This window comes from Talpa europaea (genome assembly GCF_964194135.1).
Source record: "Talpa europaea genome assembly, chromosome: 16".
NCBI classification, from domain to species: Eukaryota; Metazoa; Chordata; class Mammalia; order Eulipotyphla; family Talpidae; genus Talpa; species Talpa europaea.
In genome coordinates, this window is record NC_140084.1 from 2,097,516 (window position 1) to 2,238,366 (window position 140,851).

At 54.0% G+C, this 140,851-nt stretch overlaps 2 protein-coding genes across 2 annotated transcripts; one reads left to right on the forward strand and one right to left on the reverse strand.

Annotated features, from left to right (window-relative positions):
* Window positions 1–26,544: 26,544 nt before the first annotated feature.
* NKD1 (NKD inhibitor of WNT signaling pathway 1) lies at window positions 26,545–96,306 on the forward strand (the record flags this gene model as incomplete). The annotated part of the gene is made up of 10 exons (XM_084257187.1): window positions 26,545–26,569; window positions 26,672–26,704; window positions 27,389–27,522; window positions 73,575–73,641; window positions 86,624–86,730; window positions 89,581–89,676; window positions 92,696–92,843; window positions 93,315–93,399; window positions 94,663–94,790; window positions 95,530–96,306. 10 exons carry the CDS (start codon window positions 26,545–26,547, stop codon window positions 96,114–96,116), a joined length of 1,410 nt encoding a protein of 469 aa, XP_084113313.1. The 3' UTR covers window positions 96,117–96,306.
* Window positions 96,307–118,196: 21,890 nt separating this feature from the next.
* Window positions 118,197–121,785, reverse strand: SNX20 (sorting nexin 20; the record flags this gene model as incomplete). The annotated part of the gene is made up of 3 exons (XM_084256638.1): window positions 118,197–118,865; window positions 120,113–120,255; window positions 121,656–121,785. 3 exons carry the CDS (start codon window positions 121,783–121,785, stop codon window positions 118,197–118,199), a joined length of 942 nt encoding a protein of 313 aa, XP_084112764.1.
* Window positions 121,786–140,851: the final 19,066 nt, after the last annotated feature.

Genomic DNA, 140,851 nt, shown 5'->3' on the forward strand with positions numbered 1-140,851 from the left:
GCTCTTCTCTCCATGTCCGCCTCCCTCTAGCTCGTCTCTCCATGTCCGCCTCCCTCTGGCTTTCCTGGAACTTGGCGAGAGGGAGGTGCCACCAGGAGACCGGAGGGGCTGAAGAGGGGCAGGCTCTGTTCCGGGCTCTCTCCGGGCCAGGCCACAGCGCCCACCCGGTGGCCTCTCCAGCTGCTGCCCTTGTCCTTGGTTTTTGTACCGGCTGTGTGAGGGTGGGCTCCCCACTCTCGTGGCCCACTCTCCCGCAGATAGGATGGGACTGTGAATAGCCGACAAACGCCCCTCATTTACCCCGGGGAAGATGCCATCTGTTTCCTGCAAGGCTGGGCCGACACAAACAGGAAGGATGGGAAGTTGACCCCCGGGACCTGGTCGTCCCCCCGAGGCCGCGGCTCCCAGGTGCCAGTGTCTCGCGTTCCCAGCGTTTCCGAGCTCCCCTCCCCGTGCCAGGCCCGCGCCGGGCTCCCGCCAGCCTTATTTATTTATTGAACAACACGCAAGCACAGTTTCCTTTTGTGTTTAATGTGTCAGCGTTTCAGTGGATTCGGACTTCAAGGCTCGGATTTTGTTGACAATAATGAGATCACCCAGACAATTATCGTTTGATTTTTCAGTTTGCCGGAGAGGGGAAGATTAAAGTTTAGAAGCTTTGGCTGTTTCCTGATATCCATTTGCTGGGAGCGCTGGGGGCGGGAGGGGGGCTGGGAAGCGGGGAAACTCTAACTGCTGAAAGGTACCCCTGCAGCGGGCCTCTCCGACTGCGCGTCTCCGGCAGACTTTGCTCTGACCTGACCGCTGGGCCCCGTGGGATGACCCCAGGGGCGCCCAGAGGCGCCTCTCCCCAGTGCCTTCTCCTCTCAGGCTGTGGGGTCTGGAAACCTCTCAGCGCCAGTGTCCGCTCCTCTAGCTTAGAGGGCTGGGAGGCTGGAGCTGCACAAATGTTTTATTGTTGTTAATAGAAATGCTGTTGTTTCAGCTCACTCTCTTGTTGACAGGGATGACTCTGCCTCAGTTTCCTCCCTGTGCAGCGAGTGAGACGACCCTAAGCCCCCTCAGCCCTGACTCTCACCACCCATTTCTTCCCCTTCACTTCCATGGCTGGGATTTTCTGATGGGGAGATGCTGGGGAGAGGCGGCAAAGGTGCTGGAGGGAGGGAGGGAGCTGGAGAGGCAGGGGGTTGCCGGGGTGCTGGAGACAGCATGCTGCCACTGTGCTCTCACGAGGCGTCCCCACTTCTGTGAGGAAAGGCTGTGCCCTCAGCTGAGGCTTTCAGGGCCAGTCCCATAAGATCCAGGGAAAGCTGCATGCAGGGGAGGGCGGGTCAAGCAGGCGGGCTCTGCTCACTACCCCCATCCCCCCTTCTGGGGCTCCGATTGGGACCCCTCCTGTGAGCTAACCCCACTAGCCAACAGATACGGTTTCTGGGCCCAGAGATGCCACATGGAAACTGACTCCACCTATGGAAATGTCCTCATGACCCTTTCTAGACAATACAGAAATTCTCAGCCCCAGCAGGCCCTGCCTTTGCTCTGCTACTTACCTCGTCTGGGGCTCTCGCTGCTGCCTCCCTTTCTAACTCTCTCTCTTCTCCAGCCTCTTTCTCCATCCTGCTCCCAGCCGCCGTTCTCCCCGGCTCCTGGCTCTCACCCTCCCCGTCTCTCCGGGCATGGCCACTTTCAGCTTGCGAGGTATGGGGTGGGAAGGTGACCACTGGGACCAGCTGCCACTGAGAAAGAAGAAAGTGGCTACAGGGAGTGACGGGAATTCAAAATCTTTAAGCGAGAAGAATTCTAGACAAGTAGGGAAACTGAGGCCCAGAGACACTAGAGCCCCTACTCTCCTGGCTCTTCAATCCTTCCTCAGCAGCAAGCAAGGGCAGCACACCAGGTTTTTTGTAAAGCTGCTTCTTCTCAGAGTCTGTCCTTTTAGTTCTGGTGTTTAAATGCCTGTTCTCTGATGAAATCCTGGAGCTAACGAAGAGACGCCCATTTCTTTTTTCAGTGTCCTTGTTGGGCTTAAGATGTGCGTTGAAAAATTGGCAGTAGCATATTGATGGGGCAAGTTTGGGGGAGATCTGATGTTGGAGATAGCCAGTGTCTGGGACTGTCTGCCTGAGAGAGAAGGCGCCGACCAGCGTTTGCTAACCCCTTCTCCTGACAGGGGGTCACCCCTGGAATATGGTACCAGGGGCACAGATTTGGGGAAGCCCAAGCTCACAGCCCCCACTGGCCCAGGCTGGAGTCTGACTGTGAACCCAGAGCCCCAAACACTTTGGTTCCCAAGGACAGAAAAAGAAGGACAAGACTTTTCCTGCCCAATCAGTGATTATGGGTGATTTTCCCCTTTCTTTGTTGTGTTTTATATTGTCTGAATTTTACAACAAGAAAAATAACTTTTATAGCCACCTTCAATAAATGATGTCTGTATTGAAAAACTATAAGCCTATGAATCTTTGATGTCCTATTTTATTTTATTTTAATTTTTAAAAATTTATACAAGAGCTGGGGTACAGGCCAGAGGTGCGGAAGGGTGAGAGGATTCACCAGAGACAGAGTGGGGAGCAGAACAGGCAGGTCTACTGAAATCCACTGCTGAGGGGAGCAGCGGGCGAGACAGGAGAGGTCTGCTGTGCCCTGTGGGTTGCTCCCTGGCCGGCCAGGAATTGAACCCGCACTGCAGAGGCTGTGGACAGCTTCACAATGCTGTGCTCAACCCGCTGCGCCACCAGGGAGGCCCTGATGTCCTATTTTAAAAGTAATAATGGCTCAAGACTCTGGGATGGAAGGGCCAGCCAGGGAAGGACAGAGAGACCGTCTCCTCCCGAGAAAGTAAGGCCAGCATTTTGGGTCTTTCCTCTCCATCCTGCAGCCACTTAGGTACCAAGGACGTGGTAGACTGCTGCGTGATGGCTGTCCCTAGTGCAGCTGTCAAACACCTCCGTTTGGAGAGGACCCGGGGCACAGAGACTGGACTGTTCTTGGGTCCCTGGGCAGGCATGGCCACTCAGCCCCACCAATCCCGGACCCTGTGCACGCTCCTGATAAACATCTGTGCTGAAGAGAAGGCGGCAGAGAAGAGGCAGCCCTGGGAGGTGCCGCCATTCCCAGGCCCCCTGGAGAGCTCTGATGGACTTTGAGAGCCAGTTTGTTTCCTCACGTTGTTTAGCTCTAAACAGAGCTAAGACTCCTAATCATCTCAAATGACCTGAAATGGTTTCCCAAGCAACCTGGACAGACCCTGGTGGGGGGCAGGGGTGTCCAGAGGGCGTTCAGGGGGCCTGGGCCTCTGAGGCTGGAGGTCTGCCCGCCCCTGCTCTGCCTGACACAGATTCCAGAAGGACAGCAGATGCCTGGTGCTGGATGGGGGGGGCTAGGGGTTGGGGAGTATGCCCAGTGGGGGAGGGCCAGGCAGGAGGAAGGAGTCCGACTTGGCCCTGGGGCATTGTCTGCAGGGGCACGGAGGAGGAAGTGGCCTGGGGTAGCTGGGGACAGCGATGAGCAAGAAGAATGGAGTTATTCTTCCAGAAAGCTGAGTGCTCAGAGCCGCGGCAACTCCCAGGGCCAGGGGTCCTGGCCACTGTTGGCCCAGGGCAGAGCAGTCTGGGGTCGAGTGCCAAAGCATGGCTGGGGGTGTCCTGGAGGAGAGGCCAGTCCCAGAGAGTGGGAGCTGGCTCTGGCACGCACACAGCCTTCGTTGTCAGCAACGTGGTGGTTCAGAGAGGACCGAGGACTCCCTAAGTTTCCTTAATGAGGTAGCAGCAGGTGACTCTGGAGCTGTGGGTTTGAACCCCAGGACACCTGCTTTTTAGGGTGTGTGTGTGTGTGTGTGTGTGTGTGTGTGTATGTGTAATGTTATTTATCCCCATTTTATGGCTGAGGAATCAGAGGTCCTATGTACCGGTCACTGTCCTGTGGATGTCCCACCTCTAACTGGCCTGAGTTCTGCAGGCCAGGAGTGAAGGTCCTGCCCTGTTTCTCACTTTGACTGGGCATCTCAGGGCCTGGGATCCCCGCTGGTGTGGTGACTGAGCAGACATTTGGCTGCCACCAGTCCTGGGGGCCCTGGGCTGAAGGGGACCAGGTGACTGGGTGTGGCCTTCTTGCACTCGCAGACCAGGCCATGGCTGAGGAGTTTTACTGCTGTTTTCACAGCAGCTCTGCCCTCAAAATGGGCAGCCCTCAGTTTCCTTACAGAGTCTGGTCCTTGAAATCACCCTTCCAGGGTTTCTTACCTCCCTGCCAGGTCTGTGAGGTCAGAGGAAACATAAACCGTTCCTGCCCCACCCTCAAGAAGGTGAGGCCCAGAGAGCTGTGGGGCCCTCCTCACCTGTGAGCTCCCAAAGGACCCTGGCTCCACACTCACCTACGCCCCTGAATGACAGGTTCCAACTGAGCTAGACAAATAGGGGCTCGAGAATCAGGAGCCTGGAGTGCTGGCAAGTTCTCAGGCCAAACCAGGCCCATAAAGGGCTGAGAAGTTCTGCTTGACTGGGCAGCCACAGCAGCACCCCCGTCTCCTGGACTGCTCTGTGAGAGGCCTTGGAGATTCTGACGACTGTAAGGGACAGAGGCCCAATGAGCAGGGATGGTGAACACTAGGCCACTTATTATGTCACATAAGAGAGGCCCAGTGGCAGGGCAGCTCCACACTAGTTCTATGGTGTCCTGGGCACCAGTTGTATCCATCCCCTCCGCCTCCTTTATCAGCCTGACCCGGGGGCCTGGCCAGCTCATGGCCTCAGGGTGGCTTTGCGTGCTCATGTCAACACTCAGGGACAGGGAACAGCGGACTCCTCTCACGTGTCTCCCTTTGAGGGTAATAGACCCTCTCCTAAAATCACCCCCAGAGCCCTTACCTCTCGCTACCAGCACTGACATAAGGCTGGTTCTATGCCAATTATTGGCAGGAGGAGGAGAATTGCCACAATGGGTTTTGCTGGTCAGGATCCCCCCGGGGATGAAGTCCAGGCTCCCTCCAAAAGCCCTCACCTGCGACCTGCATGAGACATTAATGAGGGAGAAGCCGAGCGCAGGTTGTGCAGCACCGGCCTGTCCAACACCAAAAACACTCGCCTGCTTGGTAAGGTACCTACTTAAAAAATATTTTAAAAATTCTGATGCTGGGCCCCCTGCAAGATTCTATTTAATGGGTCAGGTCCATCTGGGCGTCGTTGGGACTATTGGCCACTGCCCAGGAGATTGCTTGGGGCGAGGCAGAAGGTGACGGGAAAGTCACCTTGCTGGTTCGTGTTCCCATCACCTTGCGGCCCGTGCTATTTTCGTTTTTTCCAATGTGATGGATGAAAAATAGTACCTGCCTCCTAGTTTATTAGCATTTTCCTGGCTACCCCTGAGGATGGGCATTTTTTCAGGACTGAGTGTCCCTACCCCGTCATTTTCTCCATATGCTCTTGCCCACAGCACCCCTCCTTAAGCCAGGGTCCCTGCATAATCCCGTTGCCCTGGGGCTCCCAGGTGCATGGGGATCGTGTGGCAAGGGGCGGGTATCCATTTCCCATTTTATGGAAATGGACATCCAGATCCACAAGAGCCACGGTCACACAGGAGAGAAGAGGCAGGGACCCCAGGGCTTCCTCTTCGGCCTGTGAGTTTCTGGACACCGATGGTTTCCAAAAAAGTATAGGTTAGGAAGTCTTTTTCAGCATCTTACCTGTAACCCCAAGCGGAAAACAGAAAAGCCTCGTCACTGCGGGGTGCCTGGGTTCTTGCCCCTTTGCAGCTTGCTCCGTGAGGGCAGCACCGGGTCTCTCCTTTTCATTCTCCATGACGCCAGGCCCAGGCCAGGCCACCAGCTGGATGCAACTCTTAGTGCTGCTTTGTTTGGCCCACAGAGTGATTTTATTTTATTTTTTATGTTTCATCAATTATAATTTTTATAAGGTAGAATTTTATGTATAATACACAAAGAGTCACCCTTTTTAGTGTAATTTCTGTAATTTTTGATAAACTACCACCATAAGCGACAAATAGACAATTTTTATCACTTCCCAAAATGCCCACCATGTCCCTTTCAGTCTACCTCTGCCCCACCCACAGTATCTGGAAACCATTTATTGTTTTCTGTATCTATAGTTTGATTTCTAGAATGCCATAGAAGTAGAACCCTACATTACAGAGTCTCCTGAGTAGCAATTTCTAATTTAACAGAATGCACACAGGGTCAGCAACTTTGTTGCTTATGTAGGTAGTTCGTTCCTTTCATTGTGGAATAATATTCCATTAAGCGGCTATAACACAGCTTATTTATTCATTCCCCAGTTATGGGACATTTGGGTTATTTCCAGGTTTTGGTGATTTCCAAGTGAAGTTGTTATAAATATGCACTTGTAGGGCCTCCCTAGTGGTGCAAGGGGTTAAGATGCAACCTATGAAGTAATCTGCAGCCTCTCCCGCACAATTTTGATCCCCAACTGGCCAGGGAGCAACCCACATAGCACCGCAGACCTCTCCTGACTTGCCCACTGCTCCTGACTCTCCCACTGCTCCCCTCAGCAGTGTGCTTCGGTCAATCTGCCTGTTCTATTCCCCACTCTGTCTCTGGTGAATCCTCTCACCCCCCACACCTCTGGCCTGTACTCCAGCTCTTGTACGCATAAATAAATAAATCTTTAAAAAAAATAAATATGCACTTGCATTCTCATGGCAATTCATGTGGATTTTTGTGTGAACTATAAATTTTTATTTCTCTTATGTATTTCATAGCAATGGAATTGCTGGATTTTTTAGTAAGTTGACAACTTTATAAAGCTGCCAAATTGTTTCCAGGGTGGTAGTAACATTTTGCATTCCTACCAGCAATGTAAAAGAGAGTTCTAGTTGCTCCATGCATTTGTCAGCACTTGATATTGTCAGTTTTTTAAAACTTAACCATTCTAAGAGGTATATGGTATTGTCTTATTGTGATTTTGATTTTACTTTCCCTAATGATGTTAAGCATCTTTTCATGTGCTTATTTGCTACCTGTAAATCTTCTTTGGGGAAGCATCTGAATCTTTCATTCACTGTGTTTTTCATTCGGTTTTGAGAGTGATGCATATATTCTGGATATAATATAAAGTGTTATAAAATCAGAATCTGTTTATAATATTTTCAAAGATTCTAAGAGATTTCATGTAAAATTTGGATTTCTGCTTTTAAAAAAAAATGGCACATTTGGCAAGGTTGAACTCAGGATCACATGTGGCAAGTTGTGGCTGAGTCCGGGTATTGCCTCTGTCGTTACATGGGCTGCCTCTCCCACATCCTGCCTCTTTACGTGCCAGCCTTGCTCTTGTAGGCTTTGGAGTTGGTGATTCTGAATAATTCATCCTTCTCTGTTTGACCTGTGATGTGTGTTGGTCACATAGAGAGCACCCCCTGGGGCTAAGTTCAGGTATTGCAGTTTTCCCGCCAGGGACTGAATCCTCCAAACCTACTTATTCCAATGACTTCAAACCCCTCATTAAACCCTTTGGTTCTTTGATGTTTCCCACCAAGACACCATGTTGTGCATTCCCATGGCAATTCATGTGGATGGTGTCCGCCAGAGTTGTGTAATGTACAAACCACACTGCCATTCAGGCTGGTCGGGTCCTCTGGACTTTCTTGGCCCAAGGCTCAGGTATATACTACCTGCTAACCAGGTGGGAGGGTGCTTTGTGGCAGAGATCAGAACCTGAAGTTGTCTTCAGACATTCTTGCCTTTCCAGTGTAAACTTAGAAACCACTGTATTATATTGAACTTGTTCTCAAACTTTCGGATGCACTAGAGTCACTTGAAAGGCGTGTAGAAACACAAGCGCCCCCTCAGAGTCTCTGATTCAGTCGTCAGAGGGTCCCGAGAATTTGCATTCCTCACAAATCCCCAGGTGCTGCAGGTCCACACTTTGAGAGGTACTATTCCAGATCATGGGGGTGGGGAATAAAAAAGGGAAGAGGGTGACTCTGAGCGTAGGAGGTTGATTTAGGGAGTGTTGGTGTGAGAGGAAGGTTATGTTCCCTGAGAGGGGAAAAGGGTGTGTGGAGTTCCGAGATCCCAGAAGTAATAGGAAAGAACCTGGGGAGAGGCCTGTAGTAGCATCTCTGAGGGAAATGGCTACCCCTAGGGTGGCTGGACAGAGACTTTAGCAAAGATCCCACACCCAGGTGTGGTGGGGGGCATCAAAGCAGCAGCCTCTGAAGGACCCTGTGGGCTGTCCAGTTCTGCCTGGATGGGGACTGGTCAACAGTGATCAGGAAGGTATTTCCAGCCAGCCTGCTGGGAAGGTGCTAGAAGTCAGGCTTAACCTGATTTTAGAAAATAAAATAATGATTATTTTTTTTTTTACATAGCTAAGTCCATGGAGTGAAATTCATACCTGCCACACACGATTTTCCTTGTAAACCACCCTGTCTTCACAATGGTGGGGGTTTCAACAACAAAATAATTTTTTCTTGAGCAGGCAGGAACTGGTCATGGAAAGAAGTCGGTGGACGATAAAATGAGCTTGTGGGTAATCTGCTAAGTGGAACAGTCAAGCGCTGGTTGGAATGACTGCCTGTCCTCCCTCTCACAAAAGCCTTTTTAATGGTAATAATAGCAACAAAATGATAAAAGCACCCGCCAGGGCTGAGGATCCAGCGGGTCGGTACTATGTGTGAGGCTCTCCGACTGTATTATTTACTTTGAATCTCGCCGAAGCCTTATGAGTCAGGACTCACTACTGCCACTTCATAAACTGGAGAAAGGGACATTAGTCGCTTGTGTGGAGCACACAGCCACGCGCTGAGGCTGGAGGAGAACGCACATCGTCTTTCTGTGTGAGTGGGGGGTTACACAGCTGCGAGACCAGCTCATCTCTCAAATCCCTTTAGACACAATGCGCCCCATGGGAAGGACACGGGGCGATGTCAAAGGGCAGGGGCTGGAGGTAAGCTGGGCCTCAGCAAGGCCTGGTGCTGTGCAGAGGCTGCTTCCCTGTCTATGGGCCAGCTGACCTTGGTCTTTGATTCTCTCTGCACGTCAGCTCCGTCCTTTCCTTTCAGAGACCTTGTCATCCTGCTTGTCTGTGGCCCAGGTGTGGTTGCCCCAGTACAACCACGTGGCTGGACCCCAGCTCCCTCTCCCTGGGAGGAAGGGTCTGATTTGCCCTGCTTGGGTCAGGTGTCCAGCTCTGGTCCACCTGGTTGTTCCGGGGCAGTCAGCAAGGCCGAGATGCCTGGGGTGAGGGGTGATGCATCCCTGCGTGGAAGGGGTGCTCCCCCAGTTTGGGTAGGAAAACCCAAGGTTCTGGGAAGTAATCACCCAGCTCACGACACACCCAGAAAAGAAGCTCCCCCTCTGGGTTTTGAGCCTGGCAGACCTGGGTCTGACCTTCGACCTCACAGTATAACCTCGGACAAGTCTTGTGCTTCCAAAGCCTCAGTTTTCTCAATTGCAAAGTGTGAAAACTCTAAGCCACCTGACAGGGCTGTTGAGAAGCATAGACACTGTTTGCTTGGGTCCTTGCACGAAACACACCCCTAGTGCTGACATTAAGCCTCCTACTGCGAGCAGGACGGAAAAGCACATTTGCTGTGCTCGTCCCTTCCAGCATCCCTGTATCGACTGCAGTATCAGAATCAGAGAGGATGAGAACATGTGAGTTCCCTTTGTCTCAGAATTCTTACTTCTTCAGTCTAGCTTTAGTATCCGTGTGACCTTAGGCAGCTCACGGGAAGGTCATGTGGCATCAGTTTTCTCACCTATAAAACTGGCACAGTCATTTCCCACCACTCTCTCCAGTGGCAGGCAGGCCTGAGGGCCCAGGGAGGGTGTAAATGCAGGAGCTTCAGGGAAACAATAATGACAACCACAGTTAGAAAAGGGTACCTGTAGGTTTCAAAACCCAAATGCCCCGCACATTAGATAAACTTGCAGAAAGCCCATTAATGCTTTCCCTCTGGAGCAAACCAGTATTGCCAGACATTTTGACTTTTTACAAGAAATTAGAAAGGAAGATTTCTGTTTATTTAGGAAATATGTAAGTATCTGATATATTTTCAAAATCTTTTAATATTTGAATTGGTATTTAAATGAAAAATCACGGGCATCATGTAAGGCTGACCCGGTAACCGTCAATTTGAGAGCCCCCTCCTTAGAAGCAGGCAGGGAGTTTTGGGGGTCTCACTCTGAAAGCTGTCCCCCAATGAGGCTCTGGCCTAGCTCAGGCTGGTCTCCGGAACCCCTCCCCCGGCCTCGTCCCTGCCTGCTGCCAGGGATGACTTCAGCTGGAAGACAAAGGGGCCTTCATGTTCAAAGGCCAAACACGGTTCATCCTCCGTCCTCCACAAACAAACAGGGCAGCTTTGATCGGGCAGGGGTGGAGGCGGCCGCTCCAATTAGGAGATCAGCCCATGACTGGGCTAAAGAATGTTTGTCATAAAGTAAAAGATCTACGTGGCAGTAATGAAGGGTAATAGAAAATGGCGTCACGCGGGATTCTCCCTAAGCTGTCCCATTGGCAATGGAGTCATAGACTGGTTCAGGAGAGGGGACATGGGGGCCGGACCTTCTCCCAGCCTCCAGCTTGAGGGCCGGTGGGCACCCCAGACGTACATGGAAGGGCAGCCGCCAGAAGCAGCCTGACTCCATCCTAGGAGCATGACCTTCCTTGACTGTGTAGACACTGCCACTTCCAACCTTCTGACCTGAGTTGAGACCTCACTCAGGTACTCCATTGTGGGAAGATGACCTGCTGTTCCCGCCTTTGTCCCCTCACCCTGCTGGTGGTTGCTGTGCTCCCTGGAGCCTGAGGCGTGGGTTAGGCCGTGTATGCCAGCAGGGCTGTTTCCTGCCAGAGATCTCTGAGGGCAGGAACCTTTGCAGAAGGGAAGGCAGGTCTTCCTCAGCCTTCCTATCCAGGCGCTCTGTGTGGAGCAGGTGCACAGGAGACTTGAAGCCAACAGTCTGATACTCTGGCTTACACAGAAGGAGGCACAGGGATGTTCTCTCCAATGTGCCAACCGCTCTGTGTTCCTCGCCCGGGCAGTTGCATATGGTTGCTCAGACTGTGCACTGCACAACTGCAGTGGATGCCTTTTACAACCAACAGACTATTTCCATGACCCCATTCTACTTCAGGAGATGCTGTAAGGTGGCCATTTTGGTTCTCAAATGAAGAAACAGGCTCAGAGGGGCTGAATGAGATCCCCTAATGAGTTGACAGAGCCCTTAATGAGTTGATCCCCTAATGAGTTGGCCCACTTGCTGAAACCCTTTCATTGCTACATCGTGAGACAGCGCAGGTGACAGAGATGTAGTGAGTGAACCTGATTCTGTGGCTGTGTTGAATCCTTCTGCATCTCTATGAGATGAGGAGGCACAGTGATTACTGAGGAGGCACAGTGATTACTGTCCCTATGACAAGGGAAGAAGCTAAGACAGAGGGTAGGTCAAAGTGACTGTCCCAGGGACATTCAGTAGCAAAGCTGTGGGTGTTTGAACGCAAGGAGCTAGTGCCACGAAGCTCGTGTTATCCACTATGGTACTTCACTCCTGACTACGTGGTCTGATGAGGTTCCCCTGCCTCCTTTAATTTGGTGACTCCATTTTCCTGAGAATGCTGGGGGACAGAGTATCTATTCTGTCCCAGACCATGCTTGTCCCTTCATCGTGGGCAGGAGCCTGGAGAGGGAACTTCCCAGCAATGGGCTCTGCCTCCTCGTTCGTGCCCACGCAGCCAGCGTGTTCCATCCGGAGGCAGCAGGAACTGTCACCCCCACTCTCCCTCCTCTCCACAAGGAATCCAGCTTCTGGGGACCATTTGCATTTCTTCACAATATATAAGATAGTGAGTGGGGTTACCAGTCCTTCCTCGGCATGGGACTCCTTCAGCTTCCAGAGTATTTCTCTGCTTCTAATTACTACCTTCAGTTGCTTAGGTCCACCTTGACACCCACTGCTGCGATGAACAGATGTGATGGGAAGGCCGGAAGTGTTCCTGCCTCTCAGTGACATGACAGGAGACTTTTTAAGATGATAGGAAGACTCCCATGGAGGCGACAGTCTCCTTATTGGGAGAGGGATCCAGGAGGGAGTTCTGGTGGTTCTAACTTAGCCCCTGAAGCTAAGAAGACCCTGAGTCTGGGAGATGGAGGCCGAACAACCTCTGAGCAGGACAACCAAATCCAGGAGGTCACTCTGGAGGCAGCTTTAGAAACAGACGCGGTTTTCTTATCACTGTCACAGACTTTTAAAACTCATCAAACGTTTAAGTTCATAAAGTGGTCCCTTAGCCCACACACCCTCCAACCACATTGCCAAGTATAATCCAAGTACGGACCAGAGCACAGGGAACATGGCCCTGCCCTGTGTAGTATTCGGGGTGCTTATGGCCCCTTTGTTGGCAATTTTCAGCTAGCATTCCCACCCCACTGGGGAGATCCATCTGCTTTCCTCAGTCTACCCATTCAAATGTTAATCTCACCCAGAAACACCCTCACAGACACGCCCAGGATAATATTTGACCAAATGTTTGGGGTCCCACGACCCACCCAGGCTGATCATGGCGCCTCACTCAGGCCAGCTCCCTGAAGAAGGTGGATTTTGCTGTGCTGGGCCTGCAGGCCTGGCTGCTAAGGGGAGCTTTGTGCACATAGAAAGGATCCACTACTTTGTGGACCGCCGAAGAGATCTTCCAGGGTAACCTGACTGGACTCAGGTTTTACCATCCTTGCCAAGGACCTCTGAGCACCCCCGACTTGTCCCTAAGCTGTGATCCCCTCGCCCACCTTCAAGCCCACCCACTGCCTCACCCGCCATCCAAACCTAGGGCTTAGGACCTGGGAGGTCCCTCCGCCCACACCTCCCGGTTGACACCTTCTAATCTCCTGCACCTCATTCTGCCCCAGCTGCTGGGGAGGCCTTCGAATGTGCTTCTCTCATCACCAACATGCAGGATCCAGAACCAGCAGGGTCGCTAGCAATGGAGCAGCGTCTCCAGCCCTCTCTGCAGCTGGAGTGCTGAGGCAGTGAGAAGAGGGTGCTGGACCTGAGGGAGGAGGTCATGCGATTGGGGTGGAGGTGGGGGAGTATGTGGGTTGTGGGGTGACACGGTATATGTGCTGTGCACATGAGTAGGTACAGGAGTAGCTGTGGCAATGGAAGCTGGATTTGGGGGTGAGAGGGCAGGAGGCAGCTGGGCAGGGGCGAGCAGCATCGGCTAGCTAATGAATAAAGCCCATTCTTCGGGCCTTCCATGAGGCGAGTGAGAGCTCCCTTCCCTCAGATGCAGCCCACTTTCCTGTACCTCACCGACTTCCGGTGGGGTTGCTCTGCTGCCATCCTTCCCCTGGGACTGGCAGGTATTAGAGATCATCCTGTCTTCCTGCCCGTTGGTGCCAAACCCAGGGCCCAGTTCTGGTCGTCCTGCTGGAGCTCAGCCCTCGGGGTGTAATTTCTCTCATTTGTGCAAGAAAGGGTGTGTCAGGCTGGAGGCGGTTTCCAAACGCCCCTCTTCCATGCCAGCATCTGCCCCTGGCCTTGGCCAAACCAGGAATGAGGACAATGTAGCGAGTTGTTCGTGACTCTAAATGCATTCAGTTTAACGGACTATCCTTTCTTCTGCGATGACGTCCTTCTTCTTTTTGATATTCAAATGCCATTTTAGAACTCAAATGGCGGCAGCTCTGTATGTGTGGGTGAGTGGCACGCGCGTGCACGCTTCGGTGCTTTTGGGAAGGGCAGAAGAGTAGAAGACAGTGCTGAGCAGAGTGTGGTCAGACGACGCCCGGGAGCCCCGATGGCCCCTTTTGCGGGGTCTACGAGGTCTGGAGTGACGTGACAGGAGTGAGGTGCCCCATGCCCTTTCACCAGCAGACGTTCGCCCTGATGGTGCAGGAGTGGGAGGGCAGCGGCGGCCAGGCTGATGCTGGGTAAACCCAAAAGCAGAGGAGAAGCCATCACTTCAGCATGTGCTCGAAGCTGCTGAGTCTATTAAGTTGTTAACTTCCTCACCCTTGAGTCAAGCTGGTGCCTATGCTGTTTGACCAAGGCCTTGAGTAAAAACGTCTGTGCGGTTGCTCGAGGGGTGAACTGATCTAGCCGAAGACCATTTTTAACTTGGGAAAAAAAAAAGAGTAAAAGAAATGGTGTTGAACCTCTTCAGTATTGGCAGACATTTTCTTGAAAATGAACGAAAAGTGCCTGTTACGTCAAGGAACACAACGGACAGTATTTGTGGCCAGTGGAAAAAGTCAAGCTTCCAGGATGACGGCGATCAACGGCTGCAGCAGGGGGTGTCGGACGAAAGCTTCCCAGTCCCATCCCTCCTCATCCTCCGCTGTCTTCGTGATAGCTCCTCGCCCTGACTGGCAAAGTCTCTGAGAATTTAGTGTGAGCTGGGGAGGAGCTGCCAGTTGGGGCAGAGGCTGAGTGGAGGGCAGTCGGGCTCCACTGCATCCACGGGCTGTAGGTTCAGGGCAAGACTTCCCTCTTGTCCTCTGCCCATGCCCATGGCTCCATTTGGATCTCTGCACCCAGGTTGTGTTCCAGCTGCAGAAGGAAGGAGCAGGCCAAGGACAAGCCCCGTCTCCTCTGCGCATCTCCTGCTCACACATGGCCACACTTGGCTGCAAGGCAGGTGGGGAAATGGACATCTAGCTGTGTGGTCAATCTGCCTCTAGAAGAGAGACGGGGAGAGTGGATACTGGGGCACAGATAACTATTTCTGCTGCAACGGAAGTGGTTTCAGATCAGGCAAGAAAAACTGTCAGAATAGCAGGAAGGTGGTGCCCAGAGTCTGTCACCTTCAAAGAGTCTCAGGTGAACTCCAGAGAGGCCTGCACACACTCAGCATGCAGACATTCTCACCTCTCTTCACCTCGCCAATCTGTACTCGTGATCTAGGCTGTGACCAGTGTTAACCCCAAATACCTGTTAGATCTAGAAGGGAAGTTCTCTTCATTCTATAAGAGATGCCCCCTCATTCCATTAAAGGGGGGCTGAATCTACCCACTAACACATAATCAGGGTCAGGGCGGCACTGGAGCCAGCCCTCCACCCCTGCCATGGCCTTCCTGCTGCTCCCACAGCTCTCCTGTGGGAGAGCTGTGCAGGCCACGCTGCATCGAGCCTGCTGGATGTATCAGGTGACCCCCTACCTGAGCTGACCTGAGTTACCTAGAAAAGCACTGACATGTTTTAAATAGGAAAGGAACAAAGCAAACTGGTAGCACAACATCAAAAGGGAGCACAAGCAGAGAGATGCAGTGTAAGGAAGGTCGTGCAGGGAAAGCATTTTTCCATCCCCTTTCGTTCATGTATCGCTCAAGACCCTTTTGGCAGCAGGTGTGAAAATCCCACTCAAACCCACTTACACAATGGAGGGAGATTTATTGGCTCACATATTCTACATATTTTATGTTCACCAGTTCACTGTCCTGAGCGCCCAGCTTGTCCTGCGCTGGGTGAAGGGCACACTGATGACAGCCCCCTAGCATCCAGTATGACTTCACCTTGGGCTTCGCATAGCGTGGAGGTCAGTGCAGATGGCCTGTCACCACATGGACTCCACAGGACTTGTTGGGGGCAGTCCTCAGGGCAGGGGTTGACCAGGGACTGATCTGCCTTAAAGTGGGGAGGCTACCCCTTCCTGCTCATCTTGCAAAGCACAGCCTCAGCCCCTCCTTTCCTGTTATTATTTTAATAGTTGGCTCCAGAATATCTTCTGCTGCTAGGACAGGAGCAGGCGAGGAATTGTCTATTTCTGCTAAGTCACTTGAGTTGAAGATGAGACCTCTCCCGGCCTCCAGCCAGGGCTTAAACGGGGAAGAACCGCGGGCTCGTGGAGGAAATGGTGGTGCTTCTGCTGGGACTGAAGGATGAACAGGAGCCCCTAGTGGGGACTGCAGAGAGTGGGACGGTGGAAAGAGGGGACTTGGAAGGCTCCTTAGGCATCCCAGGAACCGGCCAGATGATGGAGTCAAGGAGACCAGGGGTCCTAGCTGAGGGTGGGGGTGACGTGCAATGCTGCTTTAAATCTGTGAACGCATTGGTTTTTAAGAACAGAAATACTGGTGTTTTTTATTAGCATTTGAACAATTTTGAAATCCGAGTTCTTTTTCATCTGGAGCCAGAGGTATCTAGAATATTACTTGTACATTAAAACTTTGGCTTGAATGAGGGGGCCTGCAATCAAGTGGGACTATACTCACCTCTGTTTAAACCGCTTTAAGATAACTTACTGCTGTTTATTTACCATTCCCTGGGTTTTCAGAGAGGAGCTTTTCAAAGGCTTGCCCGTCCTCTGTATGTCCTCCGGAATCATTTGCCATGCCCCTAATCCCTCACCCCTGTTTAGGGGACAGATGGGGAGTAGACAGGGTGGGGAACCTGAGCCTAATTCTCAGCTCTTCACTCCCCCACCCCTTGTCAACCTCAGGTGATGTGCCATGATCACAACCCTTAATTGCAGATGAGAAAACTGAGGTCAAAGATTGGAGCCAGGAGGCATTAACGTTCTGTATTGTCTTTGCTTCTCTCAGGTACCCATGGAAATCGGAAGGCCTAAGCATAAAAGAAATTTGTTTCTTCAATAGAAGCAAGACTTATGCTGGGAAGAAGGATTTCAGCCTCAACATTAACACTTAATTGATTGTAATTTGTCTGTATAATCATAGGGTCACCATGTACAGTTACCCAGGTTTCACACTGCACAACCTTAAGAGTTATGGCTGGCCCGTCCTGCAGTCCATGACACTGAAAATATATTGGGGCCACATACAAGGGTTCAGCTGGCAGGCAATAGGGGTTTGTATCCAGTCTCTCTATTTTCCTTGAGCCCTTTTCTTTATACATAAAGTGGCAATGGTAATCACAGTCCCTTCTTCCTAGAGGGTTGCAAGAATTACCTGAGATAATGGAACTCAGACAGCTCTTCTCACAGAGCTTGGTAGTAGTGGGGCTCAGCATACTTTAGCTTCTCACACGTCTGCCCCCTTACCTGGACTTGAAAGCAATCGGGACTGGAAGCTTTGAATGCAGGGATGATTCTTGTACCCCCTGTGCCCAGTCCAGTCCCAGCACATTGGAAGGACTTGGTTCCCATCTGCCAAGGGGCTAAATGAGTAGGGCTGAGGGCATGAAAGTATCTGGTGGGTCCTGGGGCAGCAGGCACCTGCCTGACATCACCACCCCCTTTTTTCCCCCCTTGGGGGAGGGGACATCCAGGGGCTGGGCTGAATGATTGCCTCCCATAGCTCCTTGCTTCCAAGGACCACTTTCTCTGAGATGCTTTACCCAAGCAGAGGGCAAAGCTGGTGACCCAGGCTGGTTTCCGGTGGAAATTATGCTTCATTTGATCTTTACCATGAATTAAAGATTTTTAATTCGTTGCCTATACGTATTTTAATTTAAAATTTATTTTATTTTATTTTTAGAATCAAAATGCAGAACAAATGGAAAAAGTATGGTGTTTAACCGTCACAAATTTGAGCCTCCACAAATAGGGCAACAAGCTTTCTGTTTCAGTGTCCCCTCTACGCATCCTCTCCTCTAGCTTGGTTCCCAGTTGCATCTCCATTCCCAGTTACGCTAATTCCACTGCTATTCCAAAATAAAATGCCTTCCTAGTTATTGTCAGACGCTTCTATTTAGCTTGCCCCCTGCATTGCTACCCAGAGACTGGAGTAGAACACGAGCAGTACAGACTAGTTGCCAATAATTTAAAGTTTGGAGATTTTACCTAGAAACCTGGATTTGCAGCTACTTTTGAAATATTCCCTCCCCCCAAAAAAAAACAAACCCCAAAACTAGCCAGTCTTGCACCTTGGCTGGTGGCTGGTGTTGAGCTACCCTGTCCCTGGGCACCGGCTACTAAGTCTACCTGGACAAGGCCCTGGCTTGTGTTTCTGGCCCTCGCCCTGGTGAGCTGTGACCCCCTACCCACCCTGGGAGCCCCCAGTGGTCCTGGTGACCTCCCAGGGCTCAGTGTGGCCAATCCCAGCCAGCAGGGACTGCGCCTGTCTGTGCGGCGAATGCCCCTCAGAAGAAGCCTCTCAAACGTGCCGCAACGTGCGGATGGGCACGCCAGGCCTCCGTGGTGGCCCTCCTGCCGGCTCGCTTCCTCCCGGCTCCATCGAGCTGCTGCATTGTTTGGGGACGCAAACATACACACATTATTAGAACCCCAGATCAAAGGCGGCGTCCCACGGCCTGCCTCTCAATGGTCTCTTTGTGTAGACGGAAGCGTGCGAGAGAGTTAGAACCCGGCGAGAGGGAGGGGCCCGGGAAGGGGGACTCAGTACAAAGATACTTGTCACCCACAGACGTTCACAGACGATGATGTTAAAGAGACGCCAGGTGGAGGACACATCCCAGCTCGCCGCCGGGAGATGCCAGTGGCTCCCTCTCAGCTGGGGGAGAAAGCTCAGGCCCTGGGGGCTTCTGAGGGAAGGGCCAGCCGTGGCGGGGAGCACAGGCAGTGACCCCTGCCTTTTTGCCCTAACCAGGGATGGCTGTATTTGAGCAAATCCCACTTGGAAAGCTAGGGTGGCGGTGACCTTCTGCTGGGCCCAGAGTCGGAAGAAACCACAGTGATGTGGGAAGGGCTTGGGAAGCCTGCGGGATGTGTCACCTCTGGTGAGATGGGCTGGCTGCTCAGCCTTTTCTCCACAGCAAGCATTTCTACAGCCCCTGCTGGGTGCCAGGCTGGGTGTGGCCCGAGGTGGGCCCAGGCAGGATTAGCTCAGAGCAGGCCTACAGTGGGCGGCGGGGCCTCTGCTGCGACCCTCTCGTCAGGGTGAGAGGACATCCACCGGCCCGGGTCCCTCGGTGCGCCAGGCCCTGAGCGGGTCACGCACACTGTCTCCTTTATCTCCCGGGCCGGTTTGAATGAAGAGGTGCTTTGAGAGTTCAGATGTGGAGCCAGGAATCCCACTTGCTGCGGGGGAGTGGTAAGCAGGTATGAGAAGGATTGGCAAAGAAGGGGGTTTTCAAAGAGGGGAACCCGCGAGGGTTGAATGGAGGTCAAGAGGTCTTTATGGTGCTGAGTTTCTGAGGAGGTGGGCAAACGCCTGTGGACTAATAAAGTTCACAGGGACCCAGGCCTCCACCCTCGGTCCGCTCCCCAGGGGAACACTCCAAGTGTGCTTGTGACCCCCAAGTGTAGCTCTTGGCGCGCAGCTTGCTTCGGAACTCTAGGCTCGTAGGTCTGACTGTCTATTTGATGTCAACACTCAGATTTTCAACAGGCCCCTCAGAACAGCAGGTTCCAAACGGAGACCTGGCCCTTGCCTACCCAGGGGACCGTCTGCGTTCCTCATCTCAGTGAACACAGCTTGGTTTCCCCAGGGCTCAGGTAAAAAATGTTGGCATCTTCCTGAGCTCCCCTGTCTATATGTCCACTACATTAGCTAATCTCGCCACCTCTAACTTCCAAGCACATCTGGCATGCGATAGACGACTCACCTCCTCCTCTGCTGTCTGCCTGGCCCAAGCCATGGCCATGGGCCTCCTTGCTTCGGCCTGGCCTCCCGCCCCCGCCCTCTAATCTGCACTGTGCTGTCAATGCAGCGGCCGAGTGGTCTGGACACAGCTCCCCTCTAATGGCTCCCGTGTCCCCTGGGTAAAGCCAAAGCCCACAATGTTCTCATGAGCTGGACTTGTCACCTTCCAACCTCATCTTCTCCTCCCCCCGGCACCCTCCCCCACCTCCTTGCTTCAGTCACCAGCCTCCATGCTGTTTCCAGAACATTCACACATGTCCTCACTGCTGGACCTTTGCACATGCTGTTCCCTCTGCGTGGACCTGCTTTCCCCTGTACCATTATGGCTCAAGTCTTTGCTCAGAGGTTACCCTCACGGATCCCCTTGATCTAAAATTGCAAGTCCTGTCCTGGTATTTCTGCTCTCTCTTTCCCACTTGATTTCCCCCCCATAGATACAACACATATTTCACTGACTTATTTTTGTCTGCATTGTTAACATAAGAGCCTGGTATAAATTAGGCCCTCAACAAATCTTTGCTGAATGACTTAATATATAAATTAAAAAAAAAAAATTCTCTGGTCCTTTCTCCCTGATTTCTTTCCCAGCCTTTCCTCCACAGCATTGCTACTCTGTCAGCGAAGAGGCAAGTTCTAGAACCCTGGTAGCTGCCAGTTATACAAATTCAATATTCTCAGGGTATGATCTACAGACCAGCGGCCTCAGTCTACCTGAGGACTTGTTGGCAATGCAGGTTCTCAGGCCCCACCCAGACTGCCCCTTCCCGGGTGGGCCCGGGCCGTTGTCCTCAGCATCCTGATTATTGCCATAGATGACAGGCATTCATCAAAGGACGACTCCCCTTGTCACTGGGCGAGCGGGCCTGACAGTCACCTGTTATGGGCTGACGTCCCGGGGTAATTTCACAGGCGCCCTGGGAATGTGGGCTTAATGCCCCTGCTTTGCAGTAATGAAATGGATTCCTGGAGACAGCGATGAGCCTAAACATGGTCCCAAGGGTTCATGTGTTTATTAAATTCCAAGGAGCCTCTTCTATGTTATTTGGCCCAGGGGTCTCTCAGCCCCCAGGAAAGAACTCACAGGCAGAACTGACGAGACCGGGGTCTAGGAGCAGGCAGGGTCAGGGACAAGACCGTCTGGATGTCGCTCTCTGCCTGGTTCTCACCTCTGCTTCTCTCTGGTCCTGCTCCTGCTTCTTTCTGCTTGTTTATCACCCCCATGGGCCCCAAAAATGAAGGAGCTCTTAATCCTCAGTTTCCACTAGCATGTGGACCCCAGGTCCTCGGCCTCTCTATTCAAATTCCACAAAAGATGCCTGGGTCAGGCATCCCATCTTCTGTGGCATAGAACCAGGGGGTCATGTGGTACCAACACAGCAGCAAGAGCACCGGTGTTCGCTGTGGGTGGGAGGAGGAAGAGCGAGAGGAGGGGGGAGGAGGCTGAGCAAGAAGGGCAGGAGCTGAGGCGGGGAAGTGGAGCATGAGCTTTGCTACCTCGGCTTTTCCTTCTCACCTCAGCTGAGACCGCAAGAAGCTCCGGGTACCCTCAAGAAGCTCCGGGTACCCACAAGAAGCCCCAGGACTAGTAGGCGCCCTCTTGCTCCCAGGACAGGGTAAATGTACCCCTCACATGTGGATGGACTCCCCCGGGAGGCTTCTCACACTGGCTCTGTCCTCTCCGAGCTTCCTTCCTCCGCCCTCTTGGGCTAGTGCCCTGGAACTAGGACTCAGAATCTCAGACTGGAAGAAATCTTGGTCCAGTATTTTCCAAAGTGTGTCCTGTGAACACCTGTTTTCATGTGAGCCTCCTGAAAGGGGTTCTCCTGGTCTTGTGAGTCTGAAAAGCGCTGCTTAGGATGCCCTCCCATCGGAGAACCCTAAAGCCCCGCTCTCCCCGAAGGTCCTGCCAAGGAACGTGTTCCCCTCAGAGCCCTTTCCTCCCTCCTTAATCCCGACCCCATGCCTCTTTCACATAATATTAGCGCCTCACAGCTCTGGTGTTCAGGTGGAATCTATTTCGGGAAATGTGGGTCCCCTGGACCCTTGCTTCTGTTTCATGGACAGGGAGACGAGAGTAGTGATGGGGTAGGGCTGACTGCATGCGACCAGAAAACAAAGGCTTAAGAAGAGGGACTGTCACGCAGGCTTCTGTGGAAGTCTAGAAGTAGGAGCACCGGTGCTGGGCTGGAAGGCTTCTCATTCCAGCTGGGGCAGGGCGGGAGAGGCAGGGCTGGGGTTGGCAGGAGCCATATGAAGGCGGGACGGCTCGGCCCTCCTGTTGCCTGACCTGGGGCACCCTGGAGGAGAGGGTGCATGGAGATTCAGTTCAGTTCAGCGAACACGCGCGCTCCAGTAGCTGTCCTTGGGGCCTCTCCCCTCTAAAGCCTGAGGACCTCACCTGTCGCTCTGGGAGAAGTCTAGGCCCTGCTCAATTCCAAGGACAGGTGCTGGAGACTGGCGCTCCCCCAGCTGCCTCCCGTGCCGTCTTGCTCTCTTGATGAACACCTCACTCTGCTCACGGCTGTGGCCTGCGGCCCTACTCATGGGCTGTGATGACCCTTCTGATTCCTTCGTTCTGTCCCAAGCCACTAATCCGGGTGTGTGGTGAGCATGTGGCTGAGGTTTGGTCTCACGGGGGCGGGGGGCGGAGGGGTGATTCTGCACAGAGCTGAGCAGGGGCCAGCTGCCAGCTGCATACTACATGCACAGTAGATGCCACTGTCCTGAGCTTTGCCAGCTGCCCCCCCTCCTTTGTGCACCCCTTCTTAAGCCTTACATCTCACTCTTCTCATATCCTGTTTCCCCGAGATCGTTCCCTTCCCTTTCCAGGTTGCCATCTCCAAAGTTTCTGTGATCTCTCAGGCACAACCATTTAACCCTCCCCTCCTCACTGAAACCAGGTCCCTGAGCCACTTAGCAACATCCAGCCTTGCTAGTTTGCAGCGATGCCCCCCTAGGGACCTGGGAGTTTCATCCCCGACCATATTCTTGGCAACCCTCCCATCCTCTTATTGATGGATGACCCTGGGCACCCCAGGGTGGAGGTGGGACAGGGTAGGTTCCTCTCTATGCGGAGCACCTCCTATGGGCAGTGCTGGGCACTGCACCTAGAGTTGCAATTCAGGCTAGACCTCCTCCTCCTGTCCCCCCAAGAAACCCAGACTTGGGGAGGGAAATTTAGCCCCAACATTAAATGTAAGGAGTAGCCAAGTGGAGCGGAAGGAGATTTTGGTTATTAAGAGAGTGGTCCGAGCTCAGGTTGAAAGGTCAAGGAGAGTTTCCTCTAGGAAGTGGCATTTGAAGGGGACCAGATCAGGTGGCTTAACTTGGGGACAAGCACGGGAATGGCCGACCAGGGTGATGTGTTTTTTCTTTCAAACCTCCCAGCTCCACGTCTTACAGATTTCACCTAACCAGCCTTGCTAAATCTCAAGCCCCATGAAACCCGTTTCTGTTATAATCTCTCCCTCTTATCTCTTCCTTGCCTTCCTTTCCCATTCTCCTCCCCAAAGGATGGGAAATCTTCAAAGAAAAAGATGTGTCACTGTAAGTATACAGCCCAAGAAATGGGCCAGATAAATTATTAAAACACATAAAAAGACAGAGAGTCGTGGGCGGGAAGCCTGCAGAGGCCGAAGAGCCACCCCAGGTGGACGCGGCCTGGTGGCCCAGGGGAGCCCTCCTCAGATCCCTGGACAGGCTGAGGATTCACTCCAAAGCCCACCTCTCTGGTCTTTCACCCCAGGGCCGGGTGGCGTGTGTGTGTGTGTGTGTGTGTGTGTGTGTGTGTGTGTGTGTGTGTGTGTGTTCCAACAGCAGCAAAGTCCCAGGCGCCTGCTGGGCTGGGCCGGGCAGGCTGAAGGTGGAGGGGCCTTTGTGTCTGGACACTTGGGATTTACTTCCCCCAAGACTCAGAGTGGTAACTGCAGAGTTTTAGCTCTTGCTTTTATCTCTTTTTGAACTGTAAAAAGAAATTCCCAAGGGGAAGAGGGGATACTTTTTTCTCATGAAAGAAGAAAGCCATGGCCAGTTTAAGGAAGTAACCAACTTGGGAGCACTGTGAGAAAGAAGGCTCAGAGTTTTGTTTTGATTCAGAGGCACCCTGGCACGGTGGGGTGAGGGTGACGGGGACAAACAGCACCCAACCATGTTTCATTGCCCCTGGAGGGATCTGCAGGGAGGCTCCCACTCTGATTCAGATGCTTGACACCCCACCTCCCTCCCGACACCCTCACCTTCCGCGATTCTGCTTTACTTTTTTTGTTTTTAACATTTTTAAAACATTTTTCTACAGCTGGAGGAGGGGCGGGCGGGGATGGCTTTCTTTGGTGTTACTGAACTTTGGGGCCAGATAATTCTTTGTTTTAGAGGCTGCGTACCTTGTACCTTGTAGGATTTTAGCTGTTTAGTAGCGACCTTAGCCTCTACTTGCTAGATGCCTCCAGAAATTGCCAAATGTTCCCTGCGGGGGTGAAGGGGGGGGCCGCAAAACTGCTTCTGTTGGGAACCATTGTGACAGTCGCCACGCCTTCTAACCCATGAAGCTGCTTCCATGATGTGCACAATCTGTGCGTGTGCTTCTGGCCTGGCTTCTCCCAGCAGAGTCTGAGCACTCCGTGAGAGTGAGGCTTGTAGGTATTTTATGTATTTTGTCCACTGATGTCTCTCAAGTGCCTGAAATGGGAGTTCACTCCATAGCTGGCGCTTGATTAACATTTGCTTCCACATGAGGGGCCCTCTGTCTGATGGTGGAAGTCAGGTCTGAACTGTGATGGGACAGTCTGAAGCAGTGGACGCAAACATGGGCAAGGAACCAACTTGGCTTGGGTGGGATTCCTGATCAAGTCTCCGAATAGCTGTGTGACTGTGACCAAGTGAATTCACCTCTCTGGGCCCAGAGCACAAGGGCAAACCCACATCAGAGGGTGGTGAGGGCTACGCATGACTTAGAACAATGGTACTAGATATAGAACTGCAATATAAAAAGGACAATGCTATCAGCATTGATGTACCTGCTTATAGGATTACCCTGCATTCCCGTGAAAAAGAGTGTAAGAAAGGGAGTGTTAGCACATGACCGAGGAGGTACCCAGGGATGCCCAAACTTTCATGCTCCAAAGGGGTCCAGCCATCTGTGCTCACAAAGGCAAAGCAGACTCTTAGTGTGAAAGAAACTTAGTGGAGTTATTGTGCATAGAGAAGGAAGAGAAGAAAGGATATTTTCTCCCATAAATCACAAATTACCAGTCCCTTTCTGGACAAACATCCAGCCAAACAGGGTTGTCCAAACAGGGCCACTGAGGACGGAAAGCTTGTCGCAAGTCTAAGGCCCCTTCTGACAGGGAACCATAGGAAAGGGGTTCAGAAACAGGTCCCAGAAAGTTGAGACAAAAGGAGATGCCACATCAAGATAATGCTGCATTGTCAGCCTCCCCACCCGTCTGTCACCCACCGGTCTTTCATGCCTCCCCACCCAGTCTCCTTCCCAGCAGTCCCAGGGTGCAGGAGGACTCCCCTTCATAACACGGCAGCTCGCGTCCCCACACTCAACCCCTGCCCCCAGTAGCTAGTCCAAGGTGGCTGCACAGAAGTGGGGGTGGGAGACGTGGCACCTCCCCAGCTAGGAGTCTGCAGCATGGAAGTAAGACTCTGTTGGGTGAAGAGATTTATGACTTGGGAGGAGGCCGCACAGCTTCTGCCGTCTCTGAGGCAGGTGGTCGCTCCAGAACTGTGATGGCCAGCGCGGCAGCCGCCAGCCACAGGGCTACCCAGCCCTCGCAATGTGTTGCAAAGCGGTGCTCTGGGTCACGGTGTCCTCTAAATGTCCACTGGATAGCAAACCTATGGTGCAAATCAAAGCGTGCAAAGTATCTAATTATACGTCTGGAACATTTTTCTACATATTGGGTTAACTAAAACATTAAGATTAATTTTATGTTTCTTTTTTAAAAAATGTGACTCCTAGAAAATTTAGAATGGCCTATGCGGCTCACAGTCTCTATTACACAGTCGCTCCATTTCACAGATCATAAAACCAAGGCTCCCTCTGAGATTTCAGCCCAAGGGGCAGAGCTGGTCTCCTCACTCCTAGCCCAGGATCCCTGGTCCTAGGATGGACTTCAGGGGCCCAGGGGGCTCCGAGCAGAGCAGCCTTGTCTCTGAGAGCCGCAAAGGTAGGATGGAGCCCCTTGATGTCCTCCCTCAGCAGAGACCTCCCCAGACAAAACAAACGAGCCCTTAGGTCTAGGCAGCCGGGAGCGGAAACCGAGGGAGATCAAAGCCCCAGCGGTTACCCCCTTCGGGGCGGCACAGCTGGTAGCACCCAGGCCGGCGGGGCAGGCACCCCGGGTGGGTACCCAGGGCCAGGGGATCCCCGCGGCTGTCGCACACCGCGGCTTGGGACACTTGCCGCCCCCTGGGGCGGGCTAAGTCCACAACTGGCGGGAGGCACGTTGGGGGCTTCTTTTCGACCCCAAAACCAGGGGGGTGAGGGGGGTGCTGGCCGGGGCGGGGGAGCAGTAAAGCCCGTGCCAGGGCAGGTGGCAGAGGCCGGGGGAGCGCGGCGCGCGGGGCGCCTCTCCGGACCCCAGCGTCTCCAGCGGGTGCCGGCGCGGCGGAGTCCCCCGCGGAGCGCAGCGGCGGGGGGGGGGGGGGGGGCTCCCCGGGAGAGGCGCGGCCGCCGCGAGAGGACGCGACCCGAGGACGCGCGCCCCGGCCCCCCGCGCCCCGGCCCCCCGCGCCCCGGCCCCCCGCGCCCCGGCCCCCCGCGCCGCCCGAGCGCGCGCCGGACCCCGCGCGGACGCCCCCGCGCCCCGCCCCGCGCGCCCGCCCGCCCGCCCGCGGCCGCCTCGCCTTTGAAGCGCGCGCCGGCCAATGGGCGCGCGGGGAGGCGCCGGCCGCGGCGGCGGGCTGGGGGCTCGGCGCGCCCCGGCGTCAGTCCGGCCGCGACGACGGCGGCAGCAGCGCGTCCCGGCGCCGCCTCGGGCTCGGGCCGCCCCGGGGTGCGCGGGGGGCGGGCGGGCGCGGCGCGGGAGCGGCGGGGCGGGCGCATGGCGTAGACGGCGCCCCAGCATGGGGAAACTCCACTCCAAGCCGGGTCAGTGTCCCCCGCGCGCCGGCCCGCGGCCCGCCGCTGCCCCGGCGCTCGCTAACTCTCTGCTCTCCTTTCTCCCCTGCTCCCGCCGCCGCGCGCCCGCAGCCGCCCTGTGCCGGCGCCGGGAGAGCCCGGAAGGTAGGCGCGGGGCGCGGGGCGCGGGCGCGGGGCGCGGGGCGCGGGGCGCGGGGCGCGGGGCGCGGGGCGCGGGGCGCGGGGCGGACGGGGGAGCCCCCCGAGCGCGGCGCGGGGGCCTAGCCCGCGGGCTCCTGTGGCTGGGGCCGCCCCACCCCTCCTCGGGCGCCGGCCCCGCGACCCCACTCCCCGAGCCGGCTGCCTGCCCCTCCCCGGCCCCCCCTCCCGGCCGCCCGGCCCTCCTGGGCTCCAGCTCCGGCCCTTCACCCTCCTCAGACCCCGAGGGCCTCCCTCAGAATCCTGCCCCCTGTCTCTGGGCCGAGCCCCCTCCGCAGAGACCCTGGGTCCTGAGCGCGCGGTGCCCCCTCTCCTGACACTCTGTCCCCCGCTTCCCGCCCCTCCGCGCTACCTGCGTCGCCTTTGGCCCCCCAGACCCTCCCCGCAGCCCTGGCCTCTGGGTCTCACTCCTCTGATCCCCAGACCCTTCCTCCTTGGCTGCTGCGCCCCTTTCCAGCCTCCCTCGGTGTCCTGGCTCTTGGGGCTTCCCCTCACCCCCACCCCCTTCTGACTACCTATTGTGACAGACGGGGAGCCCCTCCTGCCGCCACTGGTCCCACTGCTTTCCCGTGCGCTGGGGTGACTCTTGACCCGGGGCCAGTCTCAGGGTTCGTGTTGTCCCCGCCCCAGGTGACAGCTTCGCAGTGAGCGCCGCCTGGGCTCGAAAAGGCATCGAGGAGTGGATCGGGAGGCAGCGCTGCCCAGGCAGCAGCTCCGGACCCCGGCAGCTGCGGGTGGCTGGCACCGTTGGTAGAGGCACCCGGGTATGATCCCTGTCTCCCTCCCTTTCAACCTCAGACCTGGGTCTCTGTCCCACCCACCCCAACTTTCCGTAGCCTCCTGACACAGTTTCTAAGTACAGAGACCCCTTGTCAGATGCCTCCTGCCCCATCAGCGCGACCCTGTGCCCATGCCCTGGGGAACCTAAGAGGTGGCACAGGCACCAGTCTCCTGTTGAGCTGGGGGCAGGGGGCTGCCTGGGTGGAAGGTCCTGGGCAAGGCAGGGGTGCAGGTCCAGCAGTGGGGAGCTTGCCTGTGCTGGAGGGGTGTGGGGACCTGCTCTGTCTGACTCATACCTTGTTTCTGTGGCCAACACTCAAGGGTGGGTTTCGAGGTAGGCTGGGGAGAGAGGGAAGGCATTTCGGGGTGTCTGGATGGAGGGCAGGACTGCACTGGCCCCATGATCTGTGGCCGCCTTCACATGTGCTCCGAGTATGGGTGGCATCCATCATCAGTACCATTTGCCCAGGAACCCCAGTAGAGCAGGCTGCGATCTGGGTGGCAGAAATGGGGGTGGTGGGGGGCACTGAGACCTGGTAGACCACTTAGTTTGGCCCACAAGCAGAGAGAGTCTCATTTCGCCATAGCCCAGGCCCACCTCTGAGCTCGTCCAGTGGGCCCCGAGGCTGGAGCCGTGCCTGGGGAGCAGTCGATGTGACAGGGAAGTGGATGAGTCCAGCTCCCGGCCCGGGACTGGTGTTCACAGATGTCCTAGGAGCTCTGGAACTCTGCACGGGGCTTTCAGATGGTCTGCGTGGAACTTGAGTGAGCCAAGGATCAAAGGATGAATCAACTTTTTGATGTGACATTTAATTTTTTTTTCTTTCTTTCTTTTTTTTTTTTTAGCTTAGAGGGGAACAGACTGAGTCTCAGGTCTGGCTAGTTCTTTGGTCTGGCCCTCGGGCGGGGGAGGGACCGGTGTGTGTGTCTGGGTGGTGGGACCTGGGCTGGGTGCAGCTTGGCTGAGCCTGTGCCTGTGCGTCTGGGGAAGCCCCCCTCTCCTCCAGCCCCGCCACTTAGCGGGGAGCTTTCTCTCTTCTACTTCTCTTCGTGGGTTGCCTGGGCTGGAATTGGAGCTGCTGTCCCCTTAGCAAAGGTCAGAACTTGGTGGGTGGGGGGCACGGCAGTTGGGGTCCTTTAAAAACAGAACTACAAACTTCCCTTTCTTCCCCCACCGTTTCTAGTGTTTGATCTACTTATTTATTTAAAAGCCCAATGAAAATGATCCGATTTAGCCATATGAACAAATGCATTTGCAGCTCAGACAGAGGCCAACCGAGTGGATTTCCATTAATCAAGTTTTGGGTTTTTTCAGCCTGTTTATTTTTACAAAGTATTCCTGCAGAATGACATTTATTTGCAGTGCCCCCCTTTTTTTTTTCTTTCCTTAACTGCCAGGCAGCTTGCTCCATGCTTTAGGGGAAACTTGAAATACAGCGAGGGCTTACTTCAATTGACTTTTATCTTCAAAGCCATAACAAATGTTACCCGCATGTTTTTGGTGGGTCTCCTTGGCATCCAGTCCTGGAGATGGGAGGGAGGAGGAAGGAAGGAGAGGAAAACAAAAGTCTGTCGTTTTTAATTAAATAGTAGTGTTCCCAGCAAGAGGAATGCGAGCCAGTAAAAGTTGCCATTGGGGGAAATGAGGGCGGGTGAGGAGGGGGCCCAGCTCCAGTCTGTGGCTTGGGTGAAGTCACGGAATTCGGTTGCCTGGTTTCTTCCCCCAGCTGAGGATAGCTCGGGTTGGCGCCGGCCCCTTCCCTAGCCCTCTCTCTGAGACACGCTCAGGGGTCGGTAATGTTTGTTCAAAGTACTTTTGAAGATGCGAGACCCAGAGGCATCAGCGTGACATGTGTGGGGGTGGGGGGCGGGCCCTGCCGTCCAGATATTAGAGGGAGGACCATCTGCTTCCTTGAGAGTCGGCCCCGGTGGCTGGGACCTCGACGCTGGGCTCCCTGGCCCAGCTCCTGAGTCTGTGATGGGGCGGGGGGTGCATGGCAAGTCCCCGGAGAGGTGGGAGAGCCCACCACCGGGGCGGTAGTGGGGGGGGGTGCTGAGCTGTGGGTGCTGATGAGACGGCTTCAGGGGGTAGGTACCTGGAGGTGTTTCTTTTACAGACAAAACACCCCGGGCACGAACCCGTGTTTTCATGGCTGTTATTGTTTAGGATGAGAGAGAGAGAGAGTCTAATGTCAACTGGGAGAAAAAAATAAGCACCCGTGGTCAAAATTGAGAGCGTGCGAAGGGAATGGGCAGAGTTCTGGAAACTTGGAGCTACTGGGTGGGACAGCAGCGGGCAGACCCGCGGCCCGGCTGGATTTCCAGGATCGCCAGCGGCGCGGAAGGGTGGCTGGCAGGTTCTTCCGCTGTATCCTCAGGATGGAGGAGGGCGTGGGCTCCACAGTCTGCTGAGGCCCGAGGCCCATCTTGGGATGACCCCTGTCTCCACTCCTTCTCCTGGCCTCCCACCAAAGGGGCTGGGGCTGCGTTCGTGGCTCATTCAACTCCCGTTGCTCTCACTGCCCTGATAGGCGCTATGAAGTGCCGTGTGCCAACTCTCTGCTTATCCTAATCCTCCTCATGACCTGTAGGGTGGCCAGCCAGCTGTGTGGACTCTGCTTTTCACCCTTTCTGGTGCACTTTCTAGGACACTGGAGATTATGTGTGGCGAAGCCCTGCCAGAGCATTTGCCCCCGAGGTCTGCTGACTCCCAGGGAGCCGGCTGGAGGCCCGCTGCAGAGTTCTTTGAGACAGGGCAGCTTGTGGGGCGGGCAGAAACGAGGGGCCCTTGCTTGCCCTCTTCCTCCCTGAGGGATCTGAGTAGCTGAGTAAATGGTCAGGGTGGGACCACGCTGCAGGCAAGTCTGGGATGTGAGGGGGCGCTGCCCTCCTGACCACAAAAGTAAATGAGGTCAGGCCCGCGGTAACTTCCACCTTGTATAAGCCAGTTTACCTGTGCGTGCCTCAACTAGCTCACCTGCAAAATGGGTGTAACAGTAATATTCTCCTCCCTGGCAGGGTTATGGCAGATCACCCTTTAGAATAACCTTCATAAAGAGTTCCTGAGAAGACACTGATAGGGGTGGGGCTGGGGGCCCAGATTATGAAGTCTCCCCGCCCCTTAAACTATACACTCCATGAAAGGATAAAACTCAGGCCAGGGCTCTGTCTTTCTGTGGGCACACGGGCAGTATGAACTGACAGGGAAAAGTGGTGAGAAATGTGAGGGGCCCGCGAATGACAAAGGAAGAATAATAAAGTGAACAATCTGTGTGTCAGAAAAGAATGTGTGAAACAATGAGAAATTAAAACAAGCATCGTGATCTTAAAGAGATGAAGGAAGACACTTGGACGCATGAAACAGCAGCAGGCAGTTACAGGAGAAAGCCGGTTGGGAGCACCAGGTCTGAAGAATATAGTGGGTGAAATGCAAGAGCTTAGTAGGTGGGTTGAATGGTTAAGGGACAGGACTTGGGGCAGGAGAACCCCCGAGCAGAGCATGTGCCTGTGTGTGCGTGTGCTCTGTCGGGACACACGTACATGTGCACAGCCAGATAGAAGGCAGACCTCGCCCCACCTCCGCTTTGGCCCTTTTGTTCTTTTATAGCAGCGCTGCCAGGAGAGACGAGCCAGACCCGCGGTGCAGGCAAGGCTGCCTCCGGATCAAAGGTGGCTGCCAGGCAGTTTGGTAATTTGATTAGGGGGCATCTAGTACCTAGATATTTGGGGGAGATATTTGGGTGCAGGTCTGGTTGGCGCCCCTAGGGACATACAGAGCTGGGTGATGAGATTGGAGGCTGGCTCAGCTGCTGCCCGAGCGCTGGATTCCAAGGGAATTACCCTTGAATGATACCAGTTGGCACAATTAAAAGGCCCCATGTCTTCACCATATGGAAAGTGTTAGTCCTCCTTACGTGGTTTCAGAGCTATGTGCCGGGAGGTGGACTTGACATTTGAGGTAAAGCATAAATTAAATATTTGGTGTTTCAGAATTAAAAGATGATTCGCTTTGAGGCTGGTGGAGGACTTTGGGCCTCCACTTGCTGGCCTCCTCGAGTTCTCCATGGAGGGTCTCCTCTGCCCCTGGCACGAGGGCCTTGCTTTATCCCTGGCGATAGAGGAGGTGAGATGGCGGGAGCTGGGCAAAGCGCTTGTGGGGCTTCTGCTGCAGTTGATCTGGGACCCTCGGGTGGTGGGTGGGGGTGAGGGTGGCAGATCTGGGTTTTGACACATCCTTCCTTGGAAACTTTTCTTCTTTGAGCAGGAGGTTGGTTCCCTGAGTCCAGGTGTGTGTGTGCGTGTGCGCGTGTGCATACGCTTTAGTCCTTTGAATTCAGGAACAATCTCTCTCACTTGCATTTTATACAAACTGATTAACCCAGGGAGAAACTAAACTGGGAGGTGCGTCCTTTAGGGGTCTACACCTCAGGGGCTGCTTGATTCCCTTCCCCTGGGGAGTTGGGGGTGAGTGGACAGAGCATTCCTCCTTGGCCCAGGGCACTCAGGGCCACGCTCAGGGGACATATTGTACCCTGGGGCGCAGCACGGCTGAACTGTCGGCAGAGGAGGAGTTGTTTCTGAGCGATACATCTTCTCTCTGTCGCAGCACACAGTGTGGACACTCGGGAGCTGTTTGCTGAATGGACGAGTGAATGAATGAATGAAGGTCAGGTCACTAGCACTGCTTTCTGCCCCGCCGGATGGAACTAGAGGCAGGAATAAACAGAAGAGGAATTAGGCCTTTTGTTTCAGGCACTCAGCTACAAACAGCATCAGTTGTTGTTTTAGTTATGAATTCCTGAGCTGTACCAGGCCCTGAGGACACAGTGAGATTCAGACGTGGTGTCTGTCCTCTTGTAGCTTTCAGTCTCGTACAGGAGATGAAGAAGGGCACGTTGACACTTAGACCCTCATAAGCGGTGTGAGGCAGGCTTGACACCAGGGCCTGGAAGTGTGAGGAAGCTGTGGGCGTGTGAGGGTGCGTTACTGCCGGGGATGGAGGCCCAGGCTTGCTCTTGTCCCTGGTAGGGGTTGGGCTGGGCAGTGGGGAGGGACAGGCCTCCAGGTGGCTCTGTAGCCTGTTGGGGCTGGGAATCTCTCCGTGTCACTCTCTCCACAAAGCCCTGGTTGCTAGGACTGTTCATTCCACCCGAGCTACCTGCCCCTCTGGACGACGGGGTGTGGGGTGCAGTGGGAAAAGCAAGAGTGTGCCCCTTCCCCTCGACCAGTGCCCTCCTTAGAGGAGTATCATGGCCAGGGACTTGAGACATTGCTCTGGCTTGGTGGCCCCTGTTGCTCTGGGGTGGTGGAAGGGTTGATTGTAGGGCCAGTGCCCAGCTGTGGTGGGATGTGGGAGGTTCAAGGGTAGAATGGGCTGCTCAGAGACAGAGGAGGCATCCCAAGGGCCTGGGGGCAAGAGGCAGTGACATGCCAACCCCAGGGAGAGCCCCCCTCCCTGTTGCAGAGCTGCTGTGACCCTGTGCCAAAGGAAGGGGTCCCTTGCCTTGGTTTACCAGATGTGTCTGAGAAAGGGGAGTGTGAAATGGGCCTCTGGTCAAAGGGCTAGTAGTGTGTGCGTGTGTTTGTGTTGGGGGGAGTTGCTGACACTGGTGAGTCAGGCACCCTACAGTCCTCCTATTTGGGGGTGCCAGTAGCCTCACTCCCTGGCTGTGGGTTTACAATGTGTTTTGGTTTAGAAACTTTTGGAATTTCTAGGTCGCCTGTTGGATTCCAAAGCAGGCGCTTCCGGCTGCCTCCCCGACTTCCCTCTCTCTTTCTCCCTCACACATGTTCTTTCCGTGGCGCTTGTCTCTCACAGACATTCTTTCTCTTCCTCTTGCTCTCGCTCTACCCCTCCCTCTCCTCCTCTCCCCCGAGGAAGAAAAAATTCAGACTCTCACAAACAAAATATCTGCCATTCCATCTGAGGGAGAACTGAGGCAGGAGCCCAGAATATTCTGGAAGAAACTCCAGAGAGAGAGCTGAAGGCCCCAGTTGTTTAATCTGGAAGGCGGTCTTTGATGTCACCGTGCTCCGTTTATCCTGGGAAGCTGCCTGCGCCTTTATGGTTGGCTTCGGGCTCTCCGCATGAAGAATGGCCGAGTTCCTTCAGGGGAGGAAAAGCCTGACCACTCCCCGAAGGGCAGGCCTGGCGATTCTGCCACCCTGCCAAGCCCAGGTGGGGTGGAGCACCTTTTCCAAACAAGCATTTCCAGAGACATAAGTAATTCTTTGATAACTTACCAGGAAAGCAGAGGGGGCTGTTTATCCACGCAGGCACCCGTCATGGGGTTTGGCGCGGAAGGCCTCAGGTCCCTCCACTGAAGTCATCCTTATCCCCAGAAAGGCGGCGCGCTCCCACTGGCCAGCAGGCTCTGCCCACCGGGCGCACCCCGGGCGTGTGTGTGTTTAGAGGGCTGCGAGGAATTGATGTGAGCTCCACTTTTCCTTGCTCACTGAGCCACGAGGTCTGTGGCCTATGTGCGTGGCCTTGTGTTTGGTGGACCCCTTTCGGAGGACCCCAGAGTACCAGGTGGCATCAGCTGGAGAGGCTTTCCTTCTCTGGGTCTCAGATTTTCCAGCTGAGAAGGAGGAGAAAGTCTTGCATTGTGACTTAGCAGTTGTCTGTTGAATGCTTTCTATTCAGCTCATCCAGGTCTCTGTGCCCTTGACGTGTGCCTGCTTTGGGCCAGGTGTGCATTTTCCTTGTAAATAGAGAACGCGCCTTCTTTTCATGGAGCTTACAGTCTAGGAGGAAAAGATGAACTTAAAAAAAAAACAAATTGCACAGTCCCAGTTGTGATATGTATTGAGCGCTTTGAGAACATTTAATGTGAATCAGATCTAATCTGGGTGACTGTTCATTCCACAAATATTTGAGTGTGCTTAGAATGCTGTGGAAACTGTGAGTGAAAGGACACAGAACTTGGGGTTTAGCGGAACTAAGCCCTCCTCATTGTTTCTCACCTGTTTTTCTTATTACAGGGTGTTATCTCCCATCCTCTGTTGAGTAACCATTGAGTATTACCATGTTTGTTATTTAGCTAATTAAGAAAATTTTCTTCAAATCTTGGCTCGCTAAGGTCTTTTTTCTTGCTAAGAATTTTAAATGAGGAATCGTTCTTGAATTTTATCAAACACTGTTGGGGAGTTGATGGACCTGTGCATCCTTTGTTGATGAGCATCCTTTGTAACGTCTGAGCTCCACATATGATTTACATTCAAGATTTCAACTTTCTTTTCATGCCTAAGCTAAGTCCTTCTTTGTCATGCTAGATAGCTGCTTCAGATTATCGCTGTATTTCATTCGCTAATATTTCACTCTGGTTTTTGCGTCAGTGAGATTGGCTCCTAGTTGGGGAGGTAGATGCTGAGTGATGAAGGCTGTGGAGGTAGGATGGAGGGAATGTGAGAAGGTGCTGCGGGGGCTCTGAGAGTTGGGGACAGGGTCCTGACTTGCTCAGGGTCAGATGTGGTCTCCAGGGGCTGCGCTTCAAGCCCAAAGGTGGTGTGAGCCGGGCAAGGGAGGGTGTGCAGAGGCAGATGGACTAGCAGCTCTGGGAAAGGTCTGTGAAGAGACACGTGTCTTGAGATGCCGATTGAGGTCCCTTGGTGGGAGGGTAGCTATCGCCTGGGCTCTTCTTAGGGGGCATGGAGTTTGGTCATTGTCCAGAAGGGAGACTAGCGGAAGGCCCTTTGTGAGGGACCAGCAGGGCAGAAATGAGCCTTGTGAGCCTGGGGGCTCTGCTGTGGGGAGAAGGAATGTGGGATGAGCTCTCAGTTGTAAAAAATACTTTAGAGGATAAAGAGGAATCAAGTGACTGTGTTCTCTGGACTTGGTGAGACACTGGCGTTTGTGCACAGTGCTTACTTAGTTCTCTGGGTGCCAGAGGGGGCCCTTGAGGAGACCACAGGCCCTCACAGGACCGGGAGAAGCAGAGAAGAGCTCGTGGCAGTGCAGGGCAGTGGTTAAGGAGCGGGACCTGAGCTCAGCACCTGTGTTTAAGTGCTTCTGCCCCGTTTTCTGACTGTGGGCCTATGTGGCAGGCCTCTGTGTCAGCCCGGGGCCCCGCTGGAAATGACGGGCTGCAGGTGGTCTGCACAAAAAAACTTACAGAGCTCCTGGCTATGGACAGAGTTAAGGGAACCTTCACAGGATGTTGAGGCACCCAGACACTGCTGGGTCCCTGGTGGAAGTGGGAGGCTGTTACCCGACTTGGGCAGATAGGCCCCAGGAGGAAATAGGCCCTGTAGGAGCTGCAGCTGAACAGGCAGGGAGACCAGGTAGAAGCTATCAATATGGAGGACTGATCATGTCAGAGGCCTGATGCGGAAGTAGCAATGGGGTGGGGAAGAAATACCCCATCCTCTCCCCTCCTGTCCTCCAGCTTCCTGCCGGTGCCCCCCATTGGCTGAAGCTGGAAGCCACGGTGAATTAGTCCACGGGGTACACAGAGAAGGGTGGGGAATTGAAAGGGCGGGCATGGCTCTAGAATAAGCACCTCCATGCCCCAGTTTTCTCCCCTGCAAAGAGGGATGACCATCGAATCTGCTCACAGGGTCATAGTGACTAAGCCTGCCCGACATTTAGTGTAGGTCCAGCGTGAGGTAGCTATTGAAGTTGTAACCACAGGAGAGACACAGGGTCATGGGGAATCGGGAGGACTTCCTGAAGGAGGTGGCATATGAGTAGGGGTCTGACGAATCATAAGACTGAGACCAGAGTCAGAATCTCCAGGACCTACAGGGACCAGCGAAGTCATATGAATGATTGCAGCAGACCCCTGAGGGGTGGGGGCTGGGTGTCCTGGGGTGCATGGGACCCCCCCCCATCGAGTGGCAGTGCCACGCCGCCCCAGCCAATCTTTGCCATGTGGAAACGTGGCCTGGTCTTGCCACACCTTCTGATCATGAAGAGAAGCCAGTCATTTGGTTTTTCTGTGAACTCTTTCCAGTTAAAAAATTACTGTCAGCCAAATGGGATTCTTAGAAAAGACTTCCTTGGGGTGGACCCAGATGGCCAGCTTTGAACTGTAGATCCCTGGCTGGCATGTGTTGATTTAGACCCATAAGACCTTGGTGGGGTGTGAGAATGTTAATGGTAACAGCACATACAGGTGAGTATTAACGACGCTCAAGTTTGTGCCTCATGCTGTATGTGGATTGGTCCCCACGTACAGACAAAGACACAGGCTCAGCAGGTCAGCTCCCGGTCCCGCCAGGGAGAGCGGATGCAGGCTGCATCGGGGGCGGAGGGTCCACTGCAGGCACAGGAGGGTGCTGGGCAGTGTTTCAGTTTGGCAGAACAGTGTGGGGGCAGGAGTAAGTTAGTACAGTGGCCCAGCGCCTGCACATAACAGGCATCAGGAGTGTAGTGAAAGCTTTCAGAATCAGACTTCCTTGGCCCAAGTCCCTGGGAGCCTGTCCTCAGCTGGGTGACCTTGGTCCACGTGAGGGCTCATCTCCGAGTGCCAGTTTCCACATCTGTGGAATGGGTAGAGTCCTTGGTTCCTAGCTCCTGGACCTGTCCTTGAAATGAAATGCATTGTCAAACCAGGGAGAGTAAACTAGATGTCATCCCCTTCGTGCAGCTCCACTGATGACCCCCGAGGGTGAGGAGGGAGAAGCATGGGTGTGGTGAGGGATGGTGGGAAGGCCTCTGACTTTGCACTGGGCAGCGACACTTAAGTTACATCCCAAAGAATAAACAGCCAGGTGAGGAAAGGTTTGGTAAGTGCTTCCAGACCGAGGGTGTGGGAAGTGCAAAGGCCAGGAGGCAGGAGTGATGCAGGGAGCATTTTCCGTCACTCCGGGGTCTGCCTTCAGACGGGGAATGTGAGGACCTGGACGGGCAGAGGGGGTGGGCAGTGCTTCCGGTGGGTGCTCCTGGAGCTTTGTCAGCCCACAGCAGATCTTCCTCGTTTTTATTGTTTTCTCGATGTCTGTAGACGCCGGCTTCTTTCCTTCCTGACTGTGCAGCGGGGGCGGGGAGAGCCTGGTGGTCCAAGATCATGTCAAGCTGGAGCTGACTGGCTGCAGAGGTCCCCTGGAATACAGAGCCCAGGATGGGGGCAGAGGCGGGGGCACAGGGGTGCTGGGGTAGAGCTTATGATCTCAGTTCACAGGATGGACTTGTCCACCCAAGGCCACAGGAGGGGCTGAGGAACGCCATAGCCTCCCAGATGAGCTCAGGCCTGAGATGTTTTCCTGAACTCAGAAGGCCACGTGGGCTAGAGGCCTCACAGAGAGTTTTGACTTGTGATGGCTCTGCTGTGTGAGTTTGGGGGTGCCATGGTCCCTCGATGCCTGGATTTCCTGGGGAGCCTTCTCAGCGACACATTCTGGCCTGATTCTGTTGTTTACCCTTCCTGCCCCCAGTGATCAGACAGACCTCAAAAGCAAAGAGATGACCTAAGAGAACAACTACAAACCAGGAATAAAGCTGCCCCTCACTGCCCTGCTCCCGTGTGTTCAGGTCCGCTCACTGCCTGGGCCAGTCCAGGAGAGCTGCCTCTTTGCCAGTGTGCTGTGTAGCTGTTACGTGCCCACCGTGGGCCGAGCCCTGTGCTGAGCCACGGGCCGTGCTTGCAGGTGCCAGGCTTGGGGTGGAGCACTGTCCATGCCAGCCAGACCTCACAGCCCACCCTAAGGCAGCCACCACTGCCATTATCCCCATTTGACTGACGGGGAAACTGAGGCTGGATAGAAGGCTGCCTCCCTGTCCAAAGTCGCTTGCCTAAGGAATAGAATCTGCTCTGGCAAGATTCAAATTCACGTCGGCCTGATTTAGAACTGTCTTTAATCAGTATTTTTTCCCTTAAGCTGCATGTTATCACTCTATTCATGGCTCATGACCATCATTAAAAGAAGAAATAGCGAATAAAAATATAAGGGGTCATGTATTGTGAATGTAAATATTACTTTGTGTGCCTTCTTGTTTAGTTTGTACCTGGGCTGCTCATGCCTTAGCTAGCTAGCGAGATGACTGGTTGATCTGGATGTCTCTGTGCCCATTCTCTGCCCAAACGCAGATGTAGAGGCTCGTTATGAAATAGACCTTATGCAGTCGCTGCCGCGGGCTTGTCACTGGTGCACACGCTGAGCCCGATGCCTGATTGCAAGTCCTGGCTCCGCTTCTCACTAGCTGTGTGACCTTCGCGAGGTCTCGACTCTCTCTGTGCTGAAGTTTCCTTTCTTGTCTTCAGGACCTTTGAGTGCTGTTTAAAATGCAGGCCTTGGGCCTCCTCCCGCTCAACTTCTGGGAATCAGATGTCTCTCCTGGATGACTACTCTGTAGATTGGGCTCTGTAGGAAGAACTTTGGGGGGGGGCGCAGAGGCCAGGAGGATGAGGGCGGCTGGTATTTGGCACAGAGGCGGGGGGCAGGTGAGTGGCCCTAGGAGAAATAGGACAGGCCCTGACTTGGGTGGCTCCAGCCAGTGGCTCTGTCTCCTGCATGCCTCCCTGTGACTGTGGCTTCTTAAACCCACAAGCTGATGGAGAACTTTCTGGGCAATTATCAATACCTGGCCTCTCTCTCACGGTCTGCCAGGCCCTCCTTTTGTAACCAGAAGGAAGGAGATGGTAAGGGACCTGTAGACTAGTGCTGAGGAACTGAATTTTAAATATATTTTGAGTTAAATGGCCGTGTGAGGGTAGCGGCTTCCACCTTGGACGGCACAGCTTCGGCATAATGGAGCAGACTCAGCACTGAAGTGCATCTGGCCACCCCCAGCATGGGGGTGGGGTGAAGGAGCCATTTGTGGCAGGTAGTGGTGGAAAGAAAACTCTATCCCTGGGAGCACAGGTGGAGCCTCCTGAAGCTCTTTCCAGAACCCTCTCCTCGGAGGCATGGCTTTGCTCAGACTCAGGGAGACTGGCTGGCCCTGCTGCATAGCCAGGGATGAGAAGGATGTGGGCCTCCTTCCAGGAGGGGGAAGGGGTACCCTCTCCTGGTGTCATAAATCAGGCCCTCTTGGCCTTGTTAGCCTTGGGTGTCCTGGTGAGGACTGTCCCTTTGGCTCCAGTCTGCAGGACTGGAAGACAGATTCGCTCTGGGTGGGGCCGGCTTTTCTCCAGTAGCAAGAGCCAATATTTATTCAGAGCTTTATGGTTTGTGAAGCCTTCCTCACAGCGATTTGTCAGGCATTTAATATCTGCAGAGATCTGGCCAGGGTCAATATTAATACTGTGGAGAAACTGAGGCCAGCAGTGAAGTCCACGGGGCAGGCCGTGCTGGCTCCCCATGTGTCCTTGAGGCTCTGCTCTGCTCAGCACAGGGCTCAGGGGACATGACAGGTGTGCAGCCCTGAGGACCCTGCAGCCTGGCCAGAAGGGTCAGGGGCCTCACAAGGCCAGAGTCAGGTCCTGAGCTTCACCTCCCTTCTCAGAGCTGCGCAGCCCCAAGTCTTTGAGCCTCTGCTTGCTCTCCCCTGCCCTGCAGAAAGGTCCTCACTTTCTTCCTTTGGTAAATTTAAGTCATCGCATGGGAAAACACAAAATGGAAAGAACCTTCAAAGCAGTCGAGAAGGTAGGTAATAAAGGAAGCCTCCTTCCTGCCCTCACCCCGGCCTCCCAGCCTCCTGGCGCCACTGTTGCTGGCCTCTCCAGGGGCCCACTGCGTGTCCACACGCACTCACCTGCGTGGACCTCGGAGGGTGTCCTGTGGGCCAGCACAGCCCCAGCCCGGAAGCCTGGGTATGTGTAGGTGAATTTAAAAATTCACTTAAAAAATTCATTTAAGTTGGGGAATCATAAAATGATGGAGACCTTAGATATTTCCTTTCAGGCTAACTTGTAGGCTATCATTGGCTGGGCACAGCTACCCCCTCTAATTTTTTAGCATCATGGATTTATTTATTTTTTCTTATATCATTGTTCATATTTGTACAATATTTGATTTCTCCCCCCCCCAGGTGTAGTCCCCATAAAACGCCCACCACTACAGCACCCATGAAGCATCTCCCTAGTGTCCTGTGCTCTTCCCTCCCCTGTTCTGCCCCCTCTCCCTCCCCCTCCCCTGTTGTATGTCTCCTATTTATAATTTGCCTGCTGGTTCTGTCTTTTTTTTTTTTTCCTGGCCCCTTGTTCGGTTTCCCTATATACCTCCTATGTGTGGGACCATCTGATATTTTTCTTTTTCCTTCTGACTTATTTCACTGTGCATCATCCCTTTCAGCTCCATCCAGGTTGCTGCAAATGCCATGAGTTTGTCTTTTTTGATGGCTGAGTAGTATTCCAGTGTGTATATAGACCACATCTTCATGATCCACTCATCTGTTTTGGGCATTTGGCTTGTTTCCATATGTTGGCTATTGTAAATAGTGCTGCAGTAAACATAGGGGTTGTGCACCCCTTTTAAATGTGTCTCTTGGAAGTTACCCCATAGCAGCACTTACAACCTCACCACTCTCGCAGCTGCCGAACCTTCACTGTGATCACGGGCCATTGCTTATGCCACTGTCCCCTGCTGCTGTGTAGGTGGCTGCTTGCGGGGTTGCGCCTGTGGTATGTTCCTGACATGCCCATGCCCCGACTCACACCTCACCCTCAACATGATGTCCAGCCAAAATTCTCTTCCCCCCACTAATGTGACCTCCAAGTGTGGCTCTACCCCCCCACTGCACACCTGATGTATCTCCAGGTGTGACCCCCCCCGCTGCACACCTGATGTATCTCCAGGTGTGACGACACCCCCCCCCCCCACCGCTGTACACCTGATGTGGTCTCCAGGTGTGGCTCTACTGTTTTTCTGACAAAGCCAGAGCTCCTCACTCAGGTCAGTGGCTTCAAACCCAGGAGAGAAGCAGCTTCAGGGATTTTGTAAAGATGGTGGTGCCATCTCTTTGTGGATTGGTCAGGACCTGTGGGTGTTAAGCCCACCTAAGCAGTTTTATGCAAAGGCATGTTATTGGCCTGTGTAACTGGGAAATTTGGAGGGTGATTGAATTCAGATACTGCCGGATACAGGAGCCCCAGCTCTGTCCCTGGAGGGCGATCTGTTTCTTTTGCTCTGGGTTCTTTTGGGTCAGCTTCACTCTCAGGCGGACTCCCCAGGTCATGGCAGTGTGGCTCTTGGTGGCTTGGCCTCCCATCTTTTTAGCTGTTGGCCAGAAGAGAGTTCTGGCCGAGGCCCAGGCTGGGCACCTGTTGTTTCAGCTTGTGCCACATGCCCACCTAGAAGCAATCCTGGTACCTCTGATGGTCCTGGGCCATATGGTCACTCAGGAGTGGGGGCTGGGATTAGACCTCCAAAATCTCAAAGGCTGGGAAGGTGGGGGCAAATGGTTCTCCAAAGGAAAACCACTGGGGAAAGATGCTGCACATGGGTGGGTGGAGCTGGCATCGGTGCATGCCCTGGCCCCTGGAGTAGGTTTCTCTGACCACAGCAGCTCCAGGCAGTCACTGCCAAGCATGAGCAGGGGCAGAGCACCTTGACAATTAGCTGACCCTCGAGGAGGGCCACTCCTTGCCATTGGAGTTTGGAAGAACCCAGTAGCTTGCCACCTACTCCAGGCAGCCCACAGGGGTCACAACCCTCCTTGAAACTTTCTAGCTTTTCCATCATGATCAAGGGTGGATCATTTTTAACCATCAGGGGGTAGGTAACATGAGCCTTTGGAATTCTGTGGAACCTGATGATGTCCCCTCAGTAACTGGTCTACACCTTAACTCAGTTCAGGACATTTGTAGCTCCTAGGTTAAGAACCTCTGCCTTAGTTTGTATGGCTTTTAAAAAAAAATTATCTCATTTTCACTTTCTTCCATGTGTCTTTCCCAAGTCCAGGGAGCACAGAGCTTTGATTCTGAGCTTCAGATTTGGGTTTATGCTGAATTGGTGACGTTGGGCATCACCTGTAAAATGGGGATGAGTACCCACCTTTTGGAGTCTGTCCAAGGATTGAATGAAATAATGCACATAGCGATTGAAGGCTTAGCCCACTGTAAACACTTAGTAAACCTGCTCAATAGTCTCTAAGGCTTCTGGAGCTGCTGCCATGTCTGGAGGATTCCCGCTAAGCCCACCTGCTTCTCCCCAGGGCCCAAGGCAGCAGCGGGAAGGTGCTTGGTTGCTGTTTAATGGCTGGAGAGGTTCAGAGAGAACATCACTGCTCAGGATTCCTGCAGCGACGCTCTCTATTTCCGGATGGGAACACGAGGACTGGGGCTTTCAGTGCCTTATCCAGGCATCTCGGGTCTCATTTGGGGTCATTGTGAGTGCCTGTACCTGCTGATGTTAAGGCAACTCACTTATTTTATAAGCAGTTCCAGGTGACAGCTCACCTGTGTGTTATGGCCACTGGAGGGAGATCCCCCATCCCTGAAGCCCCTTCCCACCCCTGAGCCCCAACCAGTGACTCTGCTAGCTGCCTGGCGGGACACTAGGTCTTGGAGGGGGGTATTGTCCCATATAAATGGGAGCTGGTCCTTTGCTTTGAGCATATTAAGACACAAAGTCCCTGTGGCTAACAGCAGATTAAGCACAGTGTGAAGGAGGGGTATCTGGGTAGACATGACTTCATGAGCTGTCATAAAGTCTACCTCTGCCATGGGTCACCCTCCAAGATTTTGGACTCTCAGAAAAGGAACCACAGATAGAGTTACCAAGTTCTACAGAAATATTTTTACTGGGCAGAAGATTGCTTTCTGGTGAGAGCCAGTTATTTCAGGAGACAAGCAAAGAGCCCTTTATTCTCACGTTCTGCGGGAGGAAAATATTATGCTAGGAAGCCCTCTTCTTGGATGGACCGATGGGGAGGCCAGGCTGCATTTGTGAAGTTGAGAGTGAGTGACATGAGATGTGCGGGATCTTGGGGCGCCCCTGAGCTTGCATCCACCTTCTTTTATTCCTCCCTGGGGATTTGGGCTGCCTGTGCAGGCAGAGGGAGGCCTGAGATCATAGAACAGGGAAGGGAGGTGGTCAGAGTGGGCTTTGACCTGGGGATGCGTGGCCGAGAGAGGAAGAAACCTGGGTAGCATCTGTGTGAGGCCCCAGCTGGAAAGACCACGAACCTGGGTCAGAGTGAGCTCTGCCATTGACTGGGCCTGTGACTCTGGGTCCTTACCCCTAGGAGCCTCACTTTTCCATGTGTCCATTGGAGCTACGACAGGATTCTGTCACATAGGCTTGTTGTGGAGCATTAAATGAGATCATTTCTCTCAAGCACTTGTGCGTTCCCTCCGTCCATGATGTCCATGCTGACTGGTGGAGGCAGGGAGGCTGGCTTCATCCACATTCCAGAAGTGACTCCTGCAGCTTCCTTTACTGGTGCCCAAGTGCATTTCCTGTGCCCTGAATGAAGGCCAGTCTGACAGCACAGTGAAGGATTTGAAATCTGGGCTGCCCCAGTGCGTTGGAGATTTATGGGCCTTGTTCTTTGAGCTCAGACAGTCCTTCGGTTCATGGAAGGGACTGTTCTCTACTGAAAATCAGGGGGAAGAGTATTGGCTTGATTGTACTCAAGGAGGGTGGGTTTGGCCTTTGTGGATGAAGACTTTGTTCCCCCTCCCCCCAGCATGGAAGAGGATGCCTGCCAAAGTTTTGTTTGTGTCTGGAGCGGCCATGTGCCTGATAAGGAGACTGCATCCTCGCCTCCTTCCTTCTGACCATAATCCCTTTTAAGTTGGGCGGCCGGAGAGCGTTGGTTTATTTCGTTCTCTTCCTCACCTCCCTTTCATTATTTAGAATGCGAGGGAGAGTTTATCTTGTTCTCCCGGAGATCTGTGGTCGAGCTTTGGAATGCCATCCAAGTTTACAGAATGGAGCCTGGTGCCCAGAGCCTTCTGGTAAATATTTTGGGACGCTGGATTCCACTGGGTGGGTTGAGCAATGGGTGCTTTTCCGCGGCGAGATGACTGACCGTGGACTCATCTCGCACAAAGCCCTGTGCTTGAGCTACATGCTGAGGCGTCTCAGAGCCCAGAATTCCGGCCTCCTAGGAGTTTGCTGTGCCTTCCTGCAGGGATCCACACGTGCCCGCAAGTGTGCCCCCTGGCTTTGTCCTTGACACCCTTGCTTCCTTCCCCTTCTTATGCACCCTCCATTATTCATTCATTTCCCTCCTTGAAGCCTAAGGCTCCCCCCAACCCACTGGTGTCTTTAAAGCCTCCGCTTGGCTTTGCTGACACCTCCTTTGTTGTGCCCAGGATGGGCCAAGTCCCATAGGTGGGCTCTGGACAAAGCCTATCTTCTCTCGAGCCTCAGTTTTCTCATCAATAAAATGGGGTGGGAAAAACAGGTGTGTATGGGGTGAAAAGATTATGGGTGGCAGCCCTAGGCCTGGCATGCCATAGGGTCTGGCAGATACTTGCTTTTTCCTCTCTTAGACTGTAAGCTACTCGAGGGCTCGACTTTGTGTCTCCCTGAGAGTGTCTTAGCATGAGTCTTGTGCTTAGAAGGCCCTGAGATTAAACTAAGTAGACCTGTTGCTTGGGAGTGTCGGCAGTTCTCTGAAGGGTTCCTTGGGTGGAGAGTCTCTCCCCTTGAATTCCAGACTTTGGAGAAGGTAGCGCTGTTTCTTGAGCAGAGAGGTGAGAGCTCAGATGGCCACATCCACTGTCAGGGCCTCATGTGGCACCTGAACATTCGAAATGTGCTGAGCTGCGTTGTCAACACAAGCAGATTTCAAAGGCTTAGGAGGAAAGCAAAGAATGCAGCATTTCTCACTCATAATTTTTACATTGATTACATATCCTGTTAATAGTTTGAAATGGCAGTATTTTGGAGACACTTAAATAATATTGTAATGGATTCATCTTTTTTAAAAATGTGGCTACTAGAAAATTTAAAATGACACACAGGCATGCATTCTATTCCTATCGAGCAGCGCGGGTCACGAGTCAAGACCATTCCCAATGAGGATGAATGATATTGCTCTTAAGAAGGCAGAAATTAGTTTGTTAGGGGAGGGCAGACAATCTTACTCTTTAGGAATAAGGCGTAGAGGACACGGAGCTCCATATAACTCAATGTGCGGTATGTCTGTGGTGTTAGGGGAATAGTCTAGATAGGCTCTGTGTGGGGCCGGGGTCAAATGATGAAGGAGGAACAACCTACTCCAGAGGCAGCGGGCGCCAGACCAGACGGAGGCAGTGTTGGCTTTGTGACTTAGCTGTGTGACCTTGGGCAAGTTCCTGAACCTCTTTGTGCCTCTGTTCCCTCATCTATGAAATGCGAGTAGAAAGGCCACTTCCCCCACAAAGCTGTTGTGTAGATGGAGGATGCTGGTGAGACATAGCTCAGTGCCTGAGACGCAGAAAGCAGGTGATCAACAGGACAGTTGTTATTGCTGTTCATATTAGTATGGATAACAAGCAAGGCCTGTGGTGTTGAACAGGTTAGGACATTGCTTCCAAATTTTCAGAGTGACCATCACGCCTGGTGGTCTTGGTTTTTCCAACTGGTGCCGAGTGCTCAGTGGGCTAGATGTGGGTACTTGAGAGCTGTGTGCCCCACCCCAGCTATGCCAGTGCTGCCTGGGCACTGGGGTGTTCTCTGTACTAAGACTGGTCATCAGTGATGGCCTTTGCCTGGCTGGGCAGACCCTCTTGGCTGAGCAGGCTGATCCTCTCTGGGGCTGCCTTCAAAGGTAGTGCTGGAGGGAGGTGGAGGGGGACAGAGGGGCAGTCTCTGGCTACCCGACACAGACAATCGGATTAAAGGTCCCTTTCAAGGCCTTGGAAATTGTCAGTGACATGGGTCAGCCTGGGGACTGCTCACAGCCTTCTGCTAACGAAGCCAAATTCCCTCTCTGAGACACAGGTGCCGGGGCCCTACCTCTGCGGGAAGGGGTGATGGGGAGAGGTGCAGCCGGGATGTGGGTGAGCTGTTGGCTGTACAGCCTCGTGGCCTGGGCCTTATGCGGCTTTGGGATTCGGTGGCAATCTTGGGGGTTTCAGGTGGTCTAGAGACCTGGGTGCCCAGCACGTGATACCCCCCTCTTGCTGTTGCTCGCTTCCCCAAACCTGACCTGTCTGAAACTGCCCTCCATCGTCCTGCCTCCTCCTTCCTGGGCCTCCAGGCCCGGTACCACCATCTGTTCACCTGTTGTTGTGTCTGAACCTGGAGGCCATGCTGACCCTTCCCTCAGAGTCACCGGGTGGACACCTTTCTCAGCCATTCTCAAGTTTGTCCCCATTCTGGTCCAAGCTCCATCCTCTCACACCTGGAAGATTCCAGCCACCTCTGACTTTCTCTTTGTATTTGAGCCAGGCTGCCCTTGCATACTGATGGGCCCTTACATCCTGCTCCCACTTAATCTCCCGTGACCCCTCACCTCTGGAGCGGTGGGTAGAACCTTCCCCTGCTCTGCCAGGCTGACCTTTGTTCACTCCTTGCCCACCCAGCTCCTTTGGTCCTCTATTTGAACACTCCCGTCTTGCTCCAACCCGAGGGCTTTTGAGCATATGATATCCCCGATATTCTTGGCCGGCTCTCCTCTGCTCGCCTTTCAGGACTCAGTGTCCATGTCTGCCTCAGAGCATCCTTCCCTGAGGCCCCTCACAGAGCCAGGTTCCTTCCTCAGGGTGTCTTCTCTTCTGCTCCTTCCACCTCCTTCAGTTACGGCGCCGTTGGTGGCTAGCAGCTTATTCTTGCTTGCGATAGTTGAGTCACTGTTCGCCACCCACAGAAACACCAGCCGTGTGCTGTGGGAGGCAGTTGTTGCTAGCAACCCCATTGTCCTGTGGCCTACCACAGTGCCTTGCATGTAGGGGTCCTCGTTAGTACTCTCAGAATGAAATTGCTCTGCACGGTGCTTTGGATGCCTTCCCCTCTGGGCTTCAGCTGCCCTGTGTGTGAATAAGGGGTGCAAATAGTTGGAATGCAGTCACTTCTAGCTTGCTTCCCTCTTGGATTTTTGCTTTTTCTTTAGTGCGTATGTTTCCCAGGGTGGGCTGGGGAGCTGGGGTTGCAGGGTCACTTGCCCCCCGCCTTCCTTGTGCTCTCACTGGACCTGGGCCAGGTACCTGCTGAGGCACTCTGGGAATCAGAGAACTCCTGTATACCAACTAACCCATCCCTGAGAATGTGTGCTCAACTCCCCCGCATCCCCACCTTTCCCCCAGTGCCATTTAAACAGCCTGGAGGCAGCTTGGTGTTGGGGCTTGAGTGCCTCTCCATGTCAGGAGGGGCTGGATCCAAAGCTGGTCTTTGCCAAGCCTAAAGGATGTTGTGGTTAGAAGGGTTGCTGACTGCCCACACCCCTGAGGGTGGGCTCTGGCATCAGAGGAGTTTGAATCCTGGGCCTGCTCCCTACCAACTGCTGATCTTAGGCAACTTTCCTAAACTTTCTAAGGCCTCAACCTCCCATCTGTAAAATGGGGCTCCCAGTTGGACTCCCTCCCTCTTGGGATGAGTTCAGTTAAAATCGTGCATGTGAACCCCATGGCCTGGCCTAGATCAGGTTCTCAGTAAAGCTGCTCTTGTGCTAAGACTAATAGTTCCTTTAAGATTGCCACTGGTGAGGGGGAGGGACACAGAAGAAGGAAAATTTCCTTTTAGAATGTTTTCCCTTCATGGAAAGGTCTTTGTTATTTCCTTCCTTATAGAGGACCCCTGCTTCCCTTCAGTACCACCCTGTCACCATCCCCCAGTGGCCCCCTGAGTCCTGTCTGGTCACTAGGTAATACTGGCCACTCCAGCTGCAGGGTTGCTGTGGAGACCTCCTTACGCTGGAAGCGCCCTGTGGGTACTTGGACAGCTCAATCCCAGCCTTGGACCCGGCAGTCAGGGCTTAAGGGGATAAGGGAGAATTGATGTGGGGGTTCTGGGGCCCATCCTCCTCTTGGTCTGCCCTGCTGTGGAAAGGCGGATGTGTCGGGGGAAGAGCCAGTGAGCACTTTCTGGGGTCGCATCAGTATCCGGTCTGGTCTCTGGCCCGCGGGACCCCCACATGGACACCCATCTTGGCTCAGGCGGGGAGAGGGTTCCTTCCTGACTTCCTTTGGAATCTGAGACCGTTTGCAGATGTACAGCTTCCTGCGGGGATTAGCACCCTCTCTGCCCCGCTCTGCGCCCGTCCGGTGTTCCTGGCGGCTTTCCCTAAGGCGGCTTCTCCCGCATCAGAGCAGCCGGGGGAAATTGAACCAACAAACGACTTCTGGGCTCAACCTCTGGAGATTCTGATTTTGTGGGTGTCTGAGCACAAAAGGAGCCAGGACAGACCTGCCTCAGCCACAGGGGCTGGGGGAGGGGTGGGGTGGCAACCCGAGGAGTACCATGGTGTGGCTGCCACAGTGGGGGAGGGGTGCCGCACCCCTACGAGTGCGCAACAGCTGTCAACTATATATGTCTGGGGTGTGACCCTGGAGTCTCTTTTTAAAGCACACATACGTATGTGTGTGTGTAAAATACGTGTGTATCGATGCCCAGGCATCTCTCAATTTTATCCGTGCCCAGTGGTTTTTTGAAGTAGGCACTTCCATTTTATAGATGGTAAAACCGAGGCTCCAAGTGACAAGGCACCTTCTTCCAGGTCACCTAGACTCGCGTGGGGTCACCTGGGTCACTGGATGTTGGTTCCAGACTCTGGACGACCTGCGTTTGTTCTGCCTCTCTTGGGACTCAGTTTTCCTCCCTGTCAATTGGGTACCTCCACTACTGACCAGCTCCCGGGTGGTGGCACTTGGATGGTGGGGCTCAGGCTTGGGAACTGGTGTGAGTGAGTCACCCCTCTGGATGGGAGTGTGCTCCTTAAAGCCCGGGCTCGGGGCTGAGGTGTCCTGGGAGGCCCTGTTTGTTTTGGTTGACATTTCCGAGGGATGCTGGGCCTCACTGGTGGCCTGGCTGAGCAGACACAGCCGTCTTTCCCCAGGGACTAAATTTAGGATTCCTCAGCTCTTGGCTGGGCCTCGTTTTGTTTTTGGAAAGTCTCCATTTTGTTCCTTCTGCTGCCGGGCGGCCGAAGTGGAACCACAGCCAAATGACTGTCCTGCTTGGTCTCCGCTCACGGCTCTGGCCTGAATTGATCTTGTCGGAGTTAATTAGCAGCTGGCCCCGCAAACCTGGCCTCCAGCAGGCAGGAGGAGCTGTGCCTGGGGTGTGCCAGGAGCCAGGGGGTCCCCTCCCCACACCCCTGCCTCACTGCCGCCTCAGGCAGAGGCCCTCTGAGGGAGGTTCTGGGATTTTCTTTGGCACCTGGTGAGCAAATGGCTCCCTCTCCCTTTTCTTCTGAGCCCTGTAAAAATAAAAAAGTTAAAAGACCCTCAAGTTTGAACAGTAAAACCAAATACATGAAACCAAGCTGTTTCCATGTGGGGGCCACGGACTGTGAACACCCAAGTTTGAAACTTCCTCTCGTCAGAATTTATGGAAGCCTTGGAAACTTTTCCTTTTCCCTTTAAACATCAGAATTGGCTCAGGGCATTCTTTAAAAGCATAACCCTGGTGTTGCTCACAGCTTGATTTAATACAGCTTGAATACAATAGTAACTTCTGAACCCTCTCGCTTCAGAGAGAGCTGGAAAGTTGTTTCATGACACCAGTAAGTAGGTTTTTTTTTTTTTTTCCTTTAGCCAAGAAGTATATTCTAAGATTTATTAGATTCTCCACTGCCCTCCCCCTAGTAACCCAGATTTTTGCTCGAAGTAAAGGAAACTTGCTCAGAACAAGTTCTTTAACTAGGGGCTACAAGATACAGAGACCAGTCCTCTGGGGGAATGTTGGCACTAAAAGATTCACCAGGGCCCAGAGGCCGGCTGTTTTTATAGACAGGCGGGTGGTTCACAAGTATTTGCTTCAGAGACTAGAACCGCCCAGGGCCCAGGCTTTAGAACATCAGCAGGAGGGTAATTGTGTTTTGGGGAGAAGAGGCAAAGTGGGGGTGGTACACTGGTGAGGAAAATCTCTCCGTCTTCCTGCAAAGGGGATTTGATCTCAGCTTCCGGGGATGTTTGTCGGCTTGTGCTCCCGGGAGAGGGGGTTTGAGAAGCCGGTGATGTGGTGACAGAACCCCCCCCTTCCCCCCAACAACTCCATTCCTTCTCGTCTCTCCTTTGTTGTGTGAGCCTCACTTCCCAGGGGCCCCTTCCCCGCGCCGTGGGTCCGAGCTGGGCCTCTCGGGAGCTGGGGCTCCGGCCCTGGGAAGCGGGCTGTGTCTCTCCCTGTTTTCCATCTGGACTCCGCAGTCTTGGCTGGTGGCCCCGCACGCGTGTTTTTTGGCTCTCACACCATTAAAGAAATTATTTTTAGTAATCAGTGGCCAAAATGAAGAAAAAAGGGGGACTTTTCATGTAAAATTCCGATACGGGGGATAGAAGATCTGAAAACCCCAGGCCTGCATTTGGGCGCAGCCATCATTGGCTGCACCCTTGGGGCAGAGTCGGGCGAATCTGCAATATCCGCACATGTTCTTGGTTGTCACACTGGGGAGCCAGGGGTGCTGCTACCCCCCCCCCACACACACAGAGTGCAGGGTGGCCCACAGCAGAGCATCCTCTGACCCCTACAGTGCCAAGGGGGAGAAGCCCTGCTGCAGGCCAGCCCGTGGGCTCCACCTGGCTCCACCCTCCCCAAGCCCTCCCCAAGCCCTGTGCTGACTTCTAGTAGAGTCCAGATTTCTGAACGTGGTCCCTAGCTTGTTGACTGATTTTGCCTTTTGTTCAAAGTGTGCTGATTTGCCCTTACTCCTCCCAGGCCCTGCCGGGCCCTGCCCCAGTAGGTTCTGGGCAGCTGGCAGATGTATATACTGCTCATAAACAAGCCCCAGAACAGCCAGAGCAGCAGCTATGCCCCACCTCACAGATCACAGGAAGACACTGGCCGTTCCCTCCTGCCCTGCCCCAAACAGCAAGAAAGATGCAGGCCCAGTGATCGTGGTGCCTGGTTCAGATATCAGGGGTCACAGCTGAATCGCCGCGATCAAATGGTGATTGTTCCAGAGTGGAATCCATGCCTGTTTGAGACATTTCTGATTGCTCTATGTGGAGACAGCAGGGTCAGAGAGCTAGATTTGGGTGTGAGCACCCCAGGCAGATTCAGGAGACCCCAGAATTTGGCCTGAAAGCCTGCAGGGTGGGTGTGACTCCATGCACTGTGTTGAGGTCCCTGCAGCTGGGTTCCACAAAGCTGCACCAGGGCACCCCCCCCCACCCTTTCAGGAGGCACTCCATGAAGGGGGAAGCTACCGCCCAGGTAACTTGTACAAGGCAGAAAGTGATTTGCAGGGAGAGGTGTAAAATATTCCAGAACAGGAGCTGTTAAGTAGAAGGAACGGGGGCTTAGGTCAAAACCCAGCTCTGCCTCTCCCAGCTGTGAAACCTCAGACAAGTCACTGAAACTCTTGACCCCATGGCCCTCACTTGTGGATCGAGATAGTGGGGATACCTTTCCAGCACAGTGTTGGGGAGGTGGACACAGTACACTTAGTAAATAACTTTTTCTTTTTCAAATTAAGTTTCTATGAGTCATTCTTGATCAAGGTAGGAGGTATAACTAAGCACCCAGGGCTCTTCAGGTTAAGCTCTCTGTGGGGGCCAGGTGGGCTGCATGTAGGTGGTGTCACTGATCTGACTTAACAAAGAAAGTTTTTTTCTCAATTGGCCTTGAGCTGTTCACCAGGGCGAGGACTTTTTTTTCTCAACCCACAGCATTTTCTGTTTCCTCTCCTGCTTTACAATGGGTGACCCTAGTTGTTGTAGCAAATAAACCTTTACATTGCAGTGGCTGAACACTGGAAATTTATCACTCATATCTCAGTATAAAATAGATATCTTGGAAGGAAGGTAATTCTCGCCCATGTGGTGACTTAGTGACCCAGGCTCCTTCCATCTTGTGGCTCATTCGTCTGCCAGATTCTGTGTCCTCTGCTTCTGTCTGGTGGACAAAAGTGGGACGAGAGAGTGGAAAAACTCTGCTTCTTACCATTCCTCACTGTGAGCTGACACATAGCATGTGCTCAGATGGCCCCATGATGCAAGGGGCTCGTCAGCCCCCTGTAACTGACAACCTACGCTGTGGGCAGGGGAGCATGAATCTTGGGGGCAGGTAGCTATCTCTGCCACAGCAAGGTGGCCATTCTGCCTCATTCCCGATTTTTGAGTCCTTCTATCCTTTGTAGGGGCTATTGGTGCCCAGCCTCCTTTTCTGCTGACTTCTGCTTCCTTAGTTGGCCATATCTAGCTCCATTTCCGGAGAATTCTGCTTCTTTTTCCACATGGAGCCCCTGAGGGGTGTGGGAGCTTTGCCGAGAGACTCACACGCATGTTCCGATTGGATGCCCACACTGCATCTATTTCTTGCACTGTTGTGACTGCTCATCGGATTCTGGGAAATGTGAGACCCCTGTCTCCGCCCTTGTGCTCTGCAAATGCCCAAGGCCTGTGTGTCTGTCGTTCTTCTGGGCAGCTTGGGGCTGCAGGACTGGGCTGTGTCTACTTCACTGCTTTCCTGACACCTCGTGTCAGGGGCTGCTTTTATCTCTGGGCGTGCCGTGTTGCTATAGTCCCCTGGGGAAGTCACTTTATGTCCAGGGCCTCATCTGTGAAAATAATAAGTAGGCACGATAAATAAAATAACGAATAGGGGCACCAGTTGCCTATCACACAGGCCGTTGCGAGGCTCTGGAAGCGCAGCACGGTGTATGAAGGAATGAACTGTGATCTCACCTGCTACCCACGTGCATACGCTTGCCCTGTGGGTCCCGTGGGCTGTGAATGCCTCTGTAGGACCTTCCTGGTGATTTTCTGTGTTCATTTCTGCTTTGAGAGTGGATCCAGTTTCTGGAAGGGACTTTAGTGTTAAGGCACCATGACGTCATTCCCTTGATGATGGGCTGGCGGCTCTGGGCTCCCACTCTGTGCCTGCCCGACTCACCCCTTCCCACATGCGCCAGGCTGACCTGGGGCGGGGGCTGCATCCTTGGGAGGCCCTCACGACATCTGGAGTAAGAGCCGCACCCACAGAGTCCCCCACGCCAACTCAATGCAGGAGGCGGCATCTGAGAGGACGCTCACCCTCCGGCTCACACTCACATTCCTGCTCGCACCCACGCCCACACCCAGCCCTGCCTCCCCAGTGACTCCCTGGGGCAAGAAGCTTGGGAAGCAGGTGACAGCAGCTGTTTCATGAGCTTTTACTCTCTTTGGCAGAGATTGCGAATGGTGTCCCTCAACTAATCCCCAGGCATGTTTTATTTGAAACTCTGCACTTTTTAAAAAATTGAAGCAACATTTAAAACAGAGGATTTTACTTAGAAGTCTCCATTCTGACTTCTTTTAAAAATTGGAAAAGCTAGTAATGCTGGCATCAACTTCTTAGCGTGGCAGCGCTCCCCTGGTGCTGAGTGTGGCTGTGCCTTTGGCAGGCGTGTGCCCCCCGCCCCCACCGTGGGTGCCCACCCAGCCCGCTCCTCTCCCTGGCTCTTCGCTGCTCCTGCCCATGTCTCCTCAGAGAGCTCTGCATTTTAAAAATAAATATTCCCGTTTCTCTCAGAGGATAGAAAAAATTGCTCCCAAAGATGGGGTGAAGATGATGCAGTGGTTCTCAGTTTTAAGAAAAACGAGACAGAGGCTATTTCTTCATGGAGAGGGAAGTTCCTTGCTTGCTAGGCAAGCGTTAAGCCTGACCCACTTCACTCCCTTAAATGACCTGGTTTCTAGGGTCGCAGTTTGTGACATCTGACCTGTGCTGAAGTACTGCTTTCCGAGGACAGTGTTTCCCAAATATAGGATCCCACTAGGGATTCGGGCCCGGGGGGTTGATTTTATGCTAAAATAAGTTGAGAAGCTTAAATGCAACAACCAGTTATAAAAGCTTCTTTACCAGGATTCTCAGGACCTTACTGTGCTCACGGGTATTGTGACTCTTGACTGGAGGACTTTGTACGTCTGTCGAGGAGCAAGTGCGGCGTTTCTTCAGTTTGGCAACCTGTTTCCCAAGCCTCCTGACCAGGGAACCCTTAGGGAACCAGTGCTGTCGGCCCTGCGTGCTCGCACGCTGGGTGCTGTCTTTGGGCTCACTCTGCGCGTGCTTTGGGTCCCTTGTGGGTTCTGCTCTCAAGCAGAGGACTGAGGACTTCCCCAAAATGCAGACCTCGCTTTTGCTAAGCTTTTATCTTCTGCCGACTCCTCATGCGATGGCAAGTTCTCTGTGCTGTGTGGTGCCCCTGCACTTGCTCAGAAGCAGCTTGGATCGAGAGCTGGCTGAACAGCCAGTGCCTGCTCTCTGTGGTTAGTTTGTGGCTCTGGGCACTTTATGGGCTTCCACAGAGATGGTGACTTGTTTCTCTGATCCAGGATGATGTTGGGCGATTTGCAGCTGCTCTTGGTGGCTGAGCCCGTGGCGCTGGAGCGTGTGCAGGGAGATGGTCTGGCGCATCTTCCCGAGACGGGCATGCTGGAAGGGACGCTTCTTGCCCAGTAACGCGTTTGTCTCTTTGCCCGGCCATGGTAAGGCAGTGCATGGACCAGATGCCAGCCTTGATCTGCCGAGCTCCCTGGGATGTTTCTGAGAAGGCCAGAGTGCGCTGCCGCCCAAGGATGTCTCAGCTAATTAGTCCATTAGAGCTGATGGGCCTCAGATCATGAATGTGGAGCTGTCTGCTAATTATGCCTCGAATGTGATTTTAGTTAAACGATTAAGGGCTCTCCCAGGGCTGCCCTCCCTACAGCGGGCCCCCAGGCCTCTGCCCAGAGCTCTCGCCAAGATGAGACTCTTTTCTGTCCTGGGAAGGAGCTGCTGCCCCCCCAGGCCCAAGGGAAGCAGATCTTGCAGGTGCTCACTTGCAGACTGTGGTCTTTGCGAAGCACATGGTGCCCTCGCTCCCTCCCCGCCTGGGTGTGTGCAGGAATGGGGGGCAGTGTCATGCTGTCAGCTCATGCGTCATCATCAAAGGGACATCAGGACTTCCAGTGACCCCTCAGGAGTGCTGGGATCCCAAACTGCTGCTTCACCTTGGCGTTCATCCCTGCACTGTCTGTTCCCCGGTGGGAATACCCACTCGCTGGTCACTGCATATACTGAAGACCCGTCCCTGGCCTGTTGCCAGGTGTGGATTAGGTACAAAATATGCTGCTGCTCCTGTCAAGATACGTGACTGGGGTACCAGGCTGAGTGGGCTGCGTGAGAGGTAAGAGGGTGCTGCCGCTTTTGTGTTGCACCCCCATCGAGGGGGAGGGTAGTCTCTTGTTTTGATTCTGGGCAGGCCCTGAAACTGCTTTAACCAATTGAAGGCACCAGAAGGGACCCTCAGGAGGCCTGGCAGCTTCAGCTTTTGTGTCTTGGAGAGCCTGGAGCTGCCTGTGAGAAGTGCAGTGACCTGCTTGGAGAAACCAAGAGCCTGTCACTGCCGGGCTGGGCTCAGGGGTCTTTCCCCTGCCCACTAGCCCTGGCATCACCACTTTCTGAACCTGTAACTCATGACTTGTGCCTTGGCATTCTCGCCTATAAGATCGACAATGTAGAAGTCTTGTACAGGGGTTTAAGGTGAGAGTGGTTGTCAACCACATGGCACAATCTCTGGCACTGGGTAAGTGCTTGGTAGATGTCAGCGATTATCGTGAGCAGCCTACGTATAAGCGACTCTGGGTTACAGATGCAGGGAACTGGTAGCTACTGGGGCTGAGTGGTTTCTCCTCTCTGGCCTCCAAGGAACAGGGGGAATGTTCCTTCTAGAGTAGCCCCACTGAGCTGGTCTCTCACTACCCGTGGACAGCAGGGGCCTCGTGACTCCCCAGCCCGCATCCTGCAGCCCCTGTGTCCCGAGGGTTCTGGGCTATCATCTGTCGGTGGTCACAAACCCCAGACACCTAGAGTGAGGGTCCAGGTGCGGCTGAAAATGCCCGGGGGCCAGCTGCATGGAGTCTCCTGAGGAAGGACCCAGGCAGGGCCTTTCCAAGAATCACGATGCTGCTAGATCAGCATGGCTGGAGAAAAGTATTCTTTTATTTTCCCCTTAAAACTTGACCTTTCATGGGACTTTGTTCCAGATTAGGGAAACCATTAGAATCAGATTTTGACCACGTGCCGCCTTCTGCCGTTCAGGCACTGAGGGACCTGGAGGGGTGGCCAGAGCCCAGTCGGGCGTTTGGACGAAGCAGGGGCTGGGCTGGGCACGCTGGCAGTTCCAGGTTCGTCCCCTTAGCATGGCCAGTGCCCTGGTGGGAGTGCGGGAGAAGCAGGAGCAGCGCCTCAGCAGCTGGGCTCTGTCAGCCTCATTTAGATGGGGCCCCCGCCGGCCAAAGAATTCTGGGCTCGGGACTGAGATGAGGCTGCTCTGGAAGCACATCCCAGGCCCTGGAAGAATCTGAGCGCCCTGGGCAGCAGGCCCGACTGGGGACCTGGGACTGGAATGCCGGGAACTGAAAGCTGGCCTGACTTCTGAGGCCTGCGGAGCTGGCTCTTGGGCAGCCTCCCTGCTCCAGGATGCAGCCGCCAAGCTCTTGCCCAGGCTGGGCCTTCCCCTCCGCCCCAGTGCCGCCTCCTCCGCCCTTGGTCTCACATCCCTCCTGCTGTTCCCTCCACCCGGGGCTGCACAGCGCGCTCTGTGTCCGTTGTTTACTCTGCTCTTCGGTTCCAATCTGGTAATAGTCATGATAGCAGCAGAATCAGCGGTGACAACAGTTACATGTATGGGGGCGGCCCTGCGCACACGCTGGGGCCTCTGTGCATTGTTTGCTTGAGCCTTTGCACTCTTCAGCAAGCACACCCAGCAAAGCGCACCCTTCTCGTACAGTCCGAGGACGTCTCGGCCCACTTTGTGTGTTCATTTGTCAGATGCAGTGCTTGCTGGTGCCGGGCACTGTCGTGAGCAGCTTCCGTGAGCCTGGCGCTGTGATTATCTTCATGTATGGGACGCGACTCTGAGGCCGGCGTGGTCAGGTCCCGTGTGGCACTGTGACCCCCACTCTGCCTCTCACCCTCAGCCCTGCTGCTGCCACGCCAGCTCTGTGTCCCTCTGAACTCCCACCCGCCCCCAGCCAGGGTTAGTTAGCTCTTGCTGCTCTCTGGGGGCCACCAGCCCCCCACATGTCTGGGATCCAAGGTGAGGAAGGGGATTGGGCTGGAGGGTTAAAAACAGGCCCCTTCATCTGTCCAGACTCTTAAGGCCGTAGGGAAGTCCTCAGCTGCCATGGGTCACTGCTATGCACAGCCAGCCTTTGGTGGGGAATGGGGCACACATGCCTTCTGGTGCCCCTGGCGGATGTAGGAAACATCTTCATGTCCTTGAGATCAAAAAGGAAGGTCCAAGTTGCCAAGTCTGACCCCTGCAAGGATGCGAATTCCTCTCCAGCACATCCTGTATGCAGGCCGCCCAGCTCCTGCTCGGATCCCTCCCGTGGCAGGAGCTCATTATCCTGAGCGGCTCTTTGTTGGGTGGCCCCAGTCCTAGCAGACTGGAGGATTTGGGCCTTCTCTGCCCTTAATCCTGCTCTGCCTGTATGCAGCACCCCGAATCAGCATGCTCTTTCTGCTCAGGGTAATTCTTCCCAGCGTGAAGGCAGGAAGCTGCCTCTTCTACCCTCTCTTAAAGGTCCTCTAGGGTCCTCAGCTGCTCCTTGAGGCTCCACTTTTTCAATCATTGTGCTGTCAGCTCTACCATTCTGGTGCTGTGTGCTCTGGACCAAGTTGCTTAACCTCTCTGAGTCTTACTTTATTCCTACCTCAGCCTTCTTGTGAGGGCTAAACCAATTATACTGTGTGTAGAGTGCTTAGAACAGGCCTCGGTAAATAAAGATCTGCAGCTATGTAGTCACCTTTCTGGTCATCCCTAGAGCAAGGCTTTGCAGAGTTTAGTGTGTGATTGAGTGGGGATCGTGTAAAAATGCAGATTCTTTTGTAATTTAGTAGGTCAGGAAGGACTGCTGCATTTCTCACAACTTCCAGACTATGATGAGACTGCTGGTCATTGGTTCATATTTTGAATAGTAAGACTAGTGCATCTGTGTCTTTCTTTATGTATGAACAGAGCTGTCCTGTTCTATGATAGTAGAGTCATTACCTCCCACAATATAGATGTAATACTTCTAGTGATGCAACCTAACATTCATTGTATTACTTGCGAAGTAACAAGTATCAAGGTAATGTTTGTCCTCTGGCTTCTGAGTTTGGACTGTGAATTATGGAAAAGTTGTCTTGCAGTTGCTTATGTTGTGGTAGATCTGAAAGAATCTGAGTGTCTCCGAGAGACACATCTTGCCTCTAGACTACTTCTCTTCTCTACCTGGGATAGGTGTATGATTTAGTCATGTGACTAAGCCAAAGATGAATCAGCGAAGGACGCCCCAGAGAGTCCTGGAGAGCAGATTTCCTCAGGGCACAGGTGGCTGACTCAGGAGGGTAGGGAGCGAGGCAGGCCTGGTGTCGGTGATGGGTCAGCCCCCTAATGCTGATGGAATTCCTGAGGGTCCAGGTGATGTCCACACGTGGAGCAACGCACACACATCCATTTGTGCTTTCACTGCTGTTTTTCAGTGTCTGAGTTGGTCTCTTGCAGGGGGCTGCTGCAGCTCCCTGGGGCAGGATGCTTGGGGCGGGGAGAGCTGGGTGCTGAACTGATCCAGGCTCCGGTCAGGGAAACTTTTAAATCCCCCAAATCTCTCCTGCCTGGAGCATTTTTGTTCCTGAGCAGGAGACTGACCAGTGGTTTTACAAGTGGGTGGTGGTCCGTTGGGGTGGCCTGTACACAGCAGAGGAAGGTAGAGGTCAGGACCTGGTCAAACTGACCCTGTGGAATTATGGACTGTTGCAGGAGGAAAGCTTCGGAAGAAACCCTCTTGCCCTGCCTCTTCCCTGTGTAGAAATAGGGAAACTGAGGCAGAGCAAGGCCCTCAGGCAAACAATTCCCCACCCCTTCCCCCCACCCCTACCTACCATAATCACTTGTCTCTGCACAGGCCTGGGAAGGTACGGCAAGACCACAGAGGGATTTGAGTTGGTTGGAAATAGGGAGTCACTGAGGACTGCAGAGCAGGGAAGGGATCCTGTGGAAATAAAGAAGTGGTTTGCCTCCAGAGCTGGGGTGTGAGCCAAGGAGCTGCTGTGGAGGAACTGTCCCCAGGTAGCTGATCTCACATGGGGAGCCTGGCGGCACCAGGAAATCGGGCAGGCAACTGCTTTGGGGGAGGCCGGGGGCTGTGTGGAAAGGGCCTGTCTGCTCATGAGCAGGACAACCTGAGCTGTGTGTGGGATGTCATGGCCTCAGCCTCAAGCTGGAGAGGCCCTCTGCACCTGCCCAATTTGCATTCTGGGCAGTGACTTGGCCGCCACTGAGGACAGAGCTGGCTGAGGCTGCAGGGAGACGCCGGGCCTGCGTTTTGAGCAGGAGCCAGGGCTGGATTCTGGAATAGGCACCCGGCCCAGGTCCAGTCCTCCCTGGCCCCAGATCAATGAAAGCTGTCATAGGGCCAGTGCATTGCCGCCACCGCCTGGGGGCTGCTGAGCTGGGCGGGGCCTCCTGGGGCCTCCCTGAGAACATTATCAGCGTGTCCTGGCCTGCCTGGGGCAGGACTTATTATCCCTTCCCCATGCCCTTTCCACGCTGTGACTCCTAGTCCGGTTCATCCCTGTTCCACTTCTCATTGAGGATGGTTTTTATGGACACGTGGAGAAAACACAGGAGCTGTGGCGCGCGGGGAAGGGAGGTTAGCTGTTTACTTTTCTGGCTGCTGTTTTACATGTTCCAGGTCCTGTGCCAAGACCTTCAATAAGGAGGAAGAAACGTATGATGCCTGTCCTCAGTGCGTTTATGTAGCCAAGTCTGGGAGGCTGGTGATCCACAAATAATAGTAATATAGGCGACTGGGGCATGCAGCGGCAGACCAGACTGAGTGTGGGGGGTCCTGTGATGCCTCTCCTATGGGGGCATTAAAGCTGAGGGTGGGAGATGGAAGTGGAAAGTTGCCCTCATGGGCAGAGGGTGGGTGGTCAGGATGGAAGTGACCGTGGGGTAGGTGGAGATAGGGGGGGTCAGTTGAAGGTAGGTCTACCACTGGCCCATTTGCATGTGACACTATTTACCCAACTCCTGGCACTCCCATCTTTGTGGTCTGGTTATTTATAGTTCTGCCTTCACTGGGCACTAAAATTATATGGGCACCCTCGATATAGGGACTAGTATCCTTGTTTTATAGATGAGGAAACTGAAGCTCACAGAGACTTGAGGTCATTGTACAAGGCCCTGGAATGAGGATGGAGCAAGCTGGGCTGTCTAACTTGAAAGCTCAAGTGTTCTCTCAATCCCAAGTTACTTTCCATGACGAAGGAAGGTTGTAGACCCGTGTGACTTAAATATCCCCTGCACGTGGACACAGTGCGCAGCATTGTTCCAGGGTAGGTGGGTGAGAGGACACTAGATTGAACAGGGCTCATTCAGGGCCATGGCAGAAAACAAGCTCAGATTGGCTTCAGCAAAAAGGGGGAGTTTAGAGGTTCATGTAATTGGAAAGTCTGAGGGAAGGGCTACCTTCAGGCATAGTTTGATCCAGGTGTTCAGACAATATTGTTGGGCCTGTTTGCTTTTGCTTCACCTGTTGGTTCTTTTTCCTCTGTGTTGTTGTTTTCTGTGGACATTCTGTGAGGGGGTAACATGTTCTTTTCAGGTTAGATTTCCACTTTTGCACCTCATTGATGTCAGCAGCACGAGAGCTGAGACTGTATCTCTTTGGCCTGGCGTGGGTCATGTTCCTAGCCTTGATCTACCCCTGCAGCCTGGGATGTGCAGAATTCTCACTGGTCAGGCCTGGGTCACTTGTCCGCCTGTATGGTTAAGAGGAAAATCCCTCTACTTGGGGTACCCCTGAAGGTACAGGTTGTGAGTGGGCCCTAGTAGCTGTGGATAGTCAGGGAGAGGAGAGAAGTCCCTGGGGATGACATGCTCTGCTCAGAAAGGACTTCCTGGGCTTGAATTAGGTCCCAGTGATAGAGGCTTTCCTGAAGGGGCATTAGGCGAGTAGTGAGTGGGGCAAAATGTCCATCCCTGCCCGCCTGCCACTCAGACCCGAGTCCTAACTTTAGGGTCCTGGCCCCTCATCTAGCTGGACTAGCTGTGGGGTGACTGTTCCCTCCCTGGGCTGGTTTGTCTGTGATGAAGCAGTTTGCTGTTCTTGGGCTTCCTGCTCTCCTGAATTCAGGATTCCTCCAGCTACCCAGGTATTCAGTGGAGAGTTGACTTAGGTCAGGGGTACAGAAGCAAAGCCTGAGACAAGGGTGGTAGGCAGTGATTAATGAAGGGTGTACCCCAGGGCAGGCTGGTAAGGGAGGCAGCAGAGCAGAGAAGGTAAGGAAGGTGCAATTTCAGGCCAACTCTTGCCTTAGGCCTGACCCACCAGAGCTCTGGGGTATAAATTGTGTTCAGACTTGCTGCCCTCGAGGGGAGGAAGCTGGGCTTGCACTCTCTTCTCCAGGAAGGCACTGGCTCAGGGCCACCTTTGTTGGGGGTGAAGGAGGCCCTGGGTTTCTGAACCAGCAGACAAAGCCCCTGGGCAGTCCTCTGAAGAAAGCCGACAGGGTTGGAGCTGGCTGGAGGCACGCTAAATGGGGGGAGAAGGGGGACTAGAAATGGGACAGGAGACCAAGGGGGCCCCTTGTAGCCCCAGAGCAGTTAGGGGCACTGAGTGATACCTCTGGGGTTCCCAGAGCAGCTTGTCTCAGGCTGCGCAGTTGCAGCCAAGGGCTGGGGGTCTTCCCCAAACACCTTGGGCCTTGGAGGGAACCCCTGTGAGAGGCTGGGTGTGCGGCTCGGGCACTCACTCCCTGGCCGCAGTGGGGTCCAGCTGCCTGCTCCCGGTGTTCTGGATTCCAATTGAGACTCCACTTTTTGGCTTTGGATGAGTGAGTCTTTTGGGACTCAGTTTCCCCATCTGTGCTATGAGGGATTCTTAAATGGAAGCTGGCGAGTGGATCTGTTGGTCCAGGGTGGGGCAATTCCATACACAATTTTATTTCTGTGGCATTTCCCTGATCTTCTTGCAAGTGGGCACCTCTGAGGAGGGCCGTGTCCAGGAGACTCTGCCCCTGCTGTGGGCCTCTGTCCTCTGCACCCTGAACGTGCGTGTCCCTGTCCCAAGAGCCCTGGTCTTCCTCCCAGGGGCCTTGGTCCCTGCCAACCTCACCACGTCCTTGCCTCCCTCTCTAGTCTCCTCATCTGTGAGTGGGGTGAGGCTCCCTATTGAGCCCCAGGGGTGCTGGGCAAATTAGATGACCCACATGCTGCGGGGAACGGTGCAGAGGTGATGGGTGGAGTAGTGCCGTGGGTGCCTTGTCCCGAGGCCCTGGAGCATCCTCGCCCTTGGATGCTGGCATGGCCTCTCTCAGAGAGCCATGGGATCCCCAGGGGCCCTCTCCGGTGATGGTACCTGGCGTGGTTGCTGGCCAGACCTGACAGTTCTTGGTTTTGCTAGCCCAAGCATGGGGACAGCTAGGTTTGGTGCACCTTGGTCGGAGTCTAGGGCAGGGAGCTGCCACCTTTTGGCACTCCATGACTGCTGGCCTCATGCCAGTTCTGGAATCAGAGCCTGGTCTGGTCTGCGTTACATGACCACAGAAATGGGTCTTGCCAGCCCCCAGCTTCCTGCACATGCACGGCCACGAGCAGTGAGATGTAGGTGCTGGCTGGTGGTGGCCTTTGCATGTAATTGTGGGATGGAGCAGTGGGTTTTATGGTGCAAAGAAGCCTGCACCCCCACCTTCCCTCCTAGCTGGCATCAGAAAACCACCCATTCCCCTGGTAAGTTACAAAGCTCATTGCCTTCTAGGGCCAGGGCTCTTCTACAAGACTCCGTGTGAGTCCTTCTTGAGCCAGCTCGGGTGCCCATCTTCACTGGCATCAACGTATTTTCTTCAGAACGCCTTGCTGTTGTTTCTGGCTGTAGAAGTAATCGTGCATGTTCATAGCAAACCAGTTGACAGCCTGGAACCCCCGCCCAGGCACGCCCCCGGGAGCGTCTTGGTGAGGTCTCCCTGACTGCATCAAGTGGAAACAAATGTGGGCAAGTTAGTGGCAGCAATGGAGTTCTCTCTGCTCTTTAGTAACTGCCTTTCTCTTTCAAGAAAACGCAGGGAGTATTTTTCGGAGACAGTAAGTACAGAGTGGCGTTGAGGCAGTCGCCACATGCTCACTAGCTGCCTCTGTCAGGCAAGGGAAAGTCGGGTGGTGGTAAGTGACCCAGAGAAAACAAAAGCAGGGAAGAGGCTCAGGGAGAGGGCCTGGAATTTTATTTTTTTTCAAAGATTGATTTATTTATACAAGAGCGGGGTACAGGCCAGAGGTGGGGGTAGGGGTGAGAGGATCCACCAGAGACAGAGTGGGGAAAAGAACAGGCAGATTGACTGAAATACACTGCTGAGGGGAGCAGCGGGCGAGACAGGAGAGGCCTAGAGGGCCTGAAATTTTAAAGGGAGGGGTTTGGAGAAAGAACTCCAGGCAGAGGGACCAGCAAGAGCAAAGGCCTTGAGGAGGGACTATGTCAAGTGTGTTCGAGAAACAGTAGGAGCCAGGGTGGCTGGGGCAGAATGACAGGGGGTATAATAGGCGAGGCAGGGCGTGAGGGGCAGATAGGTCAGGGCTTTATGGGGCATTGGTAGGACTTTGGAGAAGGGGGTGCAGGTGCAGCCCGGGGTGGAGAATTGAAAATAACTGACGTCCAGGTGAGAGGCCAGCAGCCTCGCCACCTGGAGTGTGTGGTGGGTGTGGAGGAGACGAGCCCTGGCTTCAGGTGTGTTTTGGAGGTGGAGCCAATGGGATGCCCAGGAAGTGTTGAAATCAGAATGACTCCTGGGCCTCTGGCCTGAGCCAGCTTGGGTGGAGGAGGCAGCTGCCTGATGAGCTGTAGAGCAGAAAACAGGGGGGACATCAGTCGGGGTCCTTGGCGTCTTGAGATGCCAGGCGCGGCTTGGTGGGCACAGTGGGCAGCAGTGGGCCCACCTCATCCTCTCAATGGCCACTTTAAAAAGTATAATTTCTTCTTCGTGTAGAGGATTGCATGTTTTGTTAAGAGAAAGAGGGTAGGGAAGGGGATAGTAAAGGGGGGTGTCTGGAAAGTGGGACAACTAATGGAGCAACTTCCCTGTGCCCACACCCCAAGGGTGACCGCTATGGGTACTCCCCAGAAATAGCCTGGAGAGCGTGTCCTCTGCTTGATTAATCCAGTGGGATCCAACTGGGCTGTTCTCGCTTGCTCTGCCATCTGATGGCCCTGTGGATCCTGAGTGCCCTCGCTCCAGAATTGCACCCTGAAGTCTGTTCTTTCAGAACCACCTTCAGATGTGGCCCTCAGGGTGCTCCTGTGCCTACTGATGTGGACACTGAGCCTGATGGGCACAGATCGCCAGCACGAACAGCGAAGCTGCCCAATCTCCCAGAGTCATCTGGAGCCAGGATTCTCCCAGATTTGGGAAGGTGGGGATGTCGGGACAGCAGTCACACTGGTGAGGGCGAGGGCGAGACTTCACGTGGCCATCAAGGGATGAGACTCTCTGGGCCGAGGAAACAGGCGGGGATGGCAGTCCCAAGGGGATGGTCCAGACCATGAGAGGGGCCAGGAGGGTGAGGAAGGAGACACGGGGCCTAGGATCAGGGGCAGGAAGATGATTCCTGAAAAAGCTGAAGAGCCATATAGCGTGACTTTGTGTGAGTGCATGTGCATGCGCGTGAGTGCATATGTGTGTGCATATGTGTGTGTGTGTCTGCACAGTAAAGGATCCTAGAGTCTAGCCTGCATCTCATTCTCTTGTCCTTTCATGAATATGAGGCTCCTGTGATATACAAAGCGAGCGCCTCTTACTTCGTCTACTTGAGTGGAGGAGCGAGACCCCAGACCACTCTCTCTGAGCTGAGAGCCGTGTCGCCCTCCTCCGGGTCCCCAGGCCGTAGGGGCTCTGACAGCACTGGCCTGCCCCCAGGGTGCGCATCCTTCCCCCATGACGAGGTGGCCTTTTCCTTGGGGACACTGTTCTTTGCTCGACAGATGACAGTGCTCTCTGTCATAAGTGGCCTGGCTCACAGCCACCCTGCTCTGCAGGGCACACGCGCTGGACCCTGGCAATAGACCCAGGCCTGTCGCAGGGCCAGGAGCTGCTGGCAGAGGCAGTCCCAGCTGTTCAGTGGCGCCCACAGCTCTTTGGCCTCTCCTGTTATCAGCACGTGGCTATGTGGCAGGCAGTGGCATGGAAAGTGGAGCTGGTGGGTCGGTGGTATGGCTGGTGGTCAGCGGCATGTCCACAGTGCTGTGGCTGGTCAGCGGCCAGGTGGGAGGACAGGGATGCTGAGAGGTGCTGTCTGCAGGCCACCCAATGGGAAAGTGTGTTAGCCTTTGGGGCAACTGTGGCAGTGCTGGGCCCAGCATCATCAGCTGCACAGCATCCCTGGAGACAAGGCACAGGGGACAGGCCGGAAGGACAGCGTGGAGGACGGGGCCCCAGAGAGCCAACGGCCCCGTCCTGACGTGCTGCTGAGCCTGACTGCACACTGGGGGCTTTGCGCATACCCCCTCCCTTCCCTTTCATAGCACCCCCCAGGTGTGGCTGTCATCCCTTGCTCAGGCAAGGAAACTGAGGCACAGGTAGGTGGAGTCACTCACACGAGCTCACAGTGTAACATGAAGGAGCTGGGACTCAAATCAGACCCCACCGACAGCCAGAGAGAGGCGCCCGGGCCCAAGCCTCGGTCTCCTTGTGGCATGACGAGCGCCAGCACCTTGGGTCAGTTGGAGTGGAGCGATGCACCCAACGCGCCTGACATCCGGAGCAGAGCCTGGCTTTTGTCATGTGCTTGCACGAGAAGGGCTGGTTATTATTATCACTGAGTCCTTTATACTCGTGACCTCATTACTCCCACGCCCGAGAAGCCCATCGGGTCCCGGTTTCCACTGCAGAAACGCCTCTGAACGCTGCCTTGTAGGAAAATTCCAGTCACGCCAATAGCGAGCTCTCCAAGTCCCATGCCCCACCCAGCCCGGACAATCTGCCTGGTCATCTCCGCCTAAAAGCTCCAAAATCCCAGAGGATGAAGATTAGGGAGGATTCTGGGGAATGCCAAAGCTGGCTGTTTTCTCCACATCCACAAATCACGTTCCCCAAACATGAGCCTGTGGCCGGGTGGGAGGGGTGTCTACAGGCCCCCGAGAGCCTGCTTTTGTCTTTTCTCACCAGGTGCTTGCCTGGCCAGGTGTCTCTCCTCCACCCTCACCGCTTCCCACCTGTTGGAACCAGCCTGGTGGCTCAGGGTGGGAGGGGGCAGAGGACTTCCACGCTGGGCTCTGACACCTTGGGTCCCTGGAGCACAATCCACTTCCTGCTGGGGGATGGGGCTTGGGCAGTGGTGGGCGTCTCGCAGTCTAGTGGTTCTGTGTTTGTTGAACATGAATTCCATTTGTCCTGTGATGAGGACATCACACCCACCACCTCACTGGCCTTATTGCCTATGACAAGGTTAGGCTAAAAAAAGAGAGCAAGAGCATGGGTCAATTTAAAGACATCTTAAAAAGAATTTAAAGAAAAGTGGAAAATGCTCCTGGTAGCCCGGGTGGGGCCCAGCCCTGTTCCAGAAGTCAGGACAAATGTGTGGATGCCCACATCTTACTGGGGGACAGCCCAGGAAGTGGGCTTTGCTGGCCAAGTGCTGCCTGTGGTCTGCTGTGTTTCCAGGACCGTGCAAACCCATCTTTGGGTTTTTTTGCACCCTGTAAGGTCTCTAGGGGCCTGAGGCCCGCAGGCTGGGAATGCGGTGGCTTCAGACCCCAGGGTTTCAAGTCCGCCCTGCTAAGCTCTGCTGTCCCGCTCTCTGCCCACCTTCCTGATAAACAGCCCTTCAAGTTGAGACAGCAAGTCCTGCAACTGGAGTCCCCAGGATGTGGGGGGCGGGGGGGGGGCAGGGACTGGGCTGTACAGTTAGGAGCACAGGGATTACATCCCGAGCAGATAGAAACAGGAAGAAAGCTGAGGAATTTTAATTGCTGCCTCACATTTCTGGAGTCTTGGAGGCCTGGTCCTCACAGGCCAGCGCTGCTATCACTGCCCTTCGGGCTCACCTCCCTCCTCCCTTGTCTGCTCAGCTCTCAGAGGAGAGGGGACGTCGTGGGCATGTCGACGTTTCCCTCTGGCCTCTGAGCTTGGCCGGGCATCTTGGGCCCTTTTGCAGGAGACTGGCTTGGTCTGGGGGTGCTGGGAGCCATAGGGACGGGGCACTGTGCTGACTTCTAAAGCTGGTCTGTCTCTGACAGGCAGCTGAGCTTTCCGTCATCATTTAGCAAGCGTGGGTAGTCAGGCCCTGTTCCAAGTCAAAACAGACGTGGGCCCCTGCCCTCAGGGGACCTACTTCTGGAGACTCAAGCCTTGAACCAAAGCCCACTCCCGGGCCCAGCCTCTGTCTCTGGCCTGTGTGAAGTCTCCCCAGAGCCAGTGGGATATGGGACCAAAGGTAGCTTCTGCCAGCAGGGAAGACTCCTGTCCCGCCACCTCTGTGAGACACACCTCAGGGAACCTTAGCTGTGAATGGGGATAGGTCAGGGGCAAGTGGAACCTGTAGCCACCATTGGGCGACCTGTGACCTGGGAGACAGCAGTGTCCTTGGGGGAGTGGCCACGGGCTCTGCCCCACATTCTGCTCACTTGTAAGGGGGCGCCTTTTCTCTTTCGAAGAGAAAGGTCTTGGTTCTACTGACATTCGAGAAGAGTGACTCTGTTTCCTCCTGTCCCTGGGGATGAAGGGACCCTACCTGTGCTGGTGTGTCCCTAAGCCAGGCATCCGGGGCCTCCAGAGGCTGCTCATGGTCATGGTATCCAGGGCCCCCAGCACCTTTTTTCTCTTCTCCCTGTTGTGCTGATGGGCCTTCCAGCACGCCAGTTTGTATGTCAGTAGCTTCGGGTAGAGCAGGTGAGTCCCTGCACCTGGGCCCACTGTGCTTGTTGGTAGAGTGGACTCTGGGAGCTGGAGAAAGCCCTAGCTGGGGGTGTTAGAGATGGGGATATTGAGGCCCAGGGGTCACTAAGGGTACGTTAGTGATTCCTGGGTGTAGATGCCCTGGAGGAGGGGTCTTCTCCTTTCACTGCTGGGGTGGTGAGGCTGAAGCCCCAGAAGAGTTGTGCTGGGAGGACCAGGAGCTTCATCCTGGTCCACCACCCCATTCTGGATGTGAGGAGCTCAGGGCCTGGAAGGTTCTAGACGGTTCTAACCCATCTCTGCCACTTTCTCTCCTTAAGTGACCCCCAACCTATCATATAATCAGCCCGAGTCTTCTGTCCCTCTCTGTAAAGTAGTCTCTCTGTCATGTGAGGTTTCGTTGAATCAGGCTTGACTGACCCAAGTGACATGACTATGCTCACCTCGTCAGTGTTGGCGCAAACTCCACTCCACCTCCCCTTCTCCTCCTCGGGGGATGCCTTGTGCGTGTGGGTGATCTGGTGCATGTGTGATGCCCTTAGATGTGAAGTCACGTCACACCCCGTGTATCTCATCCTGTTCACCCATGTGCGGGGCTCACATGCCCTGGGGAGCTCCTGCCTGGTCCTCCGTTGCGCCTTGAGCGGTTGCTTCCATGTGTGTCTGGCTGCTGGGTAACAGGAGCGCTGCCGCCTCATCATCGCCGACTTGACCTGCCTCCCTGGCGCGTCCGCGTGCGAGCTGTCCCAGAGTGGACACCTAGGCCTGGGCACGGGCAAGGGCGAAGCGTGAGGATGTTCTGAGCACGTGGTTGAAGTGGGTGCCAGAGAAGGGAGAAAAGCTCATCCTTCGTGTTGTTCCCCACCTTTGCGTCAGGCGCCGCCCTAGGAAGTTCTCTGCATTTTCTCCTCAACTGCTCTTTGACATCTAAATCCCCGTTTTACTGAAGAACAAAATGGGGGCCCGAGGGGTTAATGAGGCATCTGCTGCCACCCAGCTGCCGAAGGCGGGCTGGCATCCAACTCCCAGGTCGGGTGGGCGCTGGGCATGGCCGTGCCTGCCCTGGATGGCCAGAGCTTGCGCTCAGCGAGCCTGCCCACGGCGGCGCCGTCTCCCCGGGCCCGTGGCGGGCTGCCTCCATGCAGCGTGCTGGGAAGAGAGCGCAGCTCGCCAGGAATTTCCTGGGGCAGTTCCAGGGCAGACTGCTTGGATCTGAGGGTTACAGGGTGACTGGGTCCTGCGCTCACCCGTCCCTCCCCCACGGGTCCCAACCCTGTACATTCTTGGAATCTCTAAGTTGCACTGTGTTCTGTGGGCACCAGGAGTTTCCTTTGAAACCCCGTGGCACCAACATCTGTTAGCTCTTAGAGAACAGAAAGATTGACAAAGAACTGCTGGGGCAGGCGGTGGGGGAAGATATTAAGCTCAGGAGTATGCAATCTCAAAGACAAAGAGGAAAAACCCCAACCCCACTCCAGCCTGCTCCCCAAGGCCCTGCTTTGATGTGGTTTTCCCGTCCTGGAGGCCTTATAAGGCATTGCGCCTGCAGCTCTGGGCTCCGAGCTGGTGCTGGCTGCACACGCAGTGCTGGAGGAGCTGGCCTGTCTTTCTGGGGCCCGGAATGGCCAGGGGAGGGGCAGCGCTGGGACTCGGAAGGGAGGCAGTTCTGGGCCCTGTGGCCTGAGCAATCACCAAGCCTGGCCCCAGACTGGACAGGGCAGGAGGGCTGGAAATCTGGGGAGGCAGTTGATCAGTCTGGAGCAGAGGCAGAGCCCAACTGTCCTGGGGGCCAGAGGCCAGGGGACCAGGGCCAGAGCTATGACCGAGTGGACAAAAGGGGCAGGTGGAGGGAGGCCAGTGTGCACCAAGACCCACACTGCTATGAGGATTACTGCAGAGCTCTAAAAACAGCTGCCCGGCAAGATGGGAGGGAGTGTCTTTACAGGTGTCTGTGAGGACATCTTGGGCCTGCAGCTGCTCCTGGAGATGTTCTGGTAGCTATCTGACCACAGAAGCAGAAGTAACAAGCAGTAACTGCTGATCTGTTGAGCCCACGGGTGGTCTTAGGTGCAATTCTAAGCTCTCCCTTCATCTTCATGACTACCCTGAGCCATCTTGACTGCTGCTGTCCTGTGTACAGATGGGGAGACTGAGGCACCCTGGAGATGATGTTCGGTCCGTCACTCAGATGAACCAGCTGATATGAGGCACAACTGGGAGCTGAACCACAGTCTGACCCCTCCAACCCCATGCCCTGCACCCCTCTGCACGAGGGTTCCCAGTGGGGTTTGTGGCCGTCAAGGAGTCCGTGTGCTCAGACCTTGCTCGCAGGCCAGGGCTCAGTACAGGGCCAAGTCCCAAGCGTCTTGGGAAAGAGCTGTGGGGGTCTTTGGGTGCTACTGGACAGCGGAGTTGACCCGTGGAGCTGTAGGGGGCTGTGATCCTCTACTGCCCCTGGTGAGTGCCAGGACTTTTGGCCACTCCGTCATATGCCCACAGGAGCCCAAGTCCACAGTGCAAGCTCAGGCCAGGCATTTGAATGCAACTTTACATGATTTTCCTGTCTCATATGGTCCTTGAGTGCTCAGGGGCACTTTCTATGTAGAAAAAAATGGGAACAATGATACCCCTCATTTTATAAATTGCAGTTCATTTTTATGAGCGTCCATTCCTTGAGAGAGGGAAGAAGGAGTTGTGATGAGGAAAGGAGTCAATACGTGCACATGTGTGAATGGATCAAGTGCCTTGAGTGGCACGTGGACATGTCCGGTTGGTGCCGTCTGTCTGGTCATGGTACTTTATCACGGTGCCCATGGCTCCAGAGCAGGGTGAGGCTCCAGATCCAAGGGCGAGGGTGCTAAGGATATGACCTGTAGTCTGGCTCAGTTCTTCGTTCCCTGCCCTTGTGATTCCAAGGGGGCCGGGGCACCGTGCTCTGCAGGCCCAGTCTGTCTGGCTCCAGGTGTGAAGTGAGTTTTGCCCCAAGACTGCTCTGCAGTGGATTAGCCAAGCATGGCACCCAGGAGCTTTCAAAGTGTTCTACAGAGTGGAGTGTGGCTTAGTGGGAAAAGACTCACCCCAGAACTTGCCAGAACTCTGCTTTAATATGTAGAGACATATCTTTAATATGGCAGGGAGCTCGGGCCGCAGAGCAGACAGTTCTCCGAGTGTGTCGGAAGCCGTCATCCCCTGACGACTGTGGGTGCCTCGATACACTGTGCGGCGTCCTTCTGGGGGCCCCGTCATGTGGCTGCTTTGCTGGAGCTGCCACCCGGAGTCTCTCCGTCCCTCCAAGAGGACCAGCACAAAGGCTGGAGCTCTCCAAAGCTCACAGATGCTGTTGGCCTCACCGTGGAGCATCAGGGTGCAGCCGAGGTCGGCGTGGGCCCCCTCTGAAGAGACCTCCGCATGATGGGGTGTGCTGATCCTCTTGAAGACGGTCGCGGCTCCTGTGAGATTGCGCAGCCTGCCAGCCTTTCAGGGAAGGCGGCCCGTCTTCCTCTGGCATGAAAGATGGGCTTTAATTGGCTGCCGGGGCGTCCCAGCCTCTAATGATGCCACCGGGTACATCCCTTTCCTGTCACCGTCTCCCAGCTCCCTGTCAGCTCTGACTCTGTGAACACAAACAGCCAGTTTACAAGCCCAGGAAGTGCTCGGTGATTATAATAATTGACGGCAGAGGAGAGAGAAGTCATCCTGCCTGAATCAAGGGGCCTGGTGTTGAAGGGGGTGGGCTACGGAGTCCGGATGTCCCCAGTCTAACAACCTTGAAGAAGGAGTGTGTGGTGCCCCAGAATGATTTGAAAGAAGCAAGAGAGGAGAGAAGAACAATCCTCACCCACAGAATGTTAGCTGTCATTCTTTAAAGGAGAGAGAGACTTACCCCCAGCTGTGTCCAGTTGATAAGATCAGCTGCACAAAGCTTTGTTTTCTTTGGTTAATCCAAACGGGCACTGGTTTTTCTTTTTAAGCATCTGAGGTGTAGGATTTTCCCCCTACTTTTCAAGGAGAGGGCGTTTTTTTCTTTTTTCAAAAAGAGGAGCTCGTGACAGCTGCTGGGTTGGGGCTTTTTCATTGCTCGTCAGTTTGTGGTTTGAGCGTGCCAGGCACCACGGCGGCATCAACGGAGATAAGACGGTTTCACCCCCACAACTTCACTCACCCAGGAGAGGAGCAGCTCCCAATGTAGTGTCCTTGGTACCAAAAGCCCATGTGCTGCTTTTGAAAAATAAACTCCCATGGCCTACGTAGACCTGAGGAACGCAGCACAAGCCACTGCTGGATATTTGGTGTCGGTTACCGTAGTGGGTCCTGCAGCCCCGGATCTTGTTTAACTTTGCTTAAAACCGTCCTTTTTGATCACGGAGCGCTTCTTGGCAGAATGCCAATAAATACAGAGGCAAGTGTGACAATGCCTGCTCTAGCTTCTCCCTAGCTACAGTCACCCTGCTGGGGGTCAGCTAGAGGGGACCTTTGTTGACATCCCAGACATTTATTTGACAGCCTGTGGGCCAACCACACTCCCCTGCCAGCCTGACCACAGCTGAGTGGCCGCCTGGCCAGGCTAGTTGGAAGCAGCTTGGCCATATGGGAAGAGGTGCCAAGACATCTTTAACTTGCACACGGGGCCAGGCGAGGCTGTGAAGGACGAGGCTCCATGCCAAAAGGTGTGTGTGATGAGGAAGGTGTGATGGGAGGTCAATGCGCTCAGAGCATGCAGCTGCTGAGCGTGTGCTTAAGAGTTTGGGCATATTCAGGGCAGCAGCGACACACCCAGTACGCCCAGGCCTAGAGCTGAGATAGCTCTCCTGGGGCCTCTGTGGAGGGGGGAGATCCAAATTGAGTCTCTTCTAGGGCCCCACGGGGAGGCAAGTTGACCCTGGTCCATTAAATTAGCTCAAAGGGCAAGATGAGAGAACTTTCTGGTCTGGCCTTTGTCTTTGTCTAGGATAGAGGGTGTAACTTCCTTTCTGGGGGTATTATCTCCTGTGTAGTATCTCATGGTGAGCCAAAGACCAAGAAAAAGTGATTTCCTTGAAATTATGGTTATAGTTCACTTTTCAAGTGTGACAAGATCCTCTTCCATTGACCTAAATTCCCATCAGAAGAATCTGAACAGGGTCCCTGCCTCCAGCCAGGCTGATGGGAGGAGGCCACCCCCCATCATCCAGAGTCCAGTTCCTACCTGACCCCTGTACATCCTTAATGCCCCTGCTTTGTCTTCTAGGAGCTCTTGGGCGAAGTTTTCAGAGAAACGCTCAGCGAGGAGGAAGAGGAAGACTTTCGGCTAGAAGGTACTAGAATCCCTATGGCTTTTTTTCCTGGGGGGAGAGGGGCATCTGGTCTACCACATGCCCTACATACTCTCCAGAAAAATCTGTGGACCAGGTAGAGGACAAGTCTGTACTCTCTGTGGGGTGGGTGGAGTGAGGAGCCAGAGCACCTTGGCTCATATCCTCACCTTGCTTGGTTTTAGGGGGGACCCTGGACAGGTTGTTTTATTGCAGTTTCCCCTTCTGGGGTGATCAGAGTAGCTACTCACAGGCCCTTCAGACTAAACTGGTAATAAGCTCTACATAAAACAACGATTTCCTCATTTCTCCATTATATCACTCAACTGGAACACGACAGGTATACACGTGCACGAGCGCACTCCCCCCACCACACCCCCAGCTCCTCACTTCTCTATAGTTCTTATTCCTTTCTTTCTTACATAGATTATTTAGAAATAATTACTGTAGGAGTAACTGGGACAAAAAGGCAGAGAACTGCCAGGCAGCTGGCATGCTAACCCGACTCTTGGCAACCTCTTCACCTCACCAGGCCTTAGTTTCCACATCATTTCGGTGGGAGTGAGGATTTTTCCTGCTTGATTCCCTGTATTTATTTATGCCAAGAACAGGTAAAATCTAGAAGTATGCTAAATGGGATAACACTTCCATTTTCTATACAGAATCAGAGAAGGGAATCACCAAACGGGGTGGCCTTAGCACAGGAAACCCGCTCTGCTGGGGCGAGGGTGTACCACTGGCAGGAGAGCTGGGCCCCGGGTGTAGGGGTCCTGTTGGGCCCTGAGAGGAGAGCAGGCAACGCCAAGAGGTTTTCTAGGGGTCTTGGGATAGACCTGAGGTCTGTGGCCACATCTGGCCTCCAGAGTTTGTAGAATCTTCTGTTTCCAGGCCTGCTGAATCCAATCTGCATCTGAACAAACTCCCAGGGGGCTTGCAGGTACACTGCACTATTTTAAGAGAGTCACTTAGTTGCCCAAGAGTTGAAGACACGCTAGGGATCAAGGTATCTGTCAAACTTTGCTAATGTAAGATGTCCCAACTCAAGGGGTGACAGTCCCATGGACAGATGGCTTTGTCCAGGCTGTGAATGTTTCCTTTGAACATGTTTGCCTATGGCCTGAAGGCTACACTCAGGTGCTGAGAGATTTGATGAATCATTCCCTGGCCTCGCCAAGCCTTGGCAGTCATCCTTGGCTCATGGACAGATGTCAGGATTTGGTGGCTAGGGGAGATCTGGGGAGTCAGGTAATGGTCTGCAGGGTATAGACCTTGGGGATCGAGGTGATCCTGGACATCAAGTGCTTGGGTTGCAGCCCCCATTCCATTTATCTAGTCATTTGCTCAATCACAGTGTAGCTTAATAGCAAGTTCATTCTCTTGTCCACTCATCCTTCCCTCTGTTCCATCTGTGACCCATTCACTGTCCTCCTAGCCATCCACACGTCCATTCATCTGTCCATCCATCCTCCTGTCACTCATCACCATCCCATCATCCACCCCCCTACTAATCCATGACCCACTCACCCAACACTCTTCTCTGTCTGCTCACCTGTTGGCCCCACAGTCATCGCCCATCCTGCCATGCCTGCCTGTTCATTCCCTTGCCTGCACTCAGCACTCATCCGTCGCCAGCCCTCCTCTGCCCCCCAGCCACCTATGGCCCATCTCATTGTCATGAACTCATCCTTTAATCCACTTAGCCATCCTCCATTCTCTCCCTCCATCTGTCTTTCCCTCTCTCCATTCACTGAGTCCCTATTTACTGCTGAAACCCAGACACTTTTCCATCCGTTGAGGCACAGTCTGAATTCATGTTAGCGATTTTGCCTTTTCCTCACAAACGCTCACGAGACGCTGCCCCATGCAATCCACCACCCTCTGTAAGGGGGTCGCTTTGCTCAATGTCTGTGTCCAGAGCATGATGTCAAGCAGGAGGAACCTGTAGGCCTGGCTGTCCTTCTCTGCCAGTGACGTGCTGTGGACTTCGGGCAGGTCCTTGCCTTTTGGGGTCCTCCTGCCCTCTGTAACCAGATGAGTGGGGATGTGCAGACTGTGGGTACTCAGAGAAATGTGGGAGGCAGCACTTCCAAATAGTGGTGGATATTGAGGAGTAAATACAGGGTGCCCCAGGGTCCCAGCTCCCGTTGGGGGAAGAGTGTGAGGTGGGTGGCATCTGGCCTGATCCTGTGACCGGCAATTGTATGTTGGGCTTCCAGGGCAGCCGGGTGTCACTGGGGTCGAGGCACACTGGTGCCACCCCTGAGGAGGCAGGGGGTCGGGAGCCACTGGGCTGCGTCACTTTCCCAACTAGGAGTTGGAACCTGTTGATGATGGTCAAGGTGCTTAGCCCCTCTCTTCAAACAAAAGCTTACACAGAAGCACAAAATGTAAAACAGACCAGTGAACAGAGGATGCAGGATGTTGTTTTTTTACATAAAACAGGCTTCGGTCGACACTCGGTGTTTCCGTGTGTGTGTGTGTGTGTGTGTGTGTGTGTGTGTGTAGCACACGTGTATATATTATGGTGTCACTGGAGACCTCTACAGATGAACATAGTTGCTCCTTCCAGACTTGGGATAAGAGGACTGTAGTATTAACTGTGATTAATGTTTTGACTTTTACAAGAAGGATGTAATCATGTATTCCTTGTGACATGGAAGATTAACAACAAAATTAAACAAGTAAGTACGGCGAGCGAGAGAGGGGCTGCTCTGCCTTGAGAGTAGACCTGCCCGGGGCCCTTGGAGGGACACTGGGCCAAGTGGTGGCTGTGGTTCTCTTGTTGCTGGGGCCACCCTTGGCGCTGGGGCCCGAAGCTGCCCGCTGGCGCAGGGTAGGGGCATGGCCGTGGATGGCAGGCCGCCGCCACCGGGCTGGTGAGAGCGGGTGCAGCTGAGTCCTGGCTCAGGAGAAGCATCCACCTGGCCTGGGGTTGGCGGCGGGTGTCCCTCTGTGCAGCTGGCAAGGGAGGCCAAGCTGAATCCTGAATCTCTCCTTTGTCTTCCTCTTGGCCAAGTTCATTGCCTCTTGGCGGCCTGGAGGGCTGTTTAAGGGAGAAAAAAGGCCATCTGAGGCGTGAAGATAAAAAGAAGTCTTTTAGCCATCCCAGGAGAGGATGGCTTTAGCTCCTGCGTTGTTATGTAAAGCCGGCCCTAATCCAGCGTCTTAACCGCCTTAACTGGCCAGCTGGGAGCACGAGGGATGGGAGATTAAGGCTGGGCTTGGGGCGAGGGCTGGGGCCTGCGGAGCTCCTTTTGAACTGTGCAAAGAACAAAGTAAACATCAAAAGTCCCAAGCTCTGAGAGCTGGCTGGGCGTGGCAGGGGCAGGACATGCTGCTACGGTGGGGAGGAGAAGGGGACCCTCCCTCTGCTGACCGCAGGGGTCTGTGGGCCGGGGAAGGACTACACCTCACTTCCCTCCAGCACCCACTTGACTCCCAGGTTGGGCAGGTTGGCAGGCGGTGGCAGCCCGTGCCTGGTACCCTGGGTCAAAAATTGGTCCCATGTCATCCTGAGCAGCCTCCTGGTAGTGCTGTTTCTGGGGGTGCCCCCCCCACCTTAAATTGTAACAGGCAACAGGCTCCTTCTCTCAGTTGCCTTCTCTCCCTTCCACCGGGTCCTGTGTCTGTCCCTGCCTGCCCCTTGGCTCACTCCTGCCCCTCACCTGCTGGCCTCTGGCTCGCAGCCTCCCCAGGGCCTACTTCATGTCTTCTGACCTCTTTGCCGGGGGGTGAAAGCGGGCAGAGAGCAACCCCCTTGGCAACTTCTGTAGAGAGCAGACTCCACAGCACCCCATCTGCTTGCTGGTCCTGACCCCATAAAGAGACCCCAATGCCACTAAAGTCAGGTATCCTCCCACCCCTGGCCCTGGCCTGGCTGTGGTTGGACTGAGACCGCGAACAGCCTGACTGTGATCCGGGGCCTCTCCGAATCTGCCGTCCTAACTTGCCTCCTGCCTCAGTGTCCGCAGGAGACCCCTTCCTTTTCTCATTCTGCCTTTCTGGGAATTTGCATCAGACCCCGGTTCCAGCCTGGCTAGAATTCACGTTGTGACATTGTGCGAGTCACTTAACTTCTCTGTGCTTCAGTTGCCTTGTCGGAGACAGTGACAGCACCTCCTCACGGCTCCCGTGAAGACAGTCACTGACACAAGCCAGAGAGCATCTCGGCACAGCCCAGTGCCCAGTGGTCGGAATTACCACGGTTCTCATTGTTCGTGGGTCCATCTTTTTGAAGAGGGTTCAGCCGGTGTGTATAATCATTTACTAGTCCAGATCAAAGAAGACCAATTTCAAAGCTTCTCTAATCCTATTAGAATCTCGACTCCCAGTACCTGGAGTAGGGTCTGGCATGCCGTAAATGCTCAATAAAGACTCACGAGAAGAATGAAGTCACTAAAGTCAGGGGCCTCCTCCTGGGCCAACCGTGAACATCCGGCATGCCCTTTTGGGGTCCAGGCCACTCTATCCAGGCTCCCCATTGTGAGATATCAACCATTCACAGGGCCTTGGATCCCTCGAAAGGCTGTTAGTCTCCTCCATTTGTGACTGGAAAGCTGAGGTCCAGAGAGGGAGTGTGACCTGTCTAAGGTCACACGACAGACGAGAACAGAACCCAGACTTCCAGCTCCTCCTCATCCCGTGTTTACTGGACACCTGCTGTACGTGTGGGGCCCTAGGTTCTTAGCTGCAAACAAGGTTGGCCGGCCCTGCCATGAGGGCTTTTGTGTGAGGGGAGCAGAAAGTAGATAAATGAGCCAAAGAGTGAGCAGGTGAGCTGGTACTAGGCAGAGGTAAAGCCCAGCAAAGGGTAGAGTGTGCCAGGGCCTCTCCGAGCAGGTGACATTCCCGTGAGATGCAGATGGCCAGGAAGGGCCAACCATGGAGGGCAGCCAGGAGGAGGGAGCAGAAGCCCCGGATGGAAGGAACCGGGGGCTGAGGTAGACAGAAAGGAGGCCCGTGTGGCAGGAGGGGACATGGGGAACAAGGGTGGGGCCTTTGGCTAGGGTCAAGCCACACGCACGAATTTCATGCTGCTTTTGAAGAGAAACAGTTGGAAAATTTGGGGGAGATCAGTGCCAGATTCTGACTTCCATTTTAACAAGATGGTTGTGGCTTCTGGAAAGGGTGGGTCACGCGGAGTGGAGATGGAGGCAAGGAAATGGAAGGTGATTGAAGAGTGCAGGCTGGACGCGATGGCGTTGGTCTTGTGTGGGGCTGGGCACCGGGAGACGTGGGCAGGCTGGGTGGGGTGAGGAGGTTGGACGAGGGAAAGAAAGGGACCCCAATGGTCCCTAGACTAAAGGGACTAAGGAAGTGATGTCGCTTCTGAGGTGGACGCTTGGCAGGTGGCAAGCAGGGGTTTGGATTTGGGGCGGGCTGGGTTTGAGATGTCTCTCTGACATCCAAGTGGAGATATGGAGCAGGCAGCTGGACGCTGAGGCTGGAGTCCAGGGAGCAGAGAAAGAGAGAGCGGGAGAGGACGTCTCTTCAGGAGGCACACACTGCAGGTCAATCGGTGGGGCTGGCCGGCGGTTCCCTGAAGTCTGAGAGGGAGAAGAGTTCACTGCAGAGCCACAGGGACCCCCAGGCTCGGGGGCAGGCGGGCTCCACCCCGCTGGCTTCCGTGCCTCAGTTCAGACCCCGTCCTGCCGGGGAGCGGCAGTCCCCAGCAGCCCGGGTTTCGGCGGCGACAGCAGTTTCTCTCAAGTCTGTTCTTCATAAAAGCTCAGCTTGAACAGTGGAAATTCTGACTTGTGTCAGATACCGAGGAGGCTTTCATAGTTTCAAGTAGCTCAGGGTTAGGTTTTAAAGTTGGATTTCATCACATGTTTCAACTTGGGCGGGGTGGGGGGAGAGTAGGGACGGGGTATTTTTAGCCCAAAGAAGCTTTTCCCCCCCTCACCTCTCCCTCTCCCAGTGTCCCCCTCCTGCCCCGAACAGATGTTCCATCTCCATCTTGTTCAAACCTCAAAGCCCCGGCCATCAACCTTATGCTCTGATGAGAAAAAAGGCCAGAATGCTATTTGTTGGACAGGTTTTTTTTTTCTTTCCTCTTTTGCCTCAGTCACAACTGGTCCTTAAAATCTACTGACAGTAAAATGCAGCCTGGGGAGAAAAAGACCTCGGGTGGCATTTCTGGTCTCAAGAAAGAATAGATACCCGCCGGCGGGAGCTGCCGGAGCCACCCGAGTCCCGAGTGCTAAATTATTGTGTCAGTGGTGGTGCTTGTTTTCCCCCGAAAAGTAGGAGCTTAAAGTGATGGATAATTAAGTCAGGATTATCCGGGTTCTTTTGGATGCTCCACTCCAACTGACTGAAGCCTTGGGCTCATGAAATTGAAAAAGTTTATCGGGGAGATCTTGCCGGGGCCCAGCGAGCTCTAGGAGATCAGACATGTCATCGGCCTCTCTCCCGCCCCCTCCCTGCCTCTCTGTCTTCTCACCCTCTGGCCCTGTTAGCCTTTTTCCCTGAGGTGGCAGAGACTGGTGCCCAGCTCTGGCTGCTCACAGCCTGTGAACTCAGCCGTTGACGATGGGTCAGAATAGTCCCTGCAAAAACTTGATTCTCGCTTTACTAGCCAAGGTGGGTCTAAGCTTTGTGGGACCCAAAGTTCATCCACTTTGAGTGGGCCTTGTTTAAGGAAAAGAATGCGCAATTCTTTTCTGCCACGAATTTTGTGTGTGTGTGTGTGTATGTGTGTGTATATATATATAATCTTGTTAAACCTAAATAAATATATCCCCAATTCAACCTCCCCTTCGCTAAATTCCAGAGATGCCTGTGTTCGCTCCAGCGCCATGTGACACGAGAGGCTGTAGGGAAGTCAGAATGGAAAGAAACAGCGGTCTTAACTGATTGAGGATAAAATTCCTAATTTTGAAAATGTTACAAAAACACACGGTTATGTGAGCATGTTGCTAGGGCCCTCTTCAACTTGGAAAGGGCCTGTGCAGCGAGCAGGCCCAGAACTTAGCTTCCTGCGCCCAGATGAACTCTCCTTGGGCGCTGACCTAGAACTAGCCACAGGGGCATGGGGTGAAATACGCTGAGGCGGGTCCACGTGCCGGGTGCTTCCCTGGGGCTGGCGTGGGATCCGCTTTTCGTGAACTGCTCGGGTTGAGATGGGCAGCCTGGCCCGCAGAGGACACTCGGAGGCTATTATCAGACGGGGAATGGTTGCTGGACAGGCAGGGACAGGTGTTGACTCTCATGGAGAGACCAGTGGCCTGGAAGCCAGGGACCTGGGATTTTAGTACTTCTGTCTCTCCTTCTTCCACGTTCAGTTCCGGGCTCTGCTCTTAACCGCCGTCTTATTTGACGATGGCGGTGATGCACCTGTATTCGGTGAGACGTGGCTGCTGTGGGATGCCAGACGGCGAGTCAGCAGCGATAATATGGCGTGATACATGCCCGCTGAGCTGGGAACTGACCCTGCCCTGAGGACGTGAGGGCACGCCGCCCAGGGGTAGGGAGGCTTAGCCTGGAGATCCAGCAGATGAGCAGGAGTTGGGGAGACAGAGGGTGTTCCTGGCAGAGATGATGGCCAGAGAGCCCTGCGGGGTCAGACAACGGAAGCAGCTCCGAGGAGAGACGGGAAGCAGAGGCTGCAGCAGGCAGAGCCTATTAAGCAGGGAATGGCTTGATCAGATTTGCTTTCTCAGCTTACCTTCATGCCAACAGCAACACACCCTGACGCACCCTGCATGGTGGTATTAAGAGGGTTTATGAAATAACGTGGGTACCCACTAACTTCAGCAGCATCCCAACTGCTGAATGCATTGACAGATTTACGTATCTGGAGGACCCTTGCTCCCTATGGAGCGCCTCCTGCAGATAATGCAAGAAACCATTTGGCCTGGAATGCACATATGATATCTTTCTCTTTTTACTGGCAGCAGATCTGCCCGCCTAATTATATTTGGCATCGGCTAATATTAAAATTCATCTGCATTCCCTCTAACAGCTGCTGTCAGAGGGCTGGGGAGTCAGAAACACCCTGGCAAGCCACCCTGAGACTAAAATATTTGCGGCAGATAATCTGGAGGTGGATCGTTGAGAAAGGACTAGGGCGAGTGTCCAGATACCAGCAAGGAAGCTCTGGCTCATGGTAAATCTCACATTGTATCAAGGAGAACGTGCCAGGTAACCGGGTGGAGAAAGGCACTCACCTCGAATTTGAGTCAGTGATTTCTGATGTTTGGTGGTGCTGGTCTAGTCATAGCTGCCTTTCAAATTTGTCTCTTCTTCCACAGTTTAATACCATCTAAGCTTGGAATTTTAGCCTAAGTTTGGGGCTCCGGATAGACCCACCCCTTTTCTAGCACCCCCCTTCCCCATGCCAGTACCCAGTCTCATTCAAGCCAGTGCTGATGGTGAGTTTGTTGTGTAGCCAGTGGGGCCTGGTGTGTTCGGCCCCCGGGGTGCCAGGCCTGCTGTGTGCATGTGTCTGCTGCGGGCTGACCAGGCCCATAGCGCCAGGACCCAGCCCTTGAGGAACTTGCATTCTGGCTGCACCAACACGGCTGGCTCCCGTGAAGCTGTCAGAAGGCCCAGCTAGAACTGTGCACAATAGAGTGTCGGATGGAATGGGGCTACACCATGCACCACTGGCCGCAGTGCATTTATGCAAATGAGCAGGGGCCCCTCCTCAAGACACCCCTCTGCCAGCCATCCGAAAATATGATAAACGGTGCACACATGTGTGATGTCCCATGTGTGAACAGCGTCTCCTGGAGTTGCACAGTGTACACCCTGCTTCAGAGGGCCCGCCTCCCAGTAACCCCAAGTGACCCCAGGCCCAGGGAGGAAGCTGAGGTGCCTGTCCTGCGGGGCTGCTCAGGAGGGTGTGGCTGCTGCAGAGGATGATCTGGCCTCCTCGGACTGGGTGGGCTGTGCCATTCTGCTCCCTGGACACAGCTACTCGCCAGGGTAAACAGTCCTGGCTCTCCCCGCACGTGAGCACTGAGCCTCCTGGTGCGCCCATGGGTGGGGCCATGGCAGTCTAGACCCATGATCAAAGTAGCCACCATTCAGGTATTTCCTCACCTCCCCGGTGCTCCTCAGCTCTCTCTTCTTTCTCGCTCTCCCCTCCCCTCTTTAAACTGGGGGAGGGGAGAAGGAAGAGGCTGTCTTTGATCTCAGTGGAGGAAAAAAGTCTGTTCTGTTCAGGCTTTTGGCTAACACAACAAACAGTGTTTAAAATTTAACTTTGCTTAATTAATTAGTAATTCTGTTTAATGCTGTCTGATCTCCCTCCAAAAGGTATTTTGAAGCTTGAGAAGGGAACATCAAAGGGAGCCGGGTGAAGATGGTCAAGTAATGCATTTAATCTGGCAGTTGCTGGGGGTGGAGAGATGCCAGGTTGGGAACTAATGTGGGAGGGAGCCACCATCTGGTAAACAGTGCCAGACGGCTCCTTGGCTCTCCGTGGCCATTGCTGTGGCTCAAGGAGGCACAGGAACAGCTCCCGGGAGTGCCTCGCATTGCCCTCTGCACAGGCTGGGGGTTGGTTTTAAGAAAGCAGAGTTGACTCTTTCTTCCATGACTGCTGGGTATAGTTGGGCAGGTTGTATCCTGCACAAGGGCTTCCAGGCAAGTAAGCGAGCAGCCGGCGAGGTCAAGCCCACTCCGTGCTCATTGTGCACGTACCCTCTTGGGGTGGAGGTCTGCATTTGGGTGGAGGTCTGCATTTGAGGTGGGAGTCTGCATTTGGGTGGAGGTCTGCATTTGGGGTGGAGGTCTGCATGTCCCTACGCGCATCACAGGCTTTTTAGTCAGGGGCCAGGAGAGCACGTCTTTCAGGCTTTGTGAGCGAACAGCCTCCTGGTTGCTATGCTGTTGCCCAGCGTGTGTAAGCGTGACTGTGGCCCCATAAAACTTTATTTACAAAAGCAGTCTGTGGGCTGGGTTTGCCTCACGATGGGATGTGATTTGCCAATCGCTGCTCCAGGTCGCCAAAGGAAATTCATGGGCACGTGACAGGCTCTGCTCTCCTCCTTACTCTGTCCTGCCCCTTCCTTTTCCTCCTGCCTTTCCCCCTTTTCTTCTTCCAAATCAGCAGTATCTCCTGTTACCATTGTGACTTGCAACTGAAGTGTGATCAGTCTCCCTGAAATTATGACCCTCAAAGACTATCTCTGGGGGAAAAACTCTCTGGTCTGAAGTAGAAGTAAAAACACAGAGAATGGAGCCCGCTTCTGGGTCCAAGTCCATCTCCCCAAAAAGGTGCTTCTCTTCAGTGCTTGGCTGGACCTGGGCGGCTGCAGCAGGCACCCTCACTGTCCCCCCTCCTGCCTGCGCACCCCCGTGGGTGAAAAGGCGTGGAGTTTGCACAGGGGGAGAGGCTTCATATTTGGAGGTAGCAGCAACCTGTGCCCCTGGCTGTGGGGTCTGCCTGGCTTCACATTGGACCAGGGGCAGGACCTCTGAGAGGGTGAAAGGTCATCTTTGGTGGAGTGGAGGGGAATTGTCCTCATTCCTGGCCCCAGGTTCCCAGCCAGGGGGGCTCCCAGCTCTGCCACTTACCTGTGCCCAGGCTCATGCTGGGAAGGGATCACCTGGTGGGTGTTGGGGCGGTTTCTGAGCTGGGATAGGATAGGGACCTGCTGATGAAGAGAAGAAAATGCAGGACTTCTGAAGAGGGGAAGGGGCTGGAAGGGATGTTTTCCATCCCCCTGAGAGAAGAGAGAGGATGGGCAGACCCAAGGGTGCAGGGGCTGTTTGCATGCATGTGTGTTGGGGGTGGGGGGGTGCTCCAAAGAGGGAGAAAGCAGGGACAGAGGTTTCTTTTCTTTGGGTTTTATCAAGTGGAACTTGAAAGGCAACATTGAACCTGAAGGTGGTTTTCTGATAACTTCCCTTTGAACTTGAAGTTTGGTTTCGATAAGCCTGGCCGGCTTACATCTCCAGCCAGGACCTCTGCGGAGGGAGGCAGCAGCTTTGAAGATGGAGCTGGCCTTTGTTTTTCTTTCTTCTTTTTCTTCTTTTTTCCCTCCTCGGGGAAGTGGTGGGGGGTGATTCGAGGATGATGCAAGCCATGAAATCACTCTGGTTTCTCTAGTAGGGCACTTTTGGAGTGAAAGGAATCATTTGGGTCTGGGTTACCAGCAGGGTAACCTACAACCAACAAATGCACTAGCATTAATTGAGCACTTACTGCATTCAGGCTGCTGCACTAAGTAGGCACACTGTACAGACTTGGTGACCAAGATGCAGAGAAGTCTGGCACCTTGCCCATGGCTGCCCAGGCCTCTTGGTGGCAGAAGCAGGAGATGAGCCGGGATATAGGCCCAAATATGCCCTCTCAACCTCGACACCCCACAGAGTTCAGTTGCCGCCATGGAGATGCTGGTTCTTGAGCAGAGGCCTCACGTGGTGCTGGGAGTGAGGAGCAACCTGGCTCCTGAGCCTTCAGTTAAGCCTCTAGACATGTTGCCTCATTTGTTGCCTCTTAAGTGGAGGGGGTGGTGGCACACATTGCCCTTGGCCTGGTGGAAGTGGCTGTGCATCATCCACCCGGCCCCATGACGGTGACAGCTCTGGCCCAGAAGGACACCAGCAGATTTATGATGGAGGCATCAGGCTGACTCAGGTTGTATGCTTGGCTAATCACCCACCTGAGTTCCCTGCGCCTGGGGATCAGGGCTTGGGGATCAGAGCTCAGGGCTCGGGGCTCTGGTCACACCCAAGAATACCTCCTGGCCACTGAGGTGTTTGCTTCAGAGGAGCAGGGAGTGCAGGACTCAGCTATATCCACTGTATCAGCAGCAGTCCGCATCAGTGACTGCTTCCCCTTCCATGACCCTCTAGCAGGGAGGATGCCAGGGGGCTCCGAGGAGCCAGACCATCTTTTAGGTCTGTCCTCATTGGCCTCATCCTGTCAAACCACTAGGGAGGATCTGCGGTCAGCAGGGCCTCTAGCTGGAGCCCTTGCCAGTTCTGGGGAATTGTTGCCTCGTTGTAGAGACCATGGGGCTTGGAGGCTCCCTGAATACTCAGGACATCATTTCCCCCTAACAGGGTGAGGAGAAGGAGGAGGGCAGTGGAAAGGAGCTGGGCTAATCAGCTGCCTTCCCGTCCCACCCTGTCTGGCCTGATGGCCCGGCTCATCCTTATCTCAAGTTCCTCTCCTCCCTGTCCTGCCCCACCCGGCTGCTGCACGTGATAAAGGGCCTCTGGGTCTGCCTGACTCCAAAACCTCAGTTCTCAGAAAACTTAGCTACCGACTGTCCCAGTTCCCCAAAGGAAGTGGGGCTGCATCCCACACTCCTGCCACTCACGCCCTGGACTCTGTAGCTGGGCCCTGGCTCTTAACCCTTTACAGATTTCTGGGGGGCTACAGTCACCCCATTTTACGGTTGGGGGAGCTGCTGCACTCAGCGTAGGGTCAGGACCCAGAAAGACGACGGAGAGAGCCGATGGACAGTGCGTGTTCGGTCAGCCCTGCCTTGGGCCTGCCTGGCGCTGTGAGGTCACTGCATCATCTTCATGCACAGATGGGTGCCCACGGATGCTCTAGCTAACGGTGGGGCCGCTAACAGTGAAGTGGGAGGGCAGAGCCCAGTCCCCCCTGGGAGTCTCTGCCGTACCTCCCCAGCAGCCACTCTGGGGGCCCGGTTGGAAAAGCTGTGTGGATAGGCGTGGTGGAGCAACAGGGGTGGGAGATGCAGAACCCCGACTTAGTTTCCTGGCCGGTGGCCTTGTTTCCCCAGGGCCCTGCCTTCCAAAGACTGTCCACTCACGGTGAAGGCCACTGCCCAGGAGTCTCAGCTTTTCATGGGGGCCTCGGGGACCGCCTTCAGAGCTGGTAGAGAGCAGAGTAGTTTGACTAGAGTCCTTACTTTCCTGGCCAGCCCTGGCGCCCTGGTGGGGGCATCCTTCACTCAGGCCCCGGGACAAAGCCATGGCCAGTGGTGGGTCCAGCCTGGCATCTGGTCAGGTGCAAGGTCTCGCACTCACGCCTTCTCCCTGGTCTCCCCCACAGTGGCCCTGCCTCCAGAGAAGACCGACGGGCTGGCCAGCGGGGATGAGAAGAGGGTGGAGAAGGCCAGCGAGTCTTGCCCTGGCTCTAAGAAGCAGCTGAAATTTGAAGTAAGTTTCCTCCTCCGGTGCTGGGGCTGGAGGCAAAGGTTTTCTCTTTTCAGTGGTGCTTTTCGCAGAGGGAAGCGAGGCCCACCCGATGTGCAGGCCCTCCCCTCCTGCATGACAGACCCTCTGTAGGGGCTTCCTCCAGCCACATCTGGGGCCGCCCAGCTCAGCACAGGCCCGAGCGTGCTGTGCCCACCCTCTGCCAGGCCCCCTCTCCATGTGGGGTGCAGCCTGGAAGGTGGGGTGGGCGTGAGAGCAGACAGGAAGAGCTGACTCTGTGGTACTGCTGCCGCCTCCCTCGCTGGCTCAGCTTCTTGCTGTTGAAACCGTCCCTTCCAACTCACGAGGCTGTTCTGCGTAGCACGCAGGGGCTCTCAGGTGGGTGGACAACCAGGAGGTGGAGGCCTTGGCCAGGCCCCTGGCTGGGTCTGGGCCTCTGCTTCCCCGTGTGAGGGCCACAGCAGGGAGCTGGCTCTCCGAGCTCGATCTGGCCGCCCTGCGCCCTGGACTGTGTGTTAAGCTCCTTCTGTGCACCAGGCCCTCGGGCCTGCCCTCGTGGGGCTGACAGGCTTTTCTTCACTCTCCTTTCCCCTCCCACCTGCCTTTCCATTTCCCCTCATGAGACTACAGGTGCGTAACTCCAGAGCCAGACGCTGGGGTGCTCGTCAGCACCATCAGCTGATATGTCTGAAGTGCTCAGAGGTGTCACTTCTTCCTTCCAGCCAGTGACAATCGGTGCTCTTGCTTCACAGAGCAGAGTGTGGTGAGGGGGACAGAGCAGGGGCCCTTCCCAGTGACTGCGCCGTCCGTGACTGATGGGCATCTAGGAGCTGGGGAGCGTGGACCACCTGTCAGGCAGAGTAGTTATGGGTGCCTTGGGGGAGGAGCAGTGGCTGCAAGCAGAGTCTGAGCTGAGCCTCTGAGCGCTGAGCACAGGGTAGGCCTCATAGTTGAGAACGGCGGGCACCGGGGATAAGGCAGCTGTCGCAGAGGGAACAGCAGGAGCACAGACCTGGAGACTTCTCGTGCTGGCACATTGCGCGGGCATGACAAGCTGCATTCGTGTAGCCCGCATGGGGGTGGCAGGAGAGAGAGGAAGATACAGCAAAGGGGGTACAGCAGGTCACTTGGGACCCTGCAGGAGCTGAGGGGGACAGGCAGCACCTGGTCTGCTTCTTCCTGGAGCCCACCCGGTCCCAGTGGAACTTTGGGGTTGCCTGGTGAGCTGAGGGCCGAGCCCGAGGCAGAGAGAAGGCTCAGGCGCAGGTATTTTACTTTCCTGGAAGCCTGTGGGGGGGTCTGTTTTTGGAGAGGGGCTGCGGGCTGCCTGCAACCCAGGCGAAGGGCTCACCTGAGAGCCCAGGTTATGGAGGGACCAGAGGAGCCAGGACAGACTCAGTGAGCCGGAAGGAGTTCTTGAGTTTCTGAATCAGACCACGCTGTCTTGGAGCCTAGTGGGGGGCAGGGAGCAGGGAGCGCCGTGTGTTGGTGGGGGCACAGGAGCGGCGTGGGTTGTGCCACATGAAACGGTGCCCGGAGAGTAGAGCTGCACTTGGCAGGTATCAGATGGGCATGTCACAACTGAGGGAAAGCCGGCTTTGAACTCAGCATGGGCCGCCCGAGCACTGCTGGAGGGCTGGGGCTCCGGGCTGTGCCAGCTCCATGCTTGGGGCCACGCTGCAGGCCTTTGGAGGCCGGGGCTGGGGGCTGGGCTTCCTCAGGTGGGGCCTGTGCCTGGCCCAAGGAGAAGCTGGGTGTGGAGCAGGAGGGCCTGGGAGCATCTATTTTCTGTACATAGAATCTTATCATAAAGGCATTTGTGAGACCTGTCCCCGAACGGCCGGCCGCCCTGGGACTCACTGTCTGGTGTTTGCTCCCCTGTGCCCCGCCGCCACGGCTCAGCTCTGAGTGCCTGCCGAGTGTGGGAGGGGTGATGCAGAGTCAGTGTCAGACTGATCATCGCAAGAGACGTTGGCAGCTGCTGCGTGAATCAGGCTCTTACATACTTGTTTTCAGGTCCCCCAAGACCACGCGACCAGGACTTGGGAGGTGATCCCAGGAGCAGGGGAGAGGGAAGCCAGTACTGAGTTAGCGGGCGGGTCACTGCCCGGCGCGGCAGGGCTCAGGGCCCCTGGGGACTCTCCCACAGCTGTCTGGGATGTGCTCAGATTTGTCCCCAAGGGTCAAGGAGGCTGCGTGGGGTATTCTCTGGTGCTGGCCCCTCCTTGTTCAGGTTCCTCTGGGTATTCAGCCTTGCCCTGGGACACTGCCTGGTTCTGGAGGTGGGGGTTTGGAAACTGGCCACCACAGCTACAGGGAAAGGCTGAGGGGTCACAGGGTGGGGCTGCGATGCTCCCAGCAACATTATGAGATAGACACTGTCATTTCCCGCACTTTATATGAGGGGAAACTGAGGCACAGAGAAGCCAAGCCCAGAGTCACGCGGCTGTGGAGCGCCAGCATGCTGCCCCAGGGCTGCCTCCGGAGCTTCAGCTTTTAGTGTCATGCTCTCCTACCCACTAGGGCGGGTCGCAATGTGGGGGTTCTCCTGTGGCTTCCTGTGTCACCATCTCTCTGCCTTCCAGTAGCTTCTAGCCCTTGGTCCAAGTTCCATCCTCCCGAGGCCACAAAGCCTCTGTGAGCCTAGAGAGCCTGGTGCCCCTGTAGGCACCTCTCTGGGACAAACCACCGACTGCCACCTCCCCCGGGCCCCTCATGTCTTGGTAACAACCAAGAGGGGCAGGACATGAGGGGCAGGGCAGGACAGTGGGGCGATGGCAGCCGTGACCTGGGCCCCGGCACCCCACGGTCATGTTGCTGTGCTGGGTGACCGCCGTGTGTGTGTCTGTCCAGGAGCTGCAGTGCGACGTGTCCGTGGAGGAGGACAGCCGGCAGGAGTGGACCTTCACCCTGTATGACTTTGACAACAATGGCAAGGTCACCCGAGAGGTGAGTGCCCTGCCGTGCCACGTCCTGGGACACAGGGTGCTGTCCTGGGCCTCCACTGCAGTCCCTTCCCGTCTCCTTCTGGGGCCACTGCAGTGGCGGGGCCGGGAGCGTGGCTGCTGGGAACTTCAGGCAGGAGTGGGGAGTGGGGAGAGGAGACAGGAAGGAAGGGGCAGCTGGCTCCCTGGGGGAAGGCTGCACAGAGCACCCAGGCCTCCCCACCTCAGCCAGTCTGCCCAGGAGCCGGGGCCAGGTGGGCATCCCAAGCTGTGCCCCCTCCGCCCACACAGCGGGGAGCACCTGAGGGCACTGCCAGCACCTGTTCACGGCCACTTGGGTGGTGACTGGATTGGTCAGGGGGCTGGTGGCAGCTCCAGTCTCGACACCGAGGACCCTGCCAGCTGCCTTCAGCATTCATTTCTGGTCAGAAGGTACAGAGGAGCCTCACGTGCTGACCGCGGGAGGTTTGTCCCCATTTCAGAGGAGGAGGCTTGGAGGAGCTGTGGGGGACACTGTTTTCGGAGTCTGCACTCTGCCCTCCTTTCCCCTTGGCAGCAAGAGCACGAGCAAGAAGAGGCTGTCCAGGAGGACGCCCCAAGAAATTGTTCACCAGATCATGTCTTCTTGCTACCGGGAGCGAGGAGATTGGCTTCCTCTCCAGGAAGGACCAGCCTGGTGTCTCCCCTGGCCTATTTTTAGCCCAAAGCCACTCCTCAAATCTGGCTATAAATACTTTTCCCCTTCGCATCTCTGGCCATCAGCATGCAGAACCCTCCATCTCTGCAGGCACAGCCTGGGCCTGGCATCTGGGCTGACTTCGCAAGTCAGAAGAAAGTGCCTGTCCATCCTTGTCACCTGTGCAGTAAATCCCCCAGCCCCTCTCCCGTGAGTGGGCCGAGCCATCGGCAGAGCTGACCTTGCAGCGGGATCGCCAAAGCGCGCTTGTGCCTCCACCCTGCGCAGGCCGGAGCTGCTGAGTTCGCACACCAGGGCTCCAGGCCTGGCCTGTGCGCTTGGAGGGTGACGTTGGTGGACTTTAGCCACCTCAGCTTTAAAATGGAGACAATCTGCCCCCTTCGTGGGCTTTCTGAGGTGGCGAGAGAGTGTGGGCAAGCGTGGCTGTGCGGAGACTCTGGGGAGGAGAGAGGGAAGGCAAGTCCTCTGCGAGCTGGGGCCACCAGGAGAGCCAGCGAGAGACGGGCTGGCACCTGGGTCAGAAACCAGTGGCCCCACAATCCCAGTCTAGCCCCCCATAGCCTGGACCAACTCCCCAGAGGATTTGGTTAAAAATGAAAAGAGCACAGGCAACAAAAGTAAAAATAGGTAAACTGGACGTCACAGTTGATGTCATCAAAGGGGTGCGCTCAACAGTGAAAGTGAAGTGAAGAAAACATTTGCACATCGCATATCTGATGGGGGTTAATGCCCGCAGTGTATAAAGAGCTCCCGCCACTCACCAATAATAAAACAATGCAAGGGGCGTAAGAAGACATCTTTCCAAAGAAGACAGACAAACAGCCAATGAGCACGTGAAAACATGTTGACTATCGCTGGAGAAATGTAAATCCAAGCACAGTGAGAATCCACTTCACACCCACTAAGGTGGGGATGTGAAATGGTGCAGCTGCTGTGGAACACAGTATGGTGGCTCCTCAGGAAAGTGTGTGTAGAATTATTCTACCCTAGAACAATCTAGAAATTCCACTTCTGGGTATGCAACCAACAGACCTGAAAGCTGGGTCTTGAAGAAATACTTGTATGCCTGTGTTCGTCACAGCATTTTCACAATGGCCAAAAGGTGGAAGCAGCCTGAGTGTCCATCAACACACGAATGGATGAACTGTGGTATATAACTACATGGAATACTACTCAGCCTTGAAAAGGAAGGAAATTCTGATACTTGCTACAACATGCATTGGTCTTAAAGATATTGTACTAAGTGAAACAAGCCAGTCACAAAGAGATGTATAACATACGGCTGCACTTACAGAGGCACCTGGCATACTCAAATTCACAGGGACAGAGAGATGGTGGGTGGTTGCCAGGTTTGGCAGGGAAAGAAGATGTGTAGTTGAAACAAGTGAAATAAGTTGCCATTGTGTAAGATTCTGAAAATTTAACAGGACATTCTGGATTTCTGGCTTCTCTGAGGTCACACAGATTATGTTGTCACTGGCTGGTCAGCTGAGCAGATGCTGCTCCCGCCTAAGGGTGCGATCAGAGCTTCTGGCCACCCAGCCACCCTCTGCCTGGCTGTGGCAGTCCTTGGTGTGGCAGCTGCCTAAGAGCTTAGGGCTGGGAGTAAGGGGTTCCGCGGGGCAGGCAATTGACTGTCCATGGACCTGGCCTTCCGAGAACAAACACCTTTTCCAGAGGTTTCCAACATCATTTAAAGATAAAGCCTCCCCGCCCTCAATAAATGACCTTAGAAGAGTCCCAAAACATAGGGGGACCGAGGGAGGAGCCCTGGTCTACCCCTCCACACCCCAGTCACAAGTCTTTGAGCTAGCTCATGGCGCGTGAGTTGCAAAGGAGATGAGATTTGGCCAACTTCTCACAGAATAGTTTGTCTTTAGGGCCACGTCTACCCTTATGTTTTCATTCAGAACTTGGTTCCTCAGGCCTGGGGCGATGCTGGCCAAGCCCCACTTCCAGTTCTCCCAGCCCACCTCTGTGACCACCTGTTGCTACCTGGTGGTCAGCACGCGCCAGAAGAGCCTTCTCAGTGGCTGGGAGCTGCCTCAGCTCTGCAGGAGAGCTTGGAAGTGCAGTGGAGACACAGCGTCCCGGGCTGCCCTCTGCACCAGCGCGGGATGGGTTTCCACAGGCGGCTCCACAGTCGTGCAAGGGCCCCACATTGTGAGCCCAGTCGCCCACTCCATACCTACTCGCCCCCTCATTGACTCTCCTGCTCCCCCACTCCGGCTTCCTGGGCGCCCCCCTTCTCTGAACCAGGGCCGAATCGGCACCTCGGGTTCTACCAGGTTCGAAGGTGCCTGTGGTCTCTGCTTCTCCCCACCAGGACATCACCAGCCTGCTGCACACCATCTACGAGGTGGTTGACTCCTCGGTCAACCACTCCCCCACGTCAAGCAAAACTCTGCGGGTGAAGCTCACCGTGGCCCCTGATGGCAGCCAGAGCAAGAAGAGCATCCTTCTTAATCACCCTGGTGAGGGGCTGGAGGCCACCTGGCTCTTGGGAAGGACCAAATCCCCACTGGGGAGCAGAGGAAGGGTGTCCCGGGGTGGAGGCGTTGGGCAGATCCTTAAAGGAATAAGATTTGGAAAGGAAAACGAGGGAAGGGATTCCAGATGGAGGCCCTAGCGTAAGCAAAGTGTTGGAGGTGGGCGTGGGGTGGCGAGCAGCCAGAACCAAGGCCTGTTGTGATGGGGGTGGTGAGCAGAGCCTTGAGGGACAGGTGAGGAGTCTGTGAGGCTGGGGGAGGAGGTGACAGGACAAGCGGCTTCTTAACTCCTCTAGTCCTGGCTCAGAGAGCCCTTCCCGCAGAGCTGTGGTGAGGCTGCCGTGGGCCAGTTTGGAAGGGCCGCATGCCAGGCACTGGGAATGCCTGGGCGGGGCTGGGAGGCTGGCGAGCTCAGAGGCAGGCTGCTCACCTCACTGTTTCTTGGGTGGGACTCAGACCTGCAGAACACAAGGCCCAGAGCAGAAACCAGACCCACAGAGGAGCTGCGAAGCTGGGAGAAGAAGCAGCGAGCCCCCCTCAGGTATAATGGACATGGGTGGAGAGGGCAGCCCCGTGTGCCTGAGCACATATTGAGCGCCGACTGTGTACCTGCATCTGAGGGATTCTGAGCAGGAGGCTCCAGTCTTTGCCCTCCTAGAGGCAGTGATTTCAGAAGATAAGCTCACAAATCATGATTAAAAAAGAACTAGAAAAAAAAAAATACTCAAGCTGACTATAGGTCTGCATTGCTTTACCTAAAATGCTTTGGGCTCGATGTGTTCTGGAACCCAGCGTGGTTGGGTTCTAGCAGGTGCTGCTGGTATGTTGCTCATGTATCTATTTGGGGCCTGGCAGCACCTTGGGATTTAGCACCTGCTGATTGTGTAGGGAGACATATGAATATCCATACCAGGTGAGGTAGATGCCACAGCTACCTGGACCTCTGATCAGGGCAGGCTTGTTTCCGGGCCGTTTGGGTTTCAGACCTGGGTAAGGGGTTAGAGAGCACCTGTTACCTTCATCTGTTCTTTCTTCAACGGTAAGGAAGGGAAGGAGGGGACAGAGACAGTACCAAGAAGGGCCGTGAGTAAGCAGTGATGTAAGGTAGCGATAATATGGGGGCCTGAGGCTATTAGGAACATGGAACGGAGTTGACTGGAGTTTGAAAAGTGGTGGTTCATAGGGGGAGGAGACGGTGGTCCCAGCAGGGGAGGCGGCATGGTGTGGGGAAAGGGCTAAGGACCAGAGGTTTTCATGCTGGCGGCAGATGGAGGGGGCTGTGCTGGGGTACGTGGGGAGGAAGTAGGTTGAGGGGCATCCAGATCATGGAGGGCCTTGAAGGGGAGAGGCAGGGAGCCCAGAATCCTGCACTGGCCACGCCTCTTCCACCCCGACCCCATCCACATGCGCTAGGAGGGCCATTCCGGACTTTGGGCCACTTGTGAAGTCTGCCAGCCTCGAGTGCAATAGCTCGGAGGCTTCTGCTCCCGTAACTCCTGGGAAACCAGGGCAGGTGTTAGGCCACCTGCCTGCGATGAATTCACAGGGCTTGGGGCTTTGGGGTATCATTAAGTGTTTGACCGGTAACCCCTCCCTTTTGCTATGGGCCTGTTCAAAGCAAAGTCCCTATCGAGTCTTTCCAGAAGGCCCAGGGAAGCCGGCAGGGTCTGTCTCTCCATGGGCAGGGCGGGAGATGGAGGCACAGACTGCCAAGATGACCTCTCCGTGATGTCTCTGCTGCCCGTGGGGCTGCCCCACGTGCCCCCAGGCTGTGCCCACTGGCTCACTCACCGGCCTGCCACAGGTTCCAGGGTGACAGCCGTCTGGAGCAGTCCGGCTGCTACCACCATTGCGTGGACGAGAACATCGAGAGGAGAAACCACTACTTAGATCTCGCCGGGATAGAGAACTACACGTCCCAGTTTGGGCCTGGTAAGGGGGCTCCTGCACCTGCCAGGTGGGGCGAAGGGAGGGCGAGAGTGGGCAGTGGTCACCGGTGGGTGGACAGGGGTGGCTGCTGTTCCGCCTGGGCTGGGGGCGGGCATAGCTTTTATGGGACTGGTAAAGAGTCTTCTTGATGATGTTAAACTTAAGCATTTTAAAATTGAGGTAACACATGCACAAAGGTGAACAAAATCAAATAACATGTGAGGACCTACAATACAACAACAGTGACAGGTCACACCCACCCCAGCCCGCCCCGTCCAGCCCTCCCTGCCCTGTTCCCCTCTCAGTGAAGCAAACCACGCCGTCTGGTTCTGCTCTTGGCTTCCTAGCTCTTGCTAAGATACAGGCAGACAAAGCTCACGTAAGCTCACTTCCCCGACCTCCTTTCACCCTCCCTCATCCTATGCTTCATTCCTCTGTGGGTTCGCTCTAGAAGTTAGGGGTGTGCCTGTGGACACTCCGGTGCCCTCAGTTGTCAGTGTCCCTGCCTGTGCTGGGGAGCTCTTAGGGGAGAACTATTTTTAAAGCCTAACAGCCTTCCCCATGAGCAGATGGGGAAGAAATCTCCAGTGAGATCTCCCGCAAGACAGCGAGGACTGGTGGGGGGCGGAAGGGGACCTCTGACAAAGAAGGTCTTTATCAGAGAACTGGGACTGGGGTGATTTCGGGGACACAGTGCCGCACACAGGAGGTGCTCATGCAATATCCGTTGCGTTGGTTCTAGGCTCCCCGTCAGCGGCCCAGAAGTCAGAACTGCACCCCCGCACCTCCAACCCCACTCGGTCTCGCTCCCACGAGCCAGAAGCTGTGCACGTCCCACACCGAAAGCCCCAAGGCGTGGACCCCGGCTCCTTCCACTTCCTTGACACCCCATTCTCCAAGGTCTCCGAGGTCCAGCAGCGGCTGCGGGGCACCCAGGACGGGAGCAAGCACTTTGTGAGGTCCCCCAAGGCCCAGGGCAAGGGCGCGGGTGTGGGCCACGCGGCCCGAGGGGCAAGAAGCAAACCCCCTCTGGGACCCGCCATCCCGGCGGTGTCCCCTTCCGCCCACCTGGCCGCCAGCCCAGTCCTCCTCCCCACGCTGGCACCCCTCGGGCACAAGAAGCACAAGCACCGCACCAAGGAGAGCCAGCCGGGGTGCCGGGGCCTGCAGGCGCCGCTGGCCGTGGGCGCCGTCGCGGGGCGGGACCAGGTGCGGGAGCTGCCCGCCGTGGTGGTGTACGAGAGCGCGGCCGGCCAGGCTGTCCAGAGACACGAGCACCACCACCACCACGAGCACCACCACCACTACCACCACTTCTACCAGACATAGAGCCCCCGAGCCCGCCCGCCATATGAAGGACCCCCGCCCCCAGACCCCCGAGGCATTATTATTCTATTAATTATTGTTATTATGGCGATTATTGTTATTAATAATTATTGTTACTCCACTAATATTCAGCTAGCCTCCAGGTAGGAGATATATGGAAACACAGAACTAAACTCTTATTTATATGTTGTGGGGACTGCATAACTCACCCGAGAACGGACTCTGGGTTTGGATGTGGCCTGTAGATGGCAGGAGCCCCCTGGGGTTCAGAGCTGCCGTCTCCAGGCAGGGGTCCCACACTCTTCCCAGCCCGGGGCGCCCTGGGCCCGAGCTCTGCCCCACCCCGTCTCTTCCAGGAGAACACCCTTACCTGGCCCGGCTTCCAGAAACCCTCGAAATCTCCGAGAAGATAAACAGCTGCTACCTCTTAGTATTATTCTGATTTTATTTTGCCCTTAACTGACTGTCATGTGCTACAAGGGATTTCAGCAGGCTGCAGGCGCCACCTGGCCGGCTGTTGTGTTTTTATGTCCTGACCTAGAATCCTTAGCTGTCCTTCTGGCCTCATCTTCCACGCCTTTCCAGTGGGCTCTCGCCCATGTCCCAAACCGGTCCCTCCTTTCTGCCATGCACCACGTGAAAACACACTTCGCCTCCTCTTTTCCTCCCTGCTCCTCTCTTCTTTAAAAAGACGCGCCTATTTAAAGCCTTCTCCTTTTGGAAACCTCTGGAGAGGGAACCAACTACATAAATAAGCATGGTTTTCCAAGATCAGGCAGTTGTGTGTTGTTGGTTATGACTGAAGACGTGCAAACCTCGTGTTCTGCCACTGGCAAATACACACCTGCCTTCTGGCTCTCCACAGAGCTTCTGTTTCTGTAGCCAGTGCCGCGGGTCCCCACCCTCCCGCCCCCACCCCGTGTATCTTTCTATAAATATACACTCTCAGGTATGTTTCTGGTGTGCAGGAGCCAGTGGTTTGCTTCTCTAGATGCTTCCTGAGCTGATGTGGCCCCTGTGCCTCCTTTGGACACTCTGTCCAGCAGGTGTGGCTTAGCCACTGTCCTCTTCTTGGGGGACCTTTCTTGTAGTTTGGGGGTCTAGCAGGTTTTGCAGAGGCCTGGTGGGGTTCAGACACTTGGAGGGGAGTGAGGACAGTGGCCAGAGTTGGGACCCTGGGACTGTGTCCTCCCAAAGCAGGGAACCACGGGGGGAGTTCGTCAGTCGGTTGGGAACCACATGAAAAGCAGAAATTTTCGAGGGACTATTTACAAAGTGTGGACAAAGGCTCCTGACAGCATGCAGAATCTGCGGCTGGCCCTGTGGGGGCCACTGCACCCAAGGGGGGAGGGGATGAGCCAAGGAATCCTCAACAGACAGAGTGGAAAGGGAGGCGGCCAGCATGTGGGGACCCTCCTGACCTCACTCCCCTGCCCCTCTACATCCTGTTGAGACCCAGTTGGCTGAGGCCGCTGAGAGCCGGCAAGAAGGGGAGCCGTTGATCTGGAGGTCACAGGGGCATTGTTCCCCGGCAGAGAGTGGAGAATGAGTCTGGAGGGATGCGAGAAGAAAGTGACCAGCTGCCTGCCTTTCTGCTGCTGGGTCTCCCAGCCGGCGGAGTCTTTCCCAGAGCCTCTGGTTCTCGAAGATGGTGGGCTTCGTGGTTGTCACTGCACTGCTAATTGTATTCATTGCTGGCGTTTGCGAGGCTGGGTAAATGTAGCTGATCTTCTCCAAAACCCTGTGAGGTGGCCAGCGGAAGCTGGGGGCACACCAGCCTCAGAGACGTTAAGTAACTGCAACACAGCAGGTGGCAGGACAGAGATTCTAGTGACCCCTCCACGAGCCCATACTGCTGGACTTGGGTTTCCCGTATTTAGCTTTGTGGGCTTCTGTCAGTCAGGACCAAATAAAAACTGACAGGAATGTAACCACGCCAGGAAGGCAGGGAGGGCGCTGACTTTACGACGACGACCCGGGATGTGAGTGAAGCTGGGTCTTAACTGGTTTTCTCATGGATTTATGCTTCTGCTTGGAGGCTGCCTCCGCCAGGCTAGGCCTGCTGGCACCCAGGCCGCAAGATCAGTGGGCAAAGGACCTTCTGCTCAGGGAAAGGTGGTGATTGGCAGGACATGGATTCTGTCCCCATCCTTGAACCAATCGCCGCGGCCCACCTGAGGTCACGTGTCCAACCTGAGCTGAAGAGGTGGGGTCTGTGCCAGAAGATAGGGGAGGGGGGGTGCTGAGCAGACAGGCCTGAATTCCCGCAACCATGGAAACGAGCCAGGAATTGGGCCCACTCAAGCAGCCTCCTGCCTGGTGGCTTTGGAGTCCTTCCTAGGCCTGAGGGGAGGTCCCCGTGCCACCTCTCCCCACCCCACATCTGTCAGAATCCCATTATTTCCTGGCAGTTGGGATTTACCTAACTTTTAAAAATCATTTCAAAAATAGTAACGTGCACATATACAAGATCCAAATAGGACACAGTAGAGAGTAGCTTCTCTCCAGCACCTGATAGCTGCCCCAGGGTGCCATCTGGGTGGCATGGCACGAGCCCAGACTGGCTCAATGCCACCTGGCTTCCAAGCAGATGCCCTCTCCTAGAGCTTCAGGTGAAACCCCACACCTGTCAAGCCTCACTTTCCCCTCTAAAGAGGCTTCCTAAAAGACCCACCTCACAGGGTTGCTGTGAGAATTTGAAGAGTTAAAACGGCTCCTGGTCCATGTGAGTGCGATGAAAGTGTTAGGGGTCACTTTTCACAAGAATAAATGCATTTATATGTGCTATCTTCCCATCTAAATTTTGTTAATTTTTAAAAAAAGACTTTTTCAGAATGATTTTAGGTTTACAACAAAATGGAGAGGGAGGTATGGAGGTTTTCTGTCTACTCCTTACCCCGAGATATCACCCTTACCAACTCTCACCAGATGGTGCTTTTTTAAATCAAGGATGAACCCACATTGGCCAATCACAGTCACCCCGAGTTTACACTGGGGCTCACTCTTGGTGTTGGATTTATAAAGACAGGACCGGACATCAGCACATCACGCAGAGCATTTTCACCGCTCTAAGAATCTTCTGTCCTGGCCTAGTCGCCTCTCCACCCCCCACCCCCACCCCAATTTTGTTGCAAGTTTGAGACAAATTGTGTAATAGAAACTTTGAACTCACTACCCAGATTTTACAAATGCAGACATTTTGCAATATTTATTTCAGATCTATTTTTAAGAAGGAAAACACTGCAATTCCTGCTTTAATTCCTTCCCGCCACACCCTTTTATTTTTACTCCAGGAGTAGGTAGTCTTCATACTTAGCCCTTGTTTGCTGTCACCACGTGTGTCTGGAGATCTCCTGCCCTTGCCCCTCTCCAACAGCTGCTCTCCCTTCCCTGGCCTGGAGGTCTGTGAGGATTCGCCTCAGCCAGTCCTGACAGCCTTGGGTCCCCGCCCAGGCCAAGCCGACCCGCTGCACAGAGGGGCCTTGAGGGACCAGCGCCCACCCGCGGCAGCACCAGCACGGCTGGCTCCGGAGCGTGTGTGAATTCAATTTTGGTGCAACTGTTGATCCCGCTAAATAAACTGAACCGAATAATTAGGTGTTGAAGACAGAAGAAGAGAGAAAAAGGCCAGGAGGGAGGCAGGGAGGGAGGGAATGACAGGAAAACCACCAGGAGTCAGCCATGCTTCTTGGCGAAGTCTTGAGCACCTCTTTATACAGGCTCAAGTGACTGGGTTTTGCCTTGTCCCAGAGGAGCTGTTGCTGCTTCCCCAGGGCCCTGACCTCCGAGCGTGGGGGTCCCTCTGAGAAGTGAGGGAGACCCCACCAGTGGTGTGCCAGCTTCACACACAGGCACTAGCTGGTCGCTGGCTGCCCCTTTTCTGCAGATCTGTCACGGGGCACGGGGACGATGGCTGTGTCCAAGGTGGCGGTCAGGTGAGGCAGGCAGCCTGCCCTCATCTCCCAGGAGCTCCGGGGGTCAGGGAATCTGGGGGGCTGTGCAATTCACACCCTGCCGTGCCAGTCATGCCTATGGACCAAGGAAACTGCTGGGAGAAAGGCTGCCCTTCCTCTCGGCATTGAGGGGTCAAGTTGTGACTGGGCCAGAGGGAGGCCGCCTCGCCTGCAGCGTGTGTCTGTTGGAGCCAGCACTAGTAACCGGCTTCTGGGAGTCCCGTCAGCACTCTCAGCCCGGGGAATGGAAGGGGGCCCCTAACAGTGCTCAGTGCTGGTGGGCTGTGACGCCTCCCCACCACTGCCCTCACCTCCGCCCTGAAGGTAGCGCTGCCAGCGCCTGAGCCAGCAGATGCCTGGAGACTGTGTGCCTGCCAGACCCCAAGGCAGCCTTCCCCTGTTGATCCAGCCTAGCAGTCACCCTCCCAGCCCTGCCTTTGCTCCCCAAGACCCATGGACCCAGCCCCTCCATTACCCTTCCCCACGTGCCCACGGCTGTCTTTTCCAGAACCACTCCAGACGGTTCAGCCAAATGCTCTGTGGGTTCCCTTCAGTCGTGTCCGGGGACAAACTCTCACCCGCTTGCCCTCCCTTCCCAGGAGCCTTCTCTGCCGTCACCCCAGCCAAGTTTGGGGAAACTCAAATTCACTCATGACCTTCCTGCGGGAAGCTCTGGGGTGGGAGGGCTGGTGTGGCCTGGCCTGGAGCCCCAGCTGCAGGAAGACGGTGCCCGGGCTCCCAGGGCGCCCTGTGTGCCCTTCAGCACAGCGCTGGCTGCGTTTGTGCCGACGGTCAGGTCTCATCATCTGTGGGAGTCAGGTTCTATCCCTCCCACCCCGAATCTGGGAATACCCGGCCACAGCTCCTGGGCACATGCAGTCGTGCTGCAGTCAGTACACAGCCTTGTCTTGTGTGTCTTTCTGTTTAAAGACGCAAGGTCGACTACATGTTGTCGGTCCCGTCACACGAAGGTCACAGCATCAGCACTATAAATCATGCCGGGTGACAAGAATCTCGCTCCCCTTTTCTCTGTAAGGCCTTGCAGAGGCTTCTTGCCCTGAGAACACAGGACAGCACTTCAGTACTCGCGCAGGGACCATTTCAAACAGCGAGATTGCCGACGGGAAGCAGAGATGCAAAGAGCGTGACACTAAATAGACCGGGGAAAGGCGCTTGCTTGTAGCGTGAGCCGGGGCGCGGCGGCAAGGTTGGCCTGGCTTGACCTCAGCCCGGAACACGTTCGTCGAGTGGCTCCAGCTTTTCTCGGCTCGGCACATGACAGCGGATGAGCGCCAGAGAGCAGGGAGTACTGAATGGGGGGTCACAAGTACATTTGAGTGAGTCGGCAAGTTCATAAATAAAGAATCTGCATAATCAGGACATGCTTGTTTTCGTCTCTGATGATTCGGTTAACATCTGTTTCCACCAAAGCACTATCTTGTTCACCAAAGATGATTTTGTAATCCCGGAGGCCCAGCAAAATAGGTGCTCGTTAAATATCTGCGCTGAATCAGCGCGCTCCTGGCCTCCCCGGCGTCCGGCGGGCTCGGGACACACACAGCTCTCTTCTGTGGATTTATAGGCGCAGAGGGCAGGGAGCCCCTCGCACCGTTCCCATGTCCAAGCTCACTGACCGGTTGATCCTGCCAGCAGGGAGAGGTGGCAGCTTTGGACAGACTGAAAACCAGGACTCCCCGCGGAGGCTCTGGGTAGCACGGAGGACGGGGCAGCTCCGCTGGCCTGTGGCGCCCAGCACAGCCCCGGCACATGGGGCCTGGGTGACCTTGGCAGCTTGGGTGCCCCCAGCCAGATCTGCTCCAGGTAGAAAGGGGCCCGGCTGTCCTGACCGAGGTGACCTGAACCCATTTTCTCTGACTCTGTCCTGAAAACACAGCATCTGATGGTGATTTGGCCCAGAAGTTCCTAACTAGAAGAGGCTAGTGTGGCTAGTGACCGTCCCCGCTCTCACGTCCCTCCCTCCTCAGTGGGCCTTGCTGCGAAGTTTAGCTGCTCTCAGTCAGTCTCTGGGGTCTGACCACTCCCTGGTGGAGGAGCTGCTACAATTCAGCTTGGGTAAGACGTGGGCAGAGAAAAAGGTGACTCAAACTTCGTACTCACTGCTCAGAGAGGTCCTCAGCCCACCGGCCTTTTCCCTGGACCATTCCCATCCCAAGTTCACCCTCTGCCCATCCAGCCTTTCAAATATTTACGAATCAACTACTACGTGCCAGGGAGCACACTCAGCACTAGGCGGACGTCCTCCACACCTGCCGTCACTGTGCGGGCTGGGGCCGGGGACAACGCACACGGATGTTACACTGTTTCCAGTTGTGACTGCTCTTGGGGACATGGGTGAGGGAGTCATGGAGAGGACAAAATTCAGATAGGGGGCTGGAGAGGCCTCTCTAGAAAGCCACATGTAAGTGGGAACCGTGAGGATAAGGAGGAATTAGCCAGGTGAAAATCTAAGAGAAAGCTGAAGCGAAGACCCTGGGGTGGGGCAAAGGGCAGGGTTGGTGGAGACCCGTGAGGCTGAGTGCAACAGCCCGGGGGAAGCCCCTCGTGGCCAGGGGCCCAGGTGGAGACTTTTCTCATTACCTGGAGGGTACAGCAAGGAGTTGGAGGGTTAGCAGCGGGGAGGTGGGGCAGTCCCCTCCGGCCACTTTGGGGAGAAGGACTTGGAGTCAGCAGTCTGGAGGAGGCTCTTGCTGTAAGACACAACGTGGCCTGACAGACATTCGGGTGACATTCTACCCGTCAGAGTGCTGAAGATCCATTTGCTTGTCTACTCCAGGGATCAGCAACCCCACTCCCGCTGCTGAACAGCACCTTCTCTCTCTTTTTTTTTTTTAAGATTTATTTATTTACGCATACAAGAACTAGGGTACAAGCCAGAGGTGCGGGGAGTGAGAAGATTCACCAGAGACAGAGTGGGGAGCAGAACAGGCAGATGTACTGAAATCCACTCCTGAAGGGAGCAGCAGGGAGTCAGGAGAGGTCTGCTGCGCCCTATGGGTAGCTCCCTGGCTGGGGATTGAACTCGTGCTGCAGAGGCTGCGGACAGCTTCACAGCACTGTGCTTAACCCCTTGCACCACCAGGGAGGCCCCTGAACAGCATCTTCTTTAGGGGGAGAAGGAACAACGAGGAAAGTTGGAGAGAATGGAGGGCAGAGACAGGAGAGAGGCCGAGAGAGAAAGAGGCCTCGTTTTTCTCATTCTGGTCATTGCTGAATTGGCGCTCGCAAAGGCGGAAGAGGCAGAGCTGACTTATGTCCTTCTGCCAGGAGAGGGGAAGCAGGCAGGCATGATATTGACTTAAACGTGGGGGATTTAAAAGGCCCCTATGTTCCCACTTTGTGCTTTGCTTCTAACAGACAGCCTGGGACCTTTGAAGTCGGTCTGGCCCAGTGGGGAGCGGGCTTCTGTGGAGACTAGATGCTAACCGGGGCGGGGGAAGGGGGCTGGGGGGCGGCCGAAACTCTATTAGGCATGCTCTAGCAAAAAGAAAGGCAAATCCAATGATAATGTACATCTGTTTCAGGGAATTTATAAGCTTTGAACATTTTTTATGGGCAGATAAGTGGGTCCTTTTCTTACCATAACTTAGAACTTCAAAGCTGAGTGTGTGGATAATGCAAATTGCTGAAATATGAGATTTTCCCTACAAAGAGGTTTCCAAAAAAGACCAGGAAGAGAAAGAGAGAGAGAACGAAGGCTAATTGATGCCACAGTCTTTTATGTATAAGGCAAAAACGGGACAGAAATTGATTTTTATGAAATAAGAAGTGGATGGGAGAGACAGGGAGCGGGGAGGCAGCCGAGAGGAGGCTTGGGGCTGGGACCGTGGGCAGCTCTGGAGGCCCAGCCCCTCACCCTACAAGCCCTGGTTCTTGATGGGAAGATGAGACAAAAGGACACAAGGGCACTTCAGAGCCAGTTGAGACATCCACGCTCCAGCCAGGCTCTGGGAGCCCTTGGGAGCCTGGAGGCCTGCGGAAATCAGGAAAATTCCCCCCTCCCCAGCAGCAAGGGAAACAAAAGCAAAATTGAACAAACGGGACTATATCAAACTTTAAGGCTTTTGCATCTCAAAAGAAACCACCACAAAACAAAAAGGCAACCTACAGAATGGGAAATAATATAATATTTGCATACATACATCTGATAAGGGGGTTAATCTCCAAAATTGGCAAAGTACTTGCACAATCCAATAACAAAGAAACAAACGACCCAATTAAAAAATGGACAAAGGACCTCAATGTCTCTAAAGAAATTCAGATGGCCCGTAGACATGAAAATGTTCAACATCACTTACGGGGAGAGAAATGCACATCAAAATCACACAGAGATACCACCTCACCCCTGGGAGAATGATCTCTCTAAAAAAGAACAGAATTAACAAATGTTGGCGAGTTTTTGGTGAAAAAAATACTCATTCACTGCTGGTGGGAATGCGAGTTGGTAGAGCCCCCGTGGAAAACGGTACAGAAATTCTCAAGAAAACAAAAATGGAAATCCCACTCACCCAGTGATACCACGACTAGGTGTCTATCCAAATAACATGAAAAGTTTACATGAAACGATCTCCCTGCACAAATGCAATAGCAGCCCTGTTGACAACTGCCAAATCATGGACCCAGTGTCATGGCCCTTCAGCAGGTGAATGGATAGAGAAACTGTGGAGCATCCATTCAGTGGAATATTACGCAGCTGTGAAGAAAAAGTAGTGGCACAGTGTGGCGACAGCTTTCGTGGCTTCTGAGGTGGGGCGCTTCTGGGCCCACAGTGGGGCCTACAGATGGATGCATGGCTAAAGAAAGGAAAAGCAAGTCTTTGGGGGTGGCCAACAAACCTGAGAGGGGGTTAGGCAGGTGCTGAAATGCCCTCCAGGATGCTGGCAGGATGTCTGGCAGATGCTGAACTCCTTAGAGAGACCCCAGGCACCTCGGCCACCACCACCCCCTCGACCCCCACTCCACCCCACTCTTTAACACTTTCGTGTTCGTTGTGACGTCTGCTCGGAGCCTGGATGGCTGTCCATGGATTCCCAGGAAAACATCCAAACCCTTGCCTTTTTCTTTGAGAACTTCTACCGTCCCTGTGTCCTGACTCCATCCCTCTCACAGGCCCTCTTGGTTCTTCCCGCATGCCAGCTCTCTTTCCCCAGGGTCTGGACTTCCACCACTCAATACCCAAACCTGTCCTTCTGTCCCATCCGCCAGACTAAAGCTAACTCTGGGACTGGGAGACAGAGAGCTCAGGATCAAGGCCTCTGGGGTCAGAGGGGCCATGGCTATCCTCCCCACCAAGAGGCCCCTGACTTTCTTGTCCTGAAACGCAGTGGCCATTTCAGTAGTTTCCTCCCTTGACCTCCTGTCTGTGTCTCTTGAGGGTGACCATGTCCTCCCTTTCAGAACACCCTCTGACCTCGGAGTCTGAGCGTGCACTGCTGGCTGTTTCGCTATATGCAAGTTCCCTTTTTCCCTAGTTGCTCCCCTGTTGTTTGAGTTTTGGTCACGACTTTCAAGAGTAAACACTACAGTCCTCAGTCTCCCTTGCAACTAAGTTTTGTGTCTTAATTCTGATCAAGAGGACATGTTGCGTGGCGGCTCCTGGGAATTTCCTCAATTGAGAACTCATTTCTTCTCATTGCCCTGTTCCTTCTCCATCTCTTCTTCCATTCTGCTGCCTGGAAAACATATGTGATGGCTGGAATTCTGGCCACCATTTTGTACAAAGAGGACCCTAGAGGTAGTGGAGTGACTGGAAGAAGTCTGTGTCCTTGAGAGCTAAGAGGAACAGGCCGTCTATTCCAGACCTGAACACCTTAGACTACTAAGGGAGGAAGAAGTCAACTTCTCACTGCTTAAACCACTCTTTCCTCCAGCCAAACTAAATCCTAAGTGAAATTGCTTTCCTGGCATCCAGCTTGGTCAGATTTTCTTCAGCCTCTCTGGGTCACTTTTAGCAATTAGCTTTGCCTATTATTATTCCTTTAAAAATGGCAACACTGGAGGCCTCCCTGGCGGTGCAAGGGGTTAAGTCTCAGCACTATGAAGCTATTGCCAGCCACTGCAGCACAAGTTTTATCCCCAGCCGGGGAGCTGCCCACATGGCACAGCAGACCTCTCCTGTCTCCCCGCTGCTCCCCTTGGCAGTGTATTTCAGTAGATCTGCCTGTTCTGTTCCCCACTCTGTCTCTGGTGGATCCTCTTATGCCCTGCACCTCTGGCCTACACCCTAGCTCTTGTATGCATAAATAAAAAAATAAAAATCTTTTTAAAAATTGCAGCATTGAAGCTGGGCACCTGACACTGTCTCTCTACTATCTTTGCAACTTCTTGTGAATCTGTGAATATTTCAAAATGAAATGATTTTAGGTGGTGGCGTTCCTTGGGTCTCGGTCCTCGCTGTGTTCTCATGGACTCACTTCCTTAGCTCTCGTCTGTGGCCCTGGCCTGGAGGACTATGTCTGGGCTGACCAGGACTACGTGCTGTCAACTACATGCTCCCAGACAAACTCAGCATTCGGCCCCAAACCTTGTTCCAGGCTCAGGGAGTGGCAGGTAGCTTCAGCCAGAAACCTGGAGTCTTCCTCTGCTCCTCCATCCCGCTTATGCCTTACTCAACCACCCAGACCTTCCGGAGCTACATCCCAAAGAGACTTCACTTCTACCAGACAGACCCTGCTGGCGGACAGACTGAAAGCTGTCTCCTGACAGGTCAGCTTCTCTTCCAGCCTTCCTCCTGCTCTCTGCCCCCGCAATGCAGACAGAGTCGCTTTTTCAAACCCCAGATCATGAACTTTCAGGCCACAATCGCATCCCATTGCCCTCAGGATAAGGCCTGATACCCAGGCCCTGGCTGAGCTGCCCCTGCCCACCTCCTCCTGTCTCCTCCTACCTGCCTTCTCTGCCCTACCGCACTGTGCATGGACCGTCCTGGAAAAAGGGGCCTCTGCACTCCCTTCTGCCCTCCTACTGCTCTGTCTCAAACCTGCCCCTGCGCGATACCAAATCCCACGAGAGACACAGCAGCCCTTCAGGCCAAGTCCTGCCCACCTCGTCCTCCCGCGACTCGGTGAGCAGCCTCTCTCATGTCCATTTTACTGCCATGACACCTGCTCCCGTCCATCCCATGGACCAAGGCAAGGCCCAGGACCAAGCCCAGAGGCAATGAGGCAGAAAGCACAGCCCACAAAAAGGGGGAGAGGGGATGAAGCTCCGCTGGATCCCAATGCAAACTCAGGTTTGACGCTTGGGGAGTTAGAAGCGTCCCAGCTCAGCTGCTTCCCAGTCTTGAGGAATCAATTTCCCCTAGTCTTGGTGATCCCATCCCCGCAACGGGGCCCGCACCAGCAGGGCTGGCTGGGGTGAGTTGGGAGGGTGACCTCTGCTGTCGGTGGTGAGGCGTGGGCTGCGCCTGAGTGGCAGAGATAGAGAGGCAGTGACCCCAGTTTCCTCTCCGCATCACCCGTCCCCCACATTGATTCAGCTCCAGTTCCATCTGACCTGGAGCCAGCCAGACCAGGTACATGGTGCCAGCCTCCCTCGCACCCCGACCCCTGGACCCATGCCCCAGGACACCCATGGAATGCCTTGGAGGCCCTCAGTGGCTTCATCGTGGGGCATGGGGTGAGAGGTAAAGATGGGGGCTGGGGGTGTTGAGAAGCCAGAGGACAGGCAGACCTTCCATCAACGGGCAGCCGGGTATCACGTGGCCCCGCCAATGAGTGGTTTCGGATGTAGGGATTATGAAGAGAGAATACAATTTCCTGATAAAATAGAAGAGGCGATTAAGTTAATGAAGGCTCATTTTGCTGGTTTGAAAACTATAATTAATAGGCATTAATTGTATATTTAGAGTTGAGCGTGGCGTGGGCTCGGGAGCTGTCGCCAAACACAATGACACGGTGAGCGCAGCATAATGAAGACAGGCCCAGATGGGCCTCCGAGCCCCTAACGAGAGCGTGGCGAGGGGCTGCCGTGACGATAAAAGATGCCACTCGCTGTTCTGCTCTTCCTTTAACGACATCCTTTCTGAGATGATGCTTATCATTTGTTCTTTCATCTTCAGTTAAATAGCATATGGCCCCAGCTGATTAAAACCCCCTCCTGGTTTTAATCAGGAACTTGAGATCAGGTTTCTAATGGCGGTGGCGGTGGCCTTGCTGGTCCCGCGCTAAGCTTTTCAACCACATCTGAGTCTGGAGGGCAGGCGGTGGGGGTGAGGGGCTTGGAGCCGGCCCTGTCTGTGTCCTGGGCGGCAGGAGAGCTGCCCTGGCCCCCCTGGAACGACCTGGGCCAGGAGCCACTTCTGGGATGCTTCAAGTTGTCTTGGGGGGGCCAGGCTGACTCCGGGCCAGGCCCGGCTCACCTTGGCTGTGGTCGGTGGCTGGGCTCTCAGAACCTGCCTTAGGGAGAGTTTACAAGGTTGAGGGAGACTCTGCAGGGGCCCCCATCCAGGGCAGAAGAGGCTGCACCGGTGAGACCCACTTTTCTCACGATTATCGAGAACTTCTGTCAATCTCCCATTATCCCCAGCGCACAGATGAGAAAACAGTTCCTTCAAGGCTCGAGAGCTAAGGACACTTAGCCGGGCAGCCAGGGAGGACAGGGTGCTGTAACGGGGCAGGCGCAGCAGTGGGAACTGGGGAGCTGGATGAGGCCTGCTGGCCTTCCAGCCCAGCCCATGAGCTCCTGCTTCGGGACTACGTCTCCTGTTCGTGCGTGGTGCTGGCTGGAAGCCTGGCCTCAGCCAGTGTTTGTGAGGCAATGAGTGATCCTAAAGGATAAGGCAGAGTCAGCCACAGGCAGCCAGGGTGCCCACAAGCAGAGAGCAGAGGTCCCACGGGTGCAGACTCTCCACGTGCTCCTTGCGTGTGACAGGCCTACAGCTCTGAAGCCAGTTCTGGCCGCTGGGCCACCGTGGAAGTGGCCCAAGAGGGGTCCTGCAGAGCTTGGGCTTGTTCCTCCAGTTCTCTCTGCCCCTGGAACTTTCTATGGAGATCACAGAGCTGCAGGAGCAGCCTGTTGGCTAAGACACTGCGTGGAACTGGGGTGTCCTGGGAGGTTTCCGGCATTGCTCTGGACTTCGTGAGAACAAGCAAAGAAGGTGTGACACAGGGAGCTGCTGAGCTGTCAATCAGCCACTGCCACCTCACCCACCTTACCCTGCCGCTGCCTCAGGGGAGTGCTGAGCTGGAGTTGGGGGACAGAGGGGGGCTGCGGTCAGGGGTCCGTGGGCATCAGATTCTGTGTGGTGGCGCCAGCTGGTCAGCTAGTCAGCCCCTCCTTCCTGAGCGCCAGCCTGGCAGGCTGCTGCGTGGGGTCTCCTCAGCGCAGGAGGGTGCTCAAGAAGAGGCCAAGGCGAGTGGGCTTGGAGGCCCAGGGTGGCCACCCCTTCTCCTGCCACCTTGCTTGTGCCTGTGAGAGCAGCATGAGATACTGCACTGGCTTTATGTTGCTGAGGGCCCCAAGATGCTGTGAGTGGGAGACCTCAGTGACTAGTCCTGGACTCCCCACATCTCTTCTCCATAGTGAGGCCTCTGCACCGGGCAGATGTGATTTATTTACATGTCCGAATCAGTGGTGCTCAGGCTTTATTCAGTGTCACATCCACCTGGAGGGTTTGCTACAACACAGACTGCCTGCCCTGTACCTTCCTCTGACTCAGGGGAGAGGGTGCTTGGTGGGGTGCTGAGAATTTTCATCTTTAACCTGTCCATCCTGCTGCTGATGTGCAGTGACCATGCTTTGAGAAACCCGGTCTGAGGCATCTCTGGCCCTGTCTTGGAGGACCAGTCCAAAGCAGCTTGCCCCGGCACCTGTGTGCATCTGAGGCCTCTGGCCTGCACCACACCCCTGCGCAGCCAGCTTTCCCGCCAGCTGCTCCCAGGAGTGCTAAGCAACCTGGGTAATGGCGGAGATCCACGGGGTGCCTGGACTTCCTGGACAGGTCCGAGCACTGACCTTTGGGGCTGATTGGATGTAGCTGCTCTGTTTTTCTCACGGCACACAGCCCCCCCCAGAGACCTGAAAGCAGTTATATAATCAGGACTCTTTGGATTGTAAGGACAGAATCCCAACTCAACCTGGCTTAAGCCTAACAGATTTATTGACTCTTGAAAGATTTAAGAGCAAGGTATGAGGTCCTCCGGCATGGCTGGATCCAGGAACACAATCACTCTTCTCAGCCACTGCTCTGTCTTCTAGCTGCAAGGTGTGGGAGTAAGTCCGGAGAAGAGCTAAGTGTCCAGATAAGATGATGAGAGTAGGAGTCGTAGATGTTCCTGGCCCCTGACCCTGTAAAACAGACCGTCAAGTTCAAGGAGAGTTACAGGGCTCTGAGGATTTTTGGTTCATTCCTCTAGGCTGTCTCTTGGGTGGGCAGATGTCCAGGCCGAGACAAACTCAGAGGTGTGGTCCACCCCAGGAACTGGCCATCTCACGCCCCACTTGAGCAGGCCTGTTTTCCCATCTGAACTTGGGACCCTAACAAAGACTCCCCAGTGCTGGTGTGCGATGGCCGAGCCTGGGAGGGACGGACACCCTGCCCAGAAATGTGGTGAGGGAGGAAATGGTATTTACCAAGTCCCCAGGGGTGAGGAGGGGGCTCTGCAGGGAATGAGGTGCCTGAACATGCTCACGTGAGGAGACATGGTCATGAACTATCTTCCGCCACCATGAGAGAAAAGCCTCAACTGAACAGGTTAAGTGGGGAAGAGGGTTTATTCCTGCACATTCAGGGATGGCTTGATCTAGGCGCTTAAGGTCAGGACTCAGTATCTGTCCATTTCCCCCTCTACTCGGGGTCCCATTTGCTTAGTTGCTGTGCTGACTCCAGGTTCACATCCTCACCCACCTGAGAGCAGCCAGAAGTGCTGTTCTCTCTCCCAGCCCCGCGTCTCACCAAGGTCCTAACAGGCTCGAGTGCCCACCTGGAACCAATCATGGGCCAGGAGAAAACAAGTCCCATGGGGCCGGGTCTGAGTCACACACCCAGCCTGCGGCTGGGGCTGGAATCAGCCTCCTGAGCCACAGGAGAGTGGAGGAAAGGCGCTTACCCTAAAGCAAAATTGCAAGGGAAGTGCATGCTGGGAGGTCCACCCACTCCATGTCAACCCCGGTCCCTCCTCCACCCCTGCCTGCAGCCCCTGCCCTTATCTCTTTACCCTCCCCACGCCTGAATCCTAAAGGCTGCCAGCCAAGCTGCCTTGGGACTCCTTCCCCTGGGAGAAGGCAAGGGGGTGGAGACCATGTCCTGTCATTAGTCTTTGACATCTGTTGTCACCTATCAGTGGGACAAGCACGCCCTTTGATCATAGCAAAAGGAGAGAGAGTATTTAAAACACCACCTGTGAGGATTTGCTGAGCAGAAGGTGGGAAAGGCGGTCGGTGAAGGTTTTCAAAGCAGAACATGATTTCGTCCCCAGATTTACTGGTCTAGGCATTATTAAGGAGGTCTGCTCGCAACTTGGGCTTTTAAATGGCTCGAGAAACCCTGAGGGTGGGGTAGGGGGAGGGAGAGAGGGGGAGGGATGGAGGGGGATCCCCAAGAGATTTGGTGGAGGGGGTTTCTGGGAGGAAAGCCCCAGCCTTCGGGTCATCAAGACGCAGAGCTGGTGAAGGCTGAGGAGAGCACTGGGCTGGGAGTCCAGGCCCGGCGTCACATTGGCCCGCGTCCAAATCCACTTCAGCGCTCAGCCAGGGCCCAGAATTTCCTTCCCCACATTCCTTTGGGAGCCCCACAATTCCCGCCACCATCTCTGTGAAGATTGCCCTTTCCTGACTTAAAAGCGTTTAATTTAGCAAGGAAGATTTATGTCAGCACCACACCACACGTGAACAATACAAAAGCAGTATCAGGTCCACACGAAGGAAAATAACCACAACAATATGGCAAAAAGCAGCCCATCACTGAGCGCAAGCTGCACGCTGCCGCCCACCGGAAGCGGGACGCAGACTCCGGCTCCCTGTTAAAAGCGGGCACTGGCACGGGAGAGGGAGGTGCCCCAGGAGCCTCCCACCACAACCAGGAGACAAAGGGAATTGATGTCTCACTCTAGTTTAAGGTTGTGCTCACCGGGCGGGCGGGCTGCACCCCGGCTCTGGGATAGGCTGGATCTGATGGGCCTGGGGGAGAGGGGCTTGTCATGGTGCTTATCTTGCAGGTGTGCACCCGGCCTGCAGCGAGTGAGAGCATCAGGTCTCCCCTGGGTGGGGAGAACAACCGGGGGCAGGGGAGTCCCAGAACATCTCTCCCCAATTCTCCCCAACACTGGCTTGAAGCCTCCCTGCCCAGAGATGTCTACAGGGACGAGGGGACTGAGGTGGGGGTCAGCTTTGGCCTCCTTCCTTCCCCACACACCTGCCCCAGCAGCTCCCCTTTGCTGTTCTGCTCAAGTTTGGGTGCAGTCCTGGCCCAGCTTCTCAGACGGAGATGGGGCGGGGCGGTCTGCACCAAGTCTGCCTCGCCTAGGGAGGCCGGGTACCACTCAGTAAAGTATTTGTTGAGTGCCTTCTTGCTGCCAGGCCCCAGGACAGGCTGTGCCACTTGCCGGGTCTGGCACAAAGTGAGAATGTGGGGCCCGTGCAAAACAGCACCCCAGGAGAATGTGAGCAGAACATGAAAGCAAGGGCAGAGTCCTTCTCGGTGGGGCCTGCGGGACCACCCCTGTGCCCATGAAGCCAGCTCTGCAGACACTCTCCTAGGCACCTAGGGCAAGTGCTTGGTGAGCGGCGTCCTGGGGAGGGAGACATTTCTGAGGCCATTTCTCTCGGGGTGCAGGCTACTAACAAAATAAGTGGAAGAGGCGACAGATCAGCAGGGCCCTTACATGGGGGGAGGCACTGGGAGGGAGGCAGGCATGCTGAATGGGAGCCTGTCCTGAGGAGAGCGCCCCCAACGGGTGGGCCGGTAGCAGCATGTCCCTCTCCCACAGGGACGCAAGTCTGCGGGTCCTAGGACTTGGTGCAAAATAAATATGGAGTTCCTATCTGCTGCGTCCAATTGTTCTTTAATTTTTTTTCCCCCCACTGGGAAGTATAACGCAGAGAAAAATGCATAAAACGAAAGCGTTGGGCTTAAGAAATTATTACAAAGCAATATCCTTGTGACCATCCCCAGAGAGCAGAAAAACCAGACCTCCCTGCGCCTGGGAGGTCCTCACTGCCCCCATCAAAGCCCCCTCTTGGCATTAGAAGTAACGGCCTCTCTCTCAACCCTCAGAGCGACCCTCACTGCTTTTTTATTCTTTCAGGAGTTCTGCCATCTAAGTAAGCATCTTGAAATGCGATGGTGAGTCACTCCTCATCTTGAACTTCCCTCAGTGGGATCACGCAGGCTGAACTCTCCAGCGCCTGGCTTCTTTCACTCAATTCAGCTTATGGGAGTCAAGCACTTCGCTGCATAGAAGTGAGTTTGTTTTGTGGCCGTATAATCCCACATAGGAATATGCCGCAATTTGCATGTCTGTTTTACTGTTGATGGATATTTGAGTTGTTTCCAGTTGGGGGATATTATTGGGAGTCGTCCTGCTCTCCAGTTCCAGCTCGTCTGCTCGTGAACATGCTCCCCAACTGTCTACACAGAGGATTTATTCCGGAGGGCGGGGGCTGATCCTCACAGCGCGGTTTATGCTCAGCTTGGGGAGACGGTGCCAAATGGTTTTCCTTAGTGGTTGTACCAATTTGTACTCTAACAAGCATGGCTGATTTTTTTTTTTCTTCCCACTCACTCGCTCTCTCCCTCTTCCTTCCTTGCATCAACTTCTTCAACCTGCAGTTAAGCAGCAGTCTCTGGACAGATCCTGGGTATCCACTGGGAAAAAGAAGTCAAGATGTGTGGGCCCCCCTCCAATTCAGGAGGCAGATGGGAGGGACACTCCCAGCAGCACCCTAGTCCTGGAAAGGTCATAGGTGGAGTCTGGGTGTTAGGGGGAAAGAATGTCTTGCGCTAATTCCATGCAGGCTTTGTGGACGCCACCCCCACTCCAGACCGAAGCCATCAGGACATTGGGAAAGACGAATCCTGTCACCACCCAAGGGAAGGTGGCTGGGACCTGAGGGTGGAGTTAGGCAGCCAGGTTGGGTATAAAAACCCAACACGTGGGCCTTGGGGGCTCTCTCGCTCTGTTGCTCGCCTCCTGGCTTCAGGGCTCCTGGCTGGCGGCCAGCTCTCAGAGCGCTATTTGGGATTCCAGATCGGCAGATCGGGTAGGATGCATTTAAAACTTTGTCTCCCACTTTGCTCCCTGAGCTGTACATTTCCTCACTTGCCCTTCCCTTGTAAATAAACCTTTTATGAACCTTTCGCGTGCGCCTGCAGTAGAGCATTGATATGTCCTTTTAAGTGCGCAGGTGAGGACCCACAGTCAGGCACCCCGTTTTGTATCGGGGCTGCCCTATAACATGGGGAGAAGGGTGGCAGGGCCCGAAGGGGGTGGGGGGCAGGCATGGCCCCGTATTGGAGGGAAGGCCTCTCCTGCATATTGAGGGGCCGCCACTTAACCACCCACACGTTTCTGCAGCTGGTTACACAGTCAGTCTTTTACTTCTATGCCCTGTTTTGTTCAGTTGCAGTTCCTTTGACTTCTGATCTGCCTGAGGAGGTGCAGGGGGCGACAGCAGAGAGGCCTCCTTCTGCGCCTTGGGGCCTCTGGGCTGTGAAGAGGATGGGGGAGCAGAAACCAAGAAATGAGGTCCTGAACCTCAGGTGGGGGTCGCCAAGGGACCCCAGCATACCTCGAGGAACGGGGCGGCTAAGGAGGCAGCGAAGCATCTGTTTTTGCCAGGAAGCTCTTTCTTCTAGGGCTATTTCAAGTCTGCTTGAACTTTCAGTCTTTTTTTTGCTTTCTGGAGAAATGCGCCTTTTCTCTCCAATTTCCTTCCCGAGCTGCAGCCCAGGCGGTATCGCCTCGGAGCCGCCAGTGCGGGGCCGCCATCTGCTGGCGGACTTTCATAGCGACATTAGCGCCTCAGCCAATGACACATGTTCATACTCACCAGGAATAAATAAATGAACATTTAATCATGCCTCCCACTTTTCATCTATCACATTGGAAAGCAGTTTAAAAATACTAACATCCTGCCTTAAGGAAGGCTCTCTCGTACTCAGCTGGTGCAGGAATGACTTAGGACAGCCTTTCTGGAGAGGGAGAACATCAGTCATGTTATCGAATTCACCGTCGTGTTTATGATTCGGAAGCAGCACTGTTAGAAATTACACTCAGAGTGCAGTTGAAAAAGAGGCTTGTTGCAGTGTCCTGCAATCAGGAAAACTTGCAACATGTTAAGGTGGTCAAAACAGCCATGCCACTCACATCAGAATACAATGAAACTGTTAGAAACACCCGTTCGTTCTAGGGAGATGCTCCTATTATGTAGATAAAATGTGCCCATACGCTAACTAACCATGCTTTGCTTTCATCCTGCTGGATATGATACTCTAGTGGTGTCTACCTTTGCCCAGGTCCATAGAACGTGCAACACCAAAGGTGAACCCCAATGTCAAGCGTGGACAGATGATGTGTCAGTGGACGCTCATCTGTGGCCCTCTGGTGGAGGACACTGACTGTGAGGGAAGCTGTGCATGTGAATGTCAGGGATCCGGAGTGAATCCCTGTGTCTTCTGCTCAATTTTCCTGTGAATCTTAATCTGCTCTAAAAAATAGTCTATTAAATTTAAAAAGCAGAAAAAAAATAAATTTAAAAAGCAGATTGCAAACATTATGTGAGGAGCTATTTCTGTTGCTGCATTATGGGGTGGGGGCTGCCTTGCCTGAGCCTCCCCGGGGGGACATTTTGGTGTTTCCAACATGAGCCATGCATGAGGGCTTCACAAGAACCCTGGCGGGGAGTCCTCTGGGTTGCCAAGGACGTGAGCTGGCGCTGCCACAGCCATCTTATCACCACAGGGAGAGAGGGAAGACAGGGCAGAAGAAAGCAGAAGGAAGAGAAAGTGAAAGTGAAAAAGAGAAACCGGAAGACAAGGCTTGAGTCTCTGGATCCAATGTGGTTAAACTGGTCTATTCCGGACTTTTCAGAGAATCAGCTCCTCCCTTGTCAACGAACCCAGCTTTCTGTCCCTTGGAACCAGAAAGGCCGTCGGACCCTAAATGCAAGCTCCCCAGCGCCTTCATTTTGCACGAATCATGTAGTGGTGATGGGAACGGCCCCTGCGGCCCTTCCTCTCAGTGGGCACAGTCAGGTTGCCACTTTGGAGAGAGATCGGGGCCTGCCCCCTTTCAGGGTTCCAGGCATGCAGGGGGTGCTGATAGGGAACTCCCCCCATGGTTGCATAGGTCCCTGCCCCTCCATCTAGGGTTTTCTTTGCCCTCTCTAGTCATCACACACTCGCACCATCCGTGTGTGATTTGAAGATGCGCAGCGTCCCACGTCGGAGCCTCCGTGCACCCAGGGGCATCCTGCACTGTCTAGTAGCTGAGCCACTGTCAGCGTCTGTCAGAGGAAACCCACCTCTGCAGCCCCGGGGCCTGGAACAACACAGCTGAGGCCGCTTGGATGCAGCCTCGCTGCTGGAGGTGTTCTGGACCAAGCCATTGTGCATTTGGACCCCAAATCTGGGTGAGCACCAGACTGTTCCTCAAATTCCAGGAGGAGACTCCCTGCCTGTCACCCCATGCTAGATTTGGTTCATGGAAGTCTCCCCATTTTCCTGAGCAGGATGTTCCTCGATGTGACTCTTATATGGGGAGGCCAACTCTGATCTCCTGGGCTTTTTTTTTTTTTTTTTTTTTGCCAGAATCTCCTATTACTATGTTGGGATTTTTTTCTTTCTTAGTGACGGTTTGGTGCAGATTAGAGTTGACAGCATTTACATTTGATGAAACAACTTGTAAAGTCAGTATGATCTTTACAGAAATAGACTCACGGCTCTTTTATTTTTCCATTTAACACCTAAGCTTTCCATATGCCCGGATTCCAAGGAGTCCAGCATCTCCCACTTGACGTGTCTTTCTGGAGCAAACTGAGACTCTCTTTGTCCCGAGGATCAGTCACTGGTGACCCTGGGCCGGAGCCTGGGAAGGATCCTGGGAGGGAGCCTGGGCCGCAAGGGCTGCTGCGCGGTGTCTGCCTCTGGGTAGTGGATGCTCCTACCCGCCAAGCCAGATCCCTATACAGAATCAAGTGTTGCCTCATAGTCACGTTTCCTAGTTCCAGTCTTGTTAGCCTTCGAGGCTCAGTCAGGTAATTTGGGGCTTCCAGCCTCCAACATATTAGGGGCCAGGACTAGCCGGGACTCTCAGCTCCAGGCCCTGTGTTGACCTCAGACTGGCCCAGCCTCCCCTTCACTCCGGCCCTGGGTGTCCTGTCCTGACAGCAGGCTTCTGTCAAGGGCATCCCAACCGCCAGGCAGTCTCCAAGAACACTGTCCCTCAAATGGGGAGGTTTTGAACAACTGGTCTCTTTTCCACCCCATCGGTGTCTTCTCCCGCGCCCCTCATGGGCTGTGCCTGTAACTGAGGGAGGCCACTTGAGGGACAGTGGCTTGTAAATAAATATCTACCCCCTGAGCCGGGGATTATGTCATCCTAACCAGAGAAATTGCCAGCAACTTTTCCCACTGAAATGTGTGTCACAGAATCTGACGGCCCAGTCTGCTCCCACCCCTCCCTGCTGCACGCACCGCCGGGGGCAAGGCTGTGCATGAGGGGCAGCAGGTGAGCTTCTGTTTTGTGGAGTTGGGTCTTCACGCTAAAAGGGAAGAGCTGGGATCTGGGTGGCAGTATTTGCAAGCGGCACTGAGGTGGAGGAGCGGAGAGAAGAGCTCAGGACGGCCGACAGAGCCGTCTGCACAGAAATGAGTCGCCTTTGCCTGTGCCGTGCCATGCGGACCTCTCCTCCAGCTGCCACCAGGGCCGTGGGCATTGCCCTCCCCGCTGCCCCAGCTGGGTTTGTGGCTTTGAGCTGAAGCACTCTGATGCCAAGGGGACACGGGACACAAGCAGAAGCTTCCAAGGATGCAGGGAGCACCTCTATTCAACCCAGTGGGGCGCAGAAGACAACAGCCCGGCCTTGTCCAAAGCGCCCCTGCAAGTCAGAACCAGCAATGGCTCTTCCCACTGAAAATGAACCACTGAAAATGCCCAAGAGCCGGGCGGCGCCCTCAGTACAGGTACTCCCTGACGGTGAGCTCCTTCAGGGTGAAGGCCCGCGGGGTGGGCCTCTGGAGCTGGCTCTCCTCCAGCCGCTCCTGCAGGGACACAAAGTCCTTGCCCAGCGCGTAGGCCAGGCGGATCATGGCGTCCAGCAGGGGCACGTAGTAGAGGTGGCTCTCCCGGGCCTGCAGGTGCTGCAGCGCCCGCTCCCCGGCCGCGAAGGCCTCGCGTGGGTGCTCCAGGTCGCGGTGGCACAGCAGCACGGCGCACAGGGCCGGCACGCGCACCGCGGGGCAGTGCGCCGTCAGCTTCTCCTGCAGGGGCACCACGCGCACCAGGATGCCCAGCGCCTCGGCGTAGCGGCCAGCGCGCAGGCAGCCGAAGGCCTCGCGCAGCTCGGGCCGCGTGAGGAAGTCGAGGAACTCGCGTGAGCGGCGCACACAGCGCACGGAGTAGAGCAGGCGCAGGTACTCCTGGAAGGCCAGCCTGCGCTCGAACATCATCTCCTCCGAGAAGTTCCCCAGCAGGTGCTTCTTGGGGAAGGCGATGTCCTCGATCTCTTCCCTGAACGTCTTGAGGAGGCTCTTCTGGAGCTTCTCGAAGTCCGAGTAGCGCCGTTCCAGGACGGCCTTGTTGCTGTCAAAACTCCCCGTCTGCACCACGACGATCTGGTACATCTGCGGGGGGGAGAGACAGCGCCTTTGACTGCGTGCTAAAGGGGGTTTAACTGTCAGGAGAGCCTGGCGAATAAAAATAATGATCCTGATTTCAAGCATTCCCCGAAAACGGGTTATCATTATATGCAGTTCTGGCTGCAACTGCCGTGGGCACAGGCTGAGCTACAAAGGCGGAGGGTGACAAGGGCGAAGCTGCGAGTAACAGGCACAGGGACAAGGAGGCTCCCCAGGGCGGGAGTGCCCAGGAAGGGGCTTGCGGGGGAGGCCCATGGCTCTTGGCTTTGCAGCCTCGAAGCTGGACCCCAGTTTCCCGGAGTCTTGGGTGAGACTTGTATTTTCCAAATGTGGGGAGGTGGGGAGATGCTTTGGGCTGCAGAGTAGGAAAAGCACTGTTTTCAATTCACTTTTGAGTGAATGCTAATTCAGGGCACAGACTGCCAGGCGGTGTGTCCCGCCCGGCATGGTGCCGCTGTGTGTCTTGGGTAGGTCGTTGAACCTCTCTGAGCTGCCATTTTCCCATGTGTGAAAACCAGCACGAACCAAGAGGAAAATGCATACATTGTGCAAAAATGAAAAATGATGTAAAAATATATAAAATTTAAAAAAAGAAAAAGAAAACCAGCAGGGATCAGCACCGGACCCTGACACCGCAGCGCGGGGCAGCCTTGGGGCTGCTGCTGCCTGGTCCCATCTCAGTGATGGAGGCGAGAAGGTGGAGTGGCTCTCCAGGGTCACCCCCACCGCTCCCCACACGGCTGCAACTGGGTAGCTCCAAGCACAGAGCTCTCGCCAGCCGCAGTGTGACCCGGGATTCCATGAACAGGCTTAGCTTTCCTTGTATTTAGAATTACCTTCTCCTTACGCCGCGTGATGCAGCTTCCCATTCAAATGTTCCCCTAGATAGACTTCGTGTTTTTAAAAAATGATCCAATTGAAAGAAAAAAATTAGGTTGATGATAACAGAAATGGTCGAGGACATGGCGGAAATGGCAAAGGGAGGTCACAGGGGACGCCCATGGGGCAGCGTGGGGTCAAGCAGGACTTTTTCTCAGGGTCGGGGTTGTGGCCCGCATTTCGCTCCTCACAGCCCCCAGCACCGTGCGGGCCGCGAAACCTTGCTTTTTGACAGTTTTCTCCTGCGCCCTGTGTCCACCCATTTCACTCCTGGGGAGACTGAGGTCCCAGCAGGCTGGCCTACACCCTAGAGAGGGGTGAAAGGGGCTTCTCATTTCCTGACCTCCGCTTACCACGAACTTGGAGACTCTCCTCTCCTCGATGCGGGCCGAGGCGACCTCGAACAGCAGCTTGACCGGCTTCCAGCGGCACTTCTCCCGCCGCCAGTGCTCCTGCAGCTCGCGCGTGGTCATGCTGGAGTTGGAGCTGGGGGTGTCTGCAAGGACAGCACCCATAAGGACGGGCCGGGGCAGTGCACTTTGGGGGCAGTGCACTCTGGGGAGATGACAGGGTCAGAAAATTCTTGCAGGCCCCTCCCCCATCCTGCCATCTAGAGGCCAGTCGGCCTTGCTGGACCCCCCTGAACAAGTGGCTGAGTCCACCCTACCACGATGACCCACAGCAGCCCTCCCCACGCGGTTGCCTGGGGGTAAAATGCATGCATTGGAGCTGCCTCGTCCACTCTGGCCTGCAGATCGGCCACTGCGAGACTCCTAACAGGCAGGTGCTGGCCTGGGTGTGGCCACGCTGCCCGGGATACTGATCCATGCGTGTGGCTGGGGCTCCCAGCTCAGCCTGGCAGCCCCTCCTCTAAGCCTCGCAGGTCGGCTTCCACAGTCTATGCTTTTCATGCACATGACGCTCCTCGGGCCACCACCGCAGCCCTCCTCTAGCCTGACCCGGAACATGAACAGAGTTTCTTCATCCTCGCTGGAGCCCTGGGCCATTCGGAGAGCCCTGGGCAAGATGAGGTGTACCCCTCCACTCACAGATCATTGTACCTTTTTTTCAAAGGATGTGGTCCCAGGAACCTTTGTCCAACATGTCTGTCCTGCAAGACCCAGCCTCCACGTCTCTTCAGCTGCCCCTTGGCGAGACCGCCAGAGCCGCCTACTCCGTCCCAATAGCTATTTTCATGGTATCTCAAATTGTTTTTTCACAGATCCGTTTCCCTACCAAACTGGAGCAACAGCACAGTGTCTGCTTTGACCCCGATTCCCCAGGAGCCTGCAGCGGCCAGGCAGAGCCGGCTTCCGCCAGGGCATCCTCACGCACTGCAGGCATGGGCCCATGAGCAGAGCTTTGCGCCAGGAGACGGTGCTCCAGCAGGTGCTGTCAGAGCGCCCAGGCCCCTCAGCACTTGCTTTTCTGCAAGATCCCATTCAAATATTGTCTTCAAAGGAAGCGCCCCCTCCGGCTCCTGCCTTCAGGGTTTCTCCAGCCGTGTAGCTGCATGTTCTGCAGCAGCCCGCAGCCCACGAGCATTGAGATGGGTGGGCAACAGCCTGGCCTCTTTGTCTCTGGGAAGGGACAACACGAGGCATCCCAGAGGATCCCCCTTGGGACCAGGACCCAGTTGTCTGCAATAGGAATCTGTCTTTCCACCCCTAGATTGGCTTCCTGTCCTTCCTCTCCTGCTTCCCCACGCCCCTGCCTGCCTCCTATGATCATCTCGCAGAGAAATGACTTGCGCCCAATCCTTGCCTTGGTGTCTACTTATGATAACCCAGCGTAGGAGAGCTGTCCTGCTCTCGTGCCGCCCATGGACGTGTTCACATTTGCATTTCAGATGTCTTCTACCTCTACCTCCGGACCAAGCCCCGAGCCCAGGCCCACCTAAGTGTCCTTCAGATCCTGGAGGTGGGGGGTCCAGGCCAGTGGCTGAGGCTCCCTGCATGGTCCCTGTCGCGTGCTGGGTGACGGGTCTTCTCCATCCAGGGCTCCCAGGGTGCTCAGGACTCGCCATGCTCCAAGGCTGCTGGAGGGACAATATAGATCAGTGGGTGCCCTATCATCTTGGGGTTTCTGGTGGGTCCTGGGGTACCTAGCATCTGTGCCATAGCCTCTGCTGCTGCGCCCTCCACTGCCTGCCTAGACATCCGCCCAGCTGCCAGCTGCTTGGCCCGGGGCTGCTTCTCCTCTGGCCAGTCCCTCCTAAGCCCAGCAGCTGCTTCTCTTGTTGCTACGATCCTGATGTCTTCAAGTTGCTCTGAATTATAAATAAGGTGACTTCAAAACAAATATAATGGCTTTAGTGATTATTGGGAAGAAGATGTTGGCTTGTCCAGAAGAGTGTCCCAATACACTATTCTATACCACATATGTATTTTATATTTTGCGTGAGTGAAATGTACCCAGACAGCACGTGTTCAAAGCGGGCACGTTCATGCTTTTCCCAGCTCTGTTTTCGTCTTGAATCAAACACTTACTGGTGACTTGTACCTACTTCATATACCTTCGGTTCCTCAAACTCACTATCTTGTTTAACACCCACAAGCTCTATCATGATTCCCAATCACAGATGAGGAAACTGAGGTTTGGCCTAGGGTCACACATTTGACCGCCACTCTCTCGCTTCTGCTCTCACCCTGGACGTCGTAGGGGCTTTTCTCTCCTTTGATGGTAAAGAAACTGGCACTCAGGGTTGCCCACGATGGGGAGCTGGTGTGTGGCAGGTAGGACACAGGGCAGGCTGGTCCTGCCCACCCGCCTGGGGGAGTGGAGCAGGCAGCAGCAGGCGCCTGGAGTTCAGAGTGTGCAGTGACTGTGTGGCCTGGGTAAGTGTGGTAAGCTAAGGCCTGGCAAGTGACTTAACTTCTCTGTGCCTCAGTTTCCTCTAAGGCAGATCCCCCTTCTTGGGGCTGGTGTGAGGGTTGAGTTAGGCAGAGCAGGTGAAGTTCTCGCTCAGGGGCCCTGCACAGACCAGCCTGTATCCAGCCCCCGTTACTGACACCTGATGCGTGATGGGTGCTTTGGGAAATACTTGAGAAATAAATGGCACCGATTGAAGGTGCAAGTTGGAATAGAGTTAAAAATGTCTGAAACAGGACGAGGGGCGGAGCAACATGGCGGCGAGGAGACGCTGCGAGTAAGATCTCCCATTAAAAAAAGTTAATAGGGAGGAAAAGCGGCAGGTCCCAGTGAGAACTGGGACACGGAAGATAAACGGACGACTCCAGCAAACTGCCCAAAGAAGAAAGTTGCCATAAAAGAGGACGAGAAGGGAGGGAAGCGCAGAACCCTGCTCCCCTCCCCCGCCCACAGAGGCGGCACTCTCCGACCGGCAGAGACGAGGGAAACAACAAACCAAAACGCCCAACAAGAAAAACGGATGCAGCAAGCGGGACTGTGAGTGGAAAGGAACTATTTCAGCCACCACACACCGTGAACGGGAGCTGAGGCGAACCCTGCAGGATCCGCTGCGGAGGTGAGCTCCACAAGCCATTAAAGAGAGCCCCGCCCACCAGGAGGAGACCAGCACCAGCACACAGCCCCGGCCGCCCGGTAAGCTTGCGCGAAAGCGGCGCTCGGATTGCAGCTGCCCAGGTCCCCGGTAAGCTTGCGCGAAAGCGGCGCTCGGATTGCAGCTGCCCAGGTCCCCGTGCGACCTAGGCTTGCGGGGAGACGGCGGAGGCCCTCCCTGAGTGAGCAGGAAAAGGTGCCCAGGCAGGGGAGCGGGATTCAAAAGGCGCCATTCCCGCGCCACTGATCTGGGCTACAGCCCGCATCCTGGAACTGAGGGCTTCGGAACTGAGACCCGGGCGGAGGCCCTCCCTGAGTGAGCAGGAACAAGGCGCCCAGGCAGGGGAGCGGGATTCAAAAGGCGCCATTCCTGCGCCACTGATCTGGGCTACAGCCCGCGTCCTGGAACTGAGGGCTTTGGAACTGAGACCCGGGGCACGAAATTAGGGGCGTGGGTTCCCCACGACGGTGGGGCACAAGGCAGACACAGCACCCCAAAGCCGTTGAGGTGTACCCTACCATCCCCGCTCTGCTCCCTGTCCCACGGGGTGGAAAATCAGCTCCCCAAGGGCTCTAGGAGAGATCTCTGGTGCCACCTAGCGACTTGACCCCAGCACAGGCTACTGAAGGAGCTAGTGGCCAGCTGGGGAGTTAGCCCACACCGGGCCCCTTCTGAACAAGTAGTCTGAGCCCACAGGGAGAGCGAGCACCCACAGCCGGGGCAGACCAGGCGCGCAGAAGAGTGTGCCTGAGACCAGAAGCGCAGGGAGTGTGTCCCACATTACCATTTTAGAACAGGGACATTTCTTCAGTAAAGACTACCTGCAGAAGGCTTCCTCAGGAGCCAGAGGTGAGCGGGGGAAGTTCGCCCACGCCAGACCCCCTCTGGCCTGCAGTCCAAGCCCAGAGGGGAGCAGGAACCCACCGCCGGGGCAGACCAGGCGCACAGGGGAGTGTGTCCCCACATCGGCATTTTAGAACAGGGACCTTTCTCCAGTAAAGGCTGCTTGAAACTGACAGATGACTCCTGGAAGAACCAGAGGGGAACAGAGAAGCCCACCCAAGATGCCGGCAAGTCCCAACAACACAGTGTCCCAACGCATACGGCAAATTAGAAAACAGACAGTAGGGAGGAGAAGAACCACACGCAACCTAGCAACTCTCCAGAGAAAAAGCACACCACAAAAAGAAAGCCAGCCCCCAGATTGCAACGACAATAACTTGGAAGAATTTCTGAGCCTTCCAGAAAGAGAATTTAAAATTGCCGTGATTAAAAAACTGACAGAAGTCATAAAAGAAAACAATGATAAGGGAAAAATAATCAACGATCAGAAGAATGCAATTGAGTCCCTAGAGAGGGAAAACAATGGTCAGAAGAAAGAAATTGAGTCCCTAAAGAGGGAAGTAAAAGAAATGCAGGAGATCAAAGAATTAATGGAAGAACTAAAGAATTCTGGGAAAAGCAATGAAAGCAGAATAGATGAAATGGAAGAACGAATAAGTAATCTTGAAGACACAGAAATAAAAAGAACCAAAACAGAAAAGGAAAGAGAAGTACGAAGGAAAAAGAACGAAGAAAGACTTCGGGAACTATCTGACTCCATGAGGAAAGGAAATATAAGAGTTATAGGAATACCAGAAGGAGAGGAGAGAGATGTAGGAACAGAGAAAATATTCGAAGAGATAATTGAAGAGAACTTCCCAAATGTGAAGAAGGAGCTGAAAATTGATATACAAGAAGCAAGAAGAACACCAAACTTCCACGACGAAAGGAAAAATACAGCAAGACACATAATAGTAAAGCTCCCAAGAATCCAGGACAAGGAAAAAATAATGAAGCTGGCAAGAGGGAAGAAACAGATAACATTCAAAGGAAAACCAATCAGGCTGACATCAGACTTCTCCGAAGAAACACTACGGGCAAGGAGAGAGTGGAGGGACATAGTCAACAGACTCCAAGAAAACAGATGCCAACCAAGAATACTCTATCCCGCAAAGCTCTCCTTCCTCTTTGAAGAAAGAATATGGACCTTCCCAGACAAACAGAAACTCCGGAATTTCATTGCAACTAAACCCCCACTCCAAAAAATACTACAAGGAGTCCTAAAGCCAGAACCTCAGAGGGACGAATAACAATGAAAGAAGGCCAAAAAAAAAAAGTTATTAAAAGAATAAATAAAATCAAAGGAAAGACAAACACAATGGCAAATACAGATGCTAACATATCAATATTAACTCTAAATGTAAATGGACTAAACTCTTCAATAAAAAGACACAGAGTTGCAGCCTGGATTAAGAAACAAAACCCAACCTTTTGCTGTCTCCAGGAAACACATTTAGCTACAAAAGATAAAAATAGGCTCAAAGTTAAAGGATGGAAAACAATCCTACAAGCAAATGGACCAAAAAAGAAAGCAGGAACAGCTATACTTATATCAGATAAAACAGATTTCAAACTCAAAAAGATAAAAAGAGACCCCAATGGTCACTACATTATGATCAAGGGGACAATACTTCAAGAAGAAATAACACTCATTAACATATACTCACCAAACGAAGGAGCACCAAAATATATCAGACAACTGTTGTCCTCTCTGAAAACAGACATCAGAGAAAACACATACGTAGTGGGAGACTTCAACACACCACTATCAACAATGGATAGATCAACAAGACAAAAAATAAGTAAAGAAACCAAAGCTCTAAATAAAGACCTAGAGCAATTGGGCTTAACAGACATCTATAGAACACTAAACCCCAAAAAAATGGAGTACACATTTTTCTCAAGCGCACACGGATCATTCTCCAGGATCGATCACATACTGGGGCACAAGACAAACATCAACAGATACACCAAGATTGAAATCATATCAACCATCTTTTCTGACCATGAAGGCATCAAACTAGAAATAAACCATAAAAAGAAGGCAAGGAACTTTCCTACCTCATGGAGATTAAAAACCACACTACTGGAAGACCATTGGACTAATGAGGAGATCAAAGAAGAAATTAAAAAATTTTTTGAATTGAATGACAAGGAGGACACCAATATCCTAAATGTATGGGATGCAGCAAAAGCAGTAATAAGAGGAAAATATATAGCAATAGAAGCTCACATCAAGAAACAAGAAAGAACGCAAAGAAACAACCTAATCTCGAAGCTCAAAGATCTAGAAAAAGAACAACAAAAAAACCCCAAAACCAGTAGAAGAAAAGAAATAATAAAAACCAAAGCAGAAATAAATGAAATTGAAACTAAAAAAACAATCCAAAAGATCAATGAAACCAAGAGCTGGTTCTTTGAAAAAATCAATAAAATAGACAAACCCCTAGCCAGGCTCACAAAGGAAAAAAGGGAGAAAGCACAAATAAACAGGATCATCAATGAAAGAGGAGAAATCACAACGGACACAGCAGAAATCAAAAGAATAATCAGTAACTACTATGAACAGTTATATGGAAACAAGTTTAACAATCTAGAGGAGATGGACAAATTCCTACAACTCTACCATCACCCAAAGCTAGATAAAGAAGAAATAGAACACCTAAACAGACCAATTACAATTAGCGAAATTGAAATGGTAATCAAAAACCTCCCCAAAAACAAAAGCCCAGGACCTGATGGATTTACAAATGAATTCTACCAAACATTCAGAGACGAATTAGTGCCTATCCTTCACAAACTCTTCCAAAAAATTGAGAAGGAAGGGACAATACCAAACACGTTTTATGAAGCCAACATTACACTAATACCAAAACCGAACAAGGACAACACAAAAAAGGAAAACTACAGGCCAATCTCCCTAATGAACACTGATGCAAAAATCCTGAATAAAATTTTAGCTATCAGAATCCAACAATGTATCCATAAGATAATTCACCACGACCAAGTTGGATTCATTCCAGGGGCACAAGGATGGTTTAACATCCGAAAATCAATCAACGTTATCCAACACATCAACAAAAAGAAATATAAAAACCATATGATAATATCAATAGATGCTGAGAAAGCTTTCGACAAAGTGCAACACCCATTCATGATAAAAGCCCTTGAAATTCTTGGGATACAAGGAACATACCTCAACATCATAAAGGCCATCTATGACAAGCCAACAGCCAGTATCATTCTCAATGGTGAAAAGCTGAAAGCAATTCCATTAAGATCTGGAACAAGACAAGGATGTCCACTCTCACCATTGCTTTTCAATATAATACTGGAAGTCCTAGCCAGGGCAATAAGACAAGAGAAAGACATCCAAGGAATCCAAATAGGAAAAGAAGAAGTCAAACTATCACTATTTGCAGACGATATGATATTATACATAGAGAACCCCAAAAACTCCACAGAAAAGCTAATTCAACTCATCAATCAGTTCAGTAAAGTGGCAGGATACAAAATCAACACGCAAAAGTCAGTAGCCTTCCTATACACAAACAATAAATCTGAAGAAGAAGAAATCAAAAAGACCATCCCTTTTGTTATTGAAACAAAAAAAATCAAATATTTGGGAATAAATCTAACAAAAGAGGTAAAGGACCTATACAAAGAAAACTATAAAACACTGTTAAAAGAAATAGAAGAAGACACAAAGAAATGGAGAGACATCCCCTGCTCATGGATTGGAAGAATAAACATTATTAAAATGGCCATCCTTCCAAAAGCAATATACAGATTCAATGCTATTCCAATCAAAATTTCAATGTCATTCTTCAAAGAAATAGAACAATTATTGATGAAATTCATATGGAATCACAAAAAACCCCGAATAGCCAAAGCTCTCCTGAAAAAAAAAAGAAGGGAATGGAGGCATCAGACTCCCAGACTTCAAACTATACTACAAAGCTATAATCATCAAAACCGCATGGTATTGGAACAAGAACAGACATACAGACCAATGGAATCGAATAGAAAATCCAGAAATAAACCCACAGGTTTATGGTCAACTAATCTTTGACAAAGGAGCAAAGACTATGCATTGGAGCAAAGAAAGTTTGTTCAATAAATGGTGCTGGGAAAACTGGGTCGCTACATGCAAAAGAATGAAGCTTGACCACCACCTCACACCATACACAAAAATCAACTCAAAATGGATTAAAGAACTAGACATAAGACCTGAAACCATAAAATATATAGAAGGAAATATAGGCGAAACACTACGTGATTTGCACATCAAAGACATCTTTACAGACACATCACCCAAAGCAGTGATAGTGAAGGCAAAGATAAACAGCTGGGACGATATCAAATTAAAGAGCTTTTGCACAGCAAAAGAGACAATAACAAAAACAAAGAGAAACCCCACCAACTGGGAGAACATTTTTGCACCCAACACTAATGATAAAGGACTGATCACAAAAATCTGCAAAGAGCTGATGAGTCTCAACAACAACAAAGAAAATAATCCAGTCAAAAAATGGGCAGAAGAGCTAAAAAGAAACTTCTCTGAAGAGGAAATGCAAATGGCCAACAGGCATATGAAAAAATGTTCAACATCACTTGTCATCAGGGAAATGCAAATCAAAACTACCATGAGATACCATCTTACACCAGTGAGAATGGCACATATTAAAAAAACTAGCAATAACAAATGTTGGCGAGGGTGTGGAGAAAAAGGAACTCTTCTGCACTGTTGGTGGGAGTGCAAACTGGTCCAACCACTGTGGAAAGCTGTGTGGAGATTTCTGGACCTACTAAACATAGAGCTTCCATATGACCCAGCAACTCCACTCCTAGGTATTTACCCAAAGGACACAGAAACATCAATTCCAAAGAGCACCTGCACCCCTATGTTTATAGCAGCACTGTTTACAATAGCTAAGCTTTGGAAACAACCCAAATGCCCAAAAATAGATGACTGGATCAAGAAGATGTGGTACATATATACCATGGAATATTACTCAGCATTCAAAAAAGATAAACACATGCAATTTGCTGCAACATGGATGGCGCTGGAAGGGATCATGCTCAGCGAAATAAGCCAAAAAGAAAAAGAAAAATACCGGATGGTCTCACTCATAGCAGGAATCTAGAAAACTTAAATAAGGGACCAGGAAAATGAATAACTATAAGAAAGTGAAAATCAAAATCAACAAAAAACTATGAACCAGAGACACTTTTAGGGGGGCGGGGGCGGGAGGGGAGGGATTGGGGTCAGAATGGGGGGCTGCAATTGTATGGGGAATATAACAATAAAATTTATAAAAAAAAAAAAAAAAAAAAAAAAAAAAAGAAATGACAATAAAAGTAATGTCCTGACAAAGGAATTTATTAATATAAGGTTTTTATGCCTTAATATACTTGAAGGACTCATTGTATTTGTAACACGCAGTTACTTATATGTAAGGTTGATAAGCCTACAGAGAAAGCACCAAGTGAAATTTATATCTGAAGATCAAATTTGAAAGGAGACATGCATTCAAATACAGATTAAAGCAACTGAGCTCATTATATGTATTTATCTGTTAATTAGATTAATTCTAAATTTACATATATGTCTCTACAGTTAATATAAAAGAAGGTTCTAGTGTATCAAAATTTGTCTTTAATAGTATCATACTTCATAACTTATTTTGAGAACTGCCCATAAACTGAAATGACATGTTACATTTGTAATTTAAATTATTTCATGACATATTTATTGATTTGTGAGCTTATTTATTTAGCGTTTCATTGTTCATGTTTTCTTTTTTAAAAAAGATTTATTTATTTATGCATACAAGAAATGGGGTTTAGGCCAGAGGTGCGGTGGTGGAGGCGGGGGGGGGGGTGCGGAGGGGATTCACCAGAGACAGAGTGGGGAACAGAACAGACAGACTGACTGAAATCCACTGCTGATGGGAGCAGCCGGTGAATCAGGACAGGTCTGTTGTGCCATGTAGGTAGCTCCCTGGGCAGGGATCGAACTCGTGCTGCAGTGGCTGCGAATAGCTTAATAGGTAGCATCTTAACCCCTTGCCCCACCAGGGAGGCCCAGGAGTGTCCATGTTTTCAACATTATTGGAGAGGAAAGAAAAACTAAAGAGAAAGTAGTTAAAGAGAGAGAGAGAGAGAGAGAGAGAGAGAGAGAGAGAGCAAAAGAAATAACACATGGTTTCTAGACTTTTAAAAGCTTGTAAGATTTCTAAATATGTATTCTGTGGCAAACAGGAATTCTAGTTTCCATGCAGTTAAATTTTAATTTTTTTCTTTATGTTAAAGTGACTTTTGAATAAACTGAATTACTTAAGCTCTTAAAAAAAAAAAAATGTCTGAAACAAATTAATAAAAAGAGAAATTGAAACACAAGTTCAGATGGAGTGGGGAGCTGGGGCATCACTTACACACAACAATTCAAAAGCAGAAGGGTACACTGAGCTCCCCTCCTTCACAGGACCTGAGGGAGCGACAGGGAGAGCACAGGGAGGAGCTGGGTCTGTCAGACGCCAGGCCCTGGCTGAACCCCTTTCCTGACTGCCGAGAGCCCTGGGTGGCCCCTGCTGCTTGAAGCATCCCAGTGCTGCTGCCCCTGGGTGGTGCCACACAGGCCACCCCACTCCAGGAGTACAGGCCTCCTAAGTCTGCCTGCTGGAGAGAGGTCTGGTCATGGTGGCCAGGAGCCCATGCTTGGGGGCAGCTCTTGCTGTCTCAGGTGAACAGACCCCCGGGCCCTCTCCAGGCACCTCTGTGCGTATCCACAGGGACCCTCAGAAACTCTCAATGACTTTACCTTCTACAGATGTGAAAGTGAAGCACAGAGCCAGGGCCTGGCTGCACTTTAGCCTTTACATCTCATTTATCTTGTCTTCCCTTGAGGAGTCAGGCCTTTTGACCAACTGTGAGCAATATTTATTCTCCCCAGGCCTCCACCTCCTATCTGAGAAGTGTGGCCGCAAGACAAGATGATGGATGGCTAGGGACGGGTTCTCTGTGCCCTGGAGTGTGCCCGGGCCAGAGAAAATGTGGCTTCCACACTCTTATCTGAGGGTGGCAGAGATTCTTGGGAGCCCCAAGCACCTCCTTGGTTTGCTCGTCTGTGACATGGGTGATGGCAAAGGGCACTGGCCTCCATGTCCCAGTCTTCAACTCTGCTGTCCTGATAGGCACCCTGTGCCAGGTCAGAAGTTGGGCACTGTTTGCCCAGAGACCCTGAGACACCCAGGAATGACCTTGGCTGGACATTTGGTAAAGGCCTGGGAAAGCTGAGCACAAACCCAGTTACAGGTTTTTCATTTGCAAGTAAACCAATTCCCCTTTTTCATTTACGGGACTGACTGGAAGTCACCCATTTAGCGGGGAGGGGAGGGAGCTACGCCTGGTGCATCCATGCACTCCATCCTGCTCCGGGCCTCGGTGACCTTAACTGCAAAGGCTAGTTAAGCAGATTTCCTGGCTCCCGACACCAAAGAGTCTCATCTGGTGGGTCTAGGGGGTGGCCCCGGATTCTGTCTTGTGCACAAGTCCCCCAGTGGTAGGCTGACACCGGGGGTTCCCTGGCACCATTTTTAGAGAAACACGGAGTGATGACTTTTTCCCTGAGAAGGGCTCTGGAAGCATCTGGAGTTCCAAATGAAGCTGAGGTGATGGAGGGTCGGGAAGCTGCTCTGCCCCTCATACTAAGGAGAGTCCCACACGTAGTTTGTCACCAGCCCTTCTCGGTCCCGCCCTGCCCCCAACAGGAACTGAGGGAGGGTGGCAAGAGGGGGCGCGGGCCACAGGTAGGCAGTGGCCTGCCGCGCTTGGGATCCAACACTGACCTGAGGGCTCTGGGCCTGCTTGTGTCCGGGGGTCCCCGAGGAGCGTCGCCTGCCCCCTTCAGCGCTCTGTTCCTTCAGTCAGAATTGCCATCAGGGAGACTGAAGTTCAGAGAGGCGGGGACTGCACTTCGCCAGGTTCCCGTTAGAAAACAGGAAATGAGTTGTGTGACTTGGTCCTGTCGCCGCTGCCCATTGGCTGGCGAAGGGTGGTCTACTGAGTCCAGTTCACAGGCAGCCCCAGGCTGCCCCACAGTCCCGGGCCAGGCAGAAGGATTTCGTCCAGCCTAACCTCAGCCTGGACAACCTCTGGCATGCAGAGGTTAGCTCCTTCGCATTCATTATCTCACACAATGAGCAAGGTTCCACGAGCTGTTCACAGCCCATTAACAGTTGGGGAGCCAGGCTTGGAACACAGAGCTGGGGGAACACAGAGGGGGACCCAACATGGAAGGGTGGTAAAAATCCCACAAATCCATTTGGGGATTTTCTCCAGGGGAAGCTGCTGCATCCAACACACCACAGAGTGTACCAAGAAAGTCAAACCTCTGGGCGATGATGAGGTTCACTGGGCCAGACAAAAAAATGGACCCTCTTTCCATCTCCGACTCGGTCCCGCTCCCTAGGGACAGTGACAATAGTTCTCATTCTGTTGGGGCCGCGGTGGGGTGGGGCGGTGGACTTCCTGGCTTTTCTTTGTAAATTTACCACCTGGTGAATAGAATCTGAAACCACAGAGCTTCATTTTTACTCATATTTGAATTTCATGTGACAGGAGCACGCGGTCTAATTGTGTGTGTGGGTGTCTTGCTTCTTTTATTCGACATCTTTGTGAATAAACATCATCCATGTTTTGCTGTGAAGCTGGATTTTAAAAATTCATATTGTTGTGTTGCTACGTTATTTGAATACATCAGTAAAGTTAGATTCCACCCCAGCCCCCCTGGCCCCGCTTTAGCCTGGAATCCTCATGCAGACCACGGCTGACCGTCCTGAGGCCGAGTCCAGCAAGGGCCAGATGTCCCCCAGCCTGCAATGTAGGAAGGAGGCCCACTCCTCAGGGCTCCCCCTGTTTGTGTCTCAGTACAACTGCAGGGGAACCCGAGGTGCTCTCTGCCTGTGGCCCAATGTTAAAGTCCTACAGTATGGAGAACCTGCGAGATTTCTGAGAGGCTGAGGCACTCATACCCAGCTGTGGTAAAGCAAGAATGACAAGGCCAGAGTTTGCATCTGCTCCAACTGGTGGAAGGAACTGATCATCTGAGGTTGATCAATTCTTGTTGAATTCATCAAAGGAGGATATGTCAGTCCTGGAGACCCAAGCATGACAGGCACCTGTGGTGTGGCGAGGGGGGGGTCACAGTTCTCAGCTTGGCAAATGGCTGCCGTGTGCTCTCGGAGCATCTTAATTAGCCCTGCGAGGACAAAGGCCACCAGGCCTGTTTGAGGAACAGAAAGTGGTGCCGATGCTGTGTGGTAAGCAAGGCTGGGAATGATGCAATAGATCAGAAGGGGAGCGCAGCACATCCTGGGGGTCTCGGGGGGCACCTCACTCTGGGAGGCCACTGCCAGGCCCAAGGAGGAAAGACATGCTTTGGTTTTGAATTCTAGAAGGGTCACGAAGACCCTGATGGCCACACTCCCTTCCTGACTCCCAGAGCCCCTCTGTGTCCCTCCGCGCCGTCCAGTCCCAGGTGAGGACAGATGCGCCCCACCCTGTCCTGGGACGGGACCTCGCCTGTCCTCTGCCTCACAGAGCTCTGGGCTGCAGAGGGAAGCCACCACCTGGCAGGTGGCCAAGCACAGCGTCTTCTGGGCACTCTGGTCCAACAAGAGCCCCCACCCCTACACAGGCCAGACACCCCTGTGTGTCTGGGGGTTTCCAAAGAGCATCCTCCTCTTCAGAAGAGGAAGCACACACTCTGCTGTGGTCGCTGCTGCTGGTGGGAGGCTTGAAGGCACAGAGAGGAGCTCACGCCAGCCCTGGCGTCTCACAGAGGGATGGAGGAAACCGGGAAGTGGCAGGACAGGACCCTGCAGGGGGAGCAGGGGAGGGGGACTTCCCACCTGCTCTGCACAGCATGCAGGGCCTTGGGGCGGGGGCAGGGGCAATGCCCATGTTGATGAGTGAGATGCTGCCCTGAATTTAAGGGGCTCATGCACGATCCATGGTCTTCTCCTTGAGCTAAACAGCCCTTAACATACGTAGTGAGTCTTCCTATCAGCAGCGGCGCTGCAGGGAGCTTGGAATAATAAATAAGGCCAGTAGGTAAACAGGGTGTGCATATGTGGGGGGATCACTGGGTCTCCTGCCTCACACCAGACACAAAACTCACCTCTCAGTGTGTTTATAGAATTTGGGAACAAGAAAGGCAAACAGGCACAAGAGCCACCGGTATGGTTCTTACAGTGCTCCGGCACTGTCCTAACTGCTCACATGTGTTAACTTAGCTCTGGCCTCCAGGTTGCCTGTGAATTTTTTGCTTTTTAAGATTCTATTTATTTATTTTTTTTTGTGGAAGAACTGGGGTGTAGGCTGCAGGAGGTGGGGAGGGGGTGAGAGGACTCACCAGAGACAGAGTGGGCAGCAGAACAGGTGGATCTACTGAAATCCACTGCTAAGGGAAGCAGTGGGTGAGTTAGGAGAGGTCTGCTGTGCCATGTGGGTAGCTCCCTGGCTGGGGATCAAACTCAGGTCATAGTGGAGATAGCCCTGAGACTTAACCCCTAGACCACCAGGGATGGCCCAGGCCTGTGAAATTGATGCAGAAGTGACAGTAAAGAGCAATAGAGGCATGACCCTGGCTGTGGAAGAAAAGACTGATACAGTTGAATATTTTGAAGTCGGCAGCTTCTCTTCATGAAAAGAGCCCATTAAGAGAGTGTCAATGCAAACCACATGGTGAGAGAGCATAGGAGATGCACATGGGCCCAAGTGAACACGCAAATGCCTACAAGTCATTAAGAAAATAAATCCAACCAAAGCTCGAGCAATGAACTTGAACAGGTACTTCACAAAGAGATGTAAGGATGACATACAAGTTCATGACAAGGTGCTCATTAGCACTGGTCATTAGGGAAATCCAAGTGAAAACCAGAGCAGACAGCACTAATGCCATTAGAATGGCAAACATTAAAAATCTGACCATCTCAAATGTGCACGAACATGGGGAGTCATTCATTCCTTTTCATGGCTGAATAATATTCCATTGGATGAAAATACCACAATTTGTTATCCACACATCAGCGGTTAGGTATTGGGCTATTTCCACATTGGCTATGATGAATATCACTGTATGATCTGTGCACAAGTTTTTGTGTGCACATGTTTTTAGTTGTCTTGAGGATACAGCAAGGTGTGTCTCCATTTTACAGTGATTCATGAGGGTTCCAACATGCTTGTCAATACTTGCCATTCCCTATTTTTTTTTTTATTATAACCGCCTTTGTGGGTGTGAAGAGCTACCTCATTGTGGTTTTGATTTGCATTTCCCTAATGACTAATGATATTGAGAACTTTTCATCTGTTTACTGTCCACCTGTTCATCTTCCTTGGAGTAATGTCTATGCAATCCTTTGCTCATTTTACAAATTGCATTGGTCTTTTTACTGTTGAGTTTTAGGAATCCTTTGTATATTCTGAAGATGGTTTGTTAACATTTTTTCCCATTAATGGTTGCTTTTCCCTTTCTTGATAGTGTTCTTTGAAGCACAAAAGTTTATAATTTTGATATAGTTCAATTTATTTATTTTTTCTTTGATAGCTCATACTTTAGGTGCCATATCTGAGAAATCACTGCCTTATGCAAGGTCACAGAGGGTCTCAATTAAGAGTTTGTTCACTCCTGAGAATTTGATATTTTAGCCTTTACATTTAGATTTTGATCCATTTTGGATTCATTTCCATATATACTATGAATTAGGGATCCAAACTCATTTTTTGCAAGTGGCTATCCAATTTCCCAGCCCCATTTTGTTGAAAAGACCATGTTTTCTTCTCAAATTGTCATAGAGCTTGTTGGAAAGCAACCTACATTTTCAAGTTTGTCTTACATACAGGTGTCTCTCTCTGATAATAAACTATAGCATCGTTAAAAAACAAATGTCTATTGAAATAAAACAAACGTAAAGGACAATACAAATCCTATTAGTTTTTAGCTTGATCCATATTCACAAAGCTTTAGCACCCATGCAACCACCAATCAGATAAAAAAAAAAAATAGCATTTTACTAGGATCCCACTGCCTTTTCCCCACCTCCTGGCCACTATCTGTGGCTTCCTTTCCACTGGTAACCCCCATCCTGGCGCCTATATCTTGAAGGTCAAGCTGGAAACTTTGCTCTCAGGTTGGCTGCGGGTGTGAGAGAGGAGTCGGTTATGTTTTCCAGGCTTAGCTGCCATCACTTTTCTTAGGTGTCTCTGTGGACATTTGGGAGCTTCTGGCTTCGCACTGCCCTGGCTAAGACGGTGGTGGACACCCTTGTGAGGCCTGTGCCCCATCTGGACTGACTTTCCTGGGGTGGGTTCGGGTCTCCCCACACACAAGTCCCGGTCTCGGCAGCCTGGGCGCCTGGGCGGCGGCTCTCTGGGGGCAGCGTGGGCACTGGCTAGAGCAGGCCCTGCCAGGGGCGAGGGAGGGGCAGGCTCAGTTTCTTCCTCCTCAGTGGAGGACAATGACAGGCAATGCCTGCGGCCCAGGGAGCTGCTGCAGCTGCAGCCTGACCCACGGAAGTCACGTACTGTCCCTTCACTGAACGCCACGCTGAGAATAATCCCAACACGGTTCCACGCGGGTCTGCAGCAACGCTGGGACAGGCAGGCCGCGTCTTTGCGCCGAGAAATCATGAAACAAGGCCCAGTGGATGGAGAAAACCTGCGCTGGGAGAGAAGGTGGCCCCGCCGGGCTGGACCCAGGCGTCCCCCGGGGCCAGGGGAGCGACGGGAAGAGGAGCTGGACGTCCGGGCCCGGCCCCTCGCGGCGCCCCCCCAAGTCCCCCCGCGGGGCCCTCCCCCAACCCCCCCCCGCGCCCCCCACCCCAGTCCCTCGTGGGCACCCCGGCCGCAGCTCGGGCTCTGGACACGGCCTCGCGGGCCTCCAGGGAGCGCGGGTTGAAAGTGGCGCTGGCGGGTCTCCCCGCCTTTCACCCCAGGTCCGGGGTGCGCGGGGGTGGGGTCCTGCGGGGTCCTGTCCCGTGCCCTCGGGTCTGGGAGGCTGCGGACAGGGAGACGCCCCGGCACCCCCGGGTCACGCGCCCTGCAGCGCCGGGGCAGGCCCAGCCCCCGCGGGGTGCAGACGCCCACGGGGTGGGGGGCGGGCGGGGCTTGGCTCCTGCAGCGGGGCGGGGCGGGGCGGGGCGGGCGCGGCGGGCGGCGCTGGCGGGTCCCCAGTCCGGCGAGGTGGCCCCGGCCCGGCCCGGTTCCGTTCCGCGGTGAGTGCGGCTGGGCCCGCGGCCGCGGGGGACTGGAGGGGCCCCACCCCCAGGACTGGGGCCCGGAGCTTCGGAGCCGTCCCGGGCGCCCGGCTGCAGGAGGGGCTGCCTTGGTTTCCCTTGGGGAGTCCAACTGAAGCGAAGAACCAAAGGGGGCTCGGGGCTGGGGAGCCCCCTGGTGGCCCGCGGCTCCGTGGCGGGGCCACCCCGGAGCCAGCTGCGTGAGTCTGGGGGGCGGGCTTGGGTTGGCTGGGGCGCTGGGGTACCTGCAGGCGGAGAAGTCCTGCGCAGGGGGCTGGGCTGGGAATGAGGAGGCCAGGGCTCTGGTCTGGGGGTGGGTGGTGGGTGGGGAGCTCGTTATCATGGCCCCCCTGTGTCCGCACCTCGGTTTTCCCGTCTTTGCCACGAGTGTGAAAGGGTGGGAGTAAGAGATAGGGTGCCGGGACAACCTCAGCCTCACCTGTGGCCTCGAGTGTCTTAGGGAGTCTTGTGCCTCCTCCTACCCCTTTGGTGGGCTGGTCCCCCTGGTCCCCACTTCCTGCCCAGACAGGCCCACGTCCTCCCTGCCTTCTGCATGCTCCTTTGCCCTTCATGGTGGAGCAGCGTCTAGTCCTGCTTGCTTTCCCCAAAGCTAAAGGCCCCTAAATCCCTTCCCTCAAGGCTTCAGCAGCCAGGCCCACAGCCTGAGTCTCCTCCTGTTTCTGCCCTTTCTAAATCCTTAAACTTCTCCCTGCTGTGGCCTCAGCCTCCCCATGAACCATTCCTCGGCCACAGGGTCCTAGTTCTATAGCAGGGGGGAGCAGGGGAGGAATTACTATGTCCCCTGCCCCCTGCCCCCTTGGTGAGGAAGGCCAGCGGGGCATCCCGTTGACTGAGCTTCCCTATCCCAACCCTGTGCCCTCAGTTTGTTGGTTACTCAGACCCCCTCAGCCACTCTGCACACTGGGATCTGGGGCTGGAAGAGGCCCCATGTGGCCCACCCCTTGCCATCCCCGTGCAGGAGCCCCCACAGCACGTGTTCAGGGGTGGCGAGCTCACTACTGTTCAGGGACCTGTGCCCTCACATCACTTAGCTAGAATCCGTGGCTTGCAGAGTGCAACCTTCAGTTCCAGCCCTTGGTGCTCCTGGAACGATGCAGAGTAAATTTATTCTTTTATGCATTCAAACACTTTTTATTGATGTTCTAGGTAAAGCATTGGGAATGCAGCCATGAAAAAAAAAATCAGGCACAACTCCTTGTCCTTCTGGAGTTCATATTCTAGAAGGGAGTCAGACGGCAATCTAATAAGTCACTACAAAATGTCAAGTGATGAGAAGTGCTACGGAGAAAAATGAAGCCGGCTGGGGGAGGAGGTGTGGGGACATGTTGTAGAATCAGGGACGGTCTCCCTGAGATGCTGGCAACTGAGCAAAACATTGAAGACGGTAAGAGGTGAGCTAAGAGAATATCCAGGGGAAGAGACATTGCAGAGGGAAGAGCAGGTGCAAAGGCCCTGAGGCAGAAACATGACAGGTGGAAGCAGTCTGGTTTGATCTAGGAACAAGGAGGGCAGTGTACCTGGAGCAGGGTGGGTGGGGAGCAGGTGGGGCAGGTAGGAGCGCAGAGAGGCAAGGGTGAAAGGTGGGGGGTTCCTTGCCTAGGACCTCAACGGTCAAAGGACTCCGAGGGGAGTCACTTTCTCTGACTGAGGGGTTGGTGGCTTTATCTGGCTGTGACAGAACAGACTGCAGTAATGAGCTCCCGTCACTGGACGTGTGCAGCAGACGGCTCCTGCATTGGGAGGGCGAGGGGTAGGTAACGTGGGGTTCTTTCCAGCCTTTGAAGGCAGAAACAGGGTCATCAGTGAGGGCCCACTGCTGCCATTCTGGGGACAGACCATTGGAAGTGAGGGGCTTGCACTCATGGCATAGAGATGGTGAAAAAAATATCAGATTTGGCAAACACTTTGAAGGGATGGTTGGTAGGACTTGGAATGGGATTTGGGAGTCAGGATGACCTGGAGGTTTCTGGCCCCGGCATCTGGAAGTTTGGATCTGTGGTCAACTCAAATGGGAACTGTATAGGGGGTGGACCTGGAGTTTGGTTTCTGCTCACCACGTGTGAGATGCCCAACAGGTACCCACATAAGAAGCAGGGAAAAATTTAGTGGGGAGGTTGGAAATAAGGTTGTTGGATGACATCACCTTAGAGCTTGTATTTAAAGCCATAAATGATAAGAGGAGAGAGGCCCAGCCAGTGATCTCTGAGGCCCTCATATTGGGAACCAGCCAGGGAGACAGGTGTTGCCAGAGAGATGGGAGGAATAGGTGTCCTGGAGGGCAGGAGAACCTTCCAGGCAGAGGGACAGAGCCGTGGTCACACAGGCCTTTGACAAAGCAAGCCAGAGGAGGGCCGAGAGGTTCGCTGGTGACCCCCACCGAAGCAAGTCTGGGAGACAGGGTGGGGGCCCTGTTGGAGAGGGGGAGGGAAGGACAGGGGTCCTGCTGTGAAGGGGGTAGAGAAATTAGACTGGAGACCGTCTGGTCTGTGGGGCTGGTGGGAGATAGAAGGTAGCTCAGCGGAGGGGCTGAGAATGGAGGCTGCAGGACGTGAGGGTGCGGGGCCGCAGGGGAGGCTGGGCGTCAGCTGAGAGCCAGGGTGGTTCCAACAAGGGGCTTCCTCTGGACTGCCTCCCTCTCCGTTCTCTGCGGGCCAAAGGGTGAGACTGAGGTGCTTAAGCAAATCAACTGACTCAGAGCCTCCAGCCTCCTAGGCTGGCTGCAGCTTCGGGAAGGAGGAGGTATCGGTGCTTGGGCCCGGGGCCTGGAGATACAGGAGGCCTCCCCGTGGGTGCTTCTTCTCTTTGGCCCTATCTCCACAGGCCTCATCTTCTTGGAGGAAACACACACTGACTCCAGGGCCTAAGTGATTGGGTGGAGAAGCAAAGGCAATGGTGATGAGCTGATTTAGTTTGTCTGAAACGGGACAGTCTGAGCAGATGATAAAGAGGCAAGAGGCAGGTTTTAGTGACTGTTTATGAGACAGGTGGTGAGTGGACCCCTGTATTCTCTCATTCCCAATTTAGACCAAAACCCTAGAAACCTAAGGGAGACATAATGAGGTCTGGTTATTGACGACAGCAAGGCCAGGTCCTTCCCTCTGGGTTCTAAGGCAAGGAAGGACAATCACCGCCTGCTCCGGGGCAGGGAGCTGGCCAAGCTGGTCCTGAGGGATTCTCCCTGCTTGCGGGTTTCCCAAAGAGGCCGGGGCCGAGAGGGGACTTTCCAGCCCTGGTGGGAGGACAGGGTGCCAACCCTGTGACCCCGGGCCTGCCTCTCCCTCCTGGCGTCTGCAGCCCTGACATCACGAGCTGGGTGTGTGCTTGAGCATCCCGGGCTGTCCCGGACTCGTGTGTTTGGGAAGACCTCT